The sequence below is a fragment of the Mus musculus genome, chromosome 6 (genome assembly GCF_000001635.26).
Source record: "Mus musculus strain C57BL/6J chromosome 6, GRCm38.p6 C57BL/6J".
Lineage (NCBI taxonomy): Eukaryota > Metazoa > Chordata > Mammalia > Rodentia > Muridae > Mus > Mus musculus.
In genome coordinates, this window is record NC_000072.6 from 67412192 (window position 1) to 67542545 (window position 130354).

General features: G+C 40.2%; 2 protein-coding genes and 2 pseudogenes across 2 annotated transcripts; all 4 read right to left on the reverse strand.

Annotated features, from left to right (window-relative positions):
- On the reverse strand, window positions 2240-2821 carry Gm4761 (predicted gene 4761; annotated as a pseudogene).
- On the reverse strand, window positions 5476-5862 carry Gm44083 (annotated as a pseudogene).
- A 4878-nt stretch (window positions 5863-10740) lies between these two features.
- Il23r (interleukin 23 receptor) lies at window positions 10741-79664 on the reverse strand. Its single transcript, NM_144548.1, has 11 exons — window positions 79578-79664; window positions 78476-78578; window positions 73905-74201; window positions 66756-66879; window positions 61606-61766; window positions 54084-54229; window positions 40106-40322; window positions 22414-22500; window positions 19415-19517; window positions 14384-14474; window positions 10741-11812 (listed from the first exon to the last, which is right to left on the reverse strand). Exons 1-11 carry the CDS (start codon window positions 79587-79589, stop codon window positions 11174-11176), a joined length of 1980 nt encoding a protein of 659 aa, NP_653131.2. The 5' UTR covers window positions 79590-79664; the 3' UTR covers window positions 10741-11173.
- Window positions 79665-121867: 42203 nt separating this feature from the next.
- Tacstd2 (tumor-associated calcium signal transducer 2) lies at window positions 121868-123631 on the reverse strand. Its single transcript, NM_020047.3, has one exon. The coding sequence runs from the start codon at window positions 123513-123515 to the stop codon at window positions 122562-122564; it is 954 nt and encodes a 317-aa protein (NP_064431.2). The 5' UTR covers window positions 123516-123631; the 3' UTR covers window positions 121868-122561.
- Between the last annotated feature and the right edge of the window lie 6723 nt (window positions 123632-130354).

Sequence of the window (130354 nt, forward strand, 5' to 3'; positions counted from 1 at the left end):
GTAGCCAGTTTGTTAGTCTATGTCTTTTTATTTGGGAATTGAGTCCATTGATATTAAGAGATATTAAGGAAAAGGAATTGTTTCTTCCTGTTATTTTTGTTGTTAGAGTTGGGATTCTATTCCTGTGGTTGTGTTCTTTTAGGTTTGTTGAAGGATTACTTTCTTGGGTGTAGTTTCCGTCTTTGTGTTGGTGTTTCCCCGTTATTATCCTCTGAAGGGCTGGATTCATGGAAAGATATTGTGTGAATTTGGTTTTGTCATGGAATTCTTTGGTTTCTCCTTCTATGGTAATTGAGAGTTTTCTGGGTATAGTAGCCTGGGCTGGTATTTGTGTTCTCTTAGGGTCTGTATGACATCTGTTCAGGATCTTCTGGCTTTCATAATCTCTGGTGAGAAGTCTGGAATAGTTCTAATAGGTCTGCCTTTATGTGATACTTAACCTTTTTTTCTTACTGCTTTTAATATTCTTTCTTTGTTTTGTGCATTTGGGGTTTTGATTATTATGTGATGGGTGGAATTTCTTTTCTGGTCCAGCCTATTTAGAGTTCTGTAGGCTTCTTGTATGTTCATGGGCATCTCTTTCTTTAGGTTAGGGAAATTTTCTTCTATAATTTTGTTGAAGATATTTGCTGACTCTTTAAGTTGAAAATCTTCATTCTCATCTACTCTGATTGGTCTTCTCATTGTGTCCTGGATTTCCTGGATGTTTTGAGTTACGATCTTTTTGCACTTTGCATTTTCTTTGATTGTTGTGTCCATGTTCTCTATGGAATCTTCTGCACCTGAGATTCTCTCTTCCATCTCTTGTATTCTGTTCCTGATGCTCGCATGTATGGTTCCTGATTTTTTTTTTTTTTTTTTTTTAGGATTTCTATCTCCAGAGTTGTCTCTCTTTGTGATTTCTTTATTGATTCTATTACCATTTTTAGCTCCTGGAAGGTTTCATTCCGTTTCTTTAACTGTTTGGATGTGTTTTCCTGTTGTTCTTTAAGAGATTTTTGTGTTTCCTCTTTAAGTGCTTCTATCTGTTTACCTGTGTTCTGCTGTATTTCTAAAGGTAGTTATTAACATCCTTCTTAAATTCCTCTACCAGCATCATGAGAAGTGATTTTAGATCAGAATCTTGCTTTTCCGCTGTGTTGGGGTGTCCAGGACTCGCTGTGGTGGTAGTACTGGGTTCTGATGATGCCAAGTAGTCTTGGTTTCTGTTGGTAAGATTCTTACATTTGCCTTTTGCCCTCTGGTAATCTCTGGTGTTAGATATTCTTGCTGTCTCTGGCTGGAGCTTGTTCCTCCTGTGAATCTGTAAGCCTGTGTCAGCACTTCTGAGAGCCCAGCTCTCTCCTGGAGAGACCAGTGGACAGAGAACTGCTGAACAGCCCCACCTCCTGGGTACAAAGGGAGGCCTGTAGGATCCTGTCCCAGCTGCTCTGCCGCTTCTGTGGCCTGTGCGCTCCTGAGTAGACCTGGATTAGAGTCACAGGAGAGAAAATGGCATCTCACCTGAGTCCTGGCATCAGACACTACCTCCTAAAATTCTTTTCTGTGTGGAAACCACAAATCCAGGTTTGTCCTAAGTGAGGATCCCCAAAAGTCTGGGACTTCCCAGGGTGCTGATGGTGACAGTGTGGTGTTGTCTTTGTCCTTTATTGCTGACAACATGACCTTATCTTGGAAAAAGACGTCAAATCTTTAGGAGTATTAGAAACCACAGTATTAAGGCCTTGGAGGGCAGAACTCCATTCAGCTCAGTGGGCTTCTAATGCCCCTGTCTTCCTATTGCATGTTTGGAATGTATGTTTATTGAGTACAGTGGCAATGCCTGCAGGTATAACTACTCCATAGGCTGCAGCAGGGGGATTGCTTGAGCCTTGAAGCTTGAGGCTAGCTGGGGTACCAACTAGTGAGATCCCAACTCAATCACACAAACACATGACTCTACTTACCTTGCTTGAGGTGCATTTTTTATGATAACGGTATAGCTCTAAAATAAAACCTTTACTTCACAATTTACTGCTATACTTCCCTTTTTACCTTTTATAGTAAAGTTCTTAGGCAGACCATTTTGATATTGAGTTGAGGGAGCTCATGAGGCCTCACCCTCCCCGAAGATATATATGTAAAATTCATGATCGTTGGGGAAAGTTGGCATTTATTTATTATTATTATTATTATTATTATTATTATTATTAATTATTATTTTTACCATGAATGACACTTTATTCAGTCTTTTTCTTAACAACTGAAACTCTGGGAATTCAAAATTAACATTCTTGCCTGCGAGCTTCTTGTACACACCAGAAAAAGTTTCGACCTTGTGTTCCATGTTGCTCTGCTGTACTTTGTCTAAGTGAACTTTTATGAGCTGGTTGCCATCCGGTTTCACACGGATCCTCTTACCCACACTTTCACTTGAAAAGACTAAGTCCTCAAGGATGGCGTCGTGCACTGCTGTCAGTTTGCAGCTTCTGGGGCGCTTTTGCTTATTTTTCGTACGGCTTTTCCGGGTTGGCTTGGGCAGAATCCTCCTCTGAGCAATGAAGACTGCATGCTTCTCACTGAACATTTTCTCCAATTCACGAACTAGCCGGACTTGGATTTTCTGGAAAGATTTAAGGGGAGGAACTGGTACAAAAATTACGATAGATTTCCGACCACCACCAACTTCAATTTCCTTGGCTGCGGTGATGGTGAGTTCCTGCAGCTGCGCCTTGAGATCGGAGTTCATCTCCAGCTCGAGCTGCGCCTGAGAGATTCCAGAGTCGAACTCATCCAGCGTCTTGCCATTGAGCTTCACAATCTTGTCTCTCGAGGTGAACATGGCTTCGTCCTCACGGAGTGCCTGGCTTAGAAAGAGGGACAACTCTCACGAGAACAGCACACATCCGGGTGGCAGAAGGCATTTTCTTAAGTAGGGTAGCCATTGGTAAGTTGCTGATGCTCCTGTATTCAAAATACTCATGCTCCTTTGAGGAACTCTAATGAAACTTATTACATGATAAAAGACATGAAAGTAGATGGGGACCAGCAGGGATGAGGAAAAGAGGCAGCCGGAGTGGCAGGTGGATAAGAGATGATGACAGGGGGTGGATCTGATCAGACTACATTATATACATCTATGAAAAGGCAGCGCTGCAACCCATCGGGTATAAGTACAGCTAATATATACTAATGAAAATGAAAAAGTTGGAAGAAACATGTCTTCAGGCAGGATGTGAAAAGTGAAAGAGAAGACTCATCGACTGCCACACCTCGCACGCAGGCCCTGGTGTTGGACTACTCATGATTTCCTTCCTGTGCTCTGAGAGAAAGCTGCTAATTTTAGATTTGTCTTTATGGTCACAGTCAGTACTTATGGTTTCTTAGCTTTGTGTTGTTTTGCTTACCTTTTCCTTTTTCTGTTATACAGCTCATCAGGAATCTTCTTACTGCTCAGAGCAAAAATGGCTCATTTAAGATCACATTCCTAACATTTACTAAAGGCAAATCACAGAAACAGACACTAGCCTGTATTTTTGAGCGTAAGGGTGAATGGAATGTTTCTTCAGAGCCATGATGGGAAATCTACACATGCAAGGTGGAGAGTCACTATCTTGAGCTAGGATGACTATGAAATTAGTAAAATGGCTAAAAGGGCCCTAACGTGAAACATTAATTGGGATTTAATGGTTAACCTTGGCAGTGAGAAAGATACATAGTATCCCTCTGTCCAGCCTCTGGTAGCTCTCTGTAATTTTGCCCTAACTGTGGTATTCACAGAAGTTGTACAATCTAGTCATGAATCCGAGTCTAATTACTTTATATTAGCATCATGCTTTTTCCTCAGAGAGAGCGATGGTTTATTTTTAATCAGCTCTTATATGTTAAGTCAATAGTGTCTGCCAAGTGGGCAACAGTTGCCTTTAAAGCACATTTCTCTGCAACTGGCATAATTACCTCACACAGAGAGAAGCCTCAGCAGGACTTCATAACCTCTGGGTTTATAAAATCTAATTATGTTCAAAATACAATATTTTATTTTCACTGATCTCAGAAAGAGCCCAAACATGAACAAAGCCAGACTAACCACAGAGTAACTGGGGAGCAGTGAGGTCCTCTCTGCATCCAATCTGCCCCATGCCAGCTGTCTGAGGGAGAAGCCCCGCTTTGCTCAGTCATCATGTCACAGAGAAACGTGGGGGTATACTCTAGATAATCTTTTGGACCGGTCCACTTGACGTTAGGTAAAACCTCTATTTAGTCCGGCGGTTCAGGCTTCTCTAGGCCAAGCTCAGTCTACAGAGTGGAAGAGAGGTGCCCAGTCTGCTTCTCCATGCTGCGTCAGAAGCAGATGTAACTAAGAGTTGGGGAAAGGGAGGCCCAAACGTGCTCTCCAGTGTGTTCTCAGAAGGAAGTTTGTTTTCCTCGCCTTTACATTTTGGAATTTTGCAACTGATTGTGTTTGATAAAGAGGATAAACCACTAAAGTACATCTTTCAAAACCTCTGCGCTATTCCATAGTCATGGGCAGTCCCTCTATTTTAAAAAAGGATGATTGAAAATATAAGAAAAGAGGAAGCTGGGAGTGTGCTGGGAGTGCAACCCAGAAACCCATGCTGCCTGAGAGCCACCCTGGTTACAAACATTCTACTCTAAATAAAGTGCACACCCAAACCACACACACACACACACACACACACACACACGACTACTTTAGGAATTAGTTCCACTGTACTATCTGTGACTATTTTTTGATCCTATGTAAGAAAGAAGAATGTATTAGGGCAGGAAACAATTTATTTTCCTTACAGCTATAGCATTGTACAGAGCATGGTACTCCATCATGTTTCAGCATCTCTCCCCTTCCTCTTTCTTAGTGGCATCTTGAGGTCGACTTCCCTCCTTTCTCGCTTCTCCTGTACCATACCAAATTGGGGGGGGGGTATTTCCACTGAGAAACAGCAACTTACAACTGCGAGACTCAGTTAATAATATATAGTAAAATAATAAAAGAAGTTAATAATATACTCAGGAGCAAATTGGATTGATGTCATAGTTCATACTTGTTCCCAAAAGGTACAGAAAATAGAGCACTCAGGCAAAGACGGGAGGTGATGTGGATAGCACCATCAATGGGGAAAGAAGTATGACTTTGACCACTCAAAGGGCCTTTGCATGCATATTATAGTTCCACTTCTGTGTTTTATCGGGTTCCTGAGTATGTGAATGAGGGTGTCTTTACCTTCCGTTTATTTGCTTTTTTCTTTTCTGCTATGTTTGTCTTACTAAATATTATTGTGTTATTTCCCAAGGTGCTTGTATGTTTTCTAAGAAGAGACAGAGTTGAGGCAACTCCAGGGGAGGAGGAAAGTGAGGATGAATAGAGGGAGGGAAAATAGTCATCAGAGTATATATATTTGATGAAAAAATAAAAGAGAAAAGAAAAAAAGTCTCCTTCCCATGAACATTCCCCTTTGCTTTCTTCCATTTTTTTTCTCAAAAGGAGCTCTGGCAAAGTTTTATTAAAGGAAAACTTTCTTGTTTACTTCTCACCAGTCTGTTCTGGCATGCTTCTAATAATATCAGAATCACCTGGGTCAATGATAGCCAGTGTACATACTCTGTGGTATTTTCCACATGCTATACCTAATTTAATATTATTGCCACTGTAGTGATGGACACCAGTTTTAGCCAACATGGCATAGTATTCTATTTCAGATTTCCTCCAAGCTGGGCAGTTGTTGGCAAGGGTAACCAACTTCACTTTGCTTGTCTGATCATCTTCAGTGTCTGTACCCCAGCATATACTTTCCACTTTTCATAACAAGCTGGAGCCTAGAGTTGATTGACTCCAGAGACTTTCATCTTCTTTGTGGCCACCATCTTCCTGCCTTAAGTGCAGGACAACCTCCAACCAAGATCAGCTGCCAAGATGGCTATGGAGCGAGATAGGCACTTTCTTCCAAATTTACAATCTCTTTTTGTTTAATTTTTATTATACACACATATACATATATACTTACACATACACAAAACACACACATATGTATATTCTTAAATATGTCAATAAAACCTGGTCAAACCATATATATATATATATATATATATATATATATATATATATGATTTTAGACCACATTTGATGTTTGATAATCAATTAGTGTGCTCGTCCCTAGTGATTTAGTTTAATATTGCTATGATCAGACATAATGACCAAAAAACAACTTGGGGAGAAAGGGTTTTGTTTGGCTCTTGTATCCTGAATCACAGTCCTCTGAAACAAGCCAAGGCGGGAACTCAAACCAGGCAGGCACTTGGAGGCAGGAGTTTATACAGAGGCCATGGAGGGATGCAGTTTAGTTGCTTGCTCCTATTGTCTACTTATAATGCTTTCTTATAGAACCCAGGACCAATAGCCCAAGGGTGTCCCCACAATGGGCTGGGCACTCTTCCATCAATCACTAATTAACACATTATTCTACAGACTAGACCACAGACAGATTTTATGGAGGTAATTGTGCTTACCTCTTCTTAAATGTTCCCTACTCTTAAATAACTATAGCTTGTTTCCAGTTGACATAAAACTAGCCAGCACACCTGGAGACCACTACTAAACTATAATATAAAATGGAAGGAGGGGGGAGAAATGGCTCATCCAAATTCTTCCTTGGTACTTTCTAAAACAATTTATGTGTATGCGTGTGTGTGTTCATGCACACATATGAGCATGCAGGTGCCCATGAAGACAGAAGAGGGTTTTGTAGCTACTTGAGTTAAAGTTACAGGTGACTGTGAGGCACTTATTTTGGGTGCTGGAAACAAACTCTGATCCACTACAAGATCAGCAAGTACTCTTACACCGAGCTATCTCTTCAGCACCCCCTTTTGATAAATGTCCCGAAGAAACTCAATAAGAAGAACATATCTCAACGTAATAAGTGCTATATACAAGAAACTTATACCAAAATTATACAAAATGTTGGAAAACTCAGTACAATTCCACTAAAATAAGTGAGAACACCTTTTAAAAAATTTTTGTACTCAGTGTAGTCCTGGAAGTCATAGCTAGCCCAATAACACAAGCAAATAAAAGGGTAAATAAAGAAGGAAGGCAGCATATCTCTAGCTACAGATGGCAAGATGCTCTATATAAGAGGCCAAAAGAATCTTAGCAGGAAACTCCCAGAGCTGATAAACGCTTTCTGTAAGGTAACAGGACACAAATCGGTGACCTTCTTATTTATTAGTGACAGGCATACTGAGGAGATAATCAAGAAAATAATCCCACGCACAAAAGATTGGAAAGCAAACAAACAAACCGAGAAGCAAAAATACTTCAGAAGAAACTTAACTAAAGATGTGACAGCTCTCTGAAAGGAAACTTTAAAAACTGAAGGAAAAAGAAATCAAGGAAGACACTAGAAGATGAAGAAACCTGACATACTTAAAGATCAGATGGATGAATTAATATTGTGAAAATAGCCTTTTTACCAAAGAAATCTACAGAATCAGCAAAATCCAATCAAAATCCCAATACTATTCTTTATAAAAAATATAAAACAATCTTAAAATTCATATAAAAGTACAAAAGACCCCAGATAGCTAAAGTAATTCTGAGCAAAAAGAGTAATGAAGATATCACTGAACCTGACTTGAACGTATGCTACAGAGCTAGTGTAATAAAAATAGCATGGTGCTAATACAAAAATAGATATATAGACCAATGGCATAGAACAGAGAAAGCTGACATAAACTAGCTTCAGTAATGGGATTTTTTTTTTTTTTATAAAGATGCTAAAATACACTGGATAAAAGGCAGTCTCTTCAACAAAAGGCACTGGGAAAAAACAGTATCTACAGGTTCAAGAACAAAATGAGATCCTTGTCTCTTACTGAGCACAAAAGTGAACTCAGAAAGTATCCAAACCTTCACTCAGTGGAAGGGGGCAAGCATGAGCAAGCGTGCCACAGGAACAGGCTTCAGCTTTTATCATACAGTTGCTCACTTCCTCTGTCAGGTTTATTCCAAGGGTTGTTTTCCTCCTTCTTATCTTTCTCTTTCCTTCCTTTCTTAATTTCTTCTTCAGGAAGGATTTTTTTTTTTAAACATTGGGTACCCTAGTTACTCAGCCAAAAGGACTGAAATGGGACCTAACAAAATTAAAAAGTGTCTGTACAGCAAAAAAAAAAATAGTCATGTGAAGAGACAGCTTACAGAATGGGAGAGAAATCTTTGCCAGCTATAATTCTGATAGAGGATTAATATCTAGAATATTAAAAGAAGTAAAATAGCTAAATTACAAAAAAAGATCAAGGGACTGGAGGCAGAGGCAGGCAGATTTCTGAGTTCGAGGCCGGCCTGGTCTACAGAGTGAGTTCCAGGACAGACAGGGCTATACAGAGAAACCCTGTCTCGAAAAACCAAAAAAAAAAAAAAAGAAAAAAAGAAAAAAAAAAAGAACACTGCCTGCTCTTCCAGAGAACTTGTGTTTGATTCCATTTGTTACTCCAGTCCTAGGGGGATCCAAAGCTGTCTTTGGCCTCCATGGGCACTATAAGCACATGACATACATACAGACATGCATGTGTACAAAATACCTAGACACATAAATAAATTTAAAAAGAAAACAATATGATTTTTAAAACAAGCATAGGAAGTTAACAGAAAGCTGAATATAAAACGTATAAATGTAAAAGAATATAAAAACGTTTTTTAAAAAGGGTTCAACATAATTTTATGTCAGAGAAATTCAAATTAGAACTTTGAGATTCCATGCCACCCCAATCAGACTGGCTATTATCGAGAAAACAAATTCTGGTGAGGAAAGGTGAACTCCTGTGTGCTGCTGGTAGAAGTGAAAACTGGTACTGGCAACAAGGAAAGCAGTGTAGGGGTTCTCCAGAAACCTAGTGATAGATCTATCCTATGACCCATCTAACCTACTCTTAGGTCTATACCCAAAGGACCTGTACCCATTAGAGATACATTGTTCATTGTTCACTGTTACTCTACTCTCAGTAATGAAGAAGTTTCACCCACCTAGTTGTCCATCCACTGATAAATGGGTAGTGAACATGTGGTACATATATGTGCAGAATGGGATATTATTCAGCAACAAAGAAAAGGGAAGTTATGATATTTGCAGGAAAATGGATGGGACTAGAAAATATTATATCTTGTTCTATAAATAAATACTTAAATGATGTATCTGTCTGTATAGGGGTATGTGTGCATGAGTACAGGCACTTAGAGGCTGCCTGATTCCCTGGAGCTTGAGCAATTGTGAACCAAACAACATGAATTCTGGGCAAGGAATTCAAATTCTTGTAAGAGTAGTACTCACTGTTAACCTTCATCTCCCAAACATTATATGAAATGAAGTAACTCATGCTCAGAAAGACAACACTTCATGCTCTTTCTCCTATGTGGATCCCTGGCTCTCATATTTTATGTGCATTTGTAGATATGTGTGTGTAGGGGAGAGGCTGGAACCTAGAAAAGGGCCCTTGAGAGGGGAAAACAAGGCTTCCAGGGAGAGTGGTGGCAAGGGTAATAGATCAATTGTGTGATGTAAGCACAAGTGGGAATATGGGGGTGGGAGGGCTTAGTTCAGCATGGTGGCAAGGACATGACATAGGGAGAGTGTCAACCAAAACTAAGCATAACCGAAAAAGCCACAAGAAACCTGCTTCTTTGTAAGCTAATTAAAAAAAAAAAAAAAGAAGTTTTTCCTGTGCTGAACAGGGATGTGGTGGGAGGAGAGGCCATAGAACAAAAACTGTTGCACGCTTCACAGCACCTGGGGAAGAGGAGGCACGCACTGTGCTGTGGCGGAAGCATTTGTGAAAGAGCAAAGAACTCTTTGCTGCCGTCCTTTTAACTGAGCAAAATCTTTTTACACACATTAGATTTATGATTGCAATGACATGACTTAAAAAATGTCTTCCACAATATATCAGATCAGCCAATGAACAAAGATGAATCTGTCTTGTCCTTGTGTCTCAAATCTGACCCACCTCTGTTCCTTACTGTCAGTCTCCCTTTAGAAGGGAATAAAGCAAAGTCATGACAATTTACAAGGGAAGATATTTAACTGCTGCATTTTGTGAGTGGCATAAAACATCCTGTTTAGATGATGGAAAGTACAACGAATACATATATACTTTAGGATAGACAACAGAGTTTCCATTAGGTGGTAAGCTTTTTACATTTTACCTGGTTGTTCTACTTTGGAAAAGAATGGCTTCATAGAATGAGAAAAAGTAAACAGAGGCATGTAGTGACCAGCCTGTAATGTCTGCAGCTGACATAGGCTATGGGATGCAGTGAATATTCACCATTTCAGACTTGGATACTTATCTGTTTTCAGCAGAGTTTTATGACATACTCAACACATAGATGTCAGTAACAGTCAGACTGCTTGTTTGGCCCATCCTATGCCTCCTTCCTCACATGGATTCTGCTAGAATAAATATTGAAGTTTGCCACAGAATGAAGCCCACCACTTCCCACTTCTAACTTCAGTAGAGAAAGGAAGCCCATGGGTCCTACCACTACGGTTGTAGAATCTTTTAATCTAAAACAATGAAAGCAGTGAAAGAACAATAAGCAAGTATGTTAATGAGCTTCTAGCCTCTGTTCCTGCCGTTACTTGTTCTGTACTTTGGTTTTAGATCTTACCTACTCAGGAGACTTTTAAGTATTAGATGAAAATTAAACTTGTTTCTGTCTTTGCAAGGAAATATTCATGTTTTGATTTTAAAGACCCATTTTCTACATTTATTTCACTACTATGCATTCTGCACGATTTATCCTTTGTACAAACTGAGCTGTACTGTACAATTTAATGACAGAAGTAGGAAAGAAATAGCCCTGGTGGCACACACCTTTAATCCTAGCACTTGGGAAGAAGAGGCAGGAAAACCAAGAGTTCAGCCATCCTCAAATATATAGTGAGTTAGTCCTTTTGGGCTTTGTGACCTCCTGTCTCAAGTGGAGATATTAAAATGAGATGAAAACTGACAAATGAGCAAACAAGCAAACAAGCACAGCCTCATTGTTTTTGTTTTGCTTTGTTTTGCCAGTGAGGTAAGTTCCATCCTGGAGTCATGGCAGTGTACTTATACTTCTTTTGAGGGAAGTTTTGGCTTGCAGTGGAAAGGCAGCTTCTCACCTTGACTTTGATGGCATAGTCTACTTTTGGAAGAGTGAAATTCTACTGAAATGGCTTTCCAAAACGTTCTGTGGAAAGTAAGAATTAATAGATGGCAAGTCTTCATTCCCAATTGCCAAACAGGAGACAAATTCATCAGACAACAGAGTCTGCGCTGGGATAGTTTCACTGGGTGAGTCACTTTGCAAAACGATGCTGGTTTCCTCCTGTCTTGAGTTTTTTATGTCAAGAGAATTGAATTCTCCTTGATTTAAAACGAGGCACAATTCATCAAGAATTAGTGTTTTGTTTAGTAAAGCCATACTTGAAGCAGAAAATTGGAAGTTGGGATATGTTTTCAATCTGGCAAAGTGGTCATCTGTGGTCTCAAGGGATGTAGGGTCTCTTTCATCTCTGTTAATGAAAAGGTTTCCTCCAGGAGGAACATTTGAAACCTGGGGTTTGTATCCAGTGTTGAGGTCAGGAATATACACAACAGAAGAACTGGTAGACAACATTCCTAGAGGACAGTCTCTTGTCTCAAGGAGTCCTGTGAGCCTTTCTTCTTTGTAATCTGTGGGTTTGTGTTCCAGGGGAGAGATTTCACTTATCTCTGTAAGGACAGGATCCACATACAGGGCCTGCTCACTGGCATTATCATTCTCAAATACACTTTTTTCCTAGGGGGAAAAGCATTACTTCATTTTACAGGCAACCCACCACCACCAAAACCCCCCAAAATTATTTAAAAGAGCTGAAACTTTCTTTCTCCAACTTTCGTTTCCTTTTCCCTTTATCTGAGTGTTTATCTCCTGGATGATTTCCTCCTGCCTTTTTGGTCTGTTCTAAATCTTTACGTAGGTCTCCCAAAGAGAGAATTAAGAATAATCCATGTCTAGCTGAGACGAAAGGATGCACCATCTAGAGACTGCCATATCCGGGGATCCATCCCATAATCAGCCTCCAAATGCTGACACTATTGCATACACTAGCAAGATTTTGCTGAAAGGACCCTGATATAGCTGTCTCTTGTAAGGCTATGCCGGGGCCTAGCAAACACAGAAGTGGATGCTCACAGTCAGCTATTGGATGGATCACAGGGCCCCCAATGGAGGAGCTAGAGAAAGTACCCAAGGAGCTAAAGGGGTCTGCAACCCTATAGATGGAACAACAATATGAACTAACCAGTAACCTCCGGAGCTCATGTCTCTAGCTGCATATGTATCAGAAGATGGCCTAATCGGCCATCAGTGGAAAGAGGCCCATTGGTCATGCAAACTTTATATGCCTCAGTACAGGGGAATGCCAGGGTCAAGAAGTGGGAGTGGGGGCGTGGGTGAAGGAGGGTGTGGGGGACTTTTGGGATAGCATTGGAAATGTAAATGAAATAAATACCTAAGAAAAAAATTTTTATGCAAAAAAAGAATAATCCATGTCTTAAGCATATTTCTTGGTTAAAATCTTATTTTTTTAAAGTTTTAGAGTTTTTATTTGTTTATTTTTATTTTATCCTGAGAATCCTTCATTCAAATGATGTGTATCTAGGCTACATCGATTAGTGTGTTGACTAGTTTTTGTCAATGTGACACAAGCTCGGGTTATTTTGGAAGAGGAGTGAGACAGTGTAGCCACAGATTGGCCTGTGGGCAAGTCTGTGGTGCATTTTCTCGATGATGATTGATGTGGGAGAGACTAGATCACTGTAGGCAGTGCTACCCCTGAGCTGGTTGGTAGTCCTGGGTGTATAAGAAAGCAGACTGAATAGGTTATAGAAAGCAAACCAGTAAGCAGCACTCATCCATGGCTTCTGCATCAGTTCCTGCATCAATATCTTGCCCTTCCTTCCCTGGGTGATAGAGGACCAGCCATAAGATGATCTCTTTCCTCCCCAAGTTGCTTTTAGTCATAGTGTTTATTCATAGCAACAGACAGCTAACTAAGGCAGTGGGCTCACCCAACTTTAAGCAGAGCCACATAAATAGGTCTGGTCTGCCCAAGCTAAAATCAAAATATAACTCAAATATAAAATTGTTAGGATAGGTGGTAGAGTACTTTAATTGACAAACTGATAGCCTAGATGTTAATTATATATCACACTATATAGTTTACATAATTGCTATGGTTATGCTCAATTTATATCTGAAAAAAAGGAACCATTTAATTGGACAAAAAGGTGGAAATGTTGTCGGTTGCCTTGGTGCTGTTTGTACTTTGATGTTAATTTAGCTTCATTAAGAGGTGCTGGCCCTGACAAGGAGTAGATCACATACTCAGGTGATCTCACTTGGCCTTCTCCCCATTCTAATTGGCTAAATAAAGGTGGAAGCCGATGATTGGGCAATGGAAGGGAAAGGTGGGTCTCAGAGAGGGAGGAGGAGGTGGAAGGAGGATGGAGCAGAACCACAGGACCTGGAGAAGCTGCAAATAGCAAGGGGTCTCATTGCTGGGGAATAGATTAGTACAGTGATAGTTCTGTACAATCTAGGCATATAGATTATAAATATAATGACTGGGTTGTGTGGGTTTTTTTTTTTTTTTAAATACAGGCTTATTGGGATAAGAAGTTAACACAACAGTCCCTTTGGCACTTGAGTTCACATCACCCTCCTTCCCAGAATATTTTCCCAGAACTTTTCTTGTGAAAGTTCTCATCTTTCCATATTTTCTCTCTGCTTTGTAGCTGTCAAAGCTTCTCTCAACTGCCTAACATCCCTAGGCTGTCCTGTGAACTCCTCTTTTCCTGGAAAAAATATATATACATATACACATACACACGCACACGCACACACACACACATACACATACATTCTGATGACCAGACTGAACTCTTCTTGGTCTTAACTGATATTTTAGTTATGGATATTTTGTTGTTTACTGTTTATTTATAGATTTATTTATTTTATATGTATGAATGTTTTGCTTGCATATATGTGTGTTCATTATGTGTGTATATAGTACAGTGGAGGTCAGAAAAGGGCATTGAATCCTCTGGAACTAGAGTTATGGATGGCTATGGGCCACCATGTCAGTTCTAGGAATTGAACCTTAGTCCGCTGCAAGAGCAACAGGTATTCTTAACCACTGCACTGCCTCTCCGGCCCCTGCTTATTTGTTTGACAAGGTCTCATTATATAGCTCAGGTTGGCCTTGAAATCCTCCTCCTCCTGCTTCAGCCTTCCCCATGCTAGTTTTATTGGCACACCCCATCACACTGGACACCAATCAGTTTCTGTTTGGTGCTGTTTGATTACCTGTAATAATTTTGCAACATTGCTATTTTCCATATTAGGAATATCTTCATAAAGCCACTTTGGGATCATCAGTAAAACTTTTCTTTTAATTCTAGAAAACAAAAAGATACATTAGAAGCAGCTCCTTCCTTCCTTCCTTCCTTCCTTCCTTCCTTCCTTCCTTCCTTCCTCCCTTCCTCCCTCCCTCCCTTCCTTCCTCTTCCTCCCTCTTCCTCCCTCTTCCTCCCTCTTCCTCCCTCTTCCTCCCTCTTCCTTTCTTCCTCTCTCTCTCCCTCCCTCCCCCTCCCTCCCCCTTCCCCCTTCCTCCCTCTCTCCCTCCCTCTCTCCCTCCCTCCCTTCCTTCCTTCCTTCCTTCCTTCCTTCCTTCCTTCCTTCCTTCCTTCCTTCCTTCCTTCCTTTCCTTTTTGGTTTTCTTGAGACAGACTTTCACTGTGTAGCCCTGGCTGTCCTGGAATTTGCTCTGTAGACCATGCTCGTCTTGAACTCAGAGAACCCCCTTGTCTCTGCCTCCTGAGTGTTGAAATTAAAGGCATGATCATCATACTTTCTTGGAACATTTCTTTTAAATTGGTGCAGGCAACCATAGGCAATGAATGGAGTTAAAATGGAGTACAACTTAGCCTATGAAACAAAGGCTTCCATCGTTTTCTTAATAAGCATTCAGTAAGAAGCCGATTTGATATCTTGTAAAAAGTTCCTCTTGGTGCTATCTTTGTGTATAAAAGCACCTTCTACTTTGACTGCGCAAACTACATTGTGCAAACAGGTGGTACCGGGATGTAGAGAAGACCACACTGACCTGAGGTATGGTTTTACACATGAGGAGCCTAGGAAAAACAAGTAAGACCTGCTCTTGTTTTAACAGGATCTCTAAACACATTTATTAAATAACAACCAAAATGGCTGAGTGAACTTTGACTTTGATTGACATCAGGGAAAAATGATTTCTTTACATATATTTATATAATTTTTATGACTCAGTTTTAAAAATTAACCCATATTCTTTCTATGCTTATAATTAGACCAAGCTAATGACTTGATGCTTCTAGGATGTTTTTACATAGCACACCGATGTGGTATACAGTGATTTTTCACGTATATTTTTAAAATTTATCTACTCTTAGTTTCACTATATTTGTGTGGTGATACAATATTCTGAAAATATCTTCCATTGTAAAAGACTGGAACTTTTGCTGGATTTCACAAACAGAATTAAAACTATACCTCTAGGTCACCTATGACTTAAGACTACTAATCTACTGTGTCCTCAGCTTGTTTAACCTGCCTTTAAGAGTACAATGTAACAGTTGACTTTACTTGCCTGGGATTTCCCATGCAATCAACATTTACAACCTAAGGTAATACATGGCTATAATCTTAAATTACGTACCATTCCCCTGACCCAGATACTGCATGTGTATCATTTGCTTAAACCAGGAACTACAGAAGTTGAAAGCCACTTAGTGAAATCTACTATAAAGGTTGAAAGCAATCATGTATGGACACTGGATGATAAACAATGGCATTTGTTTTCTGGGCCAGTTGGGATCAGTTGGCGTCAGTTGGACTTAATCCCTTATAAAACTGTTAGAGACTTCTGTAGAGTATCCCACTCCTCCTCATGTGATGCTTTCTGTTCTGCTCCATAAATAAAGAGTGAAGCCCCTTGAGAGGGGCAGACACAGCATTCATAGATAGACAGATACTCAACGGGATAAACACACACAGACACATAGACAGACAGAGCCACAAGACAGCCTTCAAGCAGGTACAGGTTCAGACTCATACAATAGACAGATGAGAACCAAAGGTAGCAGAAACATAAAGCAGAGGATTCAAATCTGGACTTGTTCCTTCTTGGTAAATGACTCCAAGGCAAGTGCTATTAGTTCTTTCCTTAATGTGACACTGATGCATTATGGGTAACTTGGTCTTTTTGTTTTGTTTTGTCTTTCTACATTATTTTTATTTCATATTTATGTAGGTTATTTCTTTTTCAATGGCTTTTCAATATTTTTGATTGATTCATGAGTGTCATCAGCAAGGTAACTTTTTTTGCTTCTTCAAAAAATGTTATTGGCATATGTCCATTTTAGATAGTGATAAATCTTAGGAGGATATTTTCATCCAAGGATATTGGGTGGTAACTTGGTCTTATTCTCTAATGTGTATAATCTGTACATATTTAAAATGTGATTTTTTGCCTCCATTTTAGTCCTGATTCTAATAATAGTCTTGTATCAGTAATGTTTAATTGTATTAAATAACAGTATCTTTGCAAAACACATGAAACTCAAGAAGAACGAAGACCAAAGTGTGGACACTTTGCCCCTTCTTAGAATTGGGAACAAAACACCCATGGAAGGAGTTACAGAGACAAAGTTTGGAGTGAGACGAAAGGATGCACCATCTAGAGACTGCCATATCAGGGGATCCATCCCATAATCAGCTTCCAAACACTGTCACCATTGCATACACTAGCAAGATTTTGCTGAAAGGACCCTGATATAGCTGTCTATTGTGAAGCTATGCTGGGGCCTAGCAAACACAGAAGTGCATGCTCAAAGTCAGCGATTGGATGGATCACAGGGCCCCCAATGGAGGAGCTAGAGAAAATACCCAAGGAGCTGAAGGTGTCTGCAACCCTATAGGTGGAACAACAATATGAACTAACCAGTACCCACTGGAGCTCGAGTCTTTAGCTGCATATGTATCAGAAGATGACCTAGTCAGCCATCAGTGGAAAGAGAGGCCCATTGGTCTTGCAAACTTTATATGCCTCAGTACAGGGGAATGCCAGGGCCAAGAAGTGGGAGTGGGTGGGTAGGGGAGGGGGGGAGGGTATGGGGGACTTTTGGGATAGCATTGGAAATGTAAATGAAGAAAATACCTAATTAAAATAAAAAATGGGAGTTCAAAGCTCCCAATGAAAAGAAAAAGAAAAAAAAAACAGTATCTGCATGTATGTTAAATACTTATATTGGAAGTATTTCTTCTTTCTATTTTGCATATGTATGTGTATTTTCATGTGGCTGTGTGGATATATGTACATGTGAATGCCTGATGACAACTTTGGGTGTCATTCCTTAGGTGCTATCTGCCTTATTTTAAATCAGGGTCTACCATTGCCTGGAGCTTGACAAGTGAGCCCCACACCTCTGCCTGTTTCTGCTTTCCCAGCACTGGGATTATCATAAGTAACTCCCTACCTGTAGCTTTTGTCAGCTTGGGTTCTAGGGTTCTAACTTAAGTTCTCCTGCTTGCAAATAAAGTGCTGTACTGAAAGGCTATTTCCCCACAACCCTTTATACCTTCTTAAAATTAGAATGTAAACAATTAAATTTTTCATGAATTGTTCTATTTTCTTATGTATTATTGCTAACTAAAAGCTTTTGGGTTACATTAATTATAGTAATGAGATGGTTATTACTTAAAATTTCAAAATACATAGAATATCTTTGGCTGATGATATAAGTACTAACTTTTTTATAGACATTATTTGAACATTAAGACATTTCAAGGATCTTCATAAATAATTACATTTTAATACACCCCAAGAAAATGACAAGCTACTTTGTCCATTTTGAAAAGCTACTAGGGCTATGCTTATTAGTATTTAATTTAAAATTTGAAATATTGCTTAAGTTCTGTGGGAAAAGCCTATGCACATATTAGGTTGGTACAACTTATAGACTAGTTTGCTTAAAATATGTATTTTGATGAAAAATTACCTCATGGAACTAGTGATGACAAAGGAAGGAAGGAAGGAAGCAAGAAAGCAAGAAAGAAAAGAATGGGTTTCCAATTTCTGATTGGCCAAGCAGCAGTCAATTTAAAGACTTATAACTAGTCAAAATCCTGAGAAGTAACTATTTAATGATCAACCTGATTGGACCATCTGTAACACCTTCAACTTGCAAGCCTCAAGAAAGCATGACAGAACGGACAGAAAGTATGTAAGAGCCTGAGGCTAGAAGGAGTGGTGTGAAACAGTATCTTTAGAAGACAACAAACTCATACCAAATGTGGTTACCTGCATGAGACCTGTACAAGATTTAATCAGTAAGTATTCCAGTATACACATGGGCTGGGCACATAATTCTCATCCCTAGCGGAGGAGCTATTGGCAGGTGATGGCTACTGGGCCAGGGGAAATCATTTTTCTTTAATGATGATTTAGTAAACAAGTCTACATCTGTGCACATGCAAACAACTCCAGTTAAACTAAGTGGAGTGCAAATGGGGGAATAAGAGAGGGAGTTCCATCAAAAATACACTATATACTTTCTTGGAATTGTTAAAATAGTTTTAAAATAGAAGAGACTTTGAAGCTAGACTCATAAACATCAACATAGTCGGTAATAGAGTGACAAATTAAAACAGCCCCACTTGTTTTCACACTGACTCAGCTATTTTGTTTGGATGGAGGTTAAGGCAGGCTGTGATCACTGGGAAGAATCCAGACACTGTGGATAATGCCTAGTACAATGTTAGTGCTGTGTTAGAAGAGAACATGGAAATTGATATCGACTGTCTCTCCTTGATGAGTGCTTGAGGACCTTGGGTGGAGGAGTCAACCTTTTTTTCTAAGCCTTTGTTTGTTCATCTGTAATATGGGACAGAGAGCTTTTCTGATGAAATCATTTTGAGGATTAATTGAATGATATGTGTAAAGGTGACAAGCATAGGCATTTATTAAATATCTGTCCTTTAACTTTCCATTTTCAGGGCTGGTGAGATGGCTCAGCTGGTAAAGATCTCGCTGTCGAAACCTGATGATCTATCTGCGTTTAATTCCTGAAATGCACATAAAGGTAGAGAGAACCAACTCCACAAAGCTGTCCTGTGATTTCCATGCACACCCTGTGGCACGTGCATATCCTCCTAGTCACACATTATACATGCACAATAATTTCTCTTTTTTAAAATAAAGATGTTAAGGTGTCTTTTTTTAGTAAAAATTGAATTGAGTACACTTTGATAGTACATATATATGGCCTAAACCAGGAACCAGAAACTATAGAAACCTACCCTATTCGAAGTGATCTGTTAAATATCCCAATCAGAGAAAAAATCGGCAACATGATGGCCAAGAAGACCATTCCCGACAAAAGTCCAATGTCTTGATGATTACCTAATAAAGGAGATAAAAGCAATTTTAACTGAGCATTACTGTCCACGAGATGACCATGTCAGTGTTCTCTGTACCCTGTTTAAAGTGACAGTCACTGATCTCAAGGGAAGCAGAGTCAACCTTCAGCTAGGACTACAAAGTGATTGCCTTTCCAGATTGCCTGACTGTATACCCCAGGAAACCATCTTCTGTGTGAGGAAATTGGACCACATCCATTTGAGGTCAGCGGGTTTCTAGAAGTGCATCTTCAGCAAGTGTGGCCAACTCACACAGACATGTTTTGTGTGAGTATGTGTCGTGAGAAACCTCATTGGGTTTGTCTGACAGCTGAGAATTCCCAACTGCTGTGACAATGTCTAAGAACGCTAAAGCCACAACAATATCATTTTTGTAGCCTTTTCTGTGAGGCAAAATTTATCTGTGACTTCTTACCATTCTTCAAAATGAAACTTTACCTATGAAAAAGCAGTAATTCTACTTAGAATAATATATGCTGTAAGAAAGAAATAAAAATTGCTACGTCTTTCACCCTTCTAAAAAAAAAAAAACACCCTTTTATGTTCTGAAGTTGAATTAATCTCTTTAGATCTCCCAGTATAGTTTATCCAACATGTGTTATTCATAGGCTTATTACATTTTCTCTCTAGAACAGAGGAAAATAGCCTCAATATTTTTACATCTAGATGATACTTTAGATATGACTTATCAGTTTGGAACTTGTGGGGGGGAGGCATGCTGAGTAGCTGCCTCCTTTCCTTTCTTCTTTCATCCCTATCTCCCTTTCCCAGTTCTTCTTTTTTTTTTTTTAATAATTAGCACTGGGAGCTACTGGACCCACACTAGTCACTTCTCTGCTCCATTCACCTGGGTGTCTCCAGGCTGCCTTTTCTCATCTTTAAACTCATCTGCCTGTGAACTTTAGTCTGTTTCAAACTCTCACAGACTAGGGAATTCGTATTCTTCCTAGGGCCAAAGAATTATTATTGAACATTCTAAGCAACTAATGAGGCTACAAGTTGCTGCACACCCTTGAGCATTAGAGCTTAGGATTAGAGAAAGGATTATCAAGAAACAGGGTGCCTGGTGTAAGGAGATAGGAGGGACCAAGAGCCAAATTGAACTCTGACATTCATCAGCTCAATGACCTTGGGGAATAATTACAAGCTTGTTGAGATTCACATCTTATTTTTCATAAGACACAGTACTGTCTATCTAATGGAGCAGCAGTGAGTCCCCAGCCTCGAAAAATTTCACAGAAATTTCAATGTGCATGTCTACAATTAGGAATCTGTACGGGGTTGTCTTTCCTGCTTCATGTTTTTTTTTTTGTAACATGTAACATTTTGTTGTTTTGTTAATAGTTTTTCTCACCTATCTATCAAGAGTAGAAGCTTTATGAAGACAAATGCTTTTCTTTTCTTCTCTCTCTCTTTCTTTCTTTCTCTCTCTTTCTTTTCTTTCCTTCATTGTATTTCCCGTTCCCTCCCTCCCTGCCTTCCTCCTTCACTCCCTCACTCCCTCCTCTCTCCATCCCTCCATGCCCACTTCTTTGACAAGGTCTCGTGTAGCCCAGCCTGGCTTCTAACTTGCTATGTATCTTAGGTTTTGACTATTGCTTTCTGCTTCTACCTCCTTATTGCCAGGATTATAGGGACACACCACTAGGTCCAGTTTTGTCCATTTGTTTCATTGCTAATTTCTCATTACCCAGTACAGTAGCTGGTACATAGTTACTTAACACACATTGGTTGAATAAATTAACAAAAGTGCAAAAATATCAATATGACCTGAAAGTTTCTTCTTTAAGACCTGTTAGATTTATGGGAAGTAAACTGTTTACTAGTGAAATAGTCAGGCTTCAAGTCTTTCAATGGCAAATTTCAATTTAGGTCTAGTTAAATTTGCCCACTGTAAAGTTTTATCTAATATTTTTACATGCCTGAAACATTTAGATGTGTCCATAAATTAAAAAAAAAATACCAGCCATACTATCAAACAAAGTGGGAGCTGGTTCATCTAAGAGAAAGAGCACAGACTTGTGTACTTAAAAAAATAGAGCTGAATGTGGTGTCTCATAATCCCAGCATTTGGAAAGCTGAGACAGGAGGCTTGCTGTGGCTGGGTGTGGTGGCGCATGCTTTTAATCCCAGCACTCGGGTGGCAGAGACAGGTGGATTTCTGAGTTCTAGGCCAGCCTGGTCTACAAAGTGAGTTCCAGGATAGTCAGGGCTACACAGAGAAACCCTGTCTCAAAAAAAAAAAAAAAAAAAAAAAAAAAAGAAAAAAGGAGGCTTGCTGTAAGTTGTAGGACATTTTGGAACTGGGCTATAGTGTGAGATCTTGTCTTGAAAAACACCTGAACAAATTAAAGGAAATCACAAAAGTAATATTTGCATTATTTCTAATAGCTTTGTATATTTGAATATTTTTCAACCTTCCTGAATTTCAGCTTCCCCATCTATGAAGTAGATTCATGGCATTTATCTCAACATGTTGCTCTTGAGATTGACAGATGATGTATATACAATCCTAGCACATGGTGGGTAGGTAGCATATTTTTAAAAAGACATTTTTGGGACTTGAGACCCAGAGCCTACTGAAATGACAATGTAATCACCTCACTACTACAGCAGACAGGCACCTCTGAACGATTGCTTGCATTCAGTGTAAGCACATTTTGAATGTATTTTCCCATAGAAAGTAAGTAGTTGTTGTTTTTCTAAGAAATGCTGACACATTAGTTTTGGTGTGGAAGTTATCTGCTGAGGAACTGAGGATACCTCAGCGAATATACATGTGTACATACTTACATATATAGATAGATACATACACGTGTGTGTGTGTGTGTGTGTTTGCACGCACACACTCGAGAGTGTGAGTGTGTGCATATGTTTACCTGAAGCAGGATGTCCTCTGAAGATTGTAGCACTGAGCATCTCCATCTTCTGAGGTTCGTGGGATGATTTTGCTGTAACCTGGGAAACTTGAAACAAGAGTGTCAGCATTTTAGGTCTTAGCATTCAGATGGCTCATTCTCCCGAGACAGTCTTCTCTTGATTGGAAATGATTAAACTTAATCATTCTAATAGGTTCAGAGGGTGAAATAAAGTAAGGTTTCAGATGTGTACATTTTCTTATTTCCTTTTCAGTGACTACATCTCAAAAGAGGAACTTTTGCAAGGACAGTTAAAAACTACACCAGGCTTTAAAATACCAATGTGGCTAGCAATTTCTCTTGGTTTCTAGGCAACAAATACCAAGACAATACCAAGATAAAAATTCCACCCAGCCACAAAAATGCACAATAACTTGTCCATGCTTGGTTTCTTCAAATTGGTGATGCTAAGAAACCTAAGCTTCTTTGACGGTTTAAATTGTGTCACCTCTGCCTTTGGACAGTCTCTGGTTTGGCTGCACTAAGATGAACATTTTTGTAAGTGGATATTTTGGGTTGCAATATAGAGGTGAGATGTCACTAAGAATTCTTCTCTTCTGCTTTCCTGCTCCTGTGGTTCTTGGCCAGCCCTGTCTAGCCATTACACTTTCAGGGCTCCAGTAATGAAAGCTTCAGAATTGGGTGGGGTAAGAAGGCTTGGCAGTTAATTTACTTTAAGTCTGAATTCAAAAGCATTCCAGAGTAAGCTCGCCCATCTCCTGCTTCCTAATCATGGGAAGCAGCCAAATGTGACTTCATGGCCACAGTCTTCAGCCTTGGCAGAAGACAGCTCTGAAGGAGGATCTTAGTCCAGCATCCCTCAGCTCCCAGCTATCCAGCTACTCCAGTGTCACTTTTCAATCTCAACCTTCTGAAAAAGTGTCTTACACAGCTCGAGCTGTTCCTGTTGTCAAGGCTTATGGGATAAAGTGTGGGTCATGGGATACTTGTTTAAAAAATGGACAACGCATATTCAAATAAAAAATTCCTGTATGGACCTTTACAATCATTTGAAAAAAGCTAATTGTATGCTGGCAACATAAAGGCAGGTTTTCTGTAAACTACGGGCTGGGGGTTTTAGAAGATGAAAGCATCAGGAAACTGTAAGGACTCTCTTGTGTTTTGACAGAAAGAGGAAAGTATTTCCTGTGAGTTATGGCAATGAGAAATTGTTTTGAGCTTCTCAATATTTGCTAAGTCTCTTCTGAACCCTAGCAAGTGATTCTACTAAATTCTAAGTGGTGAAGGTTATGTAGTCATGGCCAGCAGCCAGGTTTGCTCATGTAGGAGAGCAGTGGTAATTCTCACTACTCAAGAAGGACTTGCAGCCACATGCTTTCGGAATTTTAAAAGCAGATATAATACAACATTAAAATGCAGAATAATTTTCCCTTTGGCAAATGCAGAGGTTTACAACATACATGGATGTTATTTTTATTTTTACTTTTATTATTTGAAAACTATCATTTTTATTTAAAAATAATAAATTGTGCTTTTTATTACAATATAATATAATTTTGTTGTATAAACTTCAGTTGCTCTGGCAATGAAAAGGTTATGGGTTACTGACTTATATGATATGGAAACAACTATATTTCACATTTATTAGCATTAATGAGTAGATACAATTTTCCTTTGGAGTCTGTTATCATAGCTTCAAATCAATGAGTTACACACATTTAAATTAAACTAGTCATTTAAAAGAAGTGCCTAATTATGAGAGGGTATTTTTACCAAGAATTAGATATCTGAATAAAATAACTTATAAACAGAACTATTAGAGAAGAAATCGTCTATGACAATTTTCTTTTAGCATAGGACTGAAATGAAGCCACACGTTTGCCATGTTATACTGTCACCAAGTGGCTAGTTGGTTTCTTTATAAATCATACTTAAATTTTTTTTTTTTAATTATAAAAGCAAAAGTTATGGTGATGGTATTGTAACAGGAAACAGAAGTGTGAAATAAAAATAACCCAACTCTGCCCTCTTAATTCACCAGCTATTAGTATTTTTAGTACTTTTAGGTATTTTAACATATGAAAGCACTCACAAATAGGAAGCCACACACAGACTCTTTCACAGGTGTAAAACATTTATGTCAGCTTTAACCACCAGGCCATAGCTAACAAGCTGGAAAATCTCATGCTATCTCTGTTATCTCTTTATTACCTGTGGGATTCTGCTAATAGTGGGACAATTCTGTCCTTCAGTAGAGTGTTACGCTGGATCACAGGATATATTTGAGGATATTCAGAAACCCAGATAATTCCTAATTTGGAAAGATTTTTTTACGTAGTTTACATATACTGACATGGAAAATAAGAGTGATCCTCCTAGAAGGCAGTGTGTCTGGAAAGAAGTTAGATTGTTTTCAGTAAGAATAGTTCCTTATCCTTAGGCAAAAAGCAGAGCATAGATATACTATTTAGCCCAACAAATACCAGGCTAAATTAACCAAATCTACTCCAAAGGACTGGTTTTGAGAAAATGTATTCTATTTGTTTCTTAGTGTTTGGTGCCAAATGATCTCCTTGGCTGTTCATTTTATGTTCCCCTCTGGTAAAGTGTCATCACTGTGAAGCAACTGTTCAGTGCCTTCCAATGTGTTTCAGGTGACATAGTGGCCCTCACATGCTCTCTGCTGAGCTTCACAATCATGTGAAAAATTTCATCATAACTAAGAATTCTGTCTACTGAATGATTGAAAGAAGACTTAGACATGGCCACTGACTTACTAATGTCACCTAAATGTCAGTTGAAGAGTGGAACTTCTTGCCTAGTTTTTAGATTTACTTTGTACTGGTCACTAGTCTCATGAGCTTCACTTTTGCATCAAGACAGCTCAGGGTGGTAGACCCACCAGCAGTCTGGCCCCAAAAGAGAAGGCATTGCTTCTCTGGGGACAAGTCACAGTGTATTAGCACTGCCTGGCCTCACAGGGCTCTTGATCACAGCACAGTGTGTATTATGGAGTTAGAGCACTGAGCAGTGAATACTTCAATCTTCAGACTGGTTATTTTCTCCAGATGTTTTTCTTGATCATTCAGTAAACACACTAATTATAGGAGGCGTGGAAATTACAGAAGATTATGGAGAGCATACAGGATTTCAAAACGTAGAGACACTTATTGTAATAGTTATTAACTATAGTTCCCACATCAGTATCCTATTGGAGACCATATGCTTTGACAATGTCACCATGTGTCTTTTTCATTCAGCATTATATAATGAGCACTGCCTCATTACAATTACTCAAAACACACTTATGGTTTCTTAATACTGATCATGATCATACAATACAGTATCAGTTCAATCACAATCCTGTTGGGAAATTTTTTTTTTGAATGCAAACTGTTGACATAACTCCACGAGTTGGAATTACATAATCCCAGACAAATCATTAATTTTCCTTGTGACTTGTGATCTTCCCAGTAAAACTGGAAATCAGCCGTGCTTTGCTCAGGAATTTTTATGACTTGGTTACTGTTCTATTGCTGTGAAGGGACACCACCATCAAGGCAGCTGATAAGAGAAAACATTTAACTGAGGAGTTGCCGACAGTTTCAGAGAGTCCTTATGGGAACTATGGTGGCAGGCAGCCAGGTATGGATCTTAGAATAGTAGTTGAGTGCTCACATCTGACCTGCAAGTTGCAGGTACAGAGGAGAGACAGAGAGGAAAGAAAGAGTCAGATAGCTCTGGGTTCACCTCTTCCTTTAGAGGCCACACCTCTAATGCACAAACAATCCCAATAACTGGAGACTAAACATTCAAACGTAAAAGCCTATTGAGGCCATTCTCATTTAAACTACCACAATGAGACAGTTTTTCTAAAGCACTAGTGCTATGTTTTACATAAATTAAAGCCTCAAAAATTTTCTGTTGCTAGGCGGGACTTTTAAATAGGTGTCAAATTCTTACTATTATAGTTAGCTTTGGGAAAAATGTCATTACACATGGATATCCTTCTCTTATCTGTTGATTATTTCCCATATACTTCAAGCTCCATATCTCTAATATTTTTCAAGGCAGTGTTTCTATAAGTGGGTTTCTTTTGTCACAAACATTTATGAGGTTGTTTTTCTTACTTCTTCCTTTGTCAGTCTTTGTGTCAGCTAAGGACTGCATTATAAGAATTTAGATCAGCACAAGCCATTGGTGTTAAACGGGACCTCATAAAATTGCAAAACTTCTGTAAAGCAAAGGACACTGTCAATAAGACAAAAAGGCAACCCACAGGTTGGGAAAATATCTTTACCAATCCTACATCTGATAGAGGACTAATATCCAATATATCAAAGAATTCAAGAAGTTAGACTCCAGAGAACCAAATAACCCTATTAAAAAATGGGTTAAAGAGCTAAACAATGAATTGTCAACTGAGGAATATCGAGTGGTGGAGAAGCACCTAAAGAAATGTTCAACATCCTTTGTCATCAGGGAAATGCAAATCAAAACAACCCTGAGATTCCATTTCACACCAATCAGAATGGCTAAAATAAAAAACTCAGGTGACAGCAGATGCTGGTGAGGATGTGGAGAAAGAGGAACACTCCTCCATTGCTGGTGGGAATGCAAACTGGTACAAACCCCCTGGAAATCAATTTGTCAGTTCCTCAGAAAATTGGACGTAGTATTACCTGAGAACCCAGCTATACCACTCCTGGGCATATTCCCAGAAGATGCTCCAAAATATAATAAGGACATATGCTCCACTATGTTTGTAGCAGTTATAATAGCCAGAAACTAGAAAGAACCCAGATGTCCTTCAACAGAGGAATGGATACAGAAAATGTGATACATTTACACAATGGAGTACTATTTAGCTATTAAATACGACGAATTCATGAAGTTCTTAGGCAAATGGATAGAACTGGAAAATATCATCTGAGTGAGGTAACCCAATTGCAAAAGAAAGCACATGGTATGTTCTCACTGATAAGTGGATAATAGCCCAAAAGCTCCAAATAACCAGGATACAATTTACAGACCACATGAAGCTCAAGAAGAAGGAAGAGCAAAGTGTGGATATTTCTTAGAAGCCCTTCTTAGAAGCAGAACAAAAATACTCACAGGAGTAAATATGGAGATAAAGTATAGAACAGAGACTGAAGGAAAGGCTCCCCAGGAACTGTCCCACCTGGGGATTCATCTCATATATAGTTACCAAATCCAGACACTATTGTGGATGCCAAGAAGCTCATGCTGAAAGGAACCTGATATGGCTGTCTCCTGAGAGGCCCTGCCAGAGCCTTACAAATATAGAGGCGGATGTTAGCAGCCAACCACTGGACTGAGTGCAGGGTCCCTAACAGAGAAGGGACTGAAGGAGTTGAAGGGGTTTGAAACTCCATAGGAAGAACGATAATATCAACCAACCAGATCCCCCAGAACTCCCAGGGACTAAGCCATCAACAAAGAAGTACACATGGCTCCAGCTGCATATGTAGCAGAGGATGTCCTTGTCATGCATCAATGGAAGGAGAGGTCCTTGGCCCTATGGAGGCTCGAAAGATGCCCCAGTATAGGGGAATCAAGGGCAGGGAGGTGGGAGTGAGTGAGTGGGTAGAGGAACAGCCTTCTAGAAGCAGGGGGAGGGAGGATGTGGTAGGGTGGTTCCAGGAGGGAGGGAAACCGGGAAAGGGTATAACATTTGAAATGTAAATAAAGAAAATAACCAATTTAAAAAAAAGAGAACTTAGAGCTGACAGCTGTGTTGTTCTGATATTTCTTTCCAAAAGAAAGAAGAGTCAAAGAAAAAGATAATCTTCTTTTTCCATCCTTACTATTTTCTTAAAATATATATGTCTCCTTTTGGTCCCTATCTTTCTAATATTACTTTAATAATTCAACGGTGAAACAGCATTTAAGTGCTATCATCTCTGGGCAAACCCGTAATGGTAGAATTCAGTACCATCAGACCAAGGGCAAAAATTTGGTCTAGCGTTTACATACTGATTGGTAAAGTGAAGACACTGACCATAGAACATCAGGTAGGCATCAGAAGCCCAAGGAAGAAACAATGGTAACAACCAGCAACAAACTCACCATGACACTTGGAAGACTAAGCCAGATCAAGAGTTATTTTATGGATCAATGATCATATCATCCACATATATTATGGATGGCAAGGTATGCAGAGACACTGCCATGGGACTCTCTTAATTCAAGCATTCCTCCACTATAAGTAAGTTTACAGAGAAAAAGGAAGATGAACAAAGGCATCCTGTTGTGGCAATGAATAAGAGAAAGCAAAACAAAACTCTGTTCAGGAAAATTCCCCAAGCCATGTGGACCACATAGAGATGAGGGTTGGAAATCAAAGCATGTCAAAATTTTAGAGATAAGAATTTTACTTTTTGTCAAAGAGTCTTCAAAGTTCTAGCCTCCTTTTGGAGCTCAGTGCCTAAGTCTGAATAGTCTAGTAGCCCCTTGGAAGAACAGCTCATACTCCCACCCACTGACAATCTCTCTAGCCCTTAAGAACTCTTGAGTTGTTACTTATTAGGAAGAGGCCAGTGGTTTACCAGAAGAGAAAACCTCAATAAGAAGTCTAAATCGGTTCATATTTTAAGGAACACTGCATTTCTTTCACAGTTTATTAACTAGGAACCTACAAATTGTAATTCATCTTTTATGTGTGAATGACAAATCTCTAATTATAAATGAGGGAAAAATTTGGAAAGCACATTTTGTACAGTATAACTAAATTTGCATTACATTTAATAGCACATACATTGAACCCTTTTAATATGTTTTTCCCCTTCTTTATGCTCTAAGAATCTTGACGAATTAATGAGCACCTAAATAGTTGAGCTGGTGATGCCACAGCCAGTGACTTCACAGGAACAAAGGGAAATGAAGTTTCACAGCTTGCTCACACTTGCCTTCTTCTGGAAAACCGTCCAAATAGGTGCCTTCTCTGGGAAACTTCTACTGAAAGTTGCAGTTTAAGCACTAATTAGTCATTATGAAATTACTGCTTTTCCTTTGGCACTAACTTCATAAAAGGATTATGAAACTGGAGCCCTTTTCCATTACAGAGAGGCCTCTACAAACAGAGCGGTGTTCAGGGAAATGACTTGGTTGTCAGTATTGGTCTGCTACAAATTATTGACAGATTGTCCTTCTCATTTAGAATATTTTCTGTGCTTAGAGACCCCAGGGTTTTCTACAGCAAATGTCCAGGTTGGTGGATTAGAAGCTCTCAGCTGTTCTGAGTCTCGCTGAGGCCTTACAGCCAGATGAAACCAAATGTAGCAGAGATGGTCGCATGGACAACATTCCTGAGCACAGACGTGTGCAGAACCCAGGCTGCCAAGGACATCCAGGTAGGCAGACTCCCAGGAAAGTGGTCAGACAGTACCAGAGAGAATTGTTGAGATTCGCAAACAGCCTCTGAAGCCTGTTATTACTAAAGCATGGTTCCACACTTGTGTCTCCCAGGTTTGTTTGTTTGTTTGTTTGTTTGTTTAAATCTATGTTAGGTGTTTTTATTGAAGACACTAAGTAGCAGAGCCCCAGTTTGCCTCCAAGGCCTCTTGCCAGTGCGTGCTGCTTACAAAAAACACTTCTACCAGTGACCAGGTTGCAGAGCTGTTGACTCTTGCCCAGGCTTTCCCACAAAGTGCACTTTCATAATACAGCTGAACCTAGCTGAAAGATCTCAGAGGCAGAGCCTACACTGTCTTTTGCAAGCAGAGTCCAGATAAACCCAGTGCGTGTGAGCAGATCATTAAACTAAGCATAAATTCTAGAAAGGAGAGCAAAGAACTCTAAAAATATGTGTAGAAATGCTGGATTGTGTGTAGTAGATGACTACGTGGCCTTGGGAGCCCATCTTTTATTATATTTATATAAGCGAGACACTTGAGTCCCTGAAAAGTCAATTTGGCACCTCTGTTCTGAGTACCATCTCTCTTGCATTTGGTCTCATTTAGGTGGTGTTATCTTTGTTTCTTAGCTAAGGAGCCAAAGAAGAAGATGGGAACACTGAACAACGAGAGCTGGAAACTTGACCTGGGATGATGGTAACTAGTAATTCTCTCTATTGTTGGGGTGAGAGGATGGGTCTCATTATATATTCCGGGCTGGCTTAGAGTTCACTATGATGTCCAGCCTGTCCTTGAAGTCCTGGTGAGACTCATGCCTCCATCTGGAATTACAGGTTGTAGCCACCACACCCAGCACTTCTCTATCTTGACAGCTGGTCTGTCATTTAGAAAACTGTTTCTTACACTTCGGTTCTGGGATCAGCACAGGCATTTCCAGTGCAACTGGCCCAGGGCTCCCACTCTGAGAAACACTGTACTTGAGATAATTTACTCGACAGAAAAAAGTTGGAAAACTTATTATAAACTGAGCACGACTATTCTTCCTTGAACAATGTCTACCTTTCCCATGTGTTTTTCAGACCACTTCCTTTCTTATATCATCTCAAGGGTTTTGGAGACTCTTGGTTTCTCTCTCACCACTTCAAATTAAGCCTGCTTCCTCATGTAGTTATGACAAGGTTTGAAGGAGTTGATGGCATCTTATTTTCTCACTTGTGTATTTTCATAGTGAACCCTCCATTAAAAAGAAAACTTTGTTGGCAAGGTTCTATTACGGGCATGTTCAGAGCGTGCGGACAAGTGGCTGGGATCGGGTTGATGCAGGCCATCCCTAGGTCTCTGGGGAAGGCAAACAGCACAGCTGTTCTGGAACCCACAGCTTGAGCGAGCCAGGACTTGGTTATTCACCAGTTTTGTAAGAAAACTGGCAAGTGTTTGGGCCTCGTTGCTTTTATCCACATGGGAAACAATGGTTATGCTGCTTTTATAGGACTATGGCAGTAAAGGACAATTCATAGGTAAAAGGCTTACACAGGGCCCCACCCATACTAATAGCCAAGAAAGGTTAGCTATTATTAATATTCTGAAGACACCCAGTCTTACTATGTGACCTCTTGAGAATATGCAAGAACAAAGGAGAATGACTGTCTAACCGGAAAATCTTCCCCTATTCTGAGGAATTGATTGGCCTCTTTTTTTTTTTTTTTTAATAAAGCTTTGATTTCCAGTAAAAGTAAAGAGAAATGACATCTAACTCTTACTATAAATGAGCTGTTTCAGTTTCTCTTTGAGGTGGGTTTCCTTTTCAAACATTTAATTGTTATAGTTGGCAGTCCTGAGGCCTGAAACCAAGCAGCCAAGTGCTCTACAACTGGACCAATATCTCAGCCTCAGACCAATATTTGGCTGCTTGTGTCCTTCTCATTCATTCATTCATCCATTCATCCATGGGCAGGCTCTCACTACATAGCTTAGGCTGGACTTGAACTCAGAATCCTCCCGCCTCCCATGTGATAGGATTATAGATAGGCATGTGCAGCTATGCTCAGTGCCTAAGACCAGGCCTTAAAGGCAAGGAAAAGACTGTCTTCAGAGAGCAGCAATACAAAGACATGTATGCAGCCCAACTGGATATAATTTTGGAAACCAGTGATATACAAATAATAATTTTAGAAAATAAATCAGGAAAATCCTCTATAGAAGGGACATTATTGCTTCGACTGTTTAATAATAAACTCTTAGTTACTTGGAGTTTAGCTGTTGAAAAAGACCTTCATTATCAAGCAAACCAAAATAATTTCATGGCCACAGAATTTTTTTTTTCTTTTCAGTCACAAATCATGTCAATCCTCATCTATGTAGATTGCTTCTTCTTGTTTTATTTGTATTTGTTCTTATAAGGCAAAGAGACTTATGATGTAATTATTCTTTTCTATCTTCTTTACAGTAAAACTTCTCCACGGTATAGATCTTTTTGTCCATTGCTTGCTGAGGTCCTTAAACACTTATAATCCCTGCCATTATAAATAATGTTTAATTAACACAATAGTAAACTGCTTTTAATGGATTCTTTAAAAAGTTAATAGGGATTTTTCTACAAAACATTTTTAACAACTACTACTATCATTTTTCTAAGTCAGTAGAGCTTGTAACTAGTTCTAAACACTCATCCTTAGAAACACAGGTAAGTGTAGCTTGTGGGCCTCATATAAAAAGCTTCTTTCGAAACAGATGGAGACTACCACACTGGTTAAAATGCTGAGACTGGGTGACCACGGGGAGCAGAGTCCCAGTTAGTATCTCTACACCACAATCCCAATACCTAAAGCTCAGAAGACATGGTGGAAACGGGAGGAGAAAGATTGTGAGAACCAGAAAACCAAGATGTCTGCTGCAAGGTACTCTCTTTTAGACAGGGTCTGCTTCCATGGTCTCTCAACAATATGGCTGCCTAAATAAGACCTGCATAACCAGTACACCAGTTGATGTGCCAGTGAGGATTAAGGAAATTTCACAAGACCCCACTCCTAAATGAAGAGCCACAGGCAAGCAATGGTTTTTGAGGGAGGGAGAATTAGGTATTTTCTGAGGTAAGGCCCCTAGTAAGCTATTCATCTCAAATGGTCAGCTTCAAAGAATACATAAGTGCAACACTGAATAGTCTCAGTAGGATACACACACACACACACACACACACACACACACACACACACACACCAATAGATTATAAATATATAATTGCACAAGAAGGGGTCATGAATTTGAGAGGGAGAGAGGGGGTAGAAAGGAGATGTAAGAGTGGAAATGATGTAACTACAGTATCAAATTAACCATAGAATAAAAAAAAAAAATCCAATTTGACAACATACATCTTAAAATGTGCTTAATTCTTCTTCCCTTCCTCCCCCCACTCCTCTGCTCCACTATGTGAGGCTCAATCTGTGCATGGTCTGTATGTATGTATTATATGTGTGTTTAACTTTATGTATGGGTGATGTGTGTGTGTGTTTAACAATGCGTGTGGCGTATACATGGACATGCTTAACTGTGTGTATGAGCATGTGCTTGTGTGTGTGAGGATACTTACTTTCTTGTATATGCATGTGGAAGCCTGAGGCTCACATTCTGCATCTACTTCTCTTGTTCTTCACCTTAATTCCTTGAGACATGGATCTTTTATTGAACCTGGAACTCGTGGATTGGGCTAGACTGGCTGGCTAGGCAGGAGCTAAGATCTACCCTACCCAACCACTGGGATTACAAATACACACTGCTGCCCATGGCTTTTTGTGGGTCCTTGTTTCTGCACAGCAAGCACTTTACTCAGCACCAAATTTGCCTAACTCTTAATTTAATAATTCTTTTTTAGATATAAGAAACAAAAGTTTAAGTGTACATCAGTGTTAAAAAGCTTATTGATAATGATGAAATGAAGGAGCTAAAATTTTGTTTAAATAAGAAAATGGGGTCTGGAGAGATGGCTCAGCAGTTAAGAGCACTGTCTGCTCTTCCAGAGGAGGCAGGGTATATTCACAGCATTCCCATGTTTCATACATATTAACTTCAATTTCAAGGGATCAGATGCCCTCTCCTGGCCTCCTTACGCACTGTATGCATGTGCCACACAGACACATGCAGGCAAAACACCCACAAACATAAATAAAAAAATCTCAGAAAAAAAAAAAGAGAAGGAAGTGGTTAATTAAGTCATAGTATATTTACAAACAAGAATAATGTGTGGCCATGAAAACTCAGCAAGATAGACTACATAAGCAATCCAGAACACATTGCAATAGTAATCAGAAAAATGTAAGTATGCAGGAAATATAACATAAGTAGTACATAATTCTAAGTCATATAATAAATAAACTTACATTGTGTTTGCAAAGAAGAAAATAAATATTTCAGCTTTAATATTTTTACTTTCTCTGTTATTTTCACATTTTATCATTTAATGTATTACAGGAGGAATATACAACAAAAGAATCATCTGTGGTTCCCTTTAGCTAATGTGTGGAATGTATAAATATTTAGGTTTGAATGCTATTTTGCCTTCTAAGTGAAATTTTGCCTTATGAAGTAAAAAACTTTAAGCTTAGATTTTGGAGGTTTTTATTCCCTTCTACCCTAGGTGGAGAACCTTGGTTCTTAAACATTTGTGTTGGATATGGTGGCAAATACCTGTAATTACATCACTTGGAGAGCTGAGGCAGGAGGAGTATCACGAGTTAACGACAACCCTGTATTACAGGACAATACTCTGTCTAAACAAACAAATAAACCAGGCATGCACATACACAAACACACACACACACACACACACACACACACACACACACACACACACACACACACACGCACACACACACCATTTGTTTGCCTACCCTTAACCTGTAGAGGGGCCAGAAAATCTGCCTTTCCACTTTGACAGATCTGAACTACAACAACAAACATGAGACTCCTGAGCAGTGGTGAGAGTTCTCAGTGTTTGAGCAACTCAGTGCCATGACCCACAAGCAATGTGCTGTCTATCAAATCATGATTTAGGTTATACATTTACAAAATGGTGCTGGTTACACAACACAAATATGGTGAATGTAGAAAACAAACAAGCTTATAGAGATCAGTACTTTGCTAATTTCAGTAAATTATGCTTAGTTAAACTGATTTGAATATTTATTTAAAAAGAATTGGGTTACTTGTGGCTAGAGAGATGGGTCATCAGTTAAGGGCTCATCTAGAGGATCTGGGTTCAATCCCAGCACTCACACTGTACTTCACAACCATCCATAACTCCAGTTTGAGGTAATCCATAAGGTGCAAACACACAAACATGTAAACAAAGTACTCATACACATAAAACCAAAATAAAATAAAATTAAAAATAACTTAATTACCAAAGAAATCTATTTTATATCCTATGTAAAGTCTCAAGAAGTTTTACCAATATCAAGTTAAGACTGAATAAATTAAAAGAGAGAACTGAGAACTTGAAAATTATTCCCTGAATTACATAGCATTAAGATTTGGAAATCAGGATAGGATCAGAGGTGAGGAGGGCACAACATCTGGGACACAACACCTGTCCCAACACCGGAAGTAACTGGGACCAGAGAGACCCAGGCACCCAGGAACTCTGCCTGACCAGTGGCACAGGTTCCTTCTGGTGTGGGCTGGTGCCCTGAGCAGACCTTGGGTGTGAACTCTGCAGCCAGTCCCACAACACCCAGAGGAAACTCCACTCCGAGGAGCTCTAACATGCCCAGGACCACAGGATCCTAGGATCCTAGGAGCATGGTCACACAGGGATCTCAGGGTCCCAGAGGCAGCTTGACTCCTGGGAGCTCTGACACACCCAGTATCTCAGGATCTCAGGATCCCAGAATCACAGGATCACAGAGACAGATGGACTCTGAGGAGCTCTTACACAACCAGGATCACAGGAGGGACAGGCTCCAGCCAGACATAGTGAGGGCAGGTACATTAGTGATGCCAGTGATGATCAGATGGCAGGAGGCAAGAGAAGGAACAGAAGCAACAGAAACCAAGGTTACTTGTCATCATCAGAACCCAATTCTCCCACCATAGAAAGTCCTGGATACACCATCACACCAGAAAAGCAAGATTCAGATCTAAAATCACTTCTCATGATGATGATAGAGGACTTTAAGAAGAACATAAACAACTCCGTTAAGGAAACACAGGACATAGTACTATCAGAGGATCCTGCAATACCTCTCCTGGGCATATATCCAGAAGATGTCCCAACCGGTAAGAAGAACACATGCTCCACTATGTTCATAGCAGCCTTGTTTATAATAGCCAGAAGCTGGAAAGAACCCAGATGCCCCTCAACAGAGGAATGGATACAGAAAATGTGGTACATTTACACAATGGAATACTACTCAGCTATTAAAAAAATGAATTTATGAAATTCCTAGGCAAATGGATGGACCTGGAGGGTATCATCCTGAGTGAAGTAACCCAATCACAAAGGAACTCGCACAATATGTACTCACTGATAAGTGGATAATAGCCCAGAAACTTAGGATACCCAAGATATAAGATACAACTTGCCAAACGCATGAAATTCAAGAAGAACGAAGACCAAAGTGTGGACACTTTACCCTTTCTTAGAAATGGGAACAAAACACCCATAGAAGGAGTTACAGAGACAAAATTTGGAGCTGTGATGAAAGGATAGACCATCTAGTGACTGCCATATGCAGGGATCCATCCCATAATCAGCTTCCAAATGCTGACACCATTGCATACACTAGCAAGATTTCGCTGAAAGGACCCAGCTATAGCTCTCTCTTGTGAGACTATGCCGGGGCCTAGCAAACACAGAAGTGGATGATCACAGTCAGCTATTGGATGGGTCACACGGCCCCTAATGGAGGAGCTAGAGAAATTACCCAAGGAGCTAAAGGGAACTGCAACCCTATAGGTGGAACAACAATATGAACTAACCAGTACCCGGGAGCTCTTGTCTTTAGCTGCATATGTATCAAAAGATGGCCTAGTCAGACATCACTGCAAAGAGAGGCCCATTGGACTTGCAAACTTTATATGCCCCAGTACAGGGGAACGCCAGGGCCAAAAAGGGGGAGTGGGTGGGTAGGGGATTGGGGGAGTGGGTATGGGGGACCTTTGGGATAGCATTGAAAATGTAAATGAGGAAAATACCTAATAAAAAAAAACTGAAAAACAATTAAAATGGAGACAATTAAAAAAAAAAAAAAGAAACACAGGAGAACACAGGTAAACAGCTAGAAGCCCTTAAAGAGGAAACATAAAAATCCCTTAAAGAATTACAGGAAAACACAATCAATCAGGCGAAGGAAGTGAACAAAACAACCCAAGATCTAAAAAATGGAAATAAAAACAATAAAGAAATCACAAAGGGAGACAACTGTGGAGTTAGAAAACCTAGGGAAGATATCACAGATGCAAGCATCACCAACAGAATATAAGAGATAGAAGAGAGAATCTCAGGTGCAGAAGATACCATAGAAAACGATACAGCAGTTATAGAAAATGCAAAAAGCTAAAAGCTCCTAACCAAAAACATCCAGGACACAATGAGAAAACCAAACCTAAGGATAATAGGTTTAGAAGAGAGTAAAGATTCCCAACTTAAAGGGCGAGTAAATATCTTTAACAAAATTATAGAAGAAAACTTCCCTAACCTAAAGAAAGAGATGCTCATGAACATACAAGAAGCCTACAGAACTCCAAATAGACTGTAATTTCCAAGTAGAAATTCCTCCTGTCAGATAATAATCAAAACACCAAATACACTAAACAGAGAATATTCACAGTAGTAAGAGAAAAAGGCCGAGTAACATATAAAGGCAGATCTATCAGAATTACACCAGCCTTCTCACCAGAGACTATGGAAGCCAGAAGATCCTGGACAGATGTCATAAAGACCCTAAGAGAACACAAATGCCAGCCCAGGCTACTATACACAGCAAATCTCTCAATTACCATAGACAGAGCCAAGACAAAACCAAATTTACACAATATCTTTCCATAAATCCAGCCCTACAAAGGATAATAGATGGAAAACACCAACACCAGGAGGGAAATTACACCCTAGAAAAAGCAAGAAAGTAATCTTCTGTTCATAAACTCAAAAGAAGATAGCCACACAAACATAATTCCACCTCTAACAACAAAATTAACAGAATTAACAATCACTTTTCCTTAATATCTCTTAACATCAATGGACTCAATTTCCCAAAAAAAGACATAGACTAACTGGCTACGTAAACAGGACCCAGCATTTTTCTGCATACAGGAAACATACTTCAAAGACAAAAATAGACACTACCTCAGAGTAAAAGGGTGGAAAACAATTTTTCTAAGCAAATAGTCCCAAGAAACAAGCTGGAGTAGCCATTCTAATACTGTACTCAGTATTAGAATGGCTACTTCAACCAAAAGTTATCAAAAAAGATAAGGAAGGACACTTCATACTGGTCAAAGGAAAAATCTACCAAGATGAACTCTTAATTCTGAACATCTATGCTCCAAATGCAAGGGCACCTGCATTCATAAAAGAAACTTTGCTAAAGCTCAAAGCACACATTGTTCCCCACACAATAATATTGGGACACTTAGACTTCAACACCCCACTCTCAGCAATGTATAGATCATGGAATCAGAAACTAAACAGAGACACAGTGAAATTAACAAAAGTTATGAACCAAATGTATCTAACAGATATTTATAGAACATTTCATCCTAAAGCAAAAGAATATACCTTCTTCTCAGCACCTCATGGTGCCTTCTCCAAAATTGACCATATAGTTGGTTAAAAATCAGGCCTCAACAGATACGAGAAGATTGAAATAATCCCATGCACCCTGTCAGATCACCACAGACTAAGGCTGGTCTTAAATACCAACAAAAACAACGGAAAGCACACATACACATGAACACCAAACAACTCTCTACTCAATGATACCTTGGTCAAGAAAGAAATAAAGAAAGAAATTAAGTGCTTTTTAGAATTGAAAGAAAACGAAGACACATCATACCAAAACTTATGGGACACAATGAAAGCAGTGGTAGGAAGAAAACTCATAGTTCTAAGTGCTTCCAAAAAGAAACTGGAGAGAGCTTACACTAGCAGCATGACAACACACCTGAAAGTTCTAGAACAAAAAGAAGCAAATACACCCAAGAGGAGTAGATGGCAGGAAATAATCAAAGTCAGGGCTGAAATCAACCAAATTTAAACAAAAAGAACTATACAAAGAATCAACCAAACCAGGAGCAGGTTCTTTGAGAAAATTAACAAGATAAACCCTTAACCAGACTAACCAGAGGTCACAGAGATAATATACAAATTAAGAAAATCAGAAATGAAAAGGGAGACATTACAATGAACTATATCTTAAAATAATTATTCTGTTTGTTGAATATTAACAGTTGAAAATATTAAAATCATGTTCACAAACAAACAAGCAAAAAATGATTTGGACATCAGGGGGCGCCAAAAGAACTTGACTTGTTCAGCTCCTTCCACTTGAAATCACAGATCACAGTTATCAAGCTGTTACAGTAAGGATGATGCCGTTAATGATGTGAGCATAATTAAGCCAGATGTGTTCTTTTTGGAAAGCGACAAAAGCCTGGCATATAAACTATACATAAACGGCATACCTCTGGTCCATGGATGCATTCCGGAATATAATGAGAATTATAATTGACCTTATCACTTGCTTACAGTTGAAATCTATTTCACTAAGAAGGCATTATTGTGTGGCGTGATTCAATGTATGTATGTGTAATTATTTATAATAGGAAGGATATCTTTTAAATATCTATCAGCAAGGTCTTTTTTTGAGAAGCCTTTAATCCCACAGTTAAATGTTTTTGGTTCTTTCTGGTTCTTTTAGTGTAGTGATAATTAGTGTTTCTTCACATTATTTGATTTTTAAAAAAATTTTGGTTATATATGTATAAATATGTATATATGTGTGTGTGGTGTAACTCAATGATACTTTCCAAAACAAAGACTGATAGAAAATCAGTGTAGGAATTGTCACCCCAATGGTGTGTGGAATCAAGAACCCTTTGTGGGAGAAGTGGGTTAGTGTATTGAAACCTAAGCCTTACCAGGTGGTTTAAACCATTTCACAAGTTGTCAACTTTACAAAGCTAATTTTAATGATTGCTGATTTCAATGTTATTATTTTCCACAGAATAGCTTCTCTCAATGATAGCAGGCAAGCTGAAAGAATGCTAAGAAAAGAGAGATCAAAAGGAAAGCTGCAGAGAACACAGCATTGGATCATACCCACCTGTCTGGGAAGTTTGGTGGACAAAGGGGGAACTCCAAGGCTGCCAGTTTCTTTTACCAGTTTCTTGGGAAGTTTGGTGGACAAAGGGGGAACTCCAAGGCTGCCAGTTTCTTTTACCAGTTTCTTGACATCGCACTTGAAATACATACTTGCTGTCTGGCTCCAGGTAGAATTCTGACTGCTGTACATATGTGAAATTGGCGTCAAATTCTTTAACCTAAAAAAGATGCACAGTGGAAGTGAAGTGATGTGGTGGAAGACCTATGGGACACCTATTAGAGTCTGGGCACTTTCTAGAGCCAGAGAAAGCAAGCAAGAGCAGAGCACTTTGCATAAAACCTACACAGCCACATGCAGGCTTTAAAATTAACCATACTGGTTTACATTTGACAAGCTTGGAAATTTCCAGAAATTCCAAACTATAATACATTTTACACTTTGGAATAAGTTGTTCCCCCCCAGGAGGGTTGGGGGATTTAATTTTAATGAATCATAGTATTTCTTTGTAATGGGTTTCTTTGTGTGTGTGTGTGTGTGTGTGTGTGTGTGTGTGTGTGTGTGTGTGTGTTAGGGTCTGATGAAGTACAGGCTGGCTTCAAACAATATGTAGCTGAGGATATTCTTGAACTCTGGTTCATCTTGTTCTCACCTCCCAGTACTATGGTTTTGGGGATGCCCAGTTGCCCAGGTACTTGGTGCTGGAGGTTGAATTCAGGGCAAGAATTAAATGTAACTTTCCTGAATGATAGAAATATCTCATTTGTTTGTGAATAAATTAGAAAAAAAAATACTCAGAAGCTAAATTGTTAAGTTGGTCCTTATTAGAGATTTATATAAACTGCATAACATGTATGAATGCGTGGGTGAAGTGATTGAGAGCAAAGAAAACATTCAAGAAGAAAGGTGAACTCTGAAAATATTCCTGATCTATTTCCTATTTCCTTCCTGTTGCATTTTCAGAGTTCAGCTTTCCTTAATAGGAAGGATGAGACCCAGTGTCGTAGCCAAAGTGATTGACTAGGTACAAATGGAATGTGTTGTCTCTACCCAGCCAGAGAGTCTAGTCACTTGATCAACAAGGAGTTTTATCTGCTTTAAAAGAGTGATAGAAACACATTAGCTAAATGGGTCCCCAGTTCTTACTCTCATCACATCCTCAAGGTCACTCTTTCCTTCCTCCAAATACAAGACCTCTTCTCCTGCTGCTTGAAGTTAGAGGCAAGTACACACATTGACTCAAAACTGTGCTCTAAACCTTCCCATATCTTTGAAGCATGTATGACGGGCACACTACCTCATGGCTTTGAATTTTCCTCAGACAATCCATCTCCCTCACTGTGCACCTTGAGCTCCTAACCTGAAACCTTTCATATAGTACCAAAGCCCATGAGGGGGCTCAGCTGAAACAGATGCCCTTTGGGACCCCATTGGCCCCTCTACCCTTACTGCTGCTTCTCCACACCCTACACTGGCCCCATCTTCCTTTGGTGAAACTCATCTTTGGGACCATTGCTATCTGTGGACAAAGTAAAAATTAGTGTTAAGGCAGGTGCCTCCGCTGAGCTAGGGTTAGAGCCCATTACTCAGTTTTGGGGATGCCAAAACTCAGCTTGTTTTCCTGGGTGTGTCAATGGCCACATTTTTGGGAGGAGATCAAGAAGCAGAGGTGGGTAGGCTTCCCTCACTTGTCTCCACTTGCTTGACTCACTCAGCAAGCCTCATAATGGATACAGCTCATTCTTGCCTATTCTTGCCTGCCTAGGATTCTCCTTTCAGGTGCCCTTTCTCAAAATGCTTTAACGTTGGGGGAGGAAGGGAGGGATCATATCCAAATGACCAATTCTCTTTTATAACATCATCTCTTCACAGAAAAATAAACAATGGCTTTCGATGGCCTAAACATAGTTCCCTTGATGTAAACATTTGTACAGACCTAGATTTTATACAGCACAGTGGCAAATGGTTCAAAGATTCCTGTAGCAAATGTCTTTTCTACCTCTAAAATATCTCTTTTTCATCTCTGCTTCTCTTTACTATATTCTCCACACAAAAGCACCCTGTCCAGAAAGCCTCTTCCTCTAGCTGATTAGAGACTGAAACTTTTCCACAACTGCCTAGACCAACTCTCTGCTTTGCTCAGATGACAAACCCTCCAGCTTCTCCAGTGCCATACTTGGGTTTTATCTGTCCTCTCTGACATATGGTGGCTCAGGCTTGCTACTTTTTGGTCCTCTGGGAGCTTCCTAAAAGCCTCCTGATTTCTTTTAGACTTGGCCAGGTGCTCACACTCACCATGTAGTTGTTCTCTATCTCCCTTCACGCAGTTAAGGCTTGACTAAGGTACCCCTATCTTGTCCTGACTGCATTTTGTGTTTTCTTAGACAGTTCTTGGCTTTCTACCATACAATAGTCACATTTACCTTGGCAATGCATTTGAGATTCCCATGGCCTTCACCATTGGTCCAGATGTATTAACCAAAATAATTAATGTTTACACAAACTTAATCATAAACTAAAATAACTGCGGAAGGTATAAGTAAAAAAATAATGGTTATTCTGTCTAAATTAATTATAATATTCTGCCAGAAATGAATGTTTCAAGGTTACTCTGACTCTCATCTAACTTTGATGTAAATGATGGTCTTTGTGACTTTCACCTTTAAAAAAGGCTGTACCCCTGAACTTTGGCACCAAGACACTCTGAGGCATGAGACTGCTCTTGGTCACTGGCTAATAAAGGACTCACATACTTTTAATTGGCTTAACTAATGTGGTTGTCTGTACCTTTCTTGTATGGATTATTATAGGTGCCCCACCCCATCTCCAGGGCTGCACATCGCAGAACCCACCACTACTTTTCCAGTATAACATGCACCAGCCACCACCTGCAGACCAGAGCAGGTGTGCATTCTCAATCTTTCTGGAATGAAGAATCCATTTCTCCCTCTATGCTAACTTCTGACCAAAGTGAGACCATGCTTCACCCTGAGAAAATATATTAGAACCCACAGAGTGCTATCTTGTTCCATACAGCTTACCTTCTACCAACCTCATTCTCAATTACATTTAAGAAAAAGCTGGTTTATGTTCAACTGACAAAATATACAAAGTGAAAAAAATTAAGTAGGAGACTAGTGGAAGAGGGGAACCCCTCGGGATGGAAGTCCTCTTTCCTGACACGCTTGTTTGAAAACTTCATACAGAAGATTTAGACATGGTCACTCAACCCTTTACCTTCTCAGTGCTTAAACATACTTTGTTACATGTTACTTTGTTGTCATGTGTTGATCAGATTTCATATGTGTTTCTAAGGGTTTTATTTAATCTGTTTTATATGACCTATAATCCATGGCCACACTACATTTTAAATACTTTATGGCTGATTTTTTTTTTTTGGTAGCCCTGGCTGTCCTGGAACTCGCTCTGTAGACCAGGCTGGTCTTGAACTCAGAAATTCACCTGTCTCTGCCTACCAAGTGCTGGGATTAAAGCCGTGCAGATGCCTGGCTGGCTGATTTTTAAGATGCAAACATGTGAATGAATGTATATGCATAAATATGTATATACACATAAACACTTTTGGAATAAAGAGTTTTTAGTTTAATGATTGAGACATCTTATAGTTATAGACATCAAAAATATAATTGTTCTATCATGATGTATTTTGGATAATGTCTTAGTTAGGGTTTTACTTAATTAGGGTGAGCAGACACCAATGACCAATGCAACCTGTTGACAGGTTCAGAGGTGCAGTCCATTATCATCAAGGTGGGAGCATGGCATCATCCAGGCAGTCATGATTTGGGAAGAACTGAGAGTTCTACATCTACATTTGAAGACCATTAGGAAAATACTGACTCCCATGTGGTTTGGAGGAGGGTCTCATTGCCTGTGACCACAGTGACACACTTCCTCCAACAAAGTCACACCTGCTTCAACAAGGCCACTCCTCCTAATGGTGTTATTCCTTGAGCCAAGCATATTCAAACCACCAGACAATAATTAATTTCTATGATGTAATATGATTCTCTGAGTTGACATTTGAAATATATTTTATTGACAAAAAAGTATTCTCTAGATTTTCAAGAATAAAACAAAACAAGAAAAAAACCATATAAAAATATCTATGGATAATAAAGTATACTTTTGGTAAAGAACATTTCAGCCAAAAGGAAATAATTTATATGAAAATGGGCTTTTTATGGTTAGGAAAAGAATTGTTCCAAAATGAAAATAGATTATAATAAATTAAAAAGTTAAAGTATGTTATGAAAAGGTTATGGTAGTTAATGTGAAGAAAAAGATGACAGCTATAATTCAGTTGTTTTTAATAATTAAAGGCTATTAAAACTAGGACTCTGTTTAATGTCTTTTATCTTTTTTTAAAACTAGATAAACCATCTAAAATGTATAATTAGACTTCTCCAAATGTTGTGTGTTTTCCTATCGGGCAAAGTTTCAATTTGCTAGAGAGGCACTGAATACTTAAATTTAATTATAATTTATTCCATTATTAAAAAAGAATTGTTCCTATTTTTTTCAGTAAACAACTTCCACTCATGAAATGTCAAAACTAATTAGTGTTTGGCTTTCTTTTAAGAGCTGCCTTTTAGAAAAAAAAGTCTATTGTCACTTTTAAAATAAGTACTCAGTGTCTTACAAAAAGTTTAGTAAAAACAACAGGCACTATCTCTAGTTAAGGGAGACATATATTGTGACAAGGGTCTTTAGAAAATGATAACTAAAATTCTAACGTTGATTACAAAATCTTTGCACAACAAGCTTCTGAAAAATGAAAATATGTATTAATTTGGAAGAAAACTCCCTTTAGTTTGGAGGGAAAGGACCATATTTTATATTTCTTAAATCCTGTTATATTTTGAAATATTTAAAATTTTGCTTGATATATCGCTAAATGATAAAATGATGCCAATTTCTGTCTTGGTCAGGATACAAGTAGCAACATTGTATCTTTACATTACTATCTTGGTCAGGGTACAGGTAGCAACATTGTATCCTTTCATTGCTGTCTTAGGCTACAGGTAGCAGCAACATTGTATTCTTACATTATTTGTGGTTTGCTTATGATCGTTTTTCTCATCCAGGCTTACTACCTTACTTATTAAATCAAGTTCTCATAATCAAGTTTTTCACTATATTTACCTGGAAAATTTTCTTATGTTTTTTTATCTCTCTCACTAAAGGTATTGGGTGTATGGAGAAAAACAATTTTGTTATAGGAAAATTTAAAACAATACTGCATTGTGACCTGATTTCTTTTATAATGTGACTTTCCATTTACTTTCCTACTCATTGCCTTTATTTCTTTAGAACTGTGATGGTGTGTATATGCTTGGCCGAGGAAGGGACATGATTGGAGGTGTGGAGTAGGTTTGTCACTGTGGGAGTGGGCTTTAATGCCCTACTTCTCTCTGCCTGGTGGCCATGGCTTGCCAAAATTATTACCAAATTTTTTAGGTCATTGCCTAAATAAGGCTGGCAGCCCTAATAAGCTAGGATCAATTAGCCTAATAATTATCCCTAATATGTTCTGTCACTCACCTACAATAAAAAGACAAAGTAATGATGAAAAGCAAGATGAGGGGATTTATTTAATGTGACCGCAAAAGGGGAACAGGCTGTCCAGTACATCTTTGGGGCTCTAACATGAAATTTAGGTTCAAATTAAGGGCAAAAGGTGTGCATAACTAAGTTGTCCTGGTAAGGTGTAATCCACCCATTACCACTGTCAAGGCTCCAGCCTGTCCTTCAGAATGATCCCACAGGTTGTTAACTTGATGTGAAATCCTGCTCAGTAGGACAAAATATCCTTTCTGGCAGGGACTAGGATCCTGGTCTTTTCCTTCTTCCAGTAAGAGATCCCTGGGTAGGGCTGGATTCTACCATCTTGGGGACCATTGTTTCAATATTCTAATAGCCAAAGGGAGAGACAATTTCCTGTCAGGATAAGACATTTACACTTGGTAAACTAAAGCCAATGAAGTGAGTGTATGCGCACTTGTATATTTATTGTTATTCAATAAATTCTAATGTGGAAAGCCACAAATGTGTCTATGTTATTCACATAGCTCACACAGACACAACCAACATTGGAGATCTGGTCTTATTTTGTAGTTTGGACTAGGCTGTGGCTGGTTTATTTTCCGATTGCTAATGCTGACTTTCTAAATCTTCACTATAGGTCTCAACCCAGTCTTGGGATCCAAGAATATTCTTACATCATGACTGGTCAGAGTATCCTGATTGTGGAGAGATGAAATGTTGTAGTTTATACCCCATATATTCTTGAGCTGTCTTACCCCCTTTTAACAACCATTTGTCTTAAGTTTTGCATTTGGCCTAGCATTCTCTTAGGTAAATGTCCCAGAATGTATCATCATTAAGCCCTTAGATGATGGCATCCACTAACTTCACAATAAGTTAACACACTATATTCCTGTATTATTCTCAGGATTCATAAGGCACAGTGAGAAAGGGACTGCTGTAGGCTGTACAGTTTGAAAGCAGAACTGAGCTTTGCCCCACAGCGTGTGAGCTGAGCCACAAGGCTTTCCTTAGATAGCTGCCTGCCACTGCCCTCCTGCTCTATTTGATGAAGGCAGTGTCACCCCAGAACTGAGGTGAAAGGTGAAGCCCTTTCAACTCTCCATGTTTTTCCACTCATGCACACGAGGGGGCATGACTAAGATGAAAATATAGAATAGTTTCATCCTGGCTATTTTTGATATGGGTGGGAAATCAGAAAGAAGTGGCGATTCGATTCACCTTTTTCTGTTTTAGTGGCTTTATTTTAGGTAGAAGGGATGGGATGTGAGCTTTGTATTGAAACCTGTTGTTCTCATTTTCTGAATATTCACTACCAGAAATATAGAGTTTGTGAGAGGCACTTAATTCCTAACTATGTAAATTTGTAAACACGTGGCTTCACTCATCCAGGCTGTATTTCACTTATATAATGAATGGAGTTACTACTACCTGCCACAGCATTGTTGTGAGGATTACAGGAGATTATGTATCTGATAGAGGCACTTTTATATTGGTTGTATAGCAGTTTCCTCAGAAGAATTCCCTCCATCGAGAGGGAAGGCTCATGAAGTTTAGGAGGTAAACAAAAAGTCTCTTTGATGACCAAGAGAACAGAAACTTGGATGATTCTTCAGGGCTCCTCCCCAGTATGAAACTGAGTAAACAACTGATTGGGAGGGGCCTCTAGCAGCTGGGTGCCACATGGAAGACTTGAGTTACCTGAAAGCTGTGCAGAGAGCTCCAGGGTGTATGCTTTCAATGAGTCATCACCAATGTTGGTTGCTTTGGGTGATGCAGCTGCTTTTGAGTCATCCCTGCTCCTGTGGGGAACTCCTCACTCATACTCCTGTTAGGAACCCCAATAAAAATTCATTGTTTCACAGGCTTGGACTTTGGTGTAATCTTTCATTTGGTTTGTTGTGCGTTCCCTTCTTTCTGGAGTGAACAGTCTGTCTCTGTCTCTGTCTCTCTGTCTCTGTCTCTCTCTCTCTCACTCATTCTCTTGTATCTATCATTTATATATTTATTTATCATCTATAGTTTGTATATGTACCATCTATCTTCTATCTATGTATCTATCTATTATCTATGTAGTTATCATTCATTATCTATTTACATCTACCTATCACCTACCTAACAATCATCTATCTATCTATCTATCTATCTATCTACCTATCTATCATCTATCTAGCATCTATTATCTATCTGTAATCAATCTATTATTCCCTCTCCCATTTGTGTGTGTATGTATTGCAGCTCCTCAGGAAAATGTCATCCTACAACGGTCAATACTATAAAGGCACATTTGTACTTCATAATTTGAAAGATACCTGTAAAAAGTACATTGTAAAAAGCCAGTACCACTGTTAGCTGTTTGTTTTGAGTTAACCTAGACCCAATCCGTATGGTGACTTGGGAGGAATAAAAGATTCAATGACCTTGAGTGTATCGGAACTCCCCTTCTCTTACACAGAGGCCATAATGAGGGAAAGCATAGCAGATAAGCAGAGACAAAGCTGACAACCTGACTAGAGGGACAAAATTAAATCTGAGAATGACTTATTGTCTTTGTATTGACTTGCTATAAAAACATGCTAACTCTGATATCCTGAAGACGGAACTAAAACTCCTGACACAGAGGTAGGCAAGGAATGGCTGTTTCCGAGGGCTAGAACAAGCCAAAGTATGGCAATTAGCCTCTGGATGTGCAACACTCCAGTTGCTCCATAGTACTGAAGTTCTCATTAGTCATCTCTGCAGTCACAAACTTCTTTTCACCAGCTATGTCTGTGTCTTTAGATATGTTGTTATGTATGTCAGTATATAAATACATACAAACATTTAAAGGATTTTAAGGACACTTTTTGTCACTACTGTGTCTTTAAAAACAACAAACAAACAAACAAACAGGGTTTTTAAGATCCTTATTTTAGCCAGGCCTATTTAAGAGAAGAACTTTAAATGTGTATTTTTTAAGTTTGCATTTTAAAAACCTATTTTGAGCCTAACACAAACATATTAGAATTTACATATCATTTTAATGCGTTTCACAATAATGATACATTTTAAAAGACTATTCATTTTTATTTTACTTAAAATAATAATAAATTTGTAAATGTCATATTTTATATTGTGTTGTATGCCTCATAAACACTAATAAAAAGTAAACGGTTTTTCTAACAGAGAGCATTTCAAGGTACCTGAAAAACTTTTAAAAACTTAAATCTTTAACAAGTTATTTATTTAAATTTGGTTAAGACAACAAAAACTAGTAATGTGCTTTATCTGAGTCTCTAACTGTTGGATATCTAATGTACCGTGTGTTTTCTGTGTTCTAGAGACAACCTCTGGAGCTCTCACTTAAAATTATCACATTAAAAATTGTTTTCTAAATTTTCTAATAATGATGTTAAGATTAAAGTATGTTGTAAAAGGTTGCTTAAGAAAAGAAATATGTCACTTCTCAGCTCCATATTCAGGCCCACAACTCTGGCTGCTTTCCTGGAGGCCACACTGGCACCTGGAACAGGAGCCTAGCATAACTTACATCATCAGAGAGATTCCACCCAGCAACCGATGGAAACAGATGCAGAGATCCACAGTCAAACAGTAGGCCAATCTTAGGACATCGCGTCCAGAAAAGAGTAAGGAAGGATTGTAGGAGCCAGAGGGGTCAAGTATACTACAAGAAAACCTACCGAATCAACTAACCTAGGCCCACAGAGACTGAATTGTCAATCAGGGAGTGTGCATGGGGCTGGCCTATGCCCTTTGAACATATATGTAATAGTTGTGTGGCTTGGTCTTCATATGAGACAGTGGGAGCTGGGGCTGTCTCTGACTCTGTTGCCTGCCTTTGGTACCCTTTTCTCCTTTTGGGCTGCCTTCTTTAGCCTCTTAATTATTTAAGGTTAATTCCATACACTGAGATAAATTAAGTTTAATACTTTAATACTTCCCCAAGAGGGAAGATGAACCTAGGTTTACTGCAACTTGATATGCCAAGGCTCATTGATGTCCATGGGAGGCCTCCTCTTTTCTGAAGAGAAACAGAGGAGTGGATGAGAGTTGGGGGGAGGGGTGGGAAGGGAAGGACTGGGAGGAGAGGAGAGAGGGGAAACTTCACTTGCGATGAAAAATAAATTAATAATTAACTAACTGATTAATTCATTCATTAAAACATGTATCTAAGTTAAAATAATATAAAGGTTATAAATTATTTAAGGTTAATTACATACACTGAGATAAATTAAATTTAATACTTGATGTTCTACAGTAATGTTTTCTTAAGTATTGGTTTGTTTTTAATATCCTTTTACTAAATATACATTTAAAACTTATGATTAAATTTTAATTAAATTATAATATTTTTAATATTTTCTCACTGGACAAAGCCTTTCATTTTTAGATAATCAGTCATTGCTTTAACTATAAATATTTCTCTTTAGGGTCTGATGCCTACTTAGACTATTTATACTGTGTTAATGAACAAATATTTAAATTTATTTTAAAGATTTGAACTATTAGAGAAAACACATAGTATTGTAAAGTACTCAACTATGATAACTAAAATTCAGAATTAGTTAAAGAGTCTATCTCAGAGGATAAAAGATCAGATGATTTTACCAACTTAAACCACAAAAAAGACATCACACCAAAGAGTCAATTCTACTTTTAAAAATCAGGACTGTATCCATGCAATTGTAACTCACTCTAGGAGGATGTGAACATTCTCAATCTGACAATACATTCATGTAGACTTTGAAAATGCTGGGTACTCCAAGGCCACTAACAAACAAGTCCTCCAAATTACTAACATATTCTCACTTTTTATGTTTATTAATTTTTTTGTAATTAAATTTTAAAATTTTGTTCATGACATCTAATATTTTATCTGATTTCTAAATGATAAAATAATACTAATCTTGGCTTTAATGAAGTTAAATAAAATACTATCTTCTTTTATTTGATCATGTCTTTTTGTACAACTGATTTTTTTTTACTCTAATTCCTTATGCAATTCAAAACTAATATTTAAAAGATTAAGTGTTTTATTCTTTGCAATTTGAATAAAACAGCAACAACAACAACAACAAAAACCCCCTAATTTTCAATTTAAAATTTAACTCCATTAACTTTCACTAGAGATACACAAATATTTGGGTAACTCTTTTTATCCAAGTTATACAAAACACATTCATTTCTAATAGTAACAACATGGAACCATAAACACTGATTTTTTTTTTTTTTGGTTTAATTAGTATCTAAAATGTCCTATTGGACAATTAGCCAAAAATTAAAATTTAATTAAGCAATATTCATAATTTGCAAATAAAAAGGGGACAATGCCATACTTACTCTTTAAGTCCTATTTCTAACAATTTAAATGTAAGTAAGATAGTTCATAGACACAAATACAGAGGGAATTATATAGCTAATCTTGTCAAAAAACATATTTTGGTTGCTTTTAAAATGCTTCATCTGTAATCTTTTTTCATTACAATAGATGGTGTTCCTGATAACTTTAAGTATAGCATCCTATGTCACAGGTACTTGGTATGTCAGATACTGAGAGGGTAAAAAATTAAGGCGGATCTGGATCATGATTGTGATCAGATTGTTTTTTATGTCACCTAAGAGTTTCTTTCTTAAAGTCCTTTGCCAACTACTCCACTGTCCTGCCCACTACTCAGCCTCACCAGGATCAGATCCCAGTAATAAGACTTCTTAACTGTGAGGGACCTTATAGTATTTAATAAAACATATATACTACCAAGTGCCCAAATTGTGATGTTTGGCTAACAGGGGAAACTGGGAACGGAAACTGAAAAGACATCATGTCATGATTGACTGATTGATGGATTGACTGATTGATGGATTGATGGATTGACTGATTGATGGATTGACTGATTGATGGATTGACTGATTGATGGATTGATGGATTGACTGATTGATGGATTGACTGATTGATGGATTGGAACTGCAGTACAGTGGGGAGGTTGGAATGCTGCAGGTCCAGAAGCTAATTATCTTGGGTTAGTTCTAGTTGGAACAGCTGTCCCTTGCACATCTCTGTGTCAGAACTAACAACTGTGACTAACAGATAAAAGAAAAAGAAAAAACAAACAAACAAAAAACAAAATAAACCATAACCACCAACCACAAAACTTCTTGGAATCTGTTAACTTAGCAAACCACTGGCTTCCACCAACCCAAAAGCTTAGAAAACATCTCAGGCATATAGAAAAGTTTCACCACAATATATTTTAAACTTGCTTTGATTTATAATTTTCCTTTTTTCTCTCAAACAATAAAACTTCATGAAACTGTCTCCACAATGGAATATGGAATTTGGGGTAACCTAAATCTGTTCTTGGGCTGTTGTTACTTAAAATGGCTTCAGAATAAATTAGTCCTCTGAGTTCCCAAATGGGTGGCTTTCTGAGTACTGTGCATTTTTAACATCTGATAGAGATCATTTTGAGAAGAGAGATTAAGGCCAAGAAGATGGTGCAGCAGATAAGGGTGCATGTATATCACTAGGTCTGATGACTTCTGGCCTACATATTGGAAGGAGAGAGTAGATTCCTGTGTTTGTCCTCTTTCCCGGATGTGTGCTCTCTAGAGCATGCACTCTGCTATCCAATAAGTAAATGTACAGGATTTATTTATTTATTTATTTTTTTTGGAAAGGTAGGCATGCTAGTATAAACGTGTAATGTCCATGTTTGAGAACTAGAGACAGAAAGGGTTAAAAGTGCCAGGCTAGTCTAGGCTGTACAGTAATACTTAAACTTTAAAGCCACTATCTACCCTCCAATCTCATAGGTACTAGGTGGGGCCAGAGAATGAATATTTCAACCAGAGGACAGAAAACCTGTTCTAAGTCATTGATAATGTGGTTATAACTTACAGACATCCACGTAGTCTTCAGTTATCTGGCTTATATGGAAGCTTATTATATTTTAGAATAGTAAAATGACATTTTTCAAATGTAGTCAAACTGGAACCATTTCCTAGGTCAGACTAATTCCAATTAATGTGCTTATTACTTATAGGTATTGCCCTGTGATGTGATTTTTGTTAATGAGCCTCAAACAGACTCATAGAGTCTGTTTGACTAAAAAGCACTGACTCCTGATTTGGGTCTACAAGGTAATTAGAAGCAGGAGAAAGATCATCCCTCACTTTCATTGCCCATTTGTCTCCTGAAGTTTGAATGAAGGCACAGAGACAAGTTGCTGTCCTTGTTTCCTCTCCGATAACACTGGACTTTAGAAACAGCAGGGCTACCCAGAACAAGTCTGTCACCCATAGAAAGCAGGGTCTCAGTAAAGGGCAGGGCTCAGCTGGGAGCAGAGGCAATCTCCTGAGGGGTACACCTTAATAAGTACATTGTGAGACCACCTTGGAGGAAAAGAGCTTAGATGGTAATTAATGAGTTCACACCTAGACAAGGCCTGGATAAGCATGCTTGCCTCCTTTGAATGCTTTACTTGTTTGTTTTAGTTTGGTTTTGGTTTTTCCCTTTTGTGGTCACACTCAATGGGGCTCTCCTCTGTTTTTCCCATGCCCACATGCCCACTTTCACTTGCCTCTTTAATTAGTGTGTTGTAGAGACAAGTGACCAAGCTTAGCTTGTTGGGGCTACCAGGGTCCAGGTTTGTACCCTAAAAGCTTTGATTGCAAACCAAACTGTTTGCAACCAAACTGATTGCAAGCTGTGCTTCTCCTAAGATATTTGATAATTTAGTCTTGGTATTTAAGTACAGTTAGTTTGTTCAGAAATTCACTTCTATCTTAATGTTATCTCAGATTAAAGCTTACTCTAGAAATAAATCTTAGAGTTTGTACACTATTTAAGGGTTTATTTTTAATTATGTCTATGTTTGTCTGTGTGTATATGCATACGTGTTCAGATGCCTGTGGAGGCCAAAAGAGGATGGTAAGCTACCCAATATGCATGTTGGGGGCCAAATTATGGTCTTCTTCAAGAGTAACCTTGTCTTTAATAATTGAGTCACTGCTTCAGCTCCTGAATTATACATTTTCATTTTAAAACCTGATCTCTTTCTCTAAGTCTATCTGAGAGAATCCACCCACCATCCTGTCAAATTTCAGCATAGAATGCTTGAGTTTTATATTTATGAATGCAGATGTAAATTTCATCCTAAGAGACAATCACAAGAAAACAAAATTGATCCCGTTAATTGCAAATTCAGCCTACTTAGCAATTTCCAGAAGGCAGAAGATAATTTCAGAATAACCCCATTCAGAAGCATACAGTAATCACGGAGGCTACAGTGGTTCAATTATCCCATCAGTTAAGTGTGTGAGAGGCAGGTCCTGCCTAAGTCCAGCCTGAATACCGCTGACTGGCTTTTCTGTAAACCACACACATATGCTAAGGAATAATGAAAACTTAGCTTACACTCCACGTTTGGTTTGTTGTTGTTTTGTATCTCATCTCACAGAATACTTTCTCAATCATAGTTTTGCTTTTCCAGTAAACTATGGTCTTGGGTACAGTATCGTTTGTAGTCTCAGCCCTGGAAATGATGGACGCAGAAGGTATCACTAGAAAAAGAAACAAAATACCAGCAGTTAAAAAACTTCCTCAGGGCGAAATTGAGACCTTTTCATTAACATATAGAACTATCAAAACTCAAAGTACAATAGCCCATCTAAGTAACAACTGCTGAATCTTGTCTTATTTTCTGATGAATTATGTAAAAGAGAAGTACTTCTTATAGGTCTAGTGAAACTTGAGCCTATAGCCTCATTACTTGGAGTATAAGAAAGAGATTAAGGATTAAGATTATTTTCGTTCATGGCTTGGATTTTAAATGTTCCCAATGGCCCATGTGTTAAAGGCTTAGTATCCAGCTTGGCACCACAGGAAGATGGTGGGAACATTAAGATGAATAGTCTAATAGGAAGTCTTAGGTCATAAGAGGCATGTGACTTAAAAGGGCATATTTGGTACTCTGGCCCCTCCTCTCTCTGTTTGCTAGTAATTATAAAATGAGCAGCCTCTTCCACCATGTATTTTGCCATTATATGCTTTCATGGCATGGGCCCAAAGTGATGGGACCAACCAATAATGGGCTGCTAATACCACAATGTCAAGTTAGTTTGAATCCTTCCTCTTACAAGTTGAATATCTTAGGTGTTTTGTCACAGTTACAAGTGACACTGCATCAGTGTCTGCTTCAGATAATCTCACTTAATAAGCTGTTAAATATATCTTTTACAGTAATATTTTTTTCCTATTGTGTAATAAGGAAATAGACATCTGGATAATAATAAAATAAGGATATTACATCTGCTGCTAACTTATTTTGTTCTCCATTGCCACAAATAAATCCCCTGAGAGTATGCAAATTGTTGTGTGTCCTCATGGGTCACCATGCAAAGTTTGAACTAATTCCTTTGCCTATGGGGTATAATAAAAAAGGTGTTATCAACCCAAACATTGCTAAACAGCTGATAGATATATATTGCACAGTCATTGTTTGTGGGACATTAATGGTCATTGTTTTATGAGAAATATTTACATTAATAAACTATACAAACACTTGTAAATTTATCGGCACACATTATATTACTGATAATTTTCATTACTTCTATATGTGCAATGTAAAGATGAAAACATTAGTCTTTGTTAGATACATTATCAACTCAAAAGCCTGCATCTAGGCACCAGGAACTGTTGCTACAATTTAATATCCTTTAGGAATTTATTCATTTTTAACTTCACAGGATATACTTTGAGAAGCTATTGTTTTATTAGTAATTATCTAAAATTATATACACAGGTACATAGTTTATAGAGAATCATAAAAGTAAAGATATGCTTTATGCAGTATAGTCTTATATAGAACTAAATAGCATAAGTATCAACGCAAACTTAGTTTCATTGCAGAGCTCACCGTAGGTGATTTATATCACTTATATTACAAATTTGTTGGCCACTTTTTAGTATAAGGTTTGTTTTAATAGTAATCAGTTTCCAAATTTTTCTGGAGTAAAGAAAGTAGACTCTCAGGGCTCTAAGACCACTTAAAACCATTTTAAGTACTATCAAGGCTATAAATTATATTCTTCTTTCTGTTTCCCACTTGAGTTTGGCTTGGTCATTCAGAATAGCACCGTTAAGCATTCTGAGCCCTATAACCTGAACCCTGATTATCAAAATCAAAATATAATAACTGTGTTTCCATCTTAATAAAAAATAAGTAAATAAAGATGGGAGTGAGGATAAACAAGAAAAGAAATTCATGGTCATGTGTATGATAACAAACAGGTCACAACATACTCTGCCTGAACCTTAATGTCCCACAAAAAATGATTGTGCAATATATATCAGCTGTCTAGCTTGTTTGCGTTGATAACACCTTTTTTATTAAACCCCATAGGCAAAGGTAATTAGTTCAAAATGATTTGTATGGTCATCCTCATTTTGCATTTGAAACTTCTTGCCTCATCGTCTTTTAATTTATATACGGTTTACAATGGCATATATGTTCACATTGCACTGCTAAGTCTGAATATATCAACCCATTCTTGAAGTGTCCCTTAGCTCATTGTTTAGATTATCAGGAGCTTTTGCAAAAAACAATTATTCTTAGGAAGCCAATGTATGCTTAGGTTTTTGTGAAATGCAAATGGTACCTGTGATGATTTGGATGAGACGTCCCAAGTACTGGCCTCTAGTTGGTTGATATTTAGAGAAGATTGGGGATGCGGACTTATTGGAGGAAGTGTGTTACTAGGGAAGGCTTTGAGGTTTCCAAAGACTTTTGCCTTTTCAGTTTCAACTTATCCCTTGCTGCTGTCTATTTGTGGATCAAAATGTAAGCTCTCAGCTGCTGTTCCTGCTGCCTGCCCCATGCCCTCATTCTGCTATCATAGAGTCTAAGAGTCCGGGGCCGTAAGTCTAATAAAACTCTTTCTATTCTAAGTTGCCTTGGTCATGGTGCCTTACTACAGCAATAAAAGAGTAACTAATACAGTACATGGTACCATGTATGATTGTTTTCAAAATTAAATAAGATGTGTGCTAAGTTTCTAGAATATAGCACATATTATAAACGGAGATGATGATATTGAGATAATAATTAAAATAACAGTAAAACTGTTACTAATTATACTTTTGTTCTTTAGAGGAATCCTGTTGAAATAACACTGAACATGATAAACTGTTACAGCTGATTGTGACTTCCCAGAGTGGGTGCTAGGGATTGAACTTGGATCCTCTGTAAGAACCCTATGCACTCTCAATCACTGAGTCATCTCTCCAGCCCCTAAAGGAACATATTTAAGAAAAGATTATATTTACTGTATCTTACCTCAAAATGTAAATTTACAAAATATTGTATATTCTGTATACATTGTATATATTGGTTATATACTTGGAAGATACTTCTTTCTATAATCTTAAATTTTGTAATGTCCCAATCCTCAGGTTCTCTCTGTATAAATTATAATCTTTTACAAAATGGAATTAGCATGAAGATTAAATAAAAGACTATGTATAATATTGGACTCTCAGAAAGCTTACAACTAGTGCTTGAGGGCTATGTGCTGAAACCTGGCCAGCAGAAAACTTCTAGATTGCAGAGAAGAGACTTTGCATCAGAACCCCACAGTATTCAGTGATGTGGAAATAGAGACCGAGTCTGCAGGAGAACACAGTTTCCACAACAACAGCATGCCCCAATTCAGGAAATATAGCCAAGGTCTAGACCAGATTTCCCAAGTGAATTTTTGGGGAATTACACAAAGGTGTGACCAGTATTTGGGACCTAATCCATGCCTAGGACTGTAACAGAATCTGGAAGCTTGGGAAGGAATTCTGTAAAAGTCTCTCTAGCCAGCAGGAGAGACTGCATTCAAACTCTACTTTCTATCCAGATAGCATGATTGAGACAGTTTATAGAAGAAAGCTTACTGGGGATTATGGTTCCAGAGGGAGAGTCTGTAATGTCAGGAAGGCCTGGCATCAGGTGGTCAGAACAGTAAGCTGAGAGGTCACATCTTCAGCCACAAATTTGAGGAGGAGAGAGCAAACTGGATGTGGGATGGAACTACAAATTCTCAAAGCCTGCACAAAGTGATATACTTCCCCCAGGAAGGCTGTGTCACTGCCCCAAATAGCACCACTGACTGGGGACCAAGTATTCAAATACTGATAGGACTACTGACTGGGGACTAAGAATCCAAATATTTGAGCCTATGGGGGAGATTTCTCACTCAAACCATCACATTCCTTTTCAAATGCTCTTGCTTTATTTAGTATCTAGAAATAGTCTCTCTCCCTTGAATGTTTTTCTTTCATTTTTCTTTTAGTTTTTCCTTTTACAGTTCCCTCTGATAGGCTTTTCTAAAGATTACAGGTTGGTTATTGCAGAGCCTCTATGTATTGGTCTTCTCCGTCTCCGTCCCCGTCCCAGTCCCCGTCCCCGTCCCCATCCCCGTCCCTGTCCCCGTCTCTCTCTGGTTGTAAGTGTTTTCCTCTTTCTTTCATTTTGCCCTTAGTAAGAACTGCCTCAGGCTAGAGAGATGGCACTGACTGATCTTCCAGAGGTACTGAGTTCTAATCCCAGCAACCACATGGTGGCTCACCACCAGAACACAGCTACAATGTACACACACACACATACATAAATATGTATATAAATAAATATAACACACACACACACATACACACACACGCACACACACGCACACACACACACACACACACACACACACACACACACACACACATATATATATATATATATATATATATATATATATATATATATATATATACATACATATAATCTTTTTTAAAAAAAGAACTGCCTCTTCCACTTTTTTTCTACTATCCACCTTGTCTATTTAGTTCCCCCTTGGTGCTTTTCTCTCTCGGAATACCGATCACTAGACTCACTCTGCTTTTTTATTTGCAGACATTCACGAAGTAATTAATTCTGTAATGCATACCCTACTATCAATGTTCCTGTATTTCTTAAAATGATTGAGGTTTAAGGGTATGATTTCTTTTGATATTTAACTATTACTATATGTTTATAGAAGACTTAGTGATTGTTATTGCAAATAGTATTTTACTCTCAAAAGAGTACTTGAAGACTGAGGCTGGTTCCTTGAATACTAACAGAGAAAGTGGTGAAGCCTGTATGCAGTTTTGAACACTGCAAACATTTTCATTAAAAGCCAAAGATGACAAAAGGTCCAAATAATTGCTTACACCAGGTGCTCAAGTCCCAAGATATAAAGAAACATGAAGAACAATACACCATGTCTTCATCAGAAATTATAAATCCCACAATAATCACCTCTAATGAATTCTCAGATAAATAGCTTAATGAAGCACCATGGAGCCCTGAAAACACAAGCCAAACCTCAAAGTAATAGATGGAAAACAATAATTAAAATTGTTTGATCACAAGAAACCCCCTTTATCAAAGTCTGGCATTTAGACAAAAGCCAGCATTCCCTGGGGACTTGTGAAAATAGTCTCTATCTGCTAAAGGCACTGTTCTCCTTATCTCTGGCTCTGTCATTAACATATGCCTGTGGTGCCTATTAGCATATTAAGGTCTCTGCTAGCTTCAACCTCTTCAATTTCCACTCACAAGTACCAATTATAAGAGTCAAAGCCCTCCACCCAGCTCACAGGCTCCCCTCCTCCCAGGTACCTGTCCCCTTAAAACCCTGGAAATGTTTCCCTGTCCCCCAACCTTGTTTCTCTTTGCTTTCCCTAAAGTCTTTGTGGTTCGGAATAAACCTTTCCCTTTTCACCCATGGGGTGGCTATTTTGGTGTCTTTACTGCACTCGTTTTAGTCAAAGATCAGGGCAGAAATGAAAGGGATAGAAATGAGAAAAGCAGTAGTAATAAATTAAAGGAATCTCTTATTGTATGAGGAGAAAGAGAGAGAGAGAGAGAGAGAGAGAGAGAGAGAGAGAGAGAGAGAGAGAGAGAGAGAGAGAGAGAGAGAGAGAAAGAGAGAGAGAACCCAAGTTAGTAAAGAAAGACCCTACCTGTGAGATCATAGGCTTCGGTGCCTGCACTCTCCTTGGGCTTCCCTGGCAGCAACATTTGTCCTCTGTCTGTGTGGCAACCCATGCTCCCCACCCTTTGCAATCCTTTCACACCTGTAAATTCAGAGATTTCTGACCTTATGCCTATCTCCAGCTTCCTCCTCTTGCCCACTGTTATGGGCTCCAGCTATGGGGGCAGAAGCTATCCACCCTTGTGAATGTCTCTGATTCCCCCTGTGCTCCACATGACATATTATGTGGACCCGAAGTAACCACAGTGGCTTGTGACAAGCTTGCCACCAGCAATCCCTCCTCGCTCCACACCACCTTGTCATCCTCGTGCCTGTTAAGTTTCAAACCCAGAGCACTGGGCTGCGGTGCTTATTTAACATATCAAAGCTGACCTGGCCTCCAGGTTCTACGAACATCCCTCAGTCTCTACCTATAATAAGGTATGGTTGGCATACCCTGCCCCTACTCTGAACGTTCCAGCCAAGAGGCTGGGGTGCCCTTTCCCCACAAGCTCTTCCAAATATAATGTCAGACATTTTGGTTACTGATATAGGTTATTTCTCCGCTGGTGAAATGAGCCATTTCAAGGCAGATTAGAACATATTTAGGCAGATTTATTGGGAAGCTGCTGGGGGGCGGGGCGGGGGGGAGGAAGAGTTCACTGGCCCCAAGTAAGAGGTGGGGAGAAGGGGCGCTCAGACAGAGAAGAGGAAGAGGAGGAGGAGGGGGAGGGGAAGGAGGAGGAGGAGGAAAGAGGGAGGGAAGGAGGGATAGAGAGAGAGAGCGTGCAATCACGTAAAATGTGTGGATTATATAGGGAAGAGCCTCTGGACGAAGGGCAGCCCAGCCCCTGAGCTGGAAAATTCAGGGTTGGAGACCAGGTATGCCAGGTAAGGACTGAGGGATGCTGGGAGAACTAGGAGGCCAGGTCTGCTTTGATATGTGAAATACGCACCTCAAACCCAAGTCCTGGCGTCTTTAAGCAAACAATTACCTACTCTCTGCATCTCTGTCCTCGGTTTCCGGTCCCCTCTCTGCCCCCACCTCTGCCCCAATCTCTCTACCTTCCCTCTCTCCGCTCTCTCTCAGTCTCTCTGCATATTGACTTCGCTGGCTTCATTCTTTGAGACTGAGGAACCTCTCCCCACGTGTTCCTGCTTAGCTGGCCTCTTCTTTCTCTTAACTCTTTCTTTCTGTACCTCTCTATCCCCTTTCTTTCCCACGCCCCCTCCTCATGCCACAGACTTCATTGTATACTAGACCCGATGTATAGTTGGTACCTTGGGGGGAAGGAAAGCACCCCCTCCTGCTGCATCATGCTGGTGCATTATAAAACATATCAGAGATAAAACTAAAAAGAATAGTGTAGATTACCTTAGTAGAAATACTTAATATTATAAGCTTTAAAAGGCAGGCTCTAAAATATCTCAAGCAAAACATGCCAACACTTTTCTGGTTGATGAAGTTAGTCATGTCTTTACAATTCTGAGCAATCTCTATGTACTTGAAAACAACCCTCCCCGACAATCTTTTCACATGCCATGCCTTTTACAACAGAAGATTCATCATATCTGAGCACAATCCTTGTTTCTTCCTATCTGCTCCTGAAAGGTGACAAGTTATTTTAAGGTAGATTTCGTGTCTCTCTTAGTCTCTGGCTTTTGGGAGCAAAGTTCTAAGAGAAATTGTAAAATCACAACCATCTAGAGATAAGACAGAAATAATATCTAAAGGTAGAGCTGCCCCTCATGGCAGAATAACGGAAAAAATGATTGCTTATAATCTGCAAGAACTCTAGGTGTCCTTTGTTCAAATGTAGACTGTGTGATGCCATCAATGCAAATTAGTTGTTCGTAGTAAAAGACACATAGCACCTCTCACTTCTTACCTATATCATCCAGATGGACGTGTAGTTGTTGTGAGTTCTCCATGCCTAGGGAATTGACAGCTTGGACCCATACCAAATACTTCCTGCTGCCTTGCAGTGAGTCAGTGGAGATCTTAACATAGCTTGAGGCAAGATATTGTTGTTCTTCTTCTGTCTCCAAACTATTAAACAAACAAACAAACAAACCAACCACAGGTTATATTTACTTTGTTTCCTTGCTCCAGAAACTTTGAATGCTATGGTTTTCACCTGATTTTAGGACTTGACCTGTTACTAGAAAAAAAAAAAAACCAAACTTAATTTAATCTGAAGTTTTAAAAGCAAATTCAAATGAGGCAGGTGCTGGCCTCAAACTCACAGAGATCTGCTTGGTTCTGCCTCCTAAATTCTGGGATTAGAAGAGTGTGGTACTATGCCTGGCTTTTTCCTTTCCCGAGACAGGGTTTCCTGTAGCTCCCGCTGGCTTTTAAACTCCCGACACCATTGAGGATGACCCTCAACTCCCGATTCTCCTGAGTGTTATATTACAGGAATGTGTTCCGGCACCCAGTTTATTCAGCGTTGGCAGTTGAACCTGGGACTTGTGCATGCCAGACAGTCTTCTATTAACTGAGTCACATTCTAGCCCCGAAATTCTTATTCTGAGAAAAAGAAACACTCCAGAGATCTGCACATTACCCTTCACAGGGGATGGGTGTTAGGGGGGGGTTACCTGCACCTTCACTTTACTGTAAATTATGGTGTTTGAGCTTCAGTGTTGAGGCAACCACCGGCCAGATTTTTTTATTTTTTTCTTAAATCTAACACCATCACCTGCTTTTCTTCCAGGAGACTGCTTTCATGCGATCATAAGGAAGAGTTAAAGTTACAGCTGTTTCATGCTTAGGGTTACATTCTAGGTTCCTTATTACTGCTTGCCTGTTTAGCAACTGCCGAGTTTCTGCAGCTTCATAAAACCTTAGCAAGAATCAGAACTTGATCCATGTGACGGGCTCTCAGAGACACAAATATGACAATCAGAATTTGATGCAAATGACATGCTACATGAACATAGATATGAGAAACTAGCCTTAGGCTCTAACCAAAAAAAAAAAAAAAAAATCCAAACAAACAAAAACACTTTCATGAATTAAAATACCACAGAAATGTTTTGCCATTGGAAGGCTCTCTCAGACTAACAGTCACTGGGGACATGCTACGGGTGAAGGGGCCAAATAATGTATCTCTAGTAACTTAGGCCTTAAGTGCCAGTGCTGTCCCGCACTACCTCTTGCCTTTCACCAGCAGCAAAGGCATCCAGAGCACCATGTGGGTGGGAAGAGGTAAGAACTATCTATCATGTTGGCTAAGTATATAAAGCATGGGCCTTAGAGACAGACAGAGGCTCAGCTCCTGGCTAGGACCTTTTATACATTATGAGACTGAGACAATTTACTTAGCCTTGACACCCTTCAATTTATTCATCGGTGAAATAGGAAAGATGGCATCACTGTGATCATGAATGAAAGTAGATGCATGGCAAGAAAAAGCCAGGAGTAGATAGATGGCTTAGTGCCTAATAGAGGATTCGTTAAGTTATAGGAAGTAAAAAGGGACTTCTAATGTCACTTTTATGAATATAAATGAAATTTAAAAATTAAGACTGTATCTCAGGCTAGCTTTGAACTCTTAATCCCCCTGCTTTGGCCTCCTAAGTGCTGGGGACTGCCATTGTGTATATATAGTTTGTATCTGAAGTTAAATTATGTCTTGGGTTTATATATTTACATAGGTGACTTATATTCTTTCTGAAAGAAGAGGAGTCATAAGAATATCAATAGAGAGCTCATTGGAAAATAGGCTAACCTGTGTTAAATAAGAATTCAACCATGAAAGCAAGACAGCTGCAGCTATGCTTAGTGGTAAGCGTAAGTGTTAAGTGGGACACTTTTGACTATTTTCCAGTTAGAGAAAACCACATTCACATTCTTAACTGGTTTGTGGCTAATTTTCTTACCACACATACTGAGACCTCAAGTCTTATAAGGATAAATACATGGGTTACTAAGGATGTGACCCAAACAGCGTGAGGAGAGCTGCAGGTTACAAGATAGGGCTCAACAGTTAAAAATGCTTGTCTCCAAGCCTAACAGCCTGCTGGAAGCAAGTTGGGAGCAGAGCCTGGTGTTGGTTTATATTCACCTTGGACGTCTAAGAGGAGCTATTGGATGCCAAATGATTATGAGCTTGTCGGACTTGCTAATATCTTTCTCCTCCTTTGGTTTCTAGGGTTTACCATATGCCTGGAAGTCCTGAAACAGGAAATAATTATTTGCTAAATTGGCTTGGCTGGTAGAATGGAGGCCTATCATTCATTCATTACATGTCCTACAACTTGTTGAAATTGTTTTTTGTTTGTTATTTGTTTAGCATACGTGTATACTCTCAGGTACAAATACCGAGATATGGTGGTCAGAGGACAACTTTGGACTTCGGTTCTCTCCTTCCACCGTGTGGTTCTCAGGAGTCAAACTCGGGTTGTCAGGATTGGAGGAGACAAGGATTTCCAACTGCTGGGGGATCCTGAGGACTCCATTCATTCATTTCTTTTCAAAAACTACTAACAAGTAGAAGGCACCCTGCGACACTACTGAGTTTCACAGATAAAATGCCTATGTATAAGGGTCTGCTAAAGACATCGGAGACAACAGTAAATAGATCTTAGTAACAGAGGTCAATCTCTTTTCCAACAGCACCTGTGATAGGCAGCAAAACAACACAAAACTCTGTGTGGTGGGGGCAGGGAGGAAGAGAGTTCTTGAATCAACAGACTCAGTTCTGTTTGACAAGGCCCTACCCTTGAAAGATTGCCTCTCTTCTACTGAACAAGCAGGTGGGCCAGAGTGACAGGCTTTTACAGTCAGTGTGGTCTTACTGGAGCCTAGAAAGAAGCCCATGAGCTGGAAGTGAAACTTTGCCTATGCTGATCTCTTGCTGTTTGGCTAAATAGAAATACTCTAAGAGGCCAGGTCTGCACAGACTTTTCGCCTGCTGCATGCTTGCCACCTTGCCCTCTGCATTTAGTGTAACTCAACTTTTTCTTGGAGGAAAAAGGCCCTTGGGCAGTTTGTCAGAGGGGCAGGCTTTTCTTAAACATTTTTTTTTCCAAATCACTACTGTATTTCTCATGAGATAGAAGATGATTATATATGTGTTTGTGCTTACTGGAAAATGCACATTGAATTGGTTAGAAGAAAACATCAATTTTCTATAATTTTCCAATGCTTATTTCTTCTTAAAGAATTTATTAGCTGGGTGGTGGTGGCCCATGCCTTTGATCCCAGCACTTGGGAGACAGAGGCAGGCAGATTTCTGAGTTTGAGGCCAGCCTGGTCTACAGAGTGAGTTCCAGGACAGCCAGGGCTACACAGAGAAACTCTGTCTCAAAAAAACAAAACAACAACAACAAAAAAACCAAACAAAAAAAGAATTTATTTCTATTACATAGTATTTACTATGTGTGCGTTCATGTGGGTATGTGTGTGCATGTGCCCATAGAGATCTGAATTTACAGACATTTACAAGCCATTCGACATGGCTTCTAAGAATCAACTTTGAGTATTCTGGAATAATTTAACTGCTGAGCTACCTTTCCGGCCCCATTGCATTTTCTTTAAGATATGATGCAATTACATTGATCTGGACTCCATCAATTCAAAATACAGGTTGGGTTTGCCAGAGTTTAATCTAAAGTTTAACTTCTTATCCCATGTATTCAGGACCAGAAGTGTTAGATTTTAGATTTTTCCGCAAAATTTTGGAATATCTATGTTCAATAGTTATAACATTAATCTTTTCTATTAGAACACATCCAACATAATTTTCTAGATTTGTACAAAAATAACCTGAAAATGAATTGTATATACTACTCTGTACATGACTGTTATTGCTTTATTAATCTTTTTACTCTTATATAAATCAGGCTTTGGTATAAGATCAATCACATCAACTTACACAGTTAATTTTGGGTGCAACATAATATTCTAATAGCCTTTGATATAAATAGTCTGATTGATGTCCTTCCAAATTCACATGCTGAGACCTAGCAATGGGTCTCAGCAATGGGTCATTTTCATATGTAAAATTTAGCCTTTAGTCCAAGAGTCTTAAGTGGCTAAGCTCTTAGATGATGGTGAAGTAATGATGGCTTCACACTCAAGGATGATGCTAATTCCTTATGAGGAATGGAGTTGGTTTTTCACCATTCATGGGAGGCCTTGCAGAAGATACTGCATATGGGAAATAGCTTTTGGCAGACTCTACTGGAATTTTTGATCTCAAACTTTTCAGCCCCTGGCCTATATGCAATAAATTTCTGTTTCTTATCAATCAGCCAGTTGCTCATATTTTGTTATAGTAGCATAAATGGACTAAGATATCTCTTATTTCATCATTGCTTTAATAATTTTCTTCATTTCACAGGAGGCTAAGAGCCATCCAACCTCTCTGAAGTCATATAGAAGAAGCAAAGGACAAACAGTGTTAGGTGGCAGCAGTAGTAAGGTTCCTCTCTAATGCCTTCTGCCAGGTTTCTGCCTGGAAGAGTAGACAGATGCATGGTTCTGCCCAGAGCCATGGAGGAGAAGACCATGGGGGGTGTCTTTTCCCTTTCACCACTTTTCCTATCTGAAACTTGAATTCCCATTCAGCTAGAGTTGTAGCCCCTAAATTAGAATTAAAACTCAAAGGTCATGATTAACCATTAATATTTCCCCTGAATTCCCTGCCTTAAGACCTGGAATCATCATACGAGTTGAAAGCCAGAATCACTCAATAAATTAGAACAAGCATGGATTTTGGGGGTCCACTTTAAAGATAAAGAATGCCAATTTTGAGGGACTAAGTACATTATGCTGATCCTCAAAGGAGAATAGGGCGTAAATTTAGGTAACAGTTTAAAGTGGACTGAGCCTCCATTAGGCTCCTGATACCAAGAGAAAAGGATGGGAGGTCAGAGAGTTTGTTGTCCCATGAAGCAGAAAATGGCAATGGCACAGGAGTGATTTTAAGTTCCCTAACCAAGATAGGTGTCTCAGATTTGAGGCAGGTCTTGGTCACTGTTGAATCTACTCTGGAATAGAATGCATGTTTGATAGTGCTATAGAACCTACCTCTTCACATGCACAATATACTTGGTATCTATGTAGGTAGGCTTCCCAGTGTTCCAGGTGCATGTCATGTTGCCTGAGTATTCATAAATGACACATGTCAGATTGCTGGGGGCATCCGGTGGATCTGCAACAAAACGAATCACTAAGAGCTGCTTTGATAAAGTAGCTAGCTGTTAAACTGTCAGTTTCATAGGGAAACAAACTAGGCCTCTTGGCACTGAGAACCCATGGGCTCCTCATTCCACTACCTCTACCTTACAGTGTAGTCAACTTTGACACCAAGCTTTTCTCCTCCTCTCAGTATATTTTCCTATAGTTTCTTCTCCTGTGTGAATGTTAACAAACTCAGGTTGTTCTCATCCAAATCAAGAAAGTCTCCCTCTATGTCTCCAATTCTATCTCCCCTCAGCTACCATTCCACCTTTCTTTTTAAGCTAGATGTTAAAAAATTATTATTGTATGAACACATGTGTATGGTGTATGTGTGTGTGTGTGTGTGTGTGTGTGTGTGTGTGTGTGTGTATTCTGTGTTTGTATACTTATGTGTGTGAGGATTCTGGTGCACATAGAGGCCAGAAGCCCATTCAGTATCTTCCTTCATTACTTTTCATATTACTTTTAAAATATTTATTTTATTTTTTACTGTGTATGTTTGTGTGGGAGTGTGAGATGAGTACAGGCGTCTCTGGAGGTGAGAAGAGTAGGTTGAATACTCTAGAGCTGGAATTCCAGGCTATTGAAAATTGTCCTATGTGGATTGTAGGAACCGAACTTGAGACTTATACAAGATAGTATGTGCTCTTAACCACTGAGCCATCTCTAAAACCCCTCACACTTTTTTGATTTCTTGTTGCTATAGTTATTGTTTTTGTTTGTTTGTTTTGAGGCACAGACTTATACTGAATCTGAAGTTCACTGATTGCCCGGTCTGGTAGACCAGCAAGCCCTCGGAATTCTCCTGTCTCTGCCTCTCCAGTGCTGGGATTAAAGGGAGGCATCACCCTGCCTGATTGTTATATCGGTGCTGGAGATCCAAATGCAGGTCTGCATGCTTTCATGGCAAGTGCTTTACCAACTAAGTCATCTCCCCAGCCCCTCTAGCTTACTTAGAATTTAGTTTGCACAGTTCTACCAACACTACCATTGTTAAAGTGACAGTGACTTTCTATCTGGAAAGCTCCATACTGTCCCATCAGAATTACGTCATTATTACTGAGCAGCAGTTGACTCTCTTCTTACATCCCTCTTCAAGGCTAGGCTCTGTGAAAGATTCTTTAGCTTTTTCCTATTGCCCAGGAAGACTATTTCCTCTTATGGATGATACAGTCTACTTTTCCTTTTGAAAGTTAGCTATTCACATGCAGAACGAACTAGTATTTAGCAGTAAGAGGAAGGAAACTTCCAACAATGTTAAGCCAGACACAAAAGACTGCATGATTTCCTTTATAAGAGGTGTCAAAAATAGTCAGATTCATAAAATAAGAGGTGGAATGATGGTGGTGACCCCTGTGTGGATAGGCAGTGTGTGCAAGTCCACGGATAAGATAGTTTCCTTTGACAAGAAGAGTTCTAGCAAGAGAGTGCTGAGAGAATATAAGCCAATTCAGTGAACACCACTGAAACAAGCCCCTAAATGTGGCAAAAATAAGTGGGTTGTACTATGCATGTTTTACCATCACCACATCAAAAGTTGTTTTCTTTTAAGGGTTGGTATTCAGAGAACTATTTCAAGGCACGCTCTCTCTCCCACATCCTTGCCCACACTCCCACTCACCCACCCCTGTTCAGTTTTTCCTCTCCATAGCCTCTTTTTTTTTTTTGTCTGTTAGCATTTTTTCCCTATAAGAAGCAACACTTTCCTCAGTCTCCTCATCTCCCCTCTCTCCCCTAGCCCAGTGCAAGGATGTCAGTAACTAGGTCCTGTGCACAAGTCATTAGAAAGGTATTTCTAAATGATGAACATATGATAAAGTGGTTTTAAAAGTATGTAACAAAGTGATATAGTGTAGCATCTTCATTAGAGAAAAAGAGAAGGATAAATATAGACACTCCAAAGACAAAGACTCCCAGTTGTTAAACTAGGAGTAGGTCTTGAGCAGAGTGAAGGATTCAAGGGCTTGACAGGCATGCCTATTTTTGCTCAACGAAAGTTTTTTAATTTTTGTGTGTTGATGTAATTAACTTCACTACTGAAATCTGTGTTCAGGACTATAGAGATGCCTGAGTGGTTCAAGAGTATTTGCTGGACAATTATGTAGCCTGGAGCTTAGATCCCAGCACCCACGTAATGAGCTAGGCATGCATGGTATGCATATCTGTTAACCCAGCTCTGGGAGAAGCAGAAACAGAATAATTGTGACTTGGTGACCTTCATTCAGCAGAGCCAAGAAAATGTGAGTCCTAGAGAGACTCTGTCTCTAAGGAAAAAGAAGAGTGACAGAGGAAAACACCCTGTGCCCTCTTCTAGTCTTCTCTCTCTCTCTCTCTCTCTCTCTCACACACACACACACACACACACAACTCAATTGTCTCTTTAAAAGCTACTTTCAAGCAGTGATGGTTACATGAAAGTGCTTTGTAAGAGTCTGGTGAGGGGTAGCATTAAGTTCCAATGAGTAAGTTTCGTTCCCACAAGGTGAAAGAATTTTTTTTTTTTTTTTTTTTTTTTTTTTGGTTTTTCGAGACAGGGTTTCTCTGTGTAGCCCTCGCTGTCCTGGACCTCACTCTGTAAACCAGGCTGGCCTCTAACTCAGAATCCACCTGCCTCTGCCTCCCAAGTGCTGGGATTAAAGCACCACCACTGCTCAGCGAAGGAAATCTTTTAAATTTCATTTGAACTTGAGGAAGGTAAGCATGGCAACAGTACTTTACATCATTCTGTACTCTGGGTAGTGAGAGCTTGTGGATTCTAATAGTAGGATTCTATCATGGGTAGGATGATGGGCTCGTGGGCTCCATGGGTGTTTCAATTTTGCTACTTTCCCCTGTGGTTTTAGGCAGAGAACACTGTTAATTTGAAAAATCACAGAAGTTAAATGTCAACTTCCTGGACTCTGTTTCACACTATTCTCCACGAAGCAAATGGTCGGGAGTGTAAGTGAATGGTTGGCATGAACTCTGTCAAAGACAAAAGTGACAAATCTGCATGTGTGTGAGTGAGCAGTGGATGACACACAATAGTGGGATGCACAGTAAAGAGCTAGAGACAAGTCACAGGAGGAACATCCCATTGTTAGATCTGATTCTGGGTTATAAGTATCCAAGAATAAAACTGGCTGCCCACTTCCTGAGAATACCCTGAATGCACAAAGAGGATTAAGATTTTGTTCTCTCAGCTGGGCATGGTGGCACACACCTTTAATCCTAGCACTTGGGAGGCAGAGGCAGGTGGATTTCTGAGTTCGAGGCCAGGCTGGTCTACAGAGAGAGTTCCAGGACAGCCAGAGCTACACAGAGAAACCCTGTCTCGAAAAACAAACAAACAAACAAACAAACAAACAGAGATTTTGTTCTCTCATACCTACCTCATCTCTCTACACTTATTAAGATGCTCCCTGATCATTTACCAGGAGAGTTATTAATTCATCCTAACCCAAGATTTTTTTTCCACTGAGATCTTTTGAAGGGGCTGGGTCTGTGGTCCTCTTTACTTTGTATTTCTAGTGCTTAGCATATTTTTTTGGAACATATGTAAAACAACCAGTGAAGTCTATCCCATGAATGCCAATTAAAAAGATGGCAATGTTAAGAGTTAAGTTGGAGAGAGGTGTGATGTTTCAGGTGGAGATCACTAAGCACCTGCAGGAGGGTTCAGACCAGGCTTTCCACACAAGAAGCTACTCTGGAGATGAATATTTAAGGGTTTAAGTGGCTAAGAATTCTTTTTATCACCAAGAGTGAACATCAAAGACTGAAAAAAATTAAGGTAAAAAATGTTTAAAAATTTAAGTATTAAATTTAAGTTAAATTTAAGTAAATTTGGTTGAAAGTATTACCTACATGGTTTATGTAATTTGACACTTTTCAATGACCCCTATTTGGACAAATTTCCCATAATATGCTCTCATTTAAGCAGAGACAAGAATCTAAGGAGCATTTAAGATTGTGGACTATAGTGGAAAAGGTGATAGTGGTATTTAAGTGATGGCTCATTAGAGAGACTTTGAAATACCTGGATGTTTCAGGGAAAGCACTGACTCACTGGCTCTCCACCTTTCGTGATGCGTCAACATGCCTGCAATCACTCTGTTCAAAACAGTGCTGACTACTTGGCATCACAAAGCTTACAGAACAAATATCCTGTATCAAAGCGGCCCAGTGAAAGCAAAGTGCTTTCGAGAACACCACAAAACCCCCAAGGCCCCCTTTTTTGACCTAGTTAATAGGAAGGAAGTTTGCCAAGAACCCAGTCCCACTCAGCCCCAAAGCACATTGAGCTTGAACCCAGGAGTTTGAGTAAATTCTTGCCTGGCAGTTGGGTTTGCACACTCATAACCCGAGGTTTCTGTGAGGAATTACATCTCACAAATTAATGATGGAAAGAGTGATGGTGGAGGATAAATGTTTGTCGTAGGCTGTCCTGGAAGGGGAGCACTCTGACGTGAAACACAGCATGGCTCTCCACAGAAACCCCTCAACCAACAGCAGGAGGGTGGCAGCAAGCTATCAGTCGTCTGCACTCCAGCAGGGGGAAGGGACATTAAGGAAAATTTGTAAAATCACATTTGGTGTTGTCTTGGATGAAGGTGCTTCACTAGGAAAACAATCTAGCAATTTAAATTAAAAGGAAGGGACAGGTGCTCAGTGACAACCTGAAATTTAAGGCCACGTTTGCCTGTAAACAGGAGCCTCAACAGTATCTCATCTTAATGGTTCAGTAACATGGTGGTAGCTGTCTTGATTTCTTGTCTTATAAAATCACTTGCTTGATCTCCATCACAACACTGTTTACAGGATGAGGTGCTCTTTGTCTAGGGAACTGTAAATCGGAGATGGAACCGAAAACCAAAGTTGCTGGCTTGCTTTTCTTTTTAAAAGAAGTGATATTTATTTTAGATCATTTTCCCCTCTCTTACTTAAGCTAACAACTCACCTTTCCCTAAAGCTGTGGAGATGTCTCATTTTCCCGCTGAAGGGATCGCATAGCATGTCTACTCATATATCAGTCCCCAAAGGGGAACCAGTGAAGCGCTGACGTATTGAGGGGTGATATGAACAAGTTGTCAAGACTTCATACATCGGATGAGGTATCTGCTTACGGTTTGGTTTTCACAATGTCGGCACCCTTTACTGTTGAGTTCAGTAACGTAAAGCGCAGATAGCAAGTCATTATTAAAGTCTAAAACCTACTTATTCTTTTCTCCAACTCTCCACCTCGTCCTACAGCTATCTCATTTGAAAGACATGCATGCTTTGTCAGCTGCCTGGAGTTAAGTAGGACAGTGGCCTTTTTTTTCAGAACAAGAAAATCTAGTTTTCAGGTGGCCAGTCTCAAAGCCAAGTGATAGTGGGGTCCCATCTGCCTCTTCTTATCTTTGATCTGGAACCGAGGAAGAAACAAGAACTTCATATAATATTATCAAAAGTATGTGGAAAGGGAGCTCTTCTGATCTGTGAGCCCCAATGGCAGAGACGTACTGGAGAATGACTCTGCATTAAAACAGTGAACAGTGGACAAGGAGATGGCTCGGTAAGCAAAGTGTTTTCTGTGCAATCATGGGATCCTCTCTAGCATCCACATAACATGCCTGGTATTGTGCCATCAACTTGTCATCCCAGCACTGAGCAGGTGGAGATAGGATTCCCAAGGCTCCCTGGCCAGCCAGACTAATTTGGTGAGCTTCAGATCATGGTATGAGGCCAGGTCTCGAAAACCAAGGTGAAATATTCCTTGAGAATAATGTCCAAGTTTTATCTCTGGCCTCTGTACCCACATGCACGCACACACACACACACACCTACAAACGCAATCACAGACACATAAACATATAAAAACCAAAAGATACATAGATATTTGTACAAATCAGTACAGGAACTTACACACCTTCACAATATTGTGAATACAAACTGATTTAGTATGTGTTGAGATTGATTTGACTAAAATTTTCTTAATAATGATAGTAATGGTAATTCATAACAGGGACTATGAGACAAGGAACAGGAGATTGTATGAGAATCTCCCTATGTGTGTTTACTTGTTTGTTTATGGAAATAGAATCTCTCTACGTAACCCTGGCTGGCCTGGAATTCCTGATATAGAATAGGCTAGCCTCCAACTCCCATGGGCTGGGATCAAAGGTGGAAACCACCATACCTATCTGTTGAATTTCCCTATGTTTTATCAAAAGCATGCATTTATAAGAATTCAACACTAAATAACTTTAAGTTTTTAATATACATTCAAAAATTTTTGAAATAGGGTGCTTACAGGTACTTTTATTCCACGAAATGGAGGTTGAGGTCAGATAAGCAAATTGCTTTAAGATTACTCACTGGGACCATAGTGAAAACAGAGGTGATTTTGAAATGCACCCTGAATCTTGACTTCAATTTTTTTTAATAGGATCAGCTAGCCTAAAAATTAATGACATTAATTTGGCAAATAAACACACCAACAGAAGCCAAATAACAACCAGATGAAAAGAGCATCATTTAAGCATTTTGTTGTTGTCCAGGCTCAAGTTGATCAGGAATTCACTATCCTCCTTCCTCCTCATTCTGAGAGCTGGATTATAGGTGTATGCTATCATTCTTAGCTAAGAGCAGCATCTCAGCTAAAGAGCCTTTCACATAGACTGTGTTCACTCAGGCTAGTGGGGAAAATTGTTCTTTGGGGGGTATTTGCAATATTTAAAAATTTTGATGTTCACATCAAACCTCCACACTTCTGCCTTCTTTTGAAAACTCAGCAGATCAAGACACACTGGGCCCCCAGAGGTGGTGGCTGTCCCAGTGAGCCCTGATCTTTCTTCTCTTTACAAGCCTCACCAGTCCCTATAACTCATAGTTCACCAACATGACTCTGTAGACATCTGAGCTGAGCCCCAGTTTCAAACCGATCTGATACATAAACTATGTTGATTTGTCTCCATTTTTATGTAAAAGCCCAGCAACAATCAGTTAACCATTACGATATTCTATAGTACTTACGTCCAGAGGAAATGTCTTTCCCACAAATCAGTGTCTCTTGAAAATGACCAGGACATTCAGCAGTGCAATGCATATAGGCATGAGGTTCCGAAAAGCCTTTATACCAAATCCGAGCTGTTGTTCTATTAATCCTTGTGATATCAAATTCTTCTTTGAAGCCATTTTTATAAAAGTAAAGATTCCTTGGTCGGCAGTGCTTAAGGGCTTCTTGGCAATATATAGAAACATTCATGCCCATCTGAAAAATTTCACCAGGCTCAACCCACATGTCACCAGAGCAGTTTATACTTGTGATTCCTGGAAACAAACACATGAAATAATCAATTGTATGCAAAATCTTGTAAGAGACTTAGAGAAGAATATGCTACTGCAGGTAAAACTCATTTTTTCAATAACTAAATGATAATTGAAAAATTGCTGTATGTTTTCTTCAGGTTTTGGCAGGATGCAGCCTTTCAGCTTTTCTCATTGTCAGAGAGCAAATGGAATTTCCTCTTCCATTTTCAGGAGGAAAACAGAGGCATTATGAAACTATAGCACTTTTTTAAAGATGAGACTCAAAAGTAGTACCTGGCATTGCAGAATCCAATTCCATCCTTTTGATACTCAACCAATCTCTGTTATCTTGATATTCATCCAATCTCTTGTTTGTCGGGATATGGAGTGTTTTTGTTTGTTTGAGACAAAATCTACTTTTATCATCATAGTGTGACTATAATGATCATATCTTTACTCTTACAATGAAAAAAGAGAATACTTACTAACCACATAAAATTCAATACTAAATTAATAATACAGAGGAAACATGATGCATTATTGAATTAAAAAGCAAGTTTCAAAACAAGATGATTTGTAAAAGCTCAGCATTGGAAAGAAGCAAATAATGGGTGAATCAATGAGAAATATTAAAAATTGTTAGCAGCAATAATTTCCATGTTAATATTTTTATTTTAAATTATGTATGTCTATGACTCAAGCATAATACAATGGGTGTGTTCCTTTCATGTCACAACTAACTCAAAGCTCAGTAGCAATGCTTGCCTTGAGATACAGCTTCACCAGCCTCCCCTAACAGTAAAGTCATTCATATAAAGTCAAATGGAATGCAGTATTAATAAAAATAAAAGTCTTAACTAAAATAAAAAACCCACAAGTTTTATGAAATTTGTTCTATCTTTTCCTGGAAATACTTGTATTAAAATATATTTAAATCTTATTACAATAAGAATAAAGATGAGTATTTGATTTTTAAAAAGGCCCTTGTACTTGGAATACAAAACTTAAAGAACTAGCTTATTGAGTATGTAGTTTAAGATTTCTTTTTGTTCAAATAATAGCTACACATAAGTTAAAAATGTTTCAATGTGGAAATAGTAGTAAAATAATTACAACATCATTGACAGGAATAGAACCAGGTGCTGAGTCCTGCTTTGCCATGTGTCAGGGACAATGTGACATGGTTTCCTGCCCATAGAACAGAGCCATCAAAATATGGCCTCCCTGAGTGTTGATGGTTGCTGTGCATGTAAGGCTTGTTTGTAGAATCGTGTACATGTTTTCATGTTCCCCCTTCAAGGAATGTCATCTTTGCCAATGGTAATCAGAGACATCACAAGTCCAGGGGACAAGGGCATGTCTATGTCTCAGCAAAATGGCGACAACATGAGTTCGAAAGCATGTAATTTCTTTTTTTTTTTTTTTTTCCATTTTTTATTAGGTATTTAGCTCATTTACATTTCCAATGCTATACCAAAAGTCCCCCTTACCCACCCACCCCCACTCCCCTACCCACCCACTCCCCCCCTTTGGCCCTGGCGTTCCCCTGTACCGGGGCACACAAAGTCTGCGTGTCCAATGGGCCTCTCTTTCCAGTGATGGCCGACTAGGCCATCTTTTGATACATATGCAGCTAGAGTCAAGAGCTCAGGGGTACTGGTTAGTTCATAATGTTGTTCCACCTATAGGGTTGCAGATCCCTTTAGCTCCTTGGGTACTTTCTCTAGCTCCTCCATTGGGAGCCCTGTGATCCATCCATTAGCTGACTGTGAGCATCCACTTCTGTGTTTGCTAGGCCCCGGCATAGTCTCACAAGAGACAGCTACATCTGGGTCCTTTCGATAAAATCTTGCTAGTATATGCAATGGTGTCAGCGTTTGGATGCTGATTATGGGGTGGATCCCTGGATATGGCAGTCTCTACATGGTCCATCCTTTCATCTCAGCTCCAAACTTTGTTTCTGTAACTCCTTCCATGGGTTATAATCTTGTGCTACATAGATTATAAGCTTTTAAGCTAGCTAGGAATAGACAATAATAAATGAGAGCAGGTGAGATAGCTACCAAGCCTGGAGACATAAGTTTGATCCTTGGGCCCCACATGGTGAAAAGGGAGAACCACATTGTCCTCTGACTTCTCCCTGGTGCCATGACACACACTCTATTCCACAAACAGATAAATCAGTGTGAAAAATACTTCAAAAGGAAGTAAGAAATAGACGTGTCAGGTCATGGTAACATATGCTTATAATTCTAGCATTTGGGCAGCTAAAGCAAGAGGGTAGAGATTTTGAGGTCAGCCTGTGTTACACAGCAAGTTCAAGGCTAATGTGCAAAATGTAACTTGGTTTTAGAAAAACAAGCAAAAGAAGAAGATGAGGATGAAAGAGGGAAAGGATGGAAGAGGAAGAAAAATAGGGCAATATCAAGTAGGTCAGCATGAGTTAAGTATAAGGATGGCAGACAGATTTATGAAGTTCTCTATTTCTTTTTTTTTTCAAGTAAATACCTAGCTATTTTAAATAAGTTTGATAATTAAAGTTTAGACAAAACATAATTCCATGACTCATTATGAAACCATTTTTAGAACACATAGAAAAGTGTCAAAAGACTTGGTCACATGTCCTGAGTTTTAGAAATGACTTTTCAGAACATAGTGAGGACAAGTTGGTGAACAGGAAGAGGCAAACACAGATTGTAAAAGAGTAGGTCATGTTAACTTGTTAGTCCTGAGTTTTCTTCTTTCTTTTTTTAGAGAGGTTCTCACTTTGCAGCCTATGCTGGCTTTGAATTCACTTCCATTCACGTGCCTCAGTCTCCTGCATGATGATAATATAGATGTGAGGTACCTTGCCCAGCTCATTGAATTTCTTAATTATTAAATTGGTTAGAAATGTTAAACTCATTGTAGAAGTGTGTAGTACACTTTGAAAAAGTACTTGTAAAACTTTTTGTTTATTTAATGATTAATTTTCTGGTAGACTAATTTTGCTATGTGTAGTAGGCTGTCCTTGAACTCACACTGTAGCTCACTTGGGCCTCAAACTTGCAGCAGTTTTCCTGTCTCAGCCCCTTGAGTGTCAGGATTAAGATGTGTGCCTCTGCACTTGGCTGCTAAAGCTATTGAAATGTAATAACACCGTCCTAGTGAAACAGGATGTATGTCACCTTGGACATATGTCACCTGTATTCTATTAAAATTGTCAGAGTAGAATGGACAATAGTTCTAGACACTGTCTAATGCCATGTCTTATCACAGTCTAGACATTCTCTAACACTATGTCCTATCACAGTTTAGGTACCATGTCCTATCACAGTCTAGACACTGTCTAATATCATGTGTACTCATCATTTGGATGTATAATCAGTCAAGCATCTGTCATCTTTTTGTCTAAACCTTGTGGGAAAGCTGCTAATCTGACTCTGAAGTGTTCAGTTATCTTGCTGAAAGGTTGTATATCTAGATCTATAGCTCCAACATAATTGTGTCCCTGCCTAGAGATGAGCAATATAGTCAGTATGTCAGTATGGTCACAAGCAAGAATGACTTACAAATTTATGAAGCATTTCACATTCAACAGCAACAGCAGCAGCAAGAGAGAGAGAGAGAGAGAGAGAGAGAGAGAGAGAGAGAGAGAGAGAGAGAGAGAGAGAGAGAGAGGAGCAAACAAGTTTGTCACTATTTTGGATCACCTAGTCTGAAAAATGTCACTGACTCTTCAGAATTCTGTGTTGGTATTATCTGCCTCCTGTTATCTGTGTTCTTGCCCAGGAGACAGCTGCTCCCAACAGAAACTCCAAGATGTCAACCATACCCTTGCTTAAATTTCTGCAGTCTCAAAGAACTTGTTTTACTGAATGTTTGTATTAATTATAAGACAGAAATAACAACAGTAAAATAATAGTGTTTAACAGGGACTAAAAGCTTGCTGTAGAGTAATCATCGGTAAGTAGTTCACAGAGCTGCATAAGTAAACGCAAGCTTTGGCTGAGTTATATAACAGTTATGCCAATCATAAAATAGAACATGTCAACTCAAGACAGCCTCCTATGTTGAAAGATTTATGTATGACAGAAGAGTGCCCGCTTGGGTATCTGGGGTTAAAAAAAAAAAAAAAAGAGCAACCTGCATTTGAAAGGAAGTTGGATTATTTTTAGTTTGTTCCATCCCATATTAATTTTTCTCTAATAACTTTTGCATTTTCCAGATATTCTGACATAAGTGCTTGAAAATGATAATCATTCATTGTTCTATTTGTTAAATGAAAATATAGATAGATACACAAAATACTCTACCTCCGTGACACCATCTGAAGAGCACATAAAGGGCTATCACCACATGCAGCTGAAGTGTGAGGTGACTCATGTCCCAAATGTAGTAGAAGCCTCTCATTTCTCTCTGGAGAAAGATGAAAAATGTTTATATTTATATTGTAACATTTTACAGAGATAATGAGCATTACATTGCTCATAATTATTAAATTTAATGGAATCCTTGCATTCAAAATAACAGAAACAGGGCAGATAGAGGTCACATTCTGTAAGGAGACTCATCAAAAGGCAGTTGAGCAGAGCATCAGGGTGGAATGTCAGCCTTCCAGCATCACCGCAGATTATTCTCGGAGATCACTAGATACTTGTTAAAATGTAGTTCCTCCTGTTCTATTGTCCTTCATCAGGCAGCTACTCTCTCTCTGCTGTAACTCCTGATAATCAACAGTTAATGTCTGACTGGTTCATATCTATCATGGTCTGGAAGACCAGTCTTTGATGGACAAAAGTTGGGAAAAGCAGAAAATTTCAGAATTCCTAAAGATAAATGGGTAGAAACTAGAATTAGGCAAAGACATGTACTATGAAAAGTCAAACCTACGGGGGAATCCTTTCATCTCTAGGGCTCAGAAGAGACCTGTGATGGAAATACAGGAAGACACTGTACCAAGCTTGCACCAGGAGACTTGCTCTCCACTCATCAGTTTAGTTGTAGAATAAGTCAGTTGTTCAATAATAGTTATTATTATTGTTTTGGTCAACTTAGTTAAGCTCAAGTTTTCATATTAAAGAACTTCAAAACATAAGTTATGGCTCATCAAACAGCATAAACCACACAATTACACTTTTGTAGCTTATGAATATGGGGAACCCTTTCTTAATTTCTGATAATGAATCTTCCTCTAAGAGGCAGCACAAGCTGTAGAATTGCCCCACCAGACATTAACTGCTCACCAGAGAGGTGAGCATCAAAAGAGGTGCAATTGGCAGTACGAGAGACTTGCCGTTCATCAGTAGCATTATAAGAAAGAATCACAGAAATCATAAAAGAAAGCAATTTGTCCTGCTTCTTTCCGAAGAAAAGCACAGCTGCCTCTATGTATCTCAGGAATTAGGGTCTCCTTACCTCTCTTTTCATTTGTTTGCATTACTTTCTCTCTTCAGAATCAAGCCGCTGCCCTCCTGGCTGTGCTGTCTTCTTTCCCACTGCCTGACTGTTAGCATTTGCTTCAGGCTTTTACCTATGAGGCAAATGGAAATGTCAGCAGAGCCCTGACCTACATTTTCATTTCTTGAAGAGGAACTCGTGTCCATTTCATAATGACTAGTTGTCATGTCACTATTTGGAAAAACCCAGATTACTGAAAGTGAGCTGCCTTGTCAGTGTTTTTTTCCTTGCCTTAATTGAAAACAGAGTCTTCTGCAAGAAGTCAAACAGGTCAATGGTGGTCATGCACATTTTAATTCCTGCACATAGGAGACAGAGGTAAGCAGATCTTTGAGTTCAAGGTCAACCTGGTCTATGGGAGCTCTAGGCCAGGTGGTGGTTTGAATATGCTTGGCTCATGGGAAGTGGCATTATTAGGAGGTGTGGTCTTGTTGGAATGGGTGTGACCTTATTGGAGGAAGTGTGTCACTGTGCAGGTGGGTTTTAAGGACTCTTGGTGTCCAAGCTTCACCCAGAGCAGAACAGAGTCTCTTCCTAGCTGCCTTCGGATCAGGATTTAGACCTCTCAGTTCCTCCATCACCATGTCTGCCTGAAGGCTGCCATGCTTCCCGCCATGATGATAATGGACTGAATCATTGAAACTGTAAGCCAGTCTAATTAAATGTTGTTCTCTCTAAGAGTTGTCGTAGTCATGGTGTCTCTTCACATCAATGAAACTTTAACTAAGTCACCTAGGTAGAGCTACATAGTGAGACCTGGTAGCAAAACGAAAACATCTTTAAAAAGAAAATGTCAGTCTATGAAGCAGTTGATTTTTGTACCTGCAACATACACTGGAGTTGGGGAGAATAAGGAGTGCAAGAGGAGCATTGGAGAGAAACCCTCTACTCCATCCAGCGTCTCTGGAGGTCATGGTTAACCCGAGGTAACTAAGGAGGCAGTAGCACCACTCTCTCCTGTCAGCCTCATTTCCCAACCCTATACTCAGAAGCTTGTTGAGGCTTAACACAGACACCGTGCTTCCCCATCCAGAAGTGGAAGGTTCTCTGTGTCAATCTTCCCCCTCGTTCTTGAGGGCGAATGGTGAGTGAAAGAACAACAAATTTTAGCTTGTGAAATTGTGAGAAATGAGAATGGAGGGAAGCTATATATGTACCTCCAGCCAAAGACATAAAAAGGAGCCTAAGCCAGGGCAAGGGGCATCTTACAAAGGTAGAGGGGACAGATCTTACGGCCCTGTAAATCCTGAAGATTGCCAACAAATGCCAAGAGGAGACAGGGAAGACAGGCCTGGATTTGGAGGAAAGGAAAAGTGGAGCAGGGAAGCCAGCTTTGCAGCTTCCTGTAAGTGGCAGAGTGACTGCTTCATGTTCATCCCTTCACGTTTTTCCTTGTGGTTCCTGTACTGGCTGGTTTTGTGTGTCAGCTTGACACAGGATGGAGTTACCACAGAGAAAGGAACTTCAGCTGAGGAAATGCCTCCATGAGATACAGCTGTAAGGCATTTTCTTAACTAGTGATCAAGCAGGGAGGGCCCATTGTGGGTGGTGCCATCCCTGGGCTGGTAGTCTGGATTCTGCAAGCTGAGCAAGCCAGGGGAAGCAAGCCAGTAAGTAACATCCCTCCATGGCCTCTGCATCAGCTCCTGCTTCCTGACCTGCTTGAGTTCCAGTCCTGACTCCCCTTGGAGATGAACAGAAGTATGGAATAAACCCTTTCCTCCCCAACTTGCTTCTTGGGCATAATGTTTGTGCAGGAATAGAATCCCTGACTAAGACAGTTCATGTGGTGGATTGAATGAGAATGGCCCCTTGGACTCATGAACTTGGATGCTTGGCTTCTAGTTGGTGGACTGTCTTGGAAGGGTTAGAAGGTGTGTCCTGAGGGAAGGTGTGCCACTAGGGGTGAGCTTTAAGGGTTCAAAAGCTAGACCAGAGAACAGGAACAATCTTGATGTCCCTGCCTCCAACTTATTGACTCAATGGAGCTCTCAACTACTGCTCCAGCACTGTGTCTGTTTGATTGCTTGCTTCCAGTCGTAATGATCTAACTCTCTCAAACTCTAAGTAAGCCCCCAAGTAATAGCTTTCCCTTATGTCAGAGCTCTGACTAGGTGTGATGTAATAATGTTGCCTGGCTGCTTCCCCTCAGAAGTAGTCACTGGAATGAGAGCGAAACATACACTCCTATCATCCAAAAGAAAATAAGAAATTCCTCCCCTACAAGGAAAAACAGTCACGTTCAAGAATCATCAGTTTAGAGCTGGGGAGATGGCTTAGTAGGTTAAATGCTCGCCATGACTCTGATCCATTTGTAGCTCTTTTTTTTTTTGGATATGTATAATTATATTTATTAAGAAAAGTTACTTAACATTTGCTTTGAATATTTTTGGATATTTCCAAATAAAATCATATTTTTATTTTTTTTCCTTTTTTATGAATTATTTTACTCATAATAAAAAAAAGAAAAAATACTTTAAATCTCAATGGGAGGCTGAGAATCTCTACTTCAAGGACAGTTGGGTTATAAAATGTTTAAAAATAGTGTGGGAAATTGAACAAGACTCTGTCTCAGAAGCAAAAGAAAGCTTGTGTCTGGAAATGTGGTTTAGTTGTTAGTAGTGCTTGCTGCTCTTCCAGCAGACCCATGTTCGGTACTTAGGATCCGCATAGTGTGTGCACTTAAAACATTGCTGTGCTCAGACTCACTTTAGGCAATGAAATTGTGATTTCTGTGGATAAAATGTGGATATTGAGACCTTTTACCAAAGCCTCCTAGATATCTGGAATAAATAGCCAAGCTAAGAACCACAGGAAGGATCTTGGTCCGGGACCCGCCGAACTTAGGAAATTAGTCTGAACAGGTGAGAGGGTGCGCCAGAGAACCTGACAGCTTCTGGAACAGGCGGAAGCACAGAGGCGCTGAGGCAGCACCCTGCGTGGGCCGGGGACAGCCGGCCACCTTCCGGACCACAGGACAGGTGCCCACCCGGCTGGGGAGGCGGCCTAAGCCACAGCAGCAGCGGTCGCCATCTTGGTCCGGGACCCGCCGAACTTAGGAAATTAGTCTGAACAGGTGAGAGGGTGCGCCAGAGAACCTGACAGCTTCTGGAACAGGCAGAAGCACAGAGGCGCTGAGGCAGCACCCTGTGTGGGCCGGGGACAGCCGGCCACCTTCCGGACCAGAGGACAGGTGCCCGCCCGGCTGGGGAGGCGGCCTAAGCCACAGCAGCAGCGGTCGCCATCTTGGTCCCGGGACTCCAAGGAACTTAGGAATTTAGTCTGCTTAGGTGAGAGTCTGTACCACCTGGGAACTGCCAAAGCAACACAGTGTCTGAGAAAGGTCCTGTTTTGGGCCTTCTTCTTCGGCCAGGAGGAGGTCCAAATACAAGATATCTGCGCACCTTCCCTGTAAGAGAGCTTGCCAGCAGAGAGTGCTCTGAGCACTGAAACTCAGAGGAGAGAATCTGTCTCCCAGGTCTGCTGATAGACGGTAACAGAATCACCAGAAGAACAATCTCTAAACAGAGTCAACTATAACTACTAACTCCAGAGATTACCAGATGGCGAAAGGTAAACGGAGGAATCTTACTAACAGGAACCAAGACCACTCACCATCACCAGAACCCAGCACACCCACTTCGCCCAGTCCAGGGAACCCCAACACACCTGAGAACCTAGACCTAGATTTAAAAGCATATCTCATGATGATGGTAGAGGACATCAAGAAGGACTTTAATAAATCACTTAAAGAAATACAGGAGAACACTGCTAAAGAGTTACAAGTCCTTAAAGAAAAACAGGAAAACACAATCAAACAGGTAGAAGTCCTTACAGAAAAAGAGGAAAAAACATACAAACAGGTGATGGAAATGAACAAAACCATACTAGACCTAAAAAGGGAAGTAGACACAATAAAGAAAACTCAAAGCGAGGCAACACTAGAGATAGAAACCCTAGGAAAGAAATCTGGAACCATAGATTTGAGCATCAGCAACAGAATACAAGAGATGGAAGAGAGAATCTCAGGTGCAGAAGATTCCATAGAGAACATCGGCACAACAATCAAAGAAAATGGAAAATGCAAAAAGATCCTAACTCAAAATATCCAGGAAATCCAGGACACAATAAGAAGACCAAACGTACGGATAATAGGAGTGGATGAGAATGAAGATTTTCAACTCAAAGGTCCAGCAAACATCTTCAACAAAATTATTGAAGAAAACTTCCCAAATCTAAAGAATGAGATGCATATGAACATACAAGAAGCCTACAGAACTCCAAATAGACTGGACCAGAAAAGAAATTCCTCCCGACACATAATAATCAGAACATCAAATGCACTAAATAAAGATAGAATACTAAAAGCAGTAAGGGAAAAAGGTCAAGTAACATATAAAGGCAAGCCTATCAGAATTACACCAGATTTTTCACCAGAGACTATGAAAGCCAGAAGAGCCTGGACAGATGTTATACAGACACTAAGAGAACACAAACTGCAGCCCAGGCTACTATACCCAGCCAAACTCTCAATTATCATAGAGGGAGAAACCAAAGTATTCCACGACAAAACCAAATTCACGCATTATCTCTCCACGAATCCAGCCCTTCAAAGGATAATAACAGAAAAAAACCAATACAAGAACGGGAACAACGCCCTAGAAAAAACAAGAAGGTAATCCCTCAACAAACCTAAAAGAAGACAGCCACAAGAACAGAATGCCACCTTTAACAACTAAACTAACAGGAAGCAACAATTACTTTTCCTTAATATCTCTTAACATCAATGGTCTCAACTCGCCAATAAAAAGACATAGACTAACAAACTGGCTACACAAACAAGACCCAACATTTTGCTGCTTACAGGAAACTCATCTCAGAGAAAAAGATAGACACTACCTCAGAATGAAAGGCTGGAAAACAATTTTCCAAGCAAATGGTATGAAGAAACAAGCAGGAGTAGCCATCCTAATATCTGATAAGATTGACTTCCAACCCAAAGTCATCAAAAAAGACAAGGAGGGACACTTCATTCTCATCAAAGGTAAAATCCTCCAAGAGGAACTCTCAATTCTGAATATCTATGCTCCAAATACAAGAGCAGCCACATTCACTAAAGAAACTTTAGTAAAGCTCAAAGCACACATTGCGCCTCACACAATAATAGTGGGAGACTTCAACACACCACTTTCACCAATGGACAGATCATGGAAACAGAAACTAAACAGGGACACACTGAAACTAACAGAAGTGATGAAACAAATGGATCTGACAGATATCTACAGAACATTTTTCCCTAAAACAAAAGGATATACCTTCTTCTCAGCACCTCATGGTACCTTCTCCAAAATTGACCACATAATAGGTCACAAATCAGGCCTCAACAGATTCAAAAATATTGAAATTGTCCCATGTATCCTATCAGATCACCATGCACTAAGGCTGATCTTCAATAACAAAATAAATAACAGAAAGCCAACATTCACATGGAAACTGAACAACACTCTTCTCAATGATACCTTGGTCAAGGAAGGAATAAAGAAAGAAATTAAAGACTTTTTAGAGTTTAATGAAAATGAAGCCACAACGTACCCAAACCTTTGGGACACAATGAAAGCATTTCTAAGAGGGAAACTCATAGCTATGAGTGCCTTCAAGAAAAAACGGGAGAGAGCACATACTAGCAGCTTGACAACACATCTAAAAGCTCTAGAAAAAAAGGAAGCAAATTCACCCAAGAGGAGTAGACGGCAGGAAATAATCAAACTCAGGGGTGAAATCAACCAAGTGGAAACAAGAAGAACTATTCAAAGAATTAACCAAACGAGGAGTTGGTTCTTTGAGAAAATCAACAAGATAGATAAACCCTTAGCTAGACTCACTAAAGGGCACAGGGACAAAATCCTAATTAACAAAATCAGAAATGAAAAGGGAGACATAACAACAGATCCTGAAGAAATCCAAAACACCATCAGATCCTTCTACAAAAGGCTATACTCAACAAAACTGGAAAACCTGGACGAAATGGACAAATTTCTGGACAGATACCAGGTACCAAAGTTGAATCAGGATCAAGTTGACCTTCTAAACAGTCCCATATCCCCTAAAGAAATAGAAGCAGTTATTAATAGTCTCCCAGCCAAAAAAAGCCCAGGACCAGACGGGTTTAGTGCAGAGTTCTATCAGACCTTCAAAGAAGATCTAACTCCAGTTCTGCACAAACTTTTTCACAAGATAGAAGTAGAAGGTATTCTACCCAACTCATTTTATGAAGCCACTATTACTCTGATACCTAAACCACAGAAAGATCCAACAAAGATAGAGAACTTCAGACCAATTTCTCTTATGAACATCGATGCAAAAATCCTTAATAAAATTCTCGCTAACCGAATCCAAGAACACATTAAAGCAATCATCCATCCTGACCAAGTAGGTTTTATTCCAGGGATGCAGGGATGGTTTAATATACGAAAATCCATCAATGTAATCCATTATATAAACAAACTCAAAGACAAAAACCACATGATCATCTCGTTAGATGCAGAAAAAGCATTTGACAAGATCCAACACCCATTCATGATAAAAGTTCTGGAAAGATCAGGAATTCAAGGCCAATACCTAAACATGATAAAAGCAATCTACAGCAAACCAGTAGCCAACATCAAAGTAAATGGAGAGAAGCTGGAAGCAATCCCACTAAAATCAGGGACTAGACAAGGCTGCCCACTTTCTCCCTACCTTTTCAACATAGTACTTGAAGTATTAGCCAGAGCAATTCGACAACAAAAGGAGATCAAGGGGATACAAATTGGAAAAGAGGAAGTCAAAATATCACTTTTTGCAGATGATATGATAGTATATATAAGTGACCCTAAAAATTCCAACAGAGAACTCCTAAACCTGATAAACAGCTTCGGTGAAGTAGCTGGATATAAAATTAACTCAAACAAGTCAATGGCCTTTCTCTACACAAAGAATAAACAGGCTGAGAAAGAAATTAGGGAAACAACACCCTTCTCAATAGCCACAAATAATATAAAATATCTCGGCGTGACTCTAACGAAGGAAGTGAAAGATCTGTATGATAAAAACTTCAAGTCCCTGAAGAAAGAAATTAAAGAAGATCTCAGAAGATGGAAAGATCTCCCATGCTCATGGATTGGCAGGACCAACATTGTAAAAATGGCTATCTTGCCAAAAGCAATCTACAGATTCAATGCAATCCCCATTAAAATTCCAACTCAATTCTTCAACGAATTAGAAGGAGCAATTTGCAAATTCATCTGGAATAACAAAAAACCGAGGATAGCAAAAACTCTTCTCAAGGATAAAAGAACCTCTGGTGGAATCACCATGCCTGACCTAAAGCTTTACTACAGAGCAATTGTGATAAAAACTGCATGGTACTGGTATAGAGACAGACAAGTGGACCAATGGAATAGAATTGAAGACCCAGAAATGAACCCACACACCTATGGTCACTTGATCTTCGACAAGGGAGCCAAAACCATCCAGTGGAAGAAAGACAGCATTTTCAACAATTGGTGCTGGCACAACTGGTTGTTATCATGTAGAAGAATGCGAATCGATCCATACTTATCTCCTTGTACTAAGGTCAAATCTAAGTGGATCAAGGAACTTCACATAAAACCAGAGACACTGAAACTTATAGAGGAGAAAGTGGGGAAAAGCCTTGAAGATATGGGCACAGGGGAAAAATTCCTGAACAGAACAGCAATGGCTTGTGCTGTAAGATCGAGAATTGACAAATGGGACCTAATGAAACTCCAAAGTTTCTGCAAGGCAAAAGACACTGTCTATAAGACAAAAAGACCACCAACAGACTGGGAAAGGATCTTTACCTATCCTAAATCAGATAGGGGACTAATATCCAACATATATAAAGAACTCAAGAAGGTGGACCTCAGAAAATCAAATAACCCCCTTAAAAAATGGGGCTCAGAACTGAACAAAGAATTCTCACCTGAGGAATACCGAATGGCAGAGAAGCACCTGAAAAAATGTTCAACATCCTTAATCATCAGGGAAATGCAAATCAAAACAACCCTGAGATTCCACCTCACACCAGTCAGAATGGCTAAGATCAAAAATTCAGGTGACAGCAGATGCTGGCGAGGATGTGGAGAAAGAGGAACACTCCTCCATTGTTGGTGGGATTGCAGGCTTGTACAACCACTCTGGAAATCAGTCTGGCGGTTCCTCAGAAAATTGGACATAGTACTACCGGAGGATCCAGCAATACCTCTCCTGGGCATATATCCAGAAGAAGCCCCAACTGGTAAGAAGGACACATGCTCCACTATGTTCATAGCAGCCTTATTTATAATAGCCAGAAACTGGAAAGAACCCAGATGCCCCTCAACAGAGGAATGGATACAGAAAATGTGGTACATCTACACAATGGAGTACTACTCAGCTATTAAAAAGAATGAATTTATGAAATTCCTAGCCAAATGGATGGACCTGGAGAGCATCATCCTGAGTGAGGTAACACAATCACAAAGGAACTCACACAATATGTACTCACTGATAAGTGGATACTAGCCCAAAACCTAGGATACCCACGATATAAGATACAATTTCCTAAACACATGAAACTCAAGAAAAATGAAGACTGAAGTGTGGACACTATGCCCCTCCTTAGAAGTGGGAACAAAACACCCATGGAAGGAGTTACAGAAACAAAGTTTGGAGCTGAGATGAAAGGATGGACCATGTAGAGACTGCCATATCCAGGGATCCACCCCATAATCAGCATCCAAACGCTGACACCATTGCATATACTAGCAAGATTTTATCGAAAGGACCCAGATGTAGCTGTCTCTTGTGAGACTATGCCGGGGCCTAGCAAACACAGAAGTGGATGCTCACAGTCAGCTAATGGATGGATCACAGGGCTCCCAATGGAGGAGCTAGAGAAAGTACCCAAGGAGCTAAAGGGATCTTCAACCCTATAGGTGGAACAACATTATGAACTAACCAGTACCCCTGAGCTCTTGACTCTAGCTGCATATGTATCAAAAGATGGCCTAGTCGGCCATCACTGGAAAGAGAGGCCCATTGGACACGCAGACTTTGTGTGCCCCGGTACAGGGGAACGCCAGGGCCAAAGGGGGGGAGTGGGTGGGTAGGGGAGTGGGGGTGGGTGGGTAAGGGGGACTTTTGGTATAGCATTGGAAATGTAAATGAGCTAAATACCTAATAAAAAAAAAAAAAAAGATCAGGTGACCATAAAAAAAAAAAAAAAAAAAAAAAAAAAAAAAAAAAAGAACCACAGGAAGATACAAATGCATTGCATCTTTGAAAACTAAGCAGAAGAAATTACTGTCAATCAGGATTTAATGGTTAGTTACATTCTTACACATTTCACTTGTGGAGAACCAAAAGTGCAAGTGATGGTGTCTAAGGCTCTTCAAGTTGCTTCTCCAAGTTGAGAGAATAGTGAACTTCAATCAGAAAGTATATCAGTGGAGTTGGGAGCATGATGTCACATGTCTGTCATTCTAGCTGTTAAAAATCTGATGCAGGAAAATCATGAGTTTGAGGCCAGCCTGAGATATATAGCAATGTTGTTCCTGTCCCTTTCACCCCATTCAAAAATAAATAAAGAAAGAAAGAAAGAAAGAAAGAAAGAAAAAACAAAAAACTCTTCAAGTCAGTAGCAACCTAAAATTAATGTTGTACTCCTGGCTAAATAGTTAAGTTTCATTTTGAAAGCAAAAATAGAGATGGCAAATATTGCTAAGAAATAACATCCAATGTCATTTTAGAAGATAATATGGACGACTATATAAAGAACTGATTAAAGATGAAGTGACCTCTCATGGAGGCTGGGCTACTGAGATTCAACTAGGGCCAGAATAAAAGCAGTCAGAATTCAGAGAGGTGTGCAGAGCTGTAGAGGTGTCCTGCAGGTTTATTTGCTTGGAATGGGTGAAAATATCCAGTTTCCCTGAGCAGAATCAGCACATTGTTATTATTACCAGGCTACTGAAAATTGTCTGCCTTAGTTGGTTTGGGGTGATGTAGTCTCACTGATATACTTTTGTTCTTCATGCTGACTCTGAACTAGGTTTCAGGGTGCAGGCATCCCTCTTTCGACTGGTCTTTCTGCCACCCCACCGTTGCCCAGTGGTAAGCATTCACAGCCATCTCTTTGCTTTACCAATGCTGTACGGCACAGTGTCTGAATCTGGCCTACTTTCTTTTTTTTTTTTTTTTTTTTTTTTCCATTTTTTATTAGGTATTTAGCTCATTTACATTTCCAATGCTATACCAAAAGTCCCCCCTTACCCACCCACCCCCACTCCCCTACCCACCCACTCCCCCCCTTTGGCCCTGGCGTTCCCCTGTACCGGGGCACACAAAGTCTGCGTGTCCAATGGGCCTCTCTTTCCAGTGATGGCCGACTAGGCCATCTTTTGATACATATGCAGCTAGAGTCAAGAGCTCAGGGGTACTGGTTAGTTCATAATGTTGTTCCACCTATAGGGTTGAAGATCCCTTTAGCTCCTTGGGTACTTTCTCTAGCTCCTCCATTGGGAGCCCTGTGATCCATCCATTAGCTGACTGTGAGCATCCACTTCTGTGTTTGCTAGGCCCCGGCATAGTCTCACAAGAGACAGCTACATCTGGGTCCTTTCAGTAAAATCTTGCTAGTGTATGCAATGGTGTCAGCATTTGGAAGCTGATTATGGGGTGGATCCCTGGATATGGCAGTCTCTACATGGTCCATCCTTTCATCTCAGCTCCTTACTTTGTTTCTGTAACTCCTTCCATGGGTGTTTTGTTCCCACTTCTAAGGAGGGGCATAGTGTCCACACTTCAGTCTTCATTTTTCTTGAGTTTCATGTGTTTAGGAAATTGTATCTTATATCGTGGGTATCCTAGGTTTTGGGCTAGTATCCACTTATCAGTGAGTACATATTGTGTGAGTTCCTTTGTGATTGTGTTACCTCACTCAGGATGATGCTCTCCAGGTCCATCCATTTGGCTAGGAATTTCATAAATTCATTCTTTTTAATAGCTGAGTAGTACTCCATTGTGTAGATGTACCACATTTTCTGTATCCATTCCTCTGTTGAGGGGCATCTGGGTTCTTTCCAGTTTCTGGCTATTATAAATAAGGCTGCTATGAACATAGTGGAGCATGTGTCCTTCTTACCAGTTGGGGCTTCTTCTGGATATATGCCCAGGAGAGGTATTGCTGGATCCTCCGGTAGTACTATGTCCAATTTTCTGAGGAACCGCCAGACTGATTTCCAGAGTGGTTGTACAAGCCTGCAATCCCACCAACAATGGAGGAGTGTTCCTCTTTCTCCACATCCTCGCCAGCATCTGCTGTCACCTGAATTTTTGATCTTAGCCATTCTGACTGGTGTGAGGTGGAATCTCAGGGATGTTTTGATTTGCATTTCCCTGATGATTAAGGATGTTGAACATTTTTTCAGGTGCTTCTCTGCCATTCGGTATTCCTCAGGTGAGAATTCTTTGTTCAGTTCTGAGCCCCATTTTTTAAGGGGGTTATTTGATTTTCTGAGGTCCACCTTCTTGAGTTCTTTATATATGTTGGATATTAGTCCCCTATCTGATTTAGGATAGGTAAAGATCCTTTCCCAGTCTGTTGGTGGTCTTTTTGTCTTATAGACAGTGTCTTTTGCCTTGCAGAAACTTTGGAGTTTCATTAGGTCCCATTTGTCAATTCTCGATCTTACAGCACAAGCCATTGCTGTTCTGATCAGGAATTTTTCCCCTGTGCCCATATCTTCAAGGCTTTTCCCCACTTTCTCCTCTATAAGTTTCAGTGTCTCTGGTTTTATGTGAAGTTCCTTGATCCACTTAGATTTGACCTTAGTACAAGGAGATAAGTATGGATCGATTCGCATTCTTCTACATGATAACAACCAGTTGTGCCAGCACCAATTGTTGAAAATGCTGTCTTTCTTCCACTGGATGGTTTTGGCTCCCTTGTCGAAGATCAAGTGACCATAGGTGTGTGGGTTCATTTCTGGGTCTTCAATTCTATTCCATTGGTCCACTTGTCTGTCTCTATACCAGTACCATGCAGTTTTTATCACAATTGCTCTGTAGTAAAGCTTTAGGTCAGGCATGGTGATTCCACCAGAGGTTCTTTTATCCTTGAGAAGAGTTTTTGCTATCCTCGGTTTTTTGTTATTCCAGATGAATTTGCAAATTGCTCCTTCTAGTTCGTTGAAGAATTGAGTTGGAATTTTAATGGGGATTGCATTGAATCTGTAGATTGCTTTTGGCAAGATAGCCATTTTTACAATGTTGGTCCTGCCAATCCATGAGCATGGGAGATCTTTCCATCTTCTGAGATCTTCTTTAATTTCTTTCTTCAGGGACTTGAAGTTTTTATCATACAGATCTTTCACTTCCTTCGTTAGAGTCACGCCGAGATATTTTATATTATTTGTGGCTATTGAGAAGGGTGTTGTTTCCCTAATTTCTTTCTCAGCCTGTTTATTCTTTGTGTAGAGAAAGGCTATTGACTTGTTTGAGTTAATTTTATATCCAGCTACTTCACCGAAGCTGTTTATCAGGTTTAGGAGTTCTCTGTTGGAATTTTTAGGGTCACTTATATATACTATCATATCATCTGCAAAAAGTGATATTTTGACTTCCTCTTTTCCAATTTGTATCCCCTTGATCTCCTTTTGTTGTCGAATTGCTCTGGCTAATACTTCAAGTACTATGTTGAAAAGGTAGGGAGAAAGTGGGCAGCCTTGTCTAGTCCCTGATTTTAGTGGGATTGCTTCCAGCTTCTCTCCATTTACTTTGATGTTGGCTACTGGTTTGCTGTAGATTGCTTTTATCATGTTTAGGTATTGGCCTTGAATTCCTGATCTTTCCAGAACTTTTATCATGAATGGGTGTTGGATCTTGTCAAATGCTTTTTCTGCATCTAACGAGATGATCATGTGGTTTTTGTCTTTGAGTTTGTTTATATAATGGATTACATTGATGGATTTTCGTATATTAAACCATCCCTGCATCCCTGGAATAAAACCTACTTGGTCAGGATGGATGATTGCTTTAATGTGTTCTTGGATTCGGTTAGCGAGAATTTTATTAAGAATTTTTGCATCGATGTTCATAAGAGAAATTGGTCTGAAGTTCTCTATCTTTGTTGGATCTTTCTGTGGTTTAGGTATCAGAGTAATAGTGGCTTCATAAAATGAGTTGGGTAGAATACCTTCTACTTCTATCTTGTGAAAAAGTTTGTGCAGAACTGGAGTTAGATCTTCTTTGAAGGTCTGATAGAACTCTGCACTAAACCCGTCTGGTCCTGGGCTTTTTTTGGCTGGGAGACTATTAATAACTGCTTCTATTTCTTTAGGGGATATGGGACTGTTTAGAAGGTCAACTTGATCCTGATTCAACTTTGGTACCTGGTATCTGTCCAGAAATTTGTCCATTTCGTCCAGGTTTTCCAGTTTTGTTGAGTATAGCCTTTTGTAGAAGGATCTGATAGTGTTTTGGATTTCTTCAGGATCTGTTGTTATGTCTCCCTTTTCATTTCTGATTTTGTTAATTAGGATTTTGTCCCTGTGCCCTTTAGTGAGTCTAGCTAAGGGTTTATCTATCTTGTTGATTTTCTCAAAGAACCAACTCCTCGTTTGGTTAATTCTTTGAATAGTTCTTCTTGTTTCCACTTGGTTGATTTCACCCCTGAGTTTGATTATTTCCTGCCGTCTACTCCTCTTGGGTGAATTTGCTTCCTTTTTTTCTAGAGCTTTTAGATGTGTTGTCAAGCTGCTAGTATGTGCTCTCTCCCGTTTTTTCTTGAAGGCACTCATAGCTATGAGTTTCCCTCTTAGAAATGCTTTCATTGTGTCCCAAAGGTTTGGGTACGTTGTGGCTTCATTTTCATTAAACTCTAAAAAGTCTTTAATTTCTTTCTTTATTCCTTCCTTGACCAAGGTATCATTGAGAAGAGTGTTGTTCAGTTTCCATGTGAATGTTGGCTTTCTGTTATTTATTTTGTTATTGAAGATCAGCCTTAGTGCATGGTGATCTGATAGGATACATGGGACAATTTCAATATTTTTGAATCTGTTGAGGCCTGATTTGTGACCTATTATGTGGTCAATTTTGGAGAAGGTACCATGAGGTGCTGAGAAGAAGGTATATCCTTTTGTTTTAGGATAAAATGTTCTGTAGATATCTGTCACATCCATTTGTTTCATCACTTCTGTTAGTTTCAGTGTGTCCCTGTTTAGTTTCTGTTTCCATGATCTGTCCATTGGTGAAAGTGGTGTGTTGAAGTCTCCCACTATTATTGTGTGAGGCGCAATGTGTGCTTTGAGCTTTACTAAAGTTTCTTTAGTGAATGTGGCTGCTCTTGTATTTGGAGCATAGATATTCAGAATTGAGAGTTCCTCTTGGAGGATTTTACCTTTGATGAGAATGAAGTGTCCCTCCTTGTCTTTTTTGATGACTTTGGGTTGGAAGTCAATCTTATCAGATATTAGGATGGCTACTCCTGCTTGTTTCTTCATACCATTTGCTTGGAAAATTGTTTTCCAGCCTTTCATTCTGAGGTAGTGTCTATCTTTTTCTCTGAGATGAGTTTCCTGTAAGCAGCAAAATGTTGGGTCTTGTTTGTGTAGCCAGTTTGTTAGTCTATGTCTTTTTATTGGCGAGTTGAGACCATTGATGTTAAGAGATATTAAGGAAAAGTAATTGTTGCTTCCTGTTATTTTAGTTGTTAAAGGTGGCATTCTGTTCTTGTGGCTGTCTTCTTTTAGGTTTGTTGAGGGATTACCTTCTTGTTTTTTCTAGGGCGTTGTTCCCGTTCTTGTATTGGTTTTTTTCTGTTATTATCCTTTGAAGGGCTGGATTCGTGGAGAGATAATGCGTGAATTTGGTTTTGTCGTGGAATACTTTGGTTTCTCCCTCTATGATAATTGAGAGTTTGGCTGGGTATAGTAGCCTGGGCTGCAGTTTGTGTTCTCTTAGTGTCTGTATAACATCTGTCCAGGCTCTTCTGGCTTTCATAGTCTCTGGTGAAAAATCTGGTGTAATTCTGATAGGCTTGCCTTTATATGTTACTTGACCTTTTTCCCTTACTGCTTTTAGTATTCTATCTTTATTTAGTGCATTTGATGTTCTGATTATTATGTGTCGGGAGGAATTTCTTTTCTGGTCCAGTCTATTTGGAGTTCTGTAGGCTTCTTGTATGTTCATATGCATCTCATTCTTTAGATTTGGGAAGTTTTCTTCAATAATTTTGTTGAAGATGTTTGCTGGACCTTTGAGTTGAAAATCTTCATTCTCATCCACTCCTATTATCCGTACGTTTGGTCTTCTTATTGTGTCCTGGATTTCCTGGATATTTTGAGTTAGGATCTTTTTGCATTTTCCATTTTCTTTGATTGTTGTGCCGATGTTCTCTATGGAATCTTCTGCACCTGAGATTCTCTCTTCCATCTCTTGTATTCTGTTGCTGATGCTCAAATCTATGGTTCCAGATTTCTTTCCTAGGGTTTCTATCTCTAGTGTTGCCTCGCTTTGAGTTTTCTTTATTGTGTCTACTTCCCTTTTTAGGTCTAGTATGGTTTTGTTCATTTCCATCACCTGTTTGTATGTTTTTTCCTCTTTTTCTGTAAGGACTTCTACCTGTTTGATTGTGTTTTCCTGTTTTTCTTTAAGGGCTTGTAACTCTTTAGCAGTGTTCTCCTGTATTTCTTTAAGTGATTTATTAAAGTCCTTCTTGATGTCCTCTACCATCATCATGAGATATGCTTTTAAATCTAGGTCTAGGTTCTCAGGTGTGTTGGGGTTCCCTGGACTGGGCGAAGTGGGTGTGCTGGGTTCTGGTGATGGTGAGTGGTCTTGGTTCCTGTTAGTAAGATTCCTCCGTTTACCTTTCGCCATCTGGTAATCTCTGGAGTTAGTAGTTATAGTTGACTCTGTTTAGAGATTGTTCTTCTGGTGATTCTGTTACCGTCTATCAGCAGACCTGGGAGACAGATTCTCTCCTCTGAGTTTCAGTGCTCAGAGCACTCTCTGCTGGCAAGCTCTCTTACAGGGAAGGTGCGCAGATATCTTGTATTTGGACCTCCTCCTGGCCGAAGAAGAAGGCCCAAAACAGGACCTTTCTCAGACACTGTGTTGCTTTGGCAGTTCCCAGGTGGTACAGACTCTCACCTAAGCAGACTAAATTCCTAAGTTCCTTGGAGTCCCGGGACCAAGATGGCGACCGCTGCTGCTGTGGCTTAGGCCGCCTCCCCAGCCGGGTGGGCACCTGTCCTCCGGTCCGGAAGGTGGCCCGCTGTCCCCGGCCCACACAGGGTGCTGCCTCAGCCCCTCTGTGCTTCTGCCTGTTCCAGAGGCTGTCAGGTTCTCTGGCGCACCCTCTCACCTGTTCAGACTAATTTCCTAAGTTCGGCGGGTCCCGGACCAAGATGGCGACCGCTGCTGCTGTGGCTTAGGCCGCCTCCCCAGCTGGGCGGGCACCTGTCCTCTGGTCCGGAAGGTGGCCGGCTGTCCCCGGCCCACACAGGGTGCTGCCTCAGCCCCTCTGTGCTTCTGCCTGTTCCAGAAGCTGTCAGGTTCTCTGGCGCACCCTCTCACCTGTTCAGACTAACTTCCTAAGTTCGGCGGGTCCCGGACCAAGATGGCGACCGCTGCTGCTGTGGCTTAGGCCGCCTCCCCAGCCGGGCGGGCACCTGTCCTCCGGTCCGGAAGGTGGCTGGCTGTCCCCGGCCCACAAAGGGTGCTGCCTCAGCGCCTCTGTGCTTCCGCCTGTTCCAGAAGCTGTCAGGTTCTCTGGCGCACCCTCTCACCTGTTCAGACTAACTTCCTAAGTTCGGCGGGTCTCGGACCAAGATGGCGACCGCTGCTGCTGTCCTGGCCTACTTTCAACACTGGAAATTCTGAGCTATTAAGAATCATAGAGATGAAGTGACATAGCTAGTATTTAAGAAGGAAACTATTTTTGATGAATTTATACAAAATATTGAATCAGGGTTAGGAGTGCTTACCCAAATATGTAGGCTCTGGGTTCATTCCTAGCAGCTCAAAATTTCTTTGAGTTAGTTTTTTCCCCTAAGTTTATGGTTTATTTATAAGTTTTAAATTAACCAAGAGTGCTTTTACTCATCCTTCAAATGTGCCAAATAAGTGAGGAGCTATCTCGTCATATGTATTTGTTATTGTAACACTGAAGATCTTCTGAGGGGAAAGAGGTATAAATTGGCTTATCGGACAGGTAATACCACTCCCAAGCAGCTTCAGGGGTCAGCTTCAGACACCTGAGCTGTGCTCAGCTCTGTTAGAGGGAAAGGAACACCAGATTGACTCACCCCACTTCCTGTGAGGTGTGCACTAAAGGTCAACTTTACTTGAATGCTCAAGATATTTAAGCACTCTAAGAAACAGATGAAGTAAACCTACTAGTGGGAAATGTAAAATAGCTGCCTTGACATTTAAGCATTCTCTTCCAAGTTCTTATGTAAAAATCAGAAATTATGCTCCCTGGTGTTTATCCAAAGTGGATAAAAATCTAGAAGTGCACAGAATCCAGCACATGAGAATTTGTGGTTATTCATATTTACTCAAACTTGGACACTACCAGTATGTCTTTTAAGTGAATGGGTATACTGTAGTACATACAGATAATAGAATATTATTCAGTGTAGAAAAAAAAGCTATTGTGTCACAGAATGTCAGGGCAGAAGCTTAAATAAGTGTTGCTACATGAAAGAAGCCAGTTTGACAGGGTATATCCTGTATGATCCCTACTGCATGATGATACAGAATATTAAAAAAAAAGTAGAAAGAACCTAAAAAACAAACAAATCAAAACACTATCTATCTCTATCATCTATCTTTCTATCTACCTCCCAAATGTTGCTCCCTCTCCCAGTTCCTCCCTCACAGATTCCCTCCCGGAGACGCTCCCACTTCTCTGAGAGTTTGGGTCCCCTGGTTATCCCCCAACTCTGGCACATCAAATCTCTGTCAGATTAGGAGCATCCTCTCCCCCTTAGACCAGGCAAGGCAGCCATGAAGACTGAGCTGCCTGTCAGCTCTGTATGTGCCTGGGGCCTCTTTCCAGCCCAGGTGTGTTCTTTGGTTGGTGGCTCAGACTCTGGATGCTCTCAGGCGTCCAGGTTAGTTGATTCTGTTGGTTTTCCCATGGGGTTCCTATCTACTTCAGGGCCTTCAATCCTCCCCACAATTCTTCCATAAGAATCCCCAACCTCTGTGTAGTGTTTGTCTGTGGGTATCTATGTCTGTTTCAGTCAGCTGCTGGGTAAAGCCTCTCAGATGCCTCAGAAAACATGCTATGCTCCTGTCTGCAAGAATATCAGAGTATCATTAATCATATGAGGGATTGGTGCTGGCTCATGGGATGGGTGTCCAGTTGGGCTGGCTATTGTTTGGCTTTTCCTTAGGTCTCTAAGCAGAGGATTTTTAAGGCAGTGAAGCTATGCTGGATAACGCTCCAGTGATGATATCATGTCATCTATATTTATTTAAGCCATAGAATGCACATCACTTTATTATCAACCAGGACCCTGTATGATAATGATATGTCACTGTAGACTTATCAATTCTAGTAAACATGTCTCACTGATAGAGGTGTGGAAACGTAGCACATGAGAAATCTATGGAATGTTTTTTGTAAAACAGCATGATCCAAAATAAGAGTAAAATAAAAATAACAAACCAGGAGTTGCAGGTGAAAGTAGGCTTAGCCCAGGTAATGGCACACATAGGTGTTGGGGAGCAGATGCGATTAATTGGGGGTAATTTTGGAGTTTGATATCCCTAAGCATGAGGTGAGCAGGTAGATTAACCTGCTTTGCAGTCCATTGCTATAAACCCCATGAACTCTGAAGTTCTAGCAGACATCCTGCTACCCACAGACCCATTCCTCCAACTGAGTGGTTAATGCTTAGTGGATTTTGAAGGCACAACAGGTCAGCCTATGGAGATTTCAGTGCTCTGGCTTCCTTCCCTTGCACCTATTGCACTTGGAAGACACCTCAGCTAGAATATCAGCCATCATCTCCAGTATGTTCTAAGCATGTTCAGAGAGAGGGAGACTATGTCCAGCTCATGGACTGCAAAACTAAGTGCAGCCAGCAGAGGCCACTGTTATGCAAACAAAATACTGAATGGAAGGCAGTTCTTTCAGGCATCTAACTTTAAGGCATCTTTCAGGTTAGGTGCAACATATACCATAGGGTACACTCTGGCCTGTATCTCAGGTACTCTGGAAGCTGAGGCAGAAGGATTTCAGTAAGTTCAAGTCATTTTGATCTAATAAGTAGATCCTGAATCTAAATAACAATACCTGGACTGGAGAGATGGCTTAACGGTTAAGAGCACTGACTGCTCTTCCAGAGGTTCCAAGTACAATTCCCAGCAACCACATGGTGGCTTACAACCGGCTGTAATGGGATCTGATACCTCCTTCATCTGGAGTGTCTGAAGACAGCTACAGTGCGCTCACATATAATAAATAAATAAATCTTAAAAAAAAATAACACCACCAACAAAAGAGTTTGGAAGTTCAATTGATTAACACATCTCATCCCTTATCTCTGCATTTGGGACAGTCTCCAAAGTTGCCTTCCTTCCCTACGCCATCTGTTTCCTTCTTCCTCTTCCACTCCTGGCATTTTGATACACGTTATCTTGAGAGCCTATCTGTGTAGGCCAAGGCTCTCCTTTGAGCTACTGATTCTCTTGCCTTCATTTGGGACCATAAGCTTGGGGTTCCATGCTCAGCCAATCTCTGATTTCTACAGGCCCGGAAGAGAACTGCTTCAAACTTTGCCTGCCTTCTTTCTTTCTTTTCTTCCTTTTTTTCTCCCTTCCTAATCTCCTTCCTTCTATTCTCTCTCTCTCCCTCTCCCTTCGCCCCATTATGTGCTAACTTTTATTTCTTACTGTGCTTTTAGAAGTTTCTGTGCTTATACATTTTATTACTTATTTATTTACATTCCAGTTGCTGCCTCCCTCCAAAAGTCCCTCCCCCATTCCTCCTCCTTTTATTTTCTGAGAGCCTGGGGTCCCCTAAGTATCCCCCCCCCCACCCTGGTGAATCAAGTCTCGGCAAGGTTAGGCATGTGCTTATACTTTTAAAAGAATTTTTATTTTTAGATTTTATTCCCTTTAATGCATTTATTTAGTTTTACTTATGCATTTTTATTACTATTTTTTCAGTTTTTAAAATTTTCTTGCCCCTCAAGCTCCCCTTATTCTTTTTTTAAAAAATTTTAATATCTCCCTAACAATTGTTTGTTTGTTAATTTATTGTGTAAGAAAATTCATGATGGAGACAGGGTTTGTGTGCCAAGACATGGACAGTGTTATGGAGCTGGTTCACTCTGTTCACCTTTCTATGGGTCCCAGGATTGGTTTTAGGTCACCATGACTACTTAGCAAGCTCCTTTACACACTGAGCATTCTACTGACCTCTCTTCTTCTTTCTCTTATTTTTTTAGGAATAGTTTTTCTTTGTCTATTGACTTTTAAAAATTAATTGTATAAATTCTATTACTTAAAAATCTTGCAAACAAAAGAAATATCACACACTAGAATTAACCAGATTTAGAGCCTGCACATTTCAGTGAGTTTTTAGACTTAGTTATTCCAAAACTGTGGAGCCTCATATTGGATTCAGCATTTTCACTATTGAATCTATTATATGCATATCCAGTGCCAAAAAAAAAAAATCATTCAGGTACTAGAAAGAATTAGAGATAGAAAAAACAACTCCTTTTCTTCTGACGTTTATTCAGCCTTTCTTCTTCTTTCTCTCTCTCTCTTTAGTTTTCATTCTCTCTCTTTTTGAACTTCAAGGTCTGATCAGTTCTTTGTTACTCTTAAAGACATATTATTGACTGGGCTCAAACTTAGAGCTAAAAATATCATCAATAGACTTAATCATTCAGAAGATAAACTATTAGGGATGCAGAACAAATGTAAGAAAATACTACTCTTAAACACCAACGGGGGGCATGTTCATGACATCAGAAAGCTTTGAGATATGATTAAGAAATCAAACCTGAAGGATGGAGAGATAGATCAGTGACAAAGAGCTCATTTTGCTCTTGCAGAGGACCCATGATCAGTCTCAGCATCCATACCAGAAAGCTCACACTTTCCTGTTACCCTTACTCCAGAGGATCCCATTCTTCTTATGGCCTCCAAGGACATCTACATTCATGTGCACACAGAGACATACATTTTAATTGCTAACCTTTATTATTAACTTGATTGCATTTGGAATTAACTAAAACCCAAGCAGCTTGGTACACGTGTGAGGAATTATTTTCTTGATTGTATTATTTGAGGTGGGAAAAGACACCCTAAATCTGGAATATTTGAGGTCAGAAGATTCACCTTAAATCTAGGCCATCCTTCCTGGTGGCAGCCCACATGAAAAATATGAAAGAAGGAAGCTTGTTCTTCCTATCTGCTTGCACTCACTCTCACTGGCAAGCTAATCTATCTTGGCCCATTCCTTTACTGGCATTAGAACTTACTTCTTCAGAATTCTAACATGGACTGACAACTGGTAGCTCTCTAGGACATCTCTGGGACTTCAGGACCAGATTGGGACTTCTCACACATTAATTCTTTTTTTTTTTTTCCAGGTTTTCAAAGGCATTTTTTATTCACTATTTTTGATGACTATAAATAAGTGTTTCCACCATGGAAAAGAAAGTTAGCACAGTACATTTTCATGACTGGGGAATGGACCTCTGAAGTCATGTTCAATGGTGTCAAAACTTGGAAGAAAAAAAAGTTAAAACAAAACAAAACAAACAAACAAACAAAAAAAACAACCTGAAGATTATAGACTGAACAACGACTGAATTATTTTAAAACAAATTTTAAATTGGATATTTTATTTGTTTTCATTTTAAATGTTATCACCTTTCCCAGTTTCCCCTCTGCTAAGCCCATATCCAATCTCCCCTTACCCTGCTCCCCCACCCACCCACTCCTGCCAGCTCTAACATTCCTCTACACTGGGGTACCAAGCCTTCACAGGACCACGGGTCTACCCTCCCATTGGTGCCCCTTCAGCTCCTTCAGTCATTCCCCTAACTCCTTCTTTGGGGTCCCTGCACTCAGTCCGATGGTTGGCTGTGAGCTTCCGCATCTATATTGGTCAGGATCCGGCAGAGCCTCTCAGGGGACAGCTGTATCAGGCTCCTGTCATAAGAATTTCTTGGCATCAGCAATAGTGTCTGAGTTTGGTGTCTGTATGTGGGATGGATCCCCAGGTGGGCAGTCTCTGGATTGTCTTTTCTTCAGTCTCTGTTCCACTCTTTGACCCTTTAAACTACTGAGTTCTTAAACCTTCTATTGAGAAACCAAATCTTTTACGTTGTGACTATTTTAGAGAAGCTGACCTAAGTTTGAACTCAGGTAAACTATCAGGCTGGTACCTAGCATTTGTTTCCAAGTTGCCCTCCAACAAAACCCAAGCCTAGCTCCAATCTCTAGGGTAATCCTAAACAAGACCAGCATCTTCAGGTTACACCCTCAACAAGACCAGTGTCTCCAGGCTACTCCTCCAACAAACTTGCACCTCCAGGTTACAAGCCCACCCCCTGCCTAATGCCCACCCATAATGCAGAGGGAAGCAGAAACTAAGTTTATAATATGACTCCCAGCACCAGCCAACTATGTTAAAGGCCACAGCAGCTTTCCAATTAGATGATTGTATACTTACACTGCTCCCTACCCCCTGGAGCTGCTTACTATAAAGTCTTGCCCCGCTAGACATTCGTGCTCCACCACAACCAAAAGCGTCCTGCTTGACAGTGGTGTGTCCTGAGCTAGCTTGAATAGAATAAAGACCCTTTTGTGAGTTGCATCAGATCAGCTCCTGACTGTGTTTTGGGGGAACCACTAACATTTCCCTGGCACTACACTATCAGGAGACAGCCACTGTAGGGATTCTTGGACTACAGCCTATACAATGTTCCAATAAGTTTCTTACTAATATATATATTCACTCTATCAGTTCACTCTATCAGTCTGTTCCTTTGAGAATCCTGACTAATATACACATATAATTAAAAATAAATCTAAAATGAAGTTGCAAAATACTCAAGTGACTCAAAGAACAAGTTGGCAATGTGATAAATGTAGTTTTACTTATACTTAGTATAATTTCATTTTATTGCTATTGGTAGTTAAAATGGAAAAATTTTATCAATTTGTTATAAACAATATATGAAAACCAAACCAACTTCTCAAATTAACTATGTGTAAAATGATTACTAGGAATTTAATAGACTAATAATTGAAAAATAAAACACACACAAAAACACCATGGAACGCTCTACAACCCACAGAGGTACAGGATTTAGATTTTGTTATTTTCACTGGAGATAGGCCCTGTTGGATAGTTCAGGGTGACTTGGAACTCAGTATATAGTCCAGGCTGTCCTTCCACTTATCACCCTCCTGCTTCTGTTTCCAGAGTAATTGTTACATAATTTTAAGGCTAAAATAAAGAGACCTTAAGCTAGAAGCAGATCAAATTCAACTTGCTGGGTCTTTGGCCATTGACACTTTGACCTGTGAAAACTAGGTGGCTGAGTTCTTAAGATTCAGAAATTTAATCCCAGCCAAATGAGCTAAGTATAAAATGGGCAGGTTAAATATGCATTTGCACAGATCAAAGTCAAAATTGTCTTAGTCCACGCTTACTAATAGTTCAAATCAGTTACTTGGAAAATCACTTGAACCTAGGAGTTCAAGACCAGCCTGGGGAAAAGTAACAAGATTAGGTTTCCAAAAAAAGGTGATAAACATTTTAGTCATAATTTACAAAAAGAAAAAATTATGTTCAAAAGTGTATGTGTGTGTTTGAGAGAGAAGTAGAGCAAGAGGGAGAGGAGAGGAAGAGTGAGGGAGGGGAAAAGCAGGGGATAGGGGAAAGAGAGGAGGGAGGGAGACAGAGACAGAGAGAAAATATCTAGCCAGTTTAAGGGACCAAATCCAATCAAAATCCAATAAAAAAAAAGTGAGCCCTTGAGAAGAAACTTAGATTCTACTCTTGGGTTCTTGACTGTTCCTCACTTCCTTCCTGCCTTCTCCACTGTGGCCAGCACCGCTATGGATCAGTCTAGGCTTCATGTTTCTGCACATTTGTCATAAACAAAGTGCCTGCTAGTCTTCCCCTGAGCCCTTAAGTGGTCATAGAAATGAGCATTAATTATTAACTCGACAATCTAGCATCATCTGACAGGAAAGTCTTGGTTAAGGAATTGTCTAGATAACGTTGGGTTGTGGATATGTCTGTGGAGGACTGTCTTGATTACTAGTTGATGTGAGGAGAGTCCAGCCAACTAAGGATAGTACCCTAGGCAGGTGGCCTCAGGTTTTTATAAGAAAACATGAGCCTGTGAGTGAGCTAGAGGCCAAACCAGGAAGTCCGGGCCCTTCATGACGCAGATGTCAAGATAGCATCAATCATTCTCCATAGTTACTGAATGGAAAAATTTGAGAAAGGTGCTGGGAATAAAACAGGAATCCCAATAATCCAAGAAGGTCGTGATGAAAGTCTGATATTGCTTAAAGAAGAGAATATTGGGTAGGAAGAGATTCAAGGTTTAACATAGTTCTGAGGAGGTGTTGGAGACAGGAAATACTGTACTCCAAATTGCTCATGACAACTCTGTATCTTGTAGAGATGGACACCCATTGCCCTTCAGGCCACACTCAGTCATTAGGTAGGAGTAGTCTGGGGATAGCAAGAGCTTGCTCTGTCTTGGGGGAGGCCCTGGTGAGGGGTAGAGGCTATGAGTTGGTCATGCTCCTGCCATGTAGCAATTTTTTCTGAAGCTCCTCAAGACCCAAGAAGTTCTAAAGGAGACCCCTTAAGATTCGGGAAGTTCTTGGGGCTGGGTCCACAGTTTAGTGGTTAAATATGTTGCTCTTATAGAGGTCCTAGGTTCACAGTACCTATGTGGTGGCTCACAATCATCTATAGCTCTACTTCCAGGTCATCTGAGACCTTTTTCTGGTCTTTGTGAATACTAGGCATGTATCATACATAGTGCCTATGTCCATGCAAGCAAAGCACTCATATACAATAGTAAATAAATATATAAATCTAAAAATAAAACTTTAAAAATAAAATTAAAAAAGAATCTATTTTTGTCAGCAAAACTGACAGGCTGCGCAAGGAGCTCCATTCTCAAAGTTCTATTAGCAGCAAGGACTGCTAAAGGAATGCTCTGAGCAGCTGAGCTGCCTGCAAGAGATGTGTAAACCTGCTGAGCCGCCTTCAAGTCATGCAGCTTTCATATGTTTTCATCCTTGTTGGGCTGGGACTTTGATGATGCAGCAGCCTTTATATCATCCCTGCTACTGCTAGGTAACCCCTCGCCTATATTCCTGTATGTGACCCCAGTGAAACTCATTGCTTTACACAGTTGTACTTTAGTGGTGTTGTTGATTTTGTCTGTAATCAGTTTCTTGCACAAGGTAAATATATTTGTCTGCATCTTCCCAGTAATAGTGTCATACAGCAGTTTTCCACAGAAGAAGATCTTTAGAACTATGTCTCCACAGCTACAAAAATCCCGAGAATTTTACAATGTAAGTAAATTTTCTATTTGGGATATACATCATTATGCTGCCAAATGAACAATTCTTCAACATGTTCACGTGTCCCCAAATTCGTATTTTGAATACCCAATGGGATGGTGTCCAGATGCTCCTGGTTGGATTACATGCTCATGAAAGCTCAATCCCCACTATTTGGAGGCAATCTGGACTTTTAGGCAGTGGACATTACTTAGGGCCTTTGGTAATGAGGCTGAACCCACAATGGAGATAATGGGAGCCCAGCCAGTCTTCTCTCCCCTTCCCCTTTCTCTGTTCCATAGTTCATGATATGTTCAGTTTTCCCTACTGTATTTCTTTGCTGTGACTGTCTGGCACCTCAACAGAGGCAGAGAGAAATGGGTTTATCTCATCTTGGACTATAACCTTCAAACCATGAACCAAAAACAAACCTTTTTTCTATTAGATATTTTCTTCATTTAGTTTCCTCTCCAAAAATCTCCTATCCTCTCCCCCCTCCCTCTGCTTCTCAACCCACCTACTCCTGCTTCCTGGCTCTGGAGTTCCTTTATACTGGGGCATAGAATCTTCTGCAAGATCAAGTGCCTCTCGTCCCATTGATGGCCAACTAGGCCATCCTCTGCTACAAATGCAGCTAGAGACATGAGTCCCTCCATGTGTTTTCTTTGATTGGTGGTTTAGTCCCAGAGAGCTCTGGGTGTACTAGTTAGTTCATATTGTTGTTCCTCCTATAGGGCTGCAGACCCCTTTAGCTCCTTGGTTAGTTTCTCTAGCCCCTTCATTGAGGACCCTGTGTTCCATCCAGTAGATGACTGTGAGCATCTACTTCTGTATTTGCCAGGTACTGGCAGAGCCGGAGACAGCTATATCAGGGTCCTCTCAGCAAAATCTTATTGGCATCTGCAATAGTGTCTGGGTTTGGTGGTTGTTTATGGGATGGATCCCCGGGTGGGGCAGTCTCTGGATGGTCATTCCTTCAGTCTCTGCTCCAAACTTTGTCTCTGTAACTCCTTCCATGGGTATTTGGTTCTCCCTTCTAAGAAGGAACAAAGTATCCACACTTTGGTCTTCCTTATTCTTGAGTTTCATGTGTTTTGCAAATTGAATCTTGGGTATTCTGAGCTTCTGGGCTAATATCCACTTATCAGTGAGTGCATATCATGTGTGTTCTTTTTGATTGGGTTACCTCACTCAAGATGATATCCTCCAGATCCATCCACCCATTTGCCAAAGAATTTTATAAATTCATTGTTTTAAATAGCTGAGTAGTACTCCATTGTGTAAATGTACCACATTTTCTGTATCCATCCCTCTGTTGAGGGACATCTGGCTAAAAATAAACCTATTTAAAGAAGTTAATGATGTCAGATATTTTATTATAGTGATGCAAAGATGACTAATATAGGAGGTAATTAGGTAATAGAATGAGTCTTCTTGAATGACAAGAGACCTCTATAGGGGAAGTAGAGAGACCAGAGACTTCTCCTCCTACAATGTGAATTTACAATATCAGTCTATAAAACAAGAAAGTGACACCCAACCAGAATCTGATGATTGTGACAATCCTGATGTTGAACTTTCAGCTTACAGACCTGTGAGAATAAAAGTTCACTGTTTAAGCTTCTCATTCTATAGCAGTTTATTGTATCAGCCCAGACTTAGATACCTTATCAGACATCATTCAGGAACCAACATTCTTGCATTGGCTTGTGTAGTTTGAATATACAATATGTCTCCCAAAAATCTGGTAAATTGAAGGCAAAGGCCCCATTGCAATGTTCAGAAGTAGAGTTTGGGTGAAACATTTAGATCATGAAGGCTCTAGATGAATCCATTGATGAACTCACAACTTACTGGTTATTCAGAGGAGATAGAGCTCTGGAAGTCAGAACTGATCAGAAGAAATGAATTACTGGGAACAGGTCTTTGAAAACTATACTGTATCTCTAGTGTTTTTCTTTTCTGTGTCTCTTTCTGTTTCCTAGAAATCAAGAAGTGAACAGCCTTGAGCCCTAACATATGATGGGGTTGATCAAGAATGTACTGGAAAAACACACCTTCGTTCCTTTAGTATTTTCTCAGGTATGTTCCACAGGAATAAAAACTAACACAGAATACCACATTTAAAAATGTTGTGAATGTCAAGTCTCCCAAGCTACTCTATCTGGATTTAAAGGAACAACAAAAAGAACTTCCTTTGGCTAAGCCCTTGGAGAAAGTGTTTCAATGTGAACTATGGCTGAGATGAGATATGAACATCTTTTGTGAGTATTTTTTTCTGAATATTCATGATAGGATAGCTACCTGAGTTTTACAGAAGTGATTGTTCTCTGACACCATCCCTGTCATTAGGACTTTGTTCATTAATATTCAGAGGAGTCACTGTGCTGCATACCCAATCCCCATCCACAGAGGTTCTCATCCAAGCAGCTACCTGCCTCCTACATTTCCTGTGGATAAAGTATATGTTGCTTCTCTGAGACAGCACAAATCCAACAACAGATTGTGCATACAAGACCATGGCTCTGAGCTCTTCCTGGGGGTTGGCTGAGAAATGCCACCCTCTTTAGCTTGCTTGTTCAGCATTCCTTGGTCCTGGAGACTTTGTACAATAATCTTGCATGCAGATACACCTTTCTCTTTCCAGTGATCCCAGTATAATAATTCTCAATTTTTTTCCCACAGAAAGGGACATTTGGTTTTTTTTTTTGTTCTTTTTTTTTTCTATTTTTTATTAGGTATTTAGCTCATTTACATTTCCAATGCTATACCTAAAGTCCCCCATACCCACCCCCCCCACTCCCCTACCCACCCACTCCCCCTTTTTGGCCCTGGCATTCCCCTGTACTGGGGCATATAAAGTTTGCAAGTCCAATGGGCCTCTCTTTGCAGTGATGGCCGACTAGGCCATCTTTTGATACATATGCGGCTAGAGACAAGAGCTCCGGGGTACTGCTTAGTTCATATTGTTGTTCCACCTATAGGGTTGCAGTTCCCTTCAGTTCCGTGGGTGCTTTCTCTAGCTCCTCCATTGGGGGCCCTGTGGTCCATTCAATAGCTGACTGTGAGCATCCACTTCTGTGTTTGCTAGGCCCTGGCATAGTCTCACAAGAGACAGCTATATCTGGGTCCTTACAACAAAATCTTGCTAGTGTATGCAATGGTGTCAGCGTTTGGAAGCTGATCATGGGATGGATCTCTGGATATGGCAATCACTAGATGGTCCATCCTTTCGTCACACTTCCAAATTTTGTCTCTGTAACTCCTTCCATGGGTGTTTTGTTTCCTATTCTAAGAAGGGGCAAAGTGTCTACACTTTGGTCTTCGTTCTCTTGAGTTTAATGTGTTTAGCAAATTATATCTTATATCTTGGGTATCCTAAGTTTCTGGGCTAATATCCACTTATCAGTGAGTACATATTGTGAGAGTTCCTTTGTGATTGGGTTACCTCACTCAGGATGATGCCCTCCAGGTCCATCCATTTGCCTAGGAATTTCATAAATTCATTCTTTTTAATAGCTGAGTAGTATTCCATTGTGTAAATGTACCACATTTTCTGTATCCATTCCTCTGTTGAGGGACATCTGGGTTCTTAACAGCTTCTGGCTATTATAAATAAGGCTGCTATGAACATAGTGGAGCATGTGTCCTTCTTACCAGTTGGGGCATCTTCTGGATATATGCCCAGAAGAGGTATTGCTGGATCTTCCGGTAGTACTGTGTCCAATTTTCTGAGGAACCGCCAGACTGATTTCCAGAGTGGTTGTACAAGCTTGCAATCCCACCAACAATGGAGGAGTGTTCCTCTTTCTCCACATCCACGCCAGCATCTGCTGTCACCTGAATTTTTCATCTTAGCCATTCTGACTGGTGTGAGGTGGAATCTCAGGAATGTTTTGAGTTGCATTTTCCTGATGATTAAGGATGTTGAACATTTTTTCAGGTGCTTCTCTGCCATTCGGTATTCCTCGGGTGAGAAATCTTTGTTCAGTTCTGAGCCCCATTTTTTAATGGGGTTATTTGATTTTATGGAGTCTACCTTCTTGAGTTCTTTATATGTATTGGATATTAGTCCCCTGTCCGATTTGGGATAGGTAAAGATCCTTTCCCAATGTGTTGGTGGTCTTTTTGTCTTATTGACGGTGTCTTTGGCCTTGCAGAAGCTTTGCAATTTTATGAGGTCCCATTTATCGATTCTCGATCTTACTGCACAAGCCACTGCTGTTCTATTCAGGAATTTTTCCCCTGTACCCATATCTTCGAGGCTTTTCCCTACTTTCTCCTCTAATGGAGGAGCTAGAGAAATTACCCAAGGAGCTATAGGGAACTGCAACCCTATAGGTGGAACAACAATATGAACTAACCAGTACCCGGGAGCTCTTGTCTTTAGCTGCATATGTATCAAAATATGGCCTAGTCGGCCATCACTGCAAAGAGAGGCCCATTGGACTTGCAAACTTTATATGCCCCAGTACAGGGGAACGCCAGGGCCAAAAAGGGGGAGTGGGTGGTAGGGGATTGGGGGGGTGGGTATGGGGGACCTTTGGGATAGCATTGAAAATGTAAATGAGGAAAATACCTAATTTAAAAAAAAAGTTTCAGCGTCTCTGGTTTTATGTGAAATTCCTTAATCCACTTAGATTTGACCTTAGTACAAGGAGATAGTAATGGATCATTTCGCAATCTTCTACATGATAACAGCCAGTTGTGCCAGCACCAGTTGTTGAAAATGCTGTCTTCTTTCCACTGGATGGTTTTAGCTCCCTTGTCAAAGATCAAGTGACCATAGGTGTGTGGGTTCATCTCTGGGTCTTCAATTCTGTTCCATTGGTCTACTTGTCTGTCGCTATACCAGTACATGCAGTTTTTTTTATCACAATTGCTCTGTAGTACAGCTTTAGGTCAGGCATGGTGATTCCACCAGAGGTTCTTTTATCCTTGAGAAGAGTTTTTGCTATCCTAGGTTTTTTGTTATTCCAGATGAATCCGCCAATTGCCCAGAAAGGGACATTTGTACACAGAGACTTTCACTCACATCTTTTATAGGAGGCACCAGAAGCTAAATGATAAGTTAAAGGTTCTGCAGAACTATGAAGTGTGACTTGTTTTATAACAGGTTCACATAGGTGCTCAATGCAATGATAAGATCTTTGCTGTTCTTGGTACAGCCTGTGAAGAAGGTGAAATGGCCATGGGTTTATGAGAGTCATGGACAAAATGGACACACACGGGGACAGCAGTTTGTTTGAAATGTTTCCTCTTCCTTCTAGAATATACACCTATGTGATTATTACCATGTTTGAAATGCTGGCCTGGAGCTTAATCTGAAGAAATTCAGGATCCTTGTTTACAAGTTACATTCCAATAAAAATTAGCTTGACATTTCCTTCATTCGCAATGAGAATTTTGGTTTCTTTAAAAATCCAGTTATGTGAATTTGTTTTTGCTTTAACCTTAGGAACCCAATTCCACTAATCATCAGGAAGTTGTCTGTTTTGTTGGCTGAGAGAGCTCTACAACCCTTTCTCCTCTAACCTTCCTTCTCTCCAATCTAATATTGGGGGGCTGAAAAGAATTAGGGTAGAATAAAGGTTGGAAGGGAGGAAGGAGAATAATAACCTAATAAACTAGTAAAGAAATATGCCAACATTCATCCATTATTTACTTTTTTTCTACTTTTTTTTGTCATCCTAACTGTTCTTCACATTGAAAAGATTTTTCCACTTTCCCTTACTGTCTTTTTCTTGAAGACAATGGTCACACCAGCACACAGAGTGCTGTTTTTATAATTGCCTCTTGGATAATGTACTGACATCCTGACCAGTCTTCTTGACAAGTCCCACTCCACTCGTGTCTAAGTAACCACCAACATCTGGTTTCTGAAGTTGGAACTAGGATAATTCAAAATGGCTGAGTATGCTTGCTGGGAAGCTAGGGCAGGCAGCCACAGCTTGAGTACATCTTTACTCATTCAGAAGTTCCAAGTGAGCACTCCTTTTTAAGTGCAAATGATTATCTCCCAATTGCAGAAGTGACAATAAATATAACAAAGAAAACTGCCTGTGACCCTACCATTGATCACATCTTGATATGTAACCTTCTTGAAATACAAAATTCAAATATCTTAAATATTTGAGGCACTTGAAACAGTATAAGGTGAGCTGTTCCTTCTTGTCACTTAAAAGCACATTCCTTTGTCACTTACAAGGCAAGCACTTCTTCATGTTTATGTCATGTTTGAATTCCTTCTTCAAGCAAATGCTTATTAATTCTTTCAATCCACTTAAAGAAAATATTCTTTTTATTGATAGTTTGTTTGCTTTAGAATTCAGCCCAGGTATGCCCATCTACAGCTATGCCTCCCTCTTCCCTCATAGCTGATTCTGTATACAGGCCCCAGGGAGAAGAACTCACACCACATATAATGGGCACACATTAACTAAGTGGCTCCTCCTTTCCACGTCCTTACTGCCTCAAGGTCACACATTCTTTCCTCAGAATGCTCTCCCCTTTGCCCTGCTGCTAAGAGTCAGAGACAGCCTAACTGTAGAGCCATATCACCAGCTACGTATCAAGCTACCAACCACATTGCTTAGAGCCTAGACATTTCTCTGAAACCTATAAGGAGGTTTCACTCTGCTATGTGGTTCTTCACTGCTGTCTGTTTACAGTATTAATAACTCTTCCAGTAAATCTATTCACAAGGACAGTCTGCCTTGGTACCCTTGGACCCCCAAACCTTTCAGTTTTTATTTAAAATGAATCATTTGTGTAGCATTTCTTCCCCTTCTGGTTAGTTTTTCAGTTTTATTAATTCATGTATACAAACAGACCTAATTTCAAGATTTCTGATTTATACAATTGTGGTTTCTACCTTTGAGATCACATTTATAATGTTTGTGAGCCATGATTCTATCTATACCAATAGTTTTCTAGTAATTTATTAACAGTCATTGGGGATAACTTACGTATGTGCATGCTTATGTGAATGTAGATATGTGTATACGTGTGCATAAAATATGCATGGAACACAAAGGTCAATTTTGGGTATTACTCCTCAGGAACACCCCAGTGTGTTTTGTCAGAGCAGAGTCACTTTCTGGGACCCAAGGTTCATTGAGTAAGCCAAACTGGTTAGCCAAAAAGCCCTATGGACTCATTGTTTCTGCATTCCCAGTACTGAGATTATAACCAGCTTTTTACATGGGTACTAGAGAACAAACTCTGACCCTTGCACGATCGGGATGTAAAGTGAATAAATAAATTAATGGAAAAAAAATTCCCCAGCTCTGCCTAATATTTGGCTGTGGACCTCTGTGTCTGTTTCCATCAGCTACTGGGTGCAGCCTCTTAAAGGACAGCTATGCTAGATTCCTGTCTATAAGCACAGGAGAATTTCATTAATAGTGTCAGGAGTGGCCTCTCTCTGATGGCATGGATCTCAAGTTGGGTCCAAGGGAGGATGCTTGAATCTCCCTGAGAAGGAGAAACAAAATAGACAGGATTGGACAGAGGGAAGGAACTGGGTGTGAGAGAGGGTCAGGGGGGCAACAAGGAGGATCAAATGTGGGGAAGACAAAGGGAAAGAGAACTAGGAGAGAAAACTGGGTTTGTGAGGCGGGGAGCATCTCCGGGACAAACCAGAAACTGAGGACAATGGAAATATTCAAGAATCTAAGACTCCTAGCAGTAGAAGAGATAGAATCTGAAAAGGCCATCTCCTGTAACCAGGCAAGATTTCCAATGGAGAGATGAGGAACTAACCTACGCACAAAACTTTCAACCCAAAATTTGTCCTACCTACAAGTTGTGCAAGGATAAAGATGGAGCAGAAATTGAGAGACTGGCCCAACTTGAGATTCACTGATGGTTCTCAGCCTTCCTAGTGCTGTGACCCTTTAATATAGTTCCTCATGTTGTGGTAATCCTATTCTCATTTCCTCCCTTTATAACATTATATTCTATTTACTCTTGTTTGAAAGATCCCTTAATTCCTTTGTTTCTTAACTTCTATGGTTCTTTCAAATAAAACATCTATATCTAAAGATTAAAAGTTAATACGCACATATGAAAGATGTAGCTTTTGTGCACATATGATGTTTGTTTTTTTGAGTCTCTGGTACCTCACTCAGGATGACTGTTTCCAGTTTCATTTATTTACCTGCTGTCTTAGTTATGGTTTCTAAGGCTACAACAAAACACCATAACGAAAAGCAAGTTGGGAAGGAAAGAGTTTATTTGGCTTACACTTCTAGATCATAATCCATCATTGGAGGAAGTCGGGACAGGAGCTCAAGCAGGGCTGGAACCTGGAGGCAAGAGCTGATGCAGAGGTCATGGAGGGATTGCTGCTTTCTCGTCTGCTTGCTCATGGCTTATTCAGACTGCTTTGTTATAAAACCCAGGACCACCATCTGAGCGATGGAACCATTCACAGTAGGCTGGGCCCTCCCCTATTGGTCACTAATTGAGAAAATATCTTACAGCTGGATATCATGAAAGCATTTCCTCAAGTGAGGCTTCTTAACACCTTAATAATATTTCATTGTATAAATATATCACATTTTTATTATCCATTTATTAGCTGGTGAACATTTAGGCTCTTTTCATTTCCTGGAAATTGTGCATAGAACAACAGTGAAAGAAAAGCAAGACTCTCTGTGTTGGGATCCAGAATAAGCCAAAGCAGCCGGGCGGTGGTGGCGCACGCCTTTAATCCCAGCACTTGGGAGGCAGAGGCAGGCGGATTTCTGAGTTCGAGGCCAGCCTGGTGAGTTCCAGGACAGCCAGGGCTACACAGAGAAACCCTGTCTCGAAAAAAACAAACAAAACAAAAACAAACAAACAAAAACCAAAACAGAATAAGCCAAAGCTTTCTCAAAGGTCCTTATGAAAGGAGAGAGAGAAGGCTAGTTTTGGCCAGCAGCAGGCTTGGCAAGGTGTGTAATGGGGCTGGGTCCAGGGAGTTTAAGGGTTTTTTGTTTCTAGGAACCTTTCTTTTCTCCTTGCAGAAACTGGAGTTGCCAGTCCCAAGACTACTGAATGCTCAGTCTGTGTCTTACTTGAGATATTCTGTGCTCGTTTTACTGTGCAGCATTGCTTTATTAGCTTTCTGCTGACTTTGTCCCATTATATCATAGCTTTCTGTGGACTCTGACCCTTTCTCCCCTCTGCAGACTGTGCGTATGTTACACTTCTTCATAAAATTGTTTGCATGTGTCATCGACTTGTACAAGGCCTTCTGATCCAAAACTTTCCTGTCTCCTTAATTTTCTCTTATTCTCTCGTCCTCCCTGCCAGGAATCGGTCACTATCCAGGTCATCTTTATAATAGGATATACAATTCTTTGGGAATGTTATCAAGAGTGGTAGAGCTGGATCACATGGGGGATCTATTTCCAGCTGTTTTGAGGAACCTCTGCATTGACATCCAGAGAGGTCTCTTCCGTTTTCACTCCCACCAGCAGTAGACCCATTTTTTATCTAATTTATAGTTTTTGGTTGAGGAATTAAGACTATTAATAGTCAGAGTTTTAATCAAAAGTTATATATTAATTTTGTCTTATTGATGTTGTAATATTTGATATTTCCCCTTATCCTCATTTGTGTAACTTTTTTTTTAATGTAGCCTCATGCATGGGATGCCATTCTCTTTAGTCTGAGGAATTTAATGCATTATTTTCTGTAGATAAAGGTTCTTAAGTCAACTTTATCATGAAAACTTTTATTTCCCATTCAGTGATGACAGAGAATTTTGCTAAGTATAGTAGTCAGTTGCATATATGACTTTATTTTTATTTCTAGCAACTTTTGATTCATTAGTTATTCTGTTTTGATTCTAATATGATATATGGAGCTTCTTTTCTGATATTATCTGTTTGATAGTCTACATGCCTCTTGTACCTGAGTGAACATCTCCTTCCTTAGATTTGCAGATTCTTCTATTATATTGAAAATATTTTCTATGCTTTTAGGATGTAATTATTTTCTTAGCACCCTATAGATCTGCTATATTCCATTTGTATGTTTTAAATAATGTATTTTTGTTCTTGAAAAATGTTACAATTCCACTACCTTGTCCTCAGTCTTTGATATACTATCCTCCCTATGACAAGTCTATGGGTGAGGTACTTTCCTTATCTTTTTGTTTGACTTCTTGAAGCTTTCATTTCTAGCATTTCAGTTTTTTATTCAGTATTTCTATCTTTAAAAATATTTCACTTTAAGTTATGTGTATATCTATGTGTTTGTATAGGTATGTGCATATGGGTGCAGCTGCCTATGAGGTTTCTAATGTTGGTGCTTGGAATGGGACTCAGGTTCTCTGCAAGAGTAGTCTACCTCTCAGTTGCCGTACCATTTCTCTAGCTCCAGAATTTCTATCTCTTGACTAAATTCCATTTTTATATCCTTGTATTGACTTTGTATTTCATTCAGTTCTTTGAGTTTTCTTAGAATTCACTCAGTTTATGCATATTCTCTCTGATTTATCTGAACACATCTATGATCATTATTTTGAGTTGTTTGTCCTGAATTTCATTGAAGTCATTCTTGTGGTGGTCAGTACTGTGGGATTTTTATATTTTTGGAGGAGACAAGTTGTCTTTCATATTACTTTTTTTGTTTGTGTTGGGATGTGAATCTGGAAAGTCACTTTTCTTCTTCCAGTGGGAGTGTCTTCAGTGTTAAGGAGAAATTACTCTGTAGTAGTATTGAAGAGTCATTTCCTCTTTAAGCCTGGTTTTCAAGAATAGCAATGGCTTGTGCTGTAAGACTGAGAATCAACAAATGGGACTTCATAAAACTGCAAATTTAAGGCAAAAGACACTATCAATAAGACAAAAAGGCCACCAACAGATTGGGAAAGGATCTTTACCTATCCTAAGTCAGATAGGGGACTAATATCCAATATATATAAAGAACTCAAGAAAATCAAATAACCCTATTAAAAAATGGGATACAGAGCTAAAGAAATAATTCTCAACTGAGGAATACCGAATAGCTGAGAAGAACCTGAAAAAAAGGTTCAAAATCATTAATCATCAGGGAAATGCAAATCAAAACAACCCTGAGATTCTACCTCACACCAGTCAGAATGGCTAACATCAAAAATAAAGGTGACAGCAGATGCTGGCGAGGATGTGGAGAAAGAGGAACACTCCTCCATTGTTGGTGGGATTGCAAGTTGGTACAACCACTCTGGAAATCAATCTGGTGGTTCCACAGAAAATTGGACAATAGTACTACCAGAAGATCCAGCAATTCCTCTCCTGGGCATATACCCAGAAGATGTCCCAACTTGTAATAAGGACACATGCTCCACTATGTTCATAGCAGCGTTATTTACAATAGCCAGGAGCTGGAAAGAACCCAGATGTCCCTCAACAGAGGAATGAATACAGAAAATGTGGTGCATTTATACAATGGAGTACTACTCAGCTATTAAAAACAATGAATTCATGAAATTCTTAGGCAAATGGATGTATCTGGAGGATATCATCCTGAGTGAGGTAACCCAATCACAAAAGAACACACATCATGTGCACATATTGGTGGATAAGTGGACATTAACCCAGAAACTTAGAATACCCAACATACAATTTGCAAAACACATGAAACTCAAGAATAAGGAAGACCAAAGTGTGGGTACTTCATTCCTTCTTAGAATGGGGAACAAAATACCCATGGAGGGAGTTACAGAGATAAAGTTCAGAGCTGAGATGGAAGAAAGGACCATCCAGAGACTGCCCCACATGGGGATCCATCCCATATACAACCACCAAACCCAGACACTACTGCATATGCCAGAAAGACTTAGCTGACAGGACCCTGATATAGCTATCTCTTGAGAGGCTATACCAGTGCCTGGCAAATCCAGAAGTGGATACTCACAGTCATCTATTGGATGGAACACAGGGCCCCTAATGAAGGAGCTAGAGAAAGTAACCAAGGAGCTGAAGGGGTCTGCAACCCTATAGGAGGATCAACAATATGAATTAACCAGTACTCCCCAGAATTGTGTCTCTAGTTGCATATGCAGCAGAGGATGGCCTTGTTGGCCATCAATTGGAGGAGACGCACTTGGTCTTGTGAAGATCATATGCCCTCATACAGGGGAATGCCTGGACCAGGTAGCAGAAGTGGGTGGGTTGGGGAGTAGGTTGAGGGGAGGGTATGGTGGACTTTCGGGATAGCATTTGAAATGTAAATGAAGAAAATACCTAATAAAAAAAGATTGGTGTTCAAAGCACTAGGTTCTAATTCCAGTCCACCCATGAAAATAGAATCCTATCTGCTTCACTAGTCACTATCTAGGGGTAGACCATCATGATAATAGAGTTATAGCCAATTACAAAACAGTCATTCCAATTGTTTTGAGATTTAAAGGCACTGACAGTACAGTGTATATTAATATATTAGACATTATGGGTATGCATTGAAAGCAAAACAAAAGAAAAATATCCCACAGTAAGAAAGAATAGTGATTAGTTTTGGATTGATAGGAAGCATGAAGGAGGGTGGCTCATAAAAAGTAAGGGTTGCCGTAAGAGCAAGAAAAAGAGGGGAGATGAGAGAGTTTGAGCAGAAAGTAATATGAAACAGAGAGGTAAATAGTGATTTTTTTTCCTTTTGTAGATAATGCAAAACAGTTTCATCTCTCTGAGTCCACGAAGAGCCCCCCCCACCCCCAACCAGAACAGCCTTTGTTCTTTCAGAGATTAAAAAGAGAAAGGAAAGACAGGAAAAAGAAAAAAAAATAAGACAGGTCCAAGATGCTCTTTAACAGGTGACATTGTGTATTAAAACAGAATAGATGTAACAGGGAGAAGGAGTTGAGTAGGGACATAGGACATAACTACTTGGCCTGGTAGCTTCTAGAGGTGTGTCTTACCACGGGAGCTCCTCTGTAAGCCAAACTCTTCCAGCCCGACTCCTCAGCATTAAGCTACTTGAGTCCTAATCCCTGTGCAGGGAAACCCTCCAGTGGCATTCTCAACTCTGGCTCTCTCAAAGGAATATGCAATTTTACAAGCTAGAACTTTCAGAAATGGATAAGCCTGAGGTTTAGAAAGAAACCCACTTCTTTCTCACTTCATAGTTGAAGATCTCTCTGCTCATCTAGCTGAACATGGATGTCTTGTACACCTCAGAGGGATCATGGCTTTGTCTCTCTGAACAGGTGGCCCTAGTTTCCCTCTCACAGAAACCTAGAAAATGACATGTTCTCATGAGCAAGTGGGTGAACTCATTCACAACCGGTCACAACCGGCAAGTTTTCCTCCAGGTTCTTAGGCTAATTTGCTGTAGATGAAACAGGAGAGATGTAATCACTTCAGCCCTTAGGCCTGTTTAACCATTAAGACCAAACACGTTGCTAAATAAAACTATACTCATTTTAAATACAGGAAAATAGGCAGTCAGATGACTTCAAAGCTTGCCATTTTACATCTATGTAAGTATTTCTTCCATTTAGCTGATATTCAAAAGCTACAGAATAATCACAACTTAGGAATGGAAACCATCAGCAGGCATGGTGACATACACCTTTAATGTCAGCACTCAGGAGGCAGAAGCAGAGTTGGAGGCCATCCTGATATACACAGTGAGTTCCAAACCAGCCAGGGGTACAGAGTGAGACCCTGTCTTAAAAATGTGTATACCAGTCAAGAAGAAACAAACAAGATAATGTTACCAGGTAGGCAGACAGAATGAACACTAGCTAGGTCGATAAAGAGCTTAGGAAATCAAGTACAATGCCACCTGCTGCCTGGCTTGGGTAAGTCTTTTCTCTGTAGTCTACTTTCTCTTCTGTGTAATAAAATATATTACTAAAGGGCACTCCTGTCCCTAACATTCTATTTGGAAACCGTAAGCAAAAAATATGCGAGAAAGGTTAAATAATGTTCAATATTGTTCTACTTAAGGGAATGGAAATAGTGGAGAAAGCCCTGGTGACTCACACAAGGAAACCAGCCTAGGCTGCCGAAGGCTCAGAGAACAAGCTGAAACCTGATGAGAGCCCCTCCTGCTTCTCACATTCCTCTTAAGCACAGCCTCCGCCTGAGCTCAAACCAGGCAGTGGAAGGGAAATTTTAGAATGAGGGGGGATTGCAAGCAAGAGATTAAGACCCTGAAGGTTACTGTCCTCAGCAGATAGGGTTGAGTTGAAACAGAAATGGGGGAAGTGAGTTGAAACAGCTTGGGGGAAGTGAAGAGGAAAGGTACTCTACACACCAGGTGCACGTGAGAGCCACCTGGTCCGGGAAGCCAAAGGTGACTTTGGTTCATGGAGGATGAGCACATTTGTAATTCTTGTGTGTGGCATTCACCTGATCTAGAAAAGAGAGAGGTAAATACGATGAACTCACCAAATACCTCATCCCGTTTTCACAATAGTGAGAGGGCTTTGTGGTTTTACTTCACACGGAGGGATGAGTTAGTGACTTTCTCATCGAACCGGAAGCTGGATTTTAATTCAGGTTCTCCAGGAAGTCAGTATCTCAAAGATCGTACATGTGAAAGGGTATGCAACTTTAAGAGCTGTAACGTTGCTAAGCGTCCACCAGGGTTAGAGAAGAAAGTGATGGTTCCCTTGCTCAGTTCTGATGGAGGAAGGCTTTCTCAGAGAGTTTTTGTGCGTTTGTTTTTCTTTTGCCCACTTCATCCAAGTCTACATCTGTTTATTTAATTTTTGAAAGTAAGAAACTTGTAAGTTCCAGCTGGGTCAATGACACTTGAATTTTGAGAAACCTCTTATTCACTTCACCCTTATAATGGAAAGTTAGGTCCAAAGATACCTCGCTCTGCCTCAAGGCTTTTCAGCTGGGGCCCTCGGGTGAAGAGAGGAAGGCAGCCAGAGAATGGGGCCTGCAGAGTTTCTCTCACAAGGAGTAATTTAACTAGATATTTCCGCCTTTACGCACTGCTGGGAACCTGCCCGCACCCTCTCCGCTCCCTTCCTTTAAGTGATTTCATATGAACGGGAGGGGAAGTTTTAAGCTTGAAGTCAATCAGTCATCCCCTACCAGACTAAATCATGAATGCCAGACACCTACAGCACCAGGTTCAGAAGATGGGCAGCTGAGGGCAGCCATCCCTTAACCTGCAAGGTACTTTAGGCTGAGGCTCAATTTGGGTTGTCATAGAGGTGTGACGTGAGATGCATTTTTGTGGGGGAGAAACTAAAGCCTTGCCTCTAGATTATTGTGGAAGATCAGCTTCCCAGCTATTGTAATGACTTGTTAGTGTTCCACAACAGCACACTTGACTTTGCAAAAGTGAGGGAACAGGAAGCTTTAAGCTTGATGTAATTGGTGAGTGGCTTGTACAGCCAATGGCAAGAAGACCGATGTGCTCATAAATATGGGTTTAGGGAAGTTGCTTAACAGTCTCACCACCAAGATTAATATTGCCCAACAGCTAAATGAGACTAGCACCTCCTACATCACAGTAGGACTCTTACGAGAAAACACTTATGAAATGGAGCCTCGATTGGTCGCGCACTTGAGCAGAATGTGGAGGTTAGCCTGGAGAAATAGGGTACCAAACCAAAGCGGAACCCCCATGTCTGCCATCTAGTTGGCAGAGCAAGTGTCGCTGTCCTGCGCGGAGGCGAAGCGACGCATCACATTTAGCATCCGCTGTCCTAGAGTGAACCCGGGCCCTAGCCTCAGAGGGATCCGTGCAGACGTGGGATACAGCAGGCTCAGGCTAGGTGTTGGGACACTGCGGTGGCTGGGCCGCTCCCTTTAGCCCTTACTCTCTGCCAGACCAGACTGACTGGTTCCAGCAGCTCACCCAAAGGAATTTGGGTGGCCATCCCTCTCTGTGGAGTACCGCCCCCGCCTCCCACCCGGTGCGATAACATCAAACTGCACCCGCCTCTGGGCTAACGAAAGCCAGGAGAGGAAACCGATACTCGCCTGCCCGCCTAGGCTCCACCTCTCGCGGCTTCCATTGCTAGGCAACTACACCTCTCACCTCTTGGGAAACACTGGAGAACTAGCAGTAAATGTTAGAATTTCAGGAAAGTATCCAGAGCTGCTACCCCACCTCATTCTCCCATGCTTCTCTCATTCTCCCAACTTCTACCTTTAGGTTTTTCCTCCCTTTTGCCTCCCCCCTTCCTCCAACTCCCAATAGCAAGCCTTTATACAATCTGTCGCCAGAAAGTGTGTGCCCTCACAAAAGAAAAGCAGACTCTCATTCCTACTCTTCAGAAGATGAGTCTCAGAGACCTGAAGTTGCCCAGTCATTTATATCCTAGGACTGCTGGGGGTGGGGGGTGGGGGTGGGCTTTGCGCCTTCACGTGGTTTAAAACCCACAAAGGAAGGTGTGCCTGTTAATAAGCAGGCAAAGGCTGCGTCCATCTCCCACTCCTGTTCAGATCTGAAGGCGGTTAGTTTTAGCAACTTCCTTCAAAGGAACAGCAACCTCAAAGTTTACATTTTTCCCTCTACCCACTGCTGAGGATGGGACCGAGGGCCGGGTCAGATGCGAGGCAAGCACACTAGCCCAGTCTCTAGGAAACACCAGAGTATCAACAGTAAATGTTAGGATTTCACAAGGAAGGAAGCATTAGAATTTAAAATATAAAATTCAAGCATTAGACAAAGGAGAACAATAAAATGATATAAATCTGGAGGGATTTTTCACACAGCCTATCTTTTTAGGTGTGCCTTTCCCATATTTTATTAAACTCGAGTTGTTGTTTTAAAAAACAGCAGCATTATCAAAGACACATCTGTACAAACATTTTACAAAAGAGAACTCTCTAGGATCAGCTACATCAAGGACAAGCAGAAAAATAGATGCAGTCCAACAAAGACATTGAAAATGACTTCAGACGTTGGAAATGCCTTTTCTTATACAAACGATGGCAGATGAACACTGCGCAGGATCAATTAGTGAGTGAACTGCTCTTCCTTTCCTGAAGGTTGGGAGGCAGGGAGCGAATGGGTCACCAACAACCCGGATAGCCAAATCGCCGCTTTCCCATTTCAAACCGTTTAAGTCTTTGGGTAGATTCAAGTCGCTGGGAAACAAGTGGGCTGCCTGGCACTAGCTTCTTAACCAAGCTATCTAGCCTTTGCTTAACTCTCCCGGTCAGGTTTCCAGTGACTAGACAAGGAATTTCAGAAATGCGTCCTTAAAAAACCAAGGGCGAGGGAGGTGACCTGAGCTCAGCATCTAGAGAACTTGTTTGTGGAGAGAGAAGGAAGAGGTCAAAGCTGGGAGGAAAATTACCTCCTGACTGAGAATTAACAGGCCAACCCATCTGGTCTGAGGTGCCGAGGAAGTCGGGGCATCCTACAGGAAACCTACAAGCTAGGTTCGCTTCTCATCTCCCCCAGCTCCTTAAGCTCCACCTTTTTGTATTTGCCCGACTTCCTCCGTTTGGTGACCACCAAGACCACCACACCAGCCACTACCGCTACCGAGACGACAGCGATGACGGCAATGACGCCGGCGGTGAGGCGCTTCATGGAGAACTGGGGGGGCTTCTCGTCCAGGTAGTAGATGAGCGTCCGCTCCACATGCAGGGGTTCCCCACGCACCTGCACGTCCAGGCCGCGGCGGCCCATGAACAGTGACTCGCCTTTAATGTCCCTTTCGAAGTAGTAGGCGGCATCAGCGATGTCCACGTCTCTCAAGCCCTTCTGCGACGCGTTCTGCCGAAGCTCTATCTGAATGGTGGGCTCCTCATAGTGTACCGCGGATAGGAAGCTGGGGTGCAGCTTGTAGCGTTCTTGGAAGAGCCGCCGCAGCTCGGAGTCTAGGTCAGAGTGGTTGAAGGCTCGGTCGGTCGGGCGGTGGCGCAACTCAATGAGGATGTGGTGGGTTCGCACCACTTCGTCGCAGCGCAGGCTTTGGTCTCCCTTGTCCGTGCGGCGCACGCCCACCGAGTTTACGCACCAGCACACCGAGGTCTGGTTGCACTGGCGCGCCTTGAAGCGGCCCTTGTCGTCACACTCCGGGTCGTAGAGGCCATCGTTGTCCAGTATCGCGTGCTCGCTCGGCATCACCAGGCTGCGGCCGCTCTTCCGGGCGCTCATGCGCGCCTTGAGCAGCAGGCACTTGGAAGTTAGCGTGGAGCAGTCGACCAATACCTGTGAGCCCATTGCCCGACATTGGCAGACCCCGCCTGGGCCATTTGTGTCGCAGACCGTCATCTTGTTGGTGGGGCATGTACAGTTGCTCTGAGCCGTGCAAAAGCGGGTCGCCATCGCCAGCAGTAGCAGTAGCAGCGGTGCTAGATCCAAGCCCCTCGCCATGGTGGGGTGGAGTAGAATGGACCTCCAACTACAGACCAGAGGCAGGGATTCTGAAGGATCAGGCTGGGTAGGACACTGCAGGCGACTCCTGCCGGGCTTTTCCCTCCAGCTCTTATAAGCTCCTGTACCTGTAGGACTGGTTAGCTAGTGACTCACTCAATGGAATTTGGGTGGCGCTCCCTATTCCCAGGTCCCGCGGAAGAAGCCGGCAGCCCTGAGCTGCCTGAGATAGAATCAGGCAGGGGAGATTGCTCCTGCCATCTGCTGACCAAAACCCCATAGAGGAAACCAGTACTTACCTGGCCGCACCCCTCCTCATAGCTCAGAACCAGGGCGTCCCACCTTTCCTAGTGCACCTCAGGAGTTTCTCCAGAGGCCCAGCTCCCGACTCTCACGTCCCTACAATTCCAGACCCCATAATCCCGTACCTTCTTTTTCTCTCAACTCCTATCTTCAGTTTCGTTCCTTCCCTCTCTTCTTGCTCCAGAACACCTTATAACACAGTTAAACAGTTCACTGACATAAACCTGATCACATGCCTTTGTCTGTAAACCCTATTCTAGGTGAGATGGTGCAGCTGAGGCAGGGAGACCTGAAGTCACCCAGCCACTGATTTCCCAGGATTCTCCCTGGGCTTTCTGCTTGGCTTTAAGAACTATAAATGAGTATTTACAAAAACAAAATGTTGCAGCATCTGAAGACAGGCTAGTTAAAACAATTCTATTGCTACATCACCTGCACAGCACAATCCAGTTGTCATGGTGTGCCACATATGAAAAGTCCTATTGAACAATGCATATGCCTGTACTTGTGTAAGATAAATGAAAAGAAAAAAAATTGTAGAGTAAGCCAGTCCACTAGGAGAGATGTACAATTTGATTCTAAGAGAGGCAATTTTTTATTTTCTTTCCCTGTATTGAATGATATAACGAGAGAAGGGAGCCTGTGAGAAACTGTGCTTCTTTAATAGGATGAAGGAGCGACACTCTCTTTTAGAATCTAGAGAAAGTCCACCGCTCAAAGCTGTGGTAAAATTAACAATAATTAACAAACTATAATTATTTCCAGGCCCACCTTCAAAATACATTTTATATATATCAGCATTTAATGTACGCCACTAGAATACTGAACAAGGGTGTCATTTGACTCATGGTAGCCAGTTGGGCCTCTCTGCACCATTAATTTTCAAGCAATTCCTGAGGCAGACAGATACAAACATATTATTTTGTCTTTACAGACAGAGGAAGTCGAGACACGAGGGACAAATGCTTACCCAATAGCAGTAGGAGATCTCGGTACACACCTCTGATTTCTACCCCCACTGTCTCTTGAACAACTAGCTTATCCTGTCCAGCTTCCACCCACCTTGCCTCAGAGAAAGATCTAAAGCACAAATGTGTGCACATCTTCTTTTTTGTTGAGAATACTCTCTCTCTCTCTCTCTCTCTCTCTCTCTCTCTCTCTCTCTCTCTCTCTCTGTGTGTGTGTGTGTATGTACAGGTAAGGAGACATCTTGGCTCTAAGAACAGAGTTCATATTTTATGAACTGGTGCACAGTGCCAACTGCTGTCATAGTTACTGCCATCATCATTGTATCCCTGCAAACTTCTCAGACGTCCACCAGCCTTTGCAGAGTTTGGTACCTAGAATCTCCTTTTCTTTATCTGTTTCAGTATACAATTGTGATTTTCTGCTCAACTCCTTGGTTACTTTCAGGAAGCTTTTTCTGATACATCCCTCCCACATCCACTCAGGAATATGTCTTTTGCTTTTACTTCCTTATTTTTTGCATCCTAGGATTAGCAAAAAAAAAAAAAAAAAAAAAAAAAAAAAAAAAAAAAAAATTACCCTTCCTGGGTCTCTGTTGCCCAGAGTAAACTGGGTACATCAGTTTCTGGCTCTGTTTCTTAGATTTTTTTTTTTTCCTGAGAATCAAACTAAATATACAAGGCAGTGAATGGTAAAGCTTGGTAAACTCCAAGACAATGTTATATTCTGTTAAAAAAATTATCCCATCTCCTCACTTTTCAAGTGATTTGCTGGGTGGTCACAATCTACTATCTACTTGTAATACCACCTCATTTTCATTCCCCTGAGTCCCAAGCCATATGGAGGAAAGCTAGTGGGGAGGCAGTCTCAGGGCTGATACATATAGGTAATCATGTGTTGACTACTTAGTTACCTCATGGGATTTTGTTACGTACTGGGAGGAGTGGAAGTGCAGGCATCCAAGCCTGGTATTCTCAATGTGAAGCTAGAGTGAGCAAAGATGACCTTCATATCCCCTGGCTCCCTTCGTTAATAGCTGGTCCTACCAGGCTTTCTCCAACAGGCACAAACCGATCCAGCTCGGATTCTCTCTTCCTCTAATTAAAAGCAAAATCAAGTGCTAGCTTGATTAATTTCTTTGTGTTTTTATTGTAATGTAGAAATACTTAACAAAAGTTTCCCATCATTTCAGGATTGTCCAGTGCTTACAAGGGGCAGCAGCCATGCCAGATTACTGCATCCCTGGCACAGAGTATACAGGAGGCACTAGGTACTGCGTGTTTAATTCACAGTGAATTGTGTCCAGAATGTCACAATATTGATATGACACTCCCTAGAGTGTACATGTGAACTATTTAAGTGTTTATGACCTGGGAGAGATTAATATCACCACATGTGACATCTTTGATTACCATCCCTACCTTAGTCCACCTTCCAAATACATAGTTTTAAGGAAGACTAGATAATGGCGCCCTGAGATTGCATCTACATGTATGCCTGAACACAGAATCTTAATAGTCTTGTGCCTGTAGAAAAGGAGACTATGTTCTGATGAAGGACTGCTTTAGAGATTAGAGTTAGGATTAGGGTTTGGAATGGCCTTTTTATGTTTAGTAGGTTCAATGTTAGGCTTAGAGTTTCTGGTTGGTCGTTAAGACATGTTAGTATTAAATTTAGTGGTTAGGGTTCAGGTTAGTGTTACAATTTGGGTGGGGGTTATGTTTAAGGTTGGTATTTGGGGATTAGGGATAAAGCTAGGAGATAGAATTAGGTTTAGTGTTCGGGTAAAGTATTGGGTCAGTGTTGACTTAGGGTTGGGGCTGAGTTCACTTTAGAGTTATGGTTGGAAAGTTAGGGGTAGGCTTCAGTTTTGGTTAGTGTTATCAGGTTTTGGGCAGATTAGGGTTAGGAGTAGAGAATGAGTTACTGTTAAGGTTTGAGTTTTAAGGTTTGTTTTTAGGGATTACTGTCAGGATTACAGTTAAGGTTTAGTTCATTTGGGTTAGGTTGTAATTAGGGTTAGTGGTAGGGTTCAGAAGAGTTTAGGGTCAATGGTGGGTTAGGATTAAGTTTAAGGGTTAGGGGGTTAAGGTTAGGGATACTGTTCTGAGTTATTGTAAGGCTAGTGTTTGTTAGACAGTTGGCATTGGTAGGGATACTCTTCGGAGTTATTGTAAGACTAGTGTTTGTTAGACAGTTGGCATTGGTAGGGATACTCTTCGGAGTTATTGTAAGACTAGTGTTTGTTAGACAGTTGGCATTGGTAGGGATACTGTTCTGAGTTATTGTAAGGCTAGTGTTAGGAAGTTGGCACTGGGATTATGTTTATGTTTAGATTTAGTGTTGGTTTCAGGTTAGGATTAGAGTTTGGTTTGGGGTAGTATTGGAGTGTTAGGGTTAGGGCAACGTTTATAGTTATATTAAGCTTATTAGTGTTAGTTTTAGGTTTATTGTTAGGATTATATTTTATATAGGGTTAAGGTGGATCAGATGCAGGGTTAAACTTAAGGTGTTGTGAGGGATAGTGGTTAGGGGCAGAATTAGGGTTTCTGGTTGCTGATAAATGTCGGGCCAGTGTTCAATCTAGGGTTAAAATTATGGTGACAGCTAAGATTTGGCTTTGATGTCAATTTAGGTAGAAGTTAGGTGTAGGCTTAGAGTAAGGTTAGAGTTATGGTCAGGATTAAGGTTAGATGTAAATGTGAGTGTTCAATTTGCCTTGGGATTATGGTTAGAGTCAGAGCTAAATTTAGGCTTAGGACTCAGGGAAAAGGAGAGTTTAGTATTAGCTTAGGCACAGAATTTGTATTAAAAATTGCCTTATGGTTAGTTTTAGACTTAGTTTTGTTGTTCACATAGATGGTTTTGGCTGTGGTCTCTTTAGGGTTCTTGTATGGTTATGCTTAGAAATATCATTAGTGTTTGGATTAGACAGGGTTATTTATACTAGGGCTAGGCTAGGGTTAGGGTTATGTCTGTGGTTAGTATTAGGGGCAGAGAAAATTAGGTTCATTTCTAAGATTGTTAGAGTTAGAGGTATTGTTTGAGTTATGGTTTGGGGGTTAGTGTTAAGACTAGAGAATGTTTTAGGTATATTTCTAAGATTAATGTTAGAGTTGGAGATAGGCTTAGAGTCAGTGCTACATTGTTGTTAAGATCAGTGTTTATACTGAGGTTAGGTTTAGAGCTAAGTTTAGGTTTATGATTCAGAGTGCTGGGAAAGCCATTGTTAGGAGTATGGCTATCGATAGCTTAGGGATTGCTATGAAATTCTATAAAAGCTCTGGCTATTGATACAAGAAGAGTTAAGGTTAGTTTTAAATGGAGTTTTGCTTGAGCCAGTGCTAGAGTTCTATGTAGGGCTAGAGATATACTTAGGGCAAGAGTTTGAGCTTTTTGAAGGCTCGGGTGACTACTAGGGTTTGGATTAGTAGTCAAGATATGTATGGGTGGAGCTAGTTTTAGGTTTATGGTTAATGTCTTAGAGTTTTAATGCTGTGAACAGATACCATGACCAAGGCAACTCATATAAAGTGTAACATTTAGTTGGGACTGGCTTTTAGGTTCAGAGGTTCAGTACATTATCAAGGTAGGAGCATGGCAGCATCCAAGCATTGATCTAAAGGCCTAGAAGACTGACTTCCAGGCAGCTAGGAGGAGGATCTCAAAACCCACCCACACAGTGACATACTTCTTCTAACAAGGCCAAACCTACTCCAAGAAGAACATACCTCCTAATAGTGCCACTCCTTGGGCCGAGCATATTCAAATTACCACAGTTAGGGTCATGGTTACAACTTTGGTTAGAGGATAGGTTGGGCTATCATTAGCAGGACTATTAGGTTTAAGGGTAGAGTTTGGTTTAGAAGTCAGGTTGGGGCTAGGTTTGGGTTAAATCTTAGTTTTTAAGACTAGAGTTAAAACTAGTTTTTGTGTTAGGTTTAGAGCTTTGTTTAGTTTTAGGTTTAAGGTTAGTAGATTTAGGGCTTGGCTTAGATATTTTTTATGGTTAATGCTTGGGTTAATGTTTTGATTAGGTAAGAGATAGGGTTATGGTTTGACTTAGGACTTGGAAAAAACAGTAATGCTATTATTTCTGAGCTTAGTTTAAAAGTTAGAGGTAGGCTTGGTATTAAGATTAGGGCTATAGAAGCTGGAAAGAACCCAGATGTCCCCCAACAGAGGAATAGATACAGAAAATGTGATATATTTACACTATGAAGTACTACTCAGCTATTAAAAACAATGAATTCATAAAATTCTTAGACAAATGGATGGATTTGGAGGATATCATCCTGAGTGAGGTAACCCAATCACAAAAGAACACACATGATATGCACTCACTGATAAGTGGATATTAGCCCAGAAGCTCAGAATATCCAAGATTTAATTTGCAAAACACAGGAAACTCAAGAATAAGGAAGACCAAAGTGTGGATACTTTGATCCTTCTTAGAAGGGGAAACAAAATACCCATGGAAGGAGTTACAGAGACAAAGTTTGGGGCAGAGACTGAAGGAATGACCATTCAGAGACTGCCCCACCTGGGGATCCATCCCATAAACAACCACCAAACCCAGACACTATTGAGGATACCAACAAGTGCTTGCTGACAGGAACCTGATAAAGCTGTCTTCTGAGAGGTTCTGCCAGTGCCTGACAAATACAGAAGTGGATGCTCACAGCCATCCATTGGATGGAGAACAGGGTTCCCAAAGAAGAGGCTAGAGAAAGTAACCAAGGAGGTGAAGGGGTCTGCAGCCCTGTAGGAGGAACAACAATATGAACTAGCCAGTACCCCCAGAGCTCCCTGGAGTAAAGCACCAAAGAGTACACATGGTGGGACACATGACTCTAGCTGCATATGTAGCAGAGGATAGCCTATTCTGTCATCAGTGGGAGGAGAAGCCCTTCGTCCTATGCAGGTCCTATGCCCCAGTGTAGGGGAATGCCACATCCAGGAATTGGGAGTGGATGGGCTGGGGAGCAGGGGAAGGGGGTGAGAGGATAGGGAATTTTTCGAAGAGGAAACTAGGAAAGGGGATAACATTTGAAATGTAAATAAAGAAAATATCTAAAAAAAAAAAAAAAAAGATTAGGGCTATATTTGTTGTTAGTGTTAGTGTTAATCCTGGAGTTAGTTTTACAGGTAAGTTTATATTTAAGGTGAGGTTTGATGGCAGAGCCAAGGTTAGAATTATGGCTATGGTTTAGTTAAAGCTTGGTGCAAAGCTAGTGTAAGAGGAATAGCTAGCATTTGAGGTAAATGAGGTAGACTCCATTTAGGTCTAGGGATTTATTTAGATCTAGTGTTTTAGCTAAAGTTAAGGGTAGTGTTAGAGCTAGGCTTAAGGCTAGTATTCAAATTAAGTCTGTGACAAGAGCTAGTTTTAAGTTTAGTGTTAGGGATAGTTTTAGATATGAGTTAAGGCTAGGGTTAGAATTAGGGCTGTGTTTTGAGTTAGTTTTAAGGTTAAGACTAGTGTTAGAGTGAATGTTGTTTAGTGTTAGGTTTAGGGCTAGTATAAAGTTTAGGAGAGTTAGGGTAAGATTAGTGTTGGTTAGGATTAA

Excerpts from the sequence above, each read along its gene's own strand:
- Il23r (NM_144548.1), bottom strand. Across the intron at positions 66,880-73,904 it reads GAAAGACATTTCCTCTGGAC|ATCCACCGGATGCCCCCAGC; the intron begins GTAAGTACTATA and ends GTTTTGTTGCAG. Across the intron at positions 54,230-61,605 it reads CGTCCATCTGGATGATATAG|TGATACCTTCTGCGTCCATC; the intron begins GTAAGAAGTGAG and ends TTCTTTTTCTAG.
- Tacstd2 (NM_020047.3), bottom strand. The coding sequence starts at position 123,515 with ATGGCGAGGGGCTTGGATCTAGCACCGCTGCTACTGCTACTGCTGGCG.